General features: G+C 47.7%; 7 protein-coding genes across 8 annotated transcripts; 2 read left to right on the forward strand and 5 right to left on the reverse strand.

Annotated features, from left to right (window-relative positions):
* Positions 1–18,350: 18,350 nt before the first annotated feature.
* Positions 18,351–33,550, reverse strand: CATSPER4 (cation channel sperm associated 4). The gene is made up of 11 exons (XM_060140987.1): positions 33,292–33,550; positions 33,090–33,164; positions 32,468–32,611; positions 29,226–29,327; positions 23,188–23,285; positions 22,898–23,018; positions 22,571–22,704; positions 21,114–21,288; positions 20,142–20,353; positions 19,431–19,596; positions 18,351–18,809 (listed from the first exon to the last, which is right to left on the reverse strand). Exons 1-11 carry the CDS (start codon positions 33,361–33,363, stop codon positions 18,756–18,758), a joined length of 1,353 nt encoding a protein of 450 aa, XP_059996970.1. The 5' UTR covers positions 33,364–33,550; the 3' UTR covers positions 18,351–18,755.
* Positions 33,551–34,103: 553 nt separating this feature from the next.
* Positions 34,104–44,567, reverse strand: CNKSR1 (connector enhancer of kinase suppressor of Ras 1). The gene is made up of 21 exons (XM_060140986.1): positions 44,435–44,567; positions 41,428–41,585; positions 41,144–41,325; positions 40,481–40,565; positions 40,016–40,057; positions 39,832–39,936; positions 39,043–39,102; positions 38,862–38,930; positions 38,478–38,579; positions 38,321–38,391; positions 38,153–38,229; positions 37,903–38,009; positions 37,794–37,824; positions 37,209–37,381; positions 36,279–36,352; positions 36,044–36,115; positions 35,703–35,776; positions 35,493–35,554; positions 35,312–35,411; positions 35,039–35,220; positions 34,104–34,752 (listed from the first exon to the last, which is right to left on the reverse strand). Exons 1-21 carry the CDS (start codon positions 44,484–44,486, stop codon positions 34,498–34,500), a joined length of 2,133 nt encoding a protein of 710 aa, XP_059996969.1. The 5' UTR covers positions 44,487–44,567; the 3' UTR covers positions 34,104–34,497.
* Positions 44,568–48,663: 4,096 nt separating this feature from the next.
* ZNF593OS (ZNF593 opposite strand) lies at positions 48,664–49,278 on the forward strand. The gene is made up of 2 exons (XM_060142756.1): positions 48,664–48,819; positions 49,105–49,278. Exons 1-2 carry the CDS (start codon positions 48,775–48,777, stop codon positions 49,249–49,251), a joined length of 192 nt encoding a protein of 63 aa, XP_059998739.1. The 5' UTR covers positions 48,664–48,774; the 3' UTR covers positions 49,252–49,278.
* A 315-nt stretch (positions 49,279–49,593) lies between these two features.
* On the reverse strand, positions 49,594–50,577 carry ZNF593 (zinc finger protein 593). The gene is made up of 3 exons (XM_060142757.1): positions 50,272–50,577; positions 49,974–50,036; positions 49,594–49,883 (listed from the first exon to the last, which is right to left on the reverse strand). Exons 1-3 carry the CDS (start codon positions 50,469–50,471, stop codon positions 49,742–49,744), a joined length of 405 nt encoding a protein of 134 aa, XP_059998740.1. The 5' UTR covers positions 50,472–50,577; the 3' UTR covers positions 49,594–49,741.
* Positions 50,578–51,818: 1,241 nt separating this feature from the next.
* On the forward strand, positions 51,819–55,364 carry C2H1orf232 (chromosome 2 C1orf232 homolog). Its single transcript, XM_060142760.1, has 4 exons — positions 51,819–51,949; positions 53,270–53,353; positions 53,465–53,562; positions 54,993–55,364. The coding sequence occupies exons 1-4, from the start codon at positions 51,866–51,868 to the stop codon at positions 55,303–55,305; spliced, it is 579 nt and encodes a 192-aa protein (XP_059998743.1). The 5' UTR covers positions 51,819–51,865; the 3' UTR covers positions 55,306–55,364.
* A 1,244-nt stretch (positions 55,365–56,608) lies between these two features.
* On the reverse strand, positions 56,609–59,558 carry FAM110D (family with sequence similarity 110 member D). Its single transcript, XM_060142758.1, has 2 exons — positions 59,454–59,558; positions 56,609–57,654 (listed from the first exon to the last, which is right to left on the reverse strand). The coding sequence occupies exons 1-2, from the start codon at positions 59,459–59,461 to the stop codon at positions 56,748–56,750; spliced, it is 915 nt and encodes a 304-aa protein (XP_059998741.1). The 5' UTR covers positions 59,462–59,558; the 3' UTR covers positions 56,609–56,747.
* A 24,581-nt stretch (positions 59,559–84,139) lies between these two features.
* Positions 84,140–94,952, reverse strand: PDIK1L (PDLIM1 interacting kinase 1 like). Of its 2 annotated transcripts, none has more exons than XM_060140988.1 (3): positions 94,602–94,952; positions 91,799–92,100; positions 84,140–87,835 (listed from the first exon to the last, which is right to left on the reverse strand). In XM_060140988.1, the coding sequence occupies exons 1-3, from the start codon at positions 94,855–94,857 to the stop codon at positions 87,095–87,097; spliced, it is 1,299 nt and encodes a 432-aa protein (XP_059996971.1). In that variant the 5' UTR covers positions 94,858–94,952; the 3' UTR covers positions 84,140–87,094. The 2 variants fall into 2 exon arrangements, with proteins under 2 accessions (XP_059996971.1, XP_059996972.1); XM_060140989.1 differs by lacking the exon at positions 94,602–94,952 and adding an exon at positions 94,085–94,159.
* Between the last annotated feature and the right edge of the window lie 24,694 nt (positions 94,953–119,646).

A 119,646-nucleotide genomic window follows, 5' to 3' on the forward strand; every position in this document is an offset into this window, starting at 1 on the left:
ACCGGACCAAATTCACTCTAAAGGAAGGGCTCTGGGGTTCTATCACTTGCCCTCTCTTATAGTGTTTTAAGGTAAGAATACAGATGGCAGAAAATAAGATTTAATTGATAATGAATCTGGGTATGATATGATAGATGAATTTAGGGAGTATTCTCTGAAATTAAGACCAGAAGTCTTTTATTAAAATATAAATGGTAAGGATAGGTATGTAAATGAGTAAATTTGTGGGCTGGTGGGTGGTGGGAACACCCGCTTGATGGCTTCTATTTCTTTGGTGAAAAGCAACTGTAAGGAGGGAGGGAACAGAGGCATGTAGAGGGCTGAGAAGAATGGGGAAGATTTGAAAAGCTGATGTGGAGAATGGAAGAGAAACCAGACTGGGAAGAGTGGAACTGCTGAGATTTAAATTTACAATTGGCAAACAGTACATTTGTACAGTTTTCTCCAATGGGTATCTATATTTTAAAAGTAACTCCAGGGCTTCCCTGGTGGCGCAGTGGTGGAGAGTCTTGCCTGCCGATACAGGGGACACAGGTTCGTGCCCCGGTCCGGGAAGATCCCACATGCCGCGGAGCGGCTAGGCCCGTGAGCCATGGCCGCTGAGCCTGTGCGTCCGGAGCCTGTGCTCCCCAACGGGAGGCCTCAACGATGAGAGGCCCACGTACCACACACACACAAAAAAAAGTAACTCCATTATTATAATACCAATTTTCAAATGTGAATGACTCCTCATTTATATTTTAACGAAAAATTTTGGCATTAATTTCAGAGAACATTCACAATTTTTAGTTATGACATAGTAAATCTTCAGTTACTTTATTATTTTAAAACACTTGCTGCACACTATTTACAGTAGCCAGGTCATGAAAGCAACCTAAATGCCCATCGACAGACGAATGGATAAAGAAGATGTGGTACATATATACAATGGAATATTAGCCATAAAAAGGAACGAAATTGGGTCATTTGTAGAGACATGCATGGATCTAGAGACTGTCATACAGAGTGAAGTAAGTCAGAAAGAGAAAAACAAATATCGTATTTTAACACATATATGTGGAACCTAGAAAAATGGTACAGATGAACCAGTTTGCAGGGCAGAAATAGAGACACAGATGTAGAGAACAAACATATGGACACCAAGGGGGGAAAGTGGCAGCGGGGGGTGGGGGGTGATGAATTGGAAGATTGGGATTGACATATACACACTAATATGTATAAAATGGATAACTAATAAGAACCTGCTGTATAAAAAATAAAATAAAATTCAAAAAAGAAAAAACACTTGCGTATTTCAGTAAGATATATGAATGGAACTATCACCTGACATGACTGAAAAAAGACTAGAGTTGGCCAGTTATGTCCCACCCTAATTTAACCAAGAAAAGTGAGAAAATTAACTGCATCTTCGTAATCATGTAATTAGAGCTACTTTCACATGCATTAAGTGTTGTCTGGTGGATTATTTTATAAGCATCTATTGTTACACAGCACAGAGGCTTCTTTAGCATGGTCAACTAAATATAATTTAAGTTCAATAGCTTCCTTGTTAACTTCATTTTGTTTCATTCTATCTTCTTTTTGTGATATTTAATCATAATATAGTAAATGATATTTTTCCCTTATCCTTTAGGATCTATTTTAAATACAGGCAAGGGTTAATGCCTTTGTCAAGAGGGATATTTAAACAGTTTCTACTCCAGACTTATAAAGTGAATATGAATTCCCAATGAAATGTAATTAATTGTACTGATTTAATAAGTGTGTGATTTTTATGTACATGAAAAAATAATATGGATTAATCATTTGACTTAATTTTTTCTGGAGCTATTAAACCATTAAATGACAAGAAGAGATTTTGTAAATTAAATGTTGAGACCGTTAAATTTAATATTTATTTTGTTGCTTGGAACAACATATTTTCCCAAGAAATTAATTTCTAAATGATCATAGATATCAATAAAAGTAGTATTTCAAAAATGAAGCAACAAAAAGAGGCACAGGGCCTTCTTGTGATTTTGTGAAAGTGCCACCTCTGTCAACTTCTAAAGCCTGTCCTGCTTCCCAATCCACACCACCTGCTTCCTGAACTCAACTGTCCTCTCTGTAAGGTCCAAGCCTGTGTCTTGTGTAATATTGAATCTCCAGGGCCTAACATAGTAGATTCCAACCTGTTTCTGAATGAATAAATGATAGCATACTGTTGCCTGTATCCACCCTTTATTAGGAAACAGGAGTTAATGAAGTTGGAAATAATTAATGGTCAAAACAATATTATATGGACACATTTAATCCTAATTCTGAAATTAAATAGCTCTTGCCCATTCTGCAGAAGAAAGGAGATTTGGAACCAGTTGGCCAAGGCCCAACAACTTACCCTAAAATGAGAGTCATGGAGTCCCCATGTTGAAGCAGAGATCATCTGGTCAAATTCTTTCGTTTTACAAATGGGGGAACTGAGACCCATAGAGAAGAAAGCGACTTCTCACATGCACACATGCACACACACACACACACACACACACACACACACACACACACACACCGTTTCTCATAAAGCCTTGAAGCTTTGTGGTCTGATAACACAGAAAAGGAGTCAGACAAAGTAGGAAAGTTCCCTGCTGTTTATTGGCCATACCCTCTGCCCTGCCCCTTATCATATTGAGCTGCCCAATCCCACCATTGGAAGAGCTCCAGAGATGGGAAGGGAAGGTGGGATGAGGAAGCACTGCCCAAGGCTCAGTGGTTCCACTCCTAACCATACAGTAGTTGGGTCACACATGGATTCCATCTTCACCCTCAACCTCTCTGGTCCCTAACAAGAGCACAGACTACTTGTCTCTCCCTAAATCTTCCTCCACCCTATCTTTGCCTCAGGCAACTAAACTAAAGGCTAAGGACTAGAGTTGGGGGAGGTATCTGGGCAGGATTTTATCCTAGCATCCAGCCTATTGCCATCAGAAGAAAGATGGTCATCCAGGATCCTGCAGGAAAGAAAGAAATGATTATAAAGCAGAATTAGGTGGCTTTGAGAGCCTGGGAAACTTTTTAGGCTTAGATACTCCACTTCGGGGATTGTTTTGTAAGTCATTCATGCATTTTTTCAACAAAGCCTTCCTGGGACTCACCATGTGCCATTTCCTCTGTTAGACTGGGGGGGGAGGTGGTTGGAGACACAGAGATGAACTCTCTATCTCGGTGTGGACCCCTCTCAACCCCTCTCACTTGTTGTTATCTTCATGGTCCTCTATCTTGAAATTTCAACCCCTACCCTAAATCATTTCTGGAAAGCCTCAGGTTCTGATGAGGGATAAAAGTCTAACTATGACTACCAACAACCTCACAATGACAACTCTACCATGTACAGCTGAGGAAGCTGAGACTTAGGGTAACTGACCTCTCCCAAGTCACATACTGTTAAGCAGGGACGAGATCCAAGACCAGCACCCTCCAGAAGCCAGTGTGCACCCCCAGACCCTGGCGCAGTCATCAGAACTTTATCACAGCAATCGCTGTGTACCAACCTGCCAAACTCCTGCTACGGGAGGCACTGGGCTCTGAAACCACAAAGGAAGAAAGATTAAGCTTAAGGAGGCATCCTGATAGTACCAGGTCAGCACACTCCCATCATTGAAAGATTGGGCAAAAAGAACCCTTTGTTGAAGCAGGGACTCAGAAAGGTGTGATGATGAACCTTCTGCCTCTAAAGAATGGAATTACTAAGAAGATAGGCTTTCCCGCAAGGGTCAGAGCTTTGGAAGGTTGTCAGGGAATAGAGAGAAAGGAGAGATGGTTTCAGACCAGCAAGGAGGATCTACAAAGAGCATACTGGCACAAGGGACAAACAGACTGGTAGAAGATTGGTCTGGTGTGGCAGGAAAGATGAGAATGGGAGGAGAGAAGCTTAATGAGTGAGAATGGAACCGGGACCGGGTGAGGGGAGGAGACCTCTCCAGAGCAAAGGAGGAGCCGAGGAGGATATGGGCTTGGGGAGGACATGGACTAGAATTGAGGGAGGAGTCTGAGGACATGCAGGTAGAAGGAGGCTCAGTGAAGGGTCGGGGTCTCAGAGCAGGTCAGTGGGAAAATCTGGAAGAGGAGTCAAGGAGGCGCCCCATATGATCCAGTTACCACTTGATCTAATGGGCCCGAACACCATCCAGCCAGCGCCGCTCTCCAGACCCTCCCGAGCTGAGATCTCCCAGGCTCGATTCCTCCCAGGCGGACTCTTCTGACTACAGGTCTGCTGGGACACAACAGAAGGGTAGCGAGGTCTCTTCCCGCCCCAGCCTGGGCGGGCCTTTGTCCGAGACCCCCAGGTAGCCCCAGTGAGGTCTCCAAAATCTTGCCCTTTACGTCAATCCACAGGCCCCTCGCCCTCGGCTCCGCCTTCAGCCCCGCCTCCGGAGGGATAGGCCAATCCCCAGCACCGCCGCCCTCCAGGCCCCTCCTTAGTCAGGCCCTTATTGGTCCCCCTCTCCTTAGTCCCTGCAGGCCCCTCCTTAGTCCCTACCCGACTGCATTGCTTGGAGTCCGGCTCCTCAGCTAGCCACCCGGAGCTGCGGCCGGCGGAGGCTGCAGCGACTGCCCGGAGCCTCTAGGGCTGCCTGTCTGCTCACCGGCGGACACGGGCGTCCCGCCTGCTTGTCACACAGGGTCGCTTGGCTCTGCAGGTAGAGCGTATCGCTAGTCGAGAAGCGGAACAGGTTGAAGGCCAGCGTCACCTCCAGGGAGGCCCCGTTGGCCCGCAGGCCCCACGAGCAGCCTGTTGCTGACTGGGCAGCTGTGGGGAGAGGCAGCGTCACCCACTGCTAGGAGCCCCGGCAAACACTGATTTCCCATTTTTTGCTTGTCCTGTGGGTGTAGATGCTGGGTCTCATAATGAAAATTTGCATGCATTATTTCATTTCATCCTCACATCAGTGCTAGCAGGAAGACAGTTTTGCCCCCGTCCTCTTTCTTCCTTTCTTCCTCCCTCCCTCCCTCTCTCTCCCTTCCTTCCTTCCTTCCTTTCTCTCCCTTCCTTCCCTCTTTCCCTCTTTCCTTCCCTCTCTCTCCCTCCCTCCCTTTTTTCTTTCTTTCTCTTTCCTTCCTTCCTTTTTTTTCCCCTAACACATTTTCTCTCCCTCTGTCTTTTCCTTTCTTCTCCTTCCCCTCTTCTATTATTATTTTGATGGTGTGGTGGTAGTAAATCATGACAAGATGACCTTTAATTTTCTTGTTTGTTTGTTTTTCTAAGGCTCTCCCCTTCGATAAAGTTTGCTTCTTGACTGGGCATAGCTTATCAGTGATCACTTATTAGCAGTAACTTCTCCACATTAAAAAAGGAAACTTTAGTTACTGGTGGCAAACTCTGGTAGACATAGAAAATTCTGAGCTAAGAGATTCGGAGGTAGGCTTGAACTGTTCACGTTATTGTCATGGTGACTTTTTTTGAGGTAACAATAACCTAGATGTAACCCTTTCACTATAACTGGTAGTATTTGGATAGACCTGTGGTGTAGAGTCCATGGGCAGAAAGAAAGTCTTATTATACATAGGCCCTGTTCTAGGTGCTTGGGAGAATTAGAAAACTGAGTGAACAAAACAGACCAAACCTCCTATTCTCTTGTGGGTGAGGGGAGACAGACAATAAATAACTTAATAAAAAAATAAATGATCTCATGTAATGTAGTATGAAAGGAGGTGATAAGTAGATAGAAGAAAGAAATAGGGATCTAGACTGGATGAGTGCAGGGTAGTTGCAATTTTACATAGCATGGACAGGGTAGGTTTCATTGAAATGGTACCATTTTAGCAAAGACTAAGGAGATGAGAATTTGCCATATGGGTATCAGGGAGTTGAGGGTTCCAGGAAGAGAAAACATCCAATGCAAAAGCCTAAGGGACAGCAAATTATCTTCCCACTGAGTTACCAGCCACACAGACGCTACCTCCTGTGGGCATTAGGGAGTCACCTAATCTCTGTCTCTTGTGCTTCCTGAAGCCCATTTAGTCTTTTTTACCCTGTGATCTTTATTCCAGGAATCAAACTCACCATCAATAAGTCCATTCTAGTTTCCCCCCTTGATGGTCTTTTTATTTTTTAAAGATGAGGAAACTGAGGCTCAGAGAAGTTAAGTAGGTTGTCCAAGTTTCTTCAGGTAGCAACCTGGCTGCAGTGCCCTCCCATACCCTTAATCACTAGGTTCTCTTTCCTCCTGACAAAGGAAGAATTGCACACTAGGACTGTTTTTGAGGTATTTCAGAACCAGGACTCTGGAGCATGAGTAGACCAGCATTATGTCCTTGGTCTAGTCATTAAACTCTGTACCCTCTCTAATCCCCTCATCTTTAAAGTGGGGGAAATAATACTTCACAGTGTTGTTTTCAGGTATAAATGAGGTAATGAATGATTCACTGTGTTCTGCGAAGACTTGTTAATATTAATGCAATACAACCAGAAGACAGGAGACACAGCTCCTTCCCTAGACCATGAGCTGTTGAGGGTAAGGACTTGGCCCAGAACTTAGCAAGATCTCCTACTTTGAGTTGTGAAGTTTCTCTATCTATAAAATGGGAACAAAAATATACCTATCTCGTAGAGTGTGTTGTGAGGCTTAAGTGGGTTAATATATGTGAAGTGATTTGAACAGGGTCAGGCATGGAGTAAATGTCAAATATATTACGTAGTGTATAGCACCCTGAAATGTTAGTTTTGTTTTTGTTTTTTTACTTTTATCACTGTAGGTCCTCAGTAATTGTTTGAGGAAAGAATACAAGGAATGAGTGTCATTAATTGGCTGTAATGTTGGACAGACCTTAATCTCCCAACGCCTTAATTTACTCATCTGAAAAATGGGAATGGTAATAATGCTTGAATATTTTTCAACAAACATTCACCCAGCACTTACTTTCTCCCACTGTTTATGTACCAGTGATACAGAGAAGAGTGACAGGATCTGTGCTCATAAGTACAAAACCATCCAGCACAAGCTATAGTCCAAGAGCTAGTGTGGCACTGAAAAGAGGTTACCAGAGTCCAACAGGTACTTACCTCTCCTTCACAAAGTAGTAGGTGGCCTTAACAGCACCTGTCCTGGAGATGCTGGTGCTGGTAAAGACCTCATTGGCCACCAGGGCAAATCTGTCTGGGCCACTACTTGTGGCTCTGAGGACCACGTAGAGAGGCTTGCCAAGGGAAACTGGTCTGTTCTCAAGTGGAGATGAGAGCTGAGGGTCTGTGAAGATGCCCAGGATGACAATGGTGTTCCCAGTGCCCATAATACGGATAGTGATATATCTGGAGAGGGACGGGAATGAGACCCTCACCACAAAACCCTAGAGGTAGGGGCATCACTCGCATTCTGCCTTGCACCCTAGGTCACTGAGCACTGGTAGCCATAGAGAACTAGGGGAGGGAAGGAGCAAAACTTCCAACTTTCCTCCTGCACCTCCTAAAAAGTGAGGGGCCACATCACAGATCCCCAGACCCCAGGACCCTTGAAGCCATCTGAGCCATCCTACCTCAAGGTAATTTACATAAACAACCCATAATGCATTACTTCACAGAACATCTTTTTCTTCCAGTAATACTCCGAGTCTCAATCTAAGAGGTACCTATGATGGGTGGGCATGGCGGGCCAACATCCTGAGGGTGTTGACTCCTTTTGCCTGGATTATAGGTAGCAGTGGGAACTCGAGAGCCTTCACAGGGCCCAGCCCAAGAGGCAGCTGACAGAAAAGAACTCACAGGAAGAAGACCACCGGGTAGGGGTGGGTCTGGCTGACATTTACCACCAGAGGGTACGTGCAGCTGAAGTTGAGCATTGTGGAACCAGTATTGGTATAGTCAGGGTGAACCTGCAGAAGCTGCGCCTCCAGAGAATAAAGGGCATGGCTGTTGTTGGTCCAGAAGACACAGGGAGGCAGCCATTACTCTCAGATCTCCAGGGGAATCACTTTCTTCCATCATCATTTGCTTCAAGTTGTTGATTTAAATAAGAGTAATGACTAAAGTTTACTGAGCGTGGGTTGTATTCCAGGCACTGTGGCCTGACCACTACTCTCTGAGGAGGGTTCTGTTATTAGTCCCATTTTACAGAAGAGTAAACTGAAGTTTGGTTTTTTTTTTTGGCCGTGCCATGCGGCTTGCGGGATCTTAGTTCCCCGACCAGGGATTGAACCCGGGCCCTCAGCAGTGAAAGCGCAGAGTCCTAACCACTGGACCGCCATGGAATTCCCTGAACAGTAAACTGAGGCTTAGAAAGTTAAAAGATTTGCCCAATGCAACTAACAAAGCCAGAATTCAACATCTCTCTGATCCCAGAGCCCATATTCTTAAACTCCGTGCCAGTGGTTCTCAAATTTCAATGTGCATTTTAGAATCTCTTGGAAAAAAATAAAAGAATCACTGTGGGGCTTGTTAAAATTGCCAAGTCCTGGTCTTATCCCAAGATTCAGATATCTTTTTGGTATTTCATTGTTCCCATAGGATTTTAAAAAAGGAATCAAAATGATTTGTTTTATTGCTATAAATCAAGCAGTTTATTAAAAAAAGAACACTGATAGAGAATTCTAGGGGCAGAGCCAAGGACTTAGCTATTACATGTTGAAACTACCGATTCTGTTCTATGACTTAGGCAAGAGAAACCATGACTCTGTGGGTGGCAGAACAAGACACTGGAGGAAATAAATCACCCACCCAACCCTGCCGTTAGAATGAACTCTAGTTTTCAAAGTGAGCCTGGGGAGCTCCAGAGCCTCTTTGAAGGGGCATTAAAGCCTACCTATGTGCTAGGGGGAAGCTGACCCAGCAGGGCACTCTTCCTCCCACTCCATTCAATCAGACCTGCCCTGATTTTATATATTTATTTTTATATTTGGCTTTTATGTAAGATCCCTTCCAAGGAAAGGAAGTGACAGCACAGTGAGCAGTTAGGAGCACAAACCAGCTCTGTTAATAACTAGCTGTGTGACTTGGGAAAATCCCTCAACTTCTCTGAGCCTTAGATTGCTCATCTGTAAAATGGGAACCTCACAGGATTATTGTGAAGATTTAGTGAGATAGTGCACGTAAAAAAGAATTTGACCCACAGCACATGGTACACGGTAAGAAATTTATAAATATTGGTTGTGGTTGCAGTAGTTATTATTTTAAAGGATTCTGTGGCTGACAAGTTTGGAAACCGATTTCCCAGTCCATCAATCATGGCACCATTTATAAAGGCATTCCCAATCTGATGGGGGACAACGTGGTCTCTTCCCCAAAAAGACTGGTCTGACTGCCAAGACTGGACTCCATTCCAGATAATTATTCTTCGGTTAAATGGAAATAAAGTCACAACTGGTGCCCAATCATTCATTTCCCAGTCCCTCCCCCAAAACACACATACAGCCCAACTTCCTATCAGAGGGCCCCTCCCAGATTGCTCACAGAAAGGCGGAGTCCACAGGTACCCTCCTTCTTCTCCATTGTGAAGACCTGGACACTAAGACCCTCCTCTGTCTTACTGACACTGGAGCATCCTGAAAAGGCACCTTCTTCCAGGATCCAGTGGCGAGTCTCCAGGAAGCAGCTGCTCAGGACCACCTCAATTTCCTGCAGCTGGCAGCGCAGGGCCACCAACACCCTGGATAGTTCTGCAGGAGGACAAGAGCCAGGGCAGAGGCCTCCTGAGGCTCCTGGGATGACGCCATGGGCAAGGGTACGCATTCTAATCTGGGTGGAGGAAACACTGTGGGGATATTAGCCCAACCCATAACAACTCGCTTAAACGAAGACTCTCCCCAGCGGGAGGTGAGACCCCTCTGCCATGATTGCACTGGGGGACCCTGATTCCTGGACTTAGCTGATCCACTCAGAACCACTTTCCCAGGAACTGAGCCTGAAAGGAGGCGGTATAAAGCTTGAGAGTTGTGAGGCAGCCCTTTTCTGTCACGTGGGCTGAGAGGCAGGACAAGCCAGTGTGTGGAAAAGGGAACAAAGCAGGTACAGGTGCAGAAGGGGAGAAGCAAGATTGAGAGAAGAGAGAGGCAACGCCCTGGGTTCCACCACATGCGTGGTTCCAAGTCCCTGGAGACTCTGGTTGGAGGCTACCCTGGGGCTCCATGAGATGCCCTTGTAATAAGTTCTCCTGTTTCCCCTTCTCCAGCCCCGTTGGTTTCTGTTACTTGCCTGGCAGATTATTTTTGGAGATATTAATTTGTTTTGTTCTTTGATTTCCTTCTCATTCCAGCAGGTAACCTGGGCCTTAGGGGTTTTTGAGGGACCTAAACTGTCTGAAATCAATGGCTCTTTCTGTCTTATAAAAGCCTGAACCCCCAAAGAGACATTACTGAGGGAGGAGAGGGAGGGAGTGCCTTTGAGAGCCATGAGGGAGAGTCTTCAAGTCCTTTTTAGGATTTCTTAGTTTCATGAGGCAACAAATTTTGTTTTATTTTGTTTAATGTTTTCAATTTTTTAAATTAATTAATTTTCCTCAGGCCAGTTAGTGTTGATTTTCTGCCCCTGGCACCACATGGTGCCCTGATACATGTCAGGCACCAGTGGTTTCGGGTGATGAAGGAGAAGCTAATATCAATATTTAACCCTTCCCTCTTTCTATGTCTGCTCTTTCCACACTTGCTGTTGAATTTGGGATGAACTGCTTATAGTTAGTCATTAAAAAGTAAAATGTTATGGAAATACTAAATATTTCTGGACTTGTTTTATTACTTTGAATTTAAAGGTTTTGTTTTCCTTTCCTTTTTTTTAAAAGCTCACTGATTCTATCTTGGAAGGCATGTTTGGTCAGAGGGATGGGCTACAATATAAGAGCAGGTGCTTTGGGAGTTCCCTGGTGGCCTAGTGGTTAGGATTCCAGGCTTTCACTGCTGTGGCCCGGGTTCAATCCCTGGTGGGGGAAGTTTCCCCACCCAAAAAAAAAAGAGCAGATGTTTTGTACCAACCTGAGTTGGTGGAAGGGGAGCAGTATAAGTCAGTCACATAACTTTCTGCTATTGCAATCAATAGTATATTGTGATATGGAATGCCAAATAATAATATCAGTAATAGCTAACACTCAAAAACTGATGCCCGGAAGTTAATGTGATCATATTATCTCCAGCAGAAGAAAATGAGTCATGATTCAAACCCAGACAGTCTATCTTGCAGAGTCCATGTTCTTACTCACAGGGAAGAAAGTTAACACGAAAAGAAAAGGTGTCTCATTCTCAATGTGTGAAAACACAATGATATACTTCCTATATTCTGTGGAGGGACACATGTTGCATTGTACAAGTGGGTACATAACCCTGGTCTCCCCAGGAGAGTTTGTTGAGATGGGGACAAACCTCTAATGAGCCAGAGTTTGACTAAAGCCCCCCTGGGTCAGACTTGTCAACCTGGTCACTTCTACTTTGCCCAGGCTGCTCAACTCTCATCTGAACTCCCTCGTTGGCAACAGGGTATATTCCAAGGTACTGCTTAAATGTTCCTAAGAATGAGGTTTCTGGGGACACTCTTGGAAAATGCATGCCATAATCTGTTTTAAAAATCTGACTTTGAAAGGAGTCACAGTGAACAGTGGAATACTATATATTAAAGGCTCTGAAAAGTCCTGCAGTCAAAAAACAGTTTTGTTTAATCCAGTATTTCCAAAATATACTTGACAATACAACCCTTTTGTTTTAGTGTAATGTCTATTGAAATCCCATAGCATTGGTGTCCCACAAAATACATTTTGGAAAACACTGGCCCATAAGTTAAGCACTGCCTAGTTTTAAATGTAATAGGAGCTTCCTCCTAAGGCTGGATTATCCAATAGACCAAAGCAGGAATGCCAAGGAAATATTTTTTGAAGAAATTTGATATTTTAAAAAGCAGAGTAGGACTTCCCTAGTGGTGCAGTGGTTAAGAATCCGCCTGCCAATGCAGGGGAGACAGGTTCGATCCCTGGTCCAGGAAGATCCCACATGCCACAGAGCAACTAAGCCCATGCGCCGCAACTACTGAGCCTGTGCTCTAGAGCCCACCAGCCACAAGTAGTGAAGGCTGTGCTCCACAACAAGAGAAGCTACTGCATTGAGAAGCCTGCACACAGCAACGAAGAGTAGTCCCCGCTTGCTGCAACTAGAGAAAGCCCATGCAGCAACAAAGACCCAACACAGCCAAAAGAAGGAAAAAAAAAAAAAAAACAGGCTAGTCATTTTAGGAAAATCAGAATTTTGCTAACTTGAAATTTTTGGGGGGTTAGATTTATTTCAACTGTAGGAGGCATATGTTTGGGGGACACCATCATCTTTTTTGGTTCCCAGGACCCAGCTTCTGCCCTGCCAGAGGGTGAGCCTGGGAGTTAGTTGTACTGCTACTAACACAGGCAGACCCTGTGAACCCAGCCACACTGGTCTTGCCTCAACAAGATTTTTGCCTCCGTTTCCCTGTCTAGCCCTCCAGGCCTGTGTTGGGGCTACAGCCTTTTTCTTTGGTGGATCATCATCTACTCCCCCCAGGAAGGCTTAATCTCTAGGCAGTAATTAGAATCCTGGGGGCTGGGGGTTGATGAATTGTCCATTCTGCCTCTGCTATATACTGAATATTTGCACACACCCCCACCCCAAATCCATATGTTAAATCCTAATGTCCAATGTGACAGTATTAGGAGGTAGGGCCTTTGGGAGGTGATTAGGTCATGAGGGTGGAGCCGTTATGAATGGGATTAGTGCCCTTATAAAAGGGACCCCAGAGAGCTCCCTTGGCCCTTCCATCATGTGAGGACACCGCAAGAGGACAGCTCTCTATGAACCAGGACGTGGGCCCTCACCTAATAGCAAACCTACCAGTGCCTTGATCTTGAACTTCCAGCCTCCAGAAATGTGAGAAATGTTTCTGCTGTTCATAAGCCACCCAGTGCATGGTATTTTGTTATAGCAGCCTGAATTGACTAAGACAAATTCATATGCTCAGCTACCTTTCCTCTCACTAGAAATCACCTCTGCCCAGATGGACTCTTTAGATGTCAATGTCTGACCAAACCTCACTGGCCCTCACACACCCTTTGGACATGTGTTCATCTGGGCCTTCAGATGTGAAGAGAGTTGTGAAGAGTTCTTCGCCGTACTGACATGAGTTCCTCAGACTTACCTGATGGGCATAGTAGCTGTTATTGCACATACAAACTCTCCTGTCCGCCGGGTATTCATCTGAAGTACAGACTCCTGCTCCAGGACTACTGTTCTTGGTGTGTTTAGGGGAGGCTTGACTGGCTCCAGTGCTGGCAGCAGATTTTGTCATCCCCGAGGAGCTGGGAATAAGTGTTGTTGAATGAGCAGCTGTTGTCTCAGGTGACTGGGCCATTGCAATGCCAGCACTGGGGGCTGATTCCACTGGATGGGAAGGTGCTTGTGTGATGGTGTTGTGATGTTCTGGACAGCATGCTCATCGTGGGGGCTGTTATTGGGGTTGGGGGTGCAGCGGTAGTTACCCCTGCCTGAGTGCCAGGCATGTCTGTCCCCAGGTGGTCATGGTTAGCAAAGCGGTATAACTGCACTGCTTGTCACAGGTAAAGATTCTTTCACATCAGTGATTTCGTCCAATGTTGCGGGGGATAGCATTGCAGCTGACTTCTCAGAAACAGTGGTTCTCATGGACCCCGATGATGTGACGTCATTGCCTGGTGTGTTTAAGGCCGTTGGAGCTGTGATCGTGGCTGACCTTTGGAGAGTCAGCGACCACTGATGGCTCCAATCCATTGGCTCCGGAGCTTGATGCGAATGGGGTTGCAGCTGGAGCACACTGGTTCTGTTTTGAGGGGTTTGCTGAGGTGGCCATGCTGGATGAGGCTGTGCTTCTGGTTGTCCCTCCCTGGTCCTTCAATGTAGAAGTCACCATGGAATTTGGCAGCGTTGTGCCCTCAGAGGTTGTGGTGATAACTGTATTTAATCTCTCCTCTTGAGTCTCATGTGCTGGGGTTGTCTGCTCAGTGGACCCAGCAGAGCTGCTGGCTGGTAGTGAAACTGGAGGAGCAGCTGATGTGATATGCTGCTGGGACTCAGACGGTTCTGTCCTGCCTGTTGTTGGTGAGGTGTTAGGTGGAACTGCAGGGCCATTGTCTCTCCCATTGTTGGATGGAGATGAAATTGTGGAGGAACACTCTATAGTTCCCACAGTTCCAGAGTCTTTAGTGGAAGATGTTGTAGCTGACCCCAGGTTGTCATAATGCCTGTAAAACAAACAAAAAGAAACCTATATACCCATTCCCTCCACCAATCCAGAGTTCTTCTCAGATGTTCTCACTTTATCAAATATCCTTATTGGAAGATGAAAAAAAATGATATCAACACCAACTACATGGGACTTCCCTGGTGACGCAGAGGTTAAGAAACCACCTGCCAATGCAGGGGATACGGGTTTGAGCCCTGGTCTGGGAAGATCCCACATGATGTGGAGCAACTAAGCCTGTGAGCCACAACTACTGAACCCACGTGCCACAACTGCTGAAGCCTGCACGTGTAGAGCCCGTGCTCCACAAGAGAAGCCACTGCGATGAGAAGCCCGTGCACCGCAATGAAGAGTAGCCCCCATTCACTGCAATTAGAGACAGCCTGCGTACAGCAACAAAGACCCAACGCAGCCAAAAACAAAAACAAAAAACAAAACACCAACTACATTATTACTGGAGTGCATTCATTTATGTGCCAGCTCTGTGCTAATAGATCTCAGCTGATGCATGCCAGGGAGAGCGAATTTAACTAATTCAGGCAACTATGTCTCATTCCACTCAAGAATTATTACAGAGACAGAGTCAGAAAAAGATGGGAATCTATTATCACACTTGATCTTTGATTTCTCGATGGCTTTTTTGATGTGTTTCCTACTGCATTGAATATGATTCTAATATTTAAAGATACACAATTTTTTTTTACAACGTGACCCCTAATCAAAAGCCAAGTGCTTCATTTAGTGCAATAGCAGTCAAAGATAATTTTGACAACCTTTGGTTTTTCACCTTGTCTGAGTAAGGTGCTGTTCCAATGTGCAAGTGTTGGTGCACTGAATCCTCACATCCACCCTTAAGTAAGGAAAATTATTTCTATTTATCAGATGAAGAAACTGAGGCTCAGACAGGTGAAGGCATCTGTTCAAGGTCACACAGCCAGGAAGTGGTGGCACTGGATTTGAAATCAGATCCATCAGATCCCAGAGCCCAATGTCTTCCCTACCACGCTGCACTGCCTCACAAAGACATTGCTTCATTCTCATGTCCAAGCCAGCCACTCTCTCTAGAGAAAAAGGCCCAAATCAGCTACACTGAGCTGGATCCCTTGAAAATCTTCCTCTTCCCCCTGGGCAATGGGCAGAAATAGGCACATCACCTGATGCCCTGTCATTGCAACCTTGGTCTTTGTAAAAGGACTAATTCAGAAAACTGGAGGTGATGGGCTTGTCCTTCCTACAACCTAGCTCCAAAGAGGCACTGATTCTTCTCCCTGACCCCGCCCCCATCTGGCATCTGCTCCTTCCACCTCCCACTTTCTTCTAGCCCTGAATAGAGCTAAGGGGTCACAATAGGGCAGGAGTGCTGGCCAGGATGCACGGAAAGAGTGGGGGATCTAGGCTCTAGACCTGGCTCTGTTACTGACTTGCTGTGTAGTCTTGGGGAAGACCCCCCCCACTCTCAGTGCTTCTACATCCCCCTCAGCACAGTGAGGGACTTGGGCTTAATATCGCAAGAGTCCTCTAAACTCTAGTGATCCGTGGGTCTGTTTGCAACAAAATTCCAGGCTGAAATGAACAGATGTCTTGCTACGGGAGTCTCGAGTTCTTATGTGCGGGAAGAGATGTTTCCACTGGATCTGATTTTATGTTTTTTCCATGTGGTTAACCAGTTGTCCCTGCCCCCTTATGGAAAAATCCATCCTTTTCCCACTGATCAATTTGTGATGCTACCTGTTATTACGCATCCAGACTGATTTCCCTGCTCTTTTATTCCATTGGTTTGCTTGTCTATTGTTGCAACACCACCACATGATCTTACTTTAATGTAAGTCTTAGTATCTGGTAGAGTGAGTCTCCCATCTTGCTCTTCAAAGTTATCTTGGCTGTTGCTGGCCTTTTGTTCTCCCTTATGTGTATTAGAATCCGCGTATCAACTTCTACAAAAAACCCTGTTAGGATTTTGATTGGAAGTGTGTCACAATTAAAGATTTGGTAAGAACTGACATTTATGTGATATTGAAGTTTCCTGCCGACAGCAGCTCCTTTGAGAAGCAATGGAATGTGGCCTGAACTCTAAAGTCAGACCTGGGACAGACTCCCAGCTCTGATGAGGGGACAAATCACTTTATGTCTCTGAGTCTCGGTTTCCTTAACTGTAAGACAGCAGTGAAAACAATACCTACCTCACTGGTAGTCATGAGGATTAAATGAGATAATGCATGTAAAGCACTTAGCACAGTACTTAGCATACAGTAGGTGCTCAATAAGTAGAAACTGCTATTGATAATAATTATCCCCTTCTGTGCCTCTCACCAAAACTGCTATCTGCTTCCTGGGTGTTTTGCCAAGGATACTCCTGGCCTTGGAAAAAGTCATGACTCATGGGATTGCTAAGACATGCAATTTCCTGCCACCTCCCAACATGTTCCCCTATATTGTCCTAGGAGCTCAGGATCCAGGGCTGCACTCCTCCATCGGACTCAGTGAGGCATTGGGGGTGGCGGCTGACCTTTGATGGAGTAGGGCAGGGGAGGGCAGCAGGGGTCCAAGCCCCTGGGCCCTCAGTTCTGGGCCAGATTGAGAGGGAACTAGCCTACTGAAACCCCAAGCTATTGGCCCAGCCCAGATGGAAAGGACAGACAGAAAAGGGGAGACAGCTGAGATGACAGACAGAATGGAGGGAATAGACAGACAAATACAGCATCCTGGATGAGGATGGATGGGCAAAGCCAGAAGTTCTTTGGAGGTCATCCCATCATGTTCCTTCCCCCGAGCTCATTGGTGCCCCAAGCCTTTCAGACAATTTAGGGGTGGGTTGGGGAATGGCTGTGCTCACATGAGATCTTCCTGGGGATACTACTTGATCTTCCACCACCTTCTTCCCCTCCCTGGTGAGCCAGAAGAAGGCTGTGAGAGCCCCCAGAGAAGGATGGATGGAAAGGGTGTATGTGGCTACTCACCAGGCAGATTGAGGGCTCCATTCCCCATAAATAGCAGCAGAAGCAGCAAAAGCCACTGGCTGCCCATCGTTCTGCTGGTTGATGGTCCTGGAGTCTTGGCCCAAACAGGGGAACAGATAGCACTCCAAGACAGTGAAGCACTGCTGGGGTGCCACCTCTCACCTGCCTGCTGAGTGCACCACCCCTGCCCCAGTTGTCCAGACTTCTTCCCAGCAGGCCCCAGGGGGCTTTTCAGGGCTGGAAGCAATGCCAGTGGGAGGGGATGAAGGGTGGAGTTTCCCGTCACCTGCAATCAGTGGGCCTCTGGGGATTCCCATTCCAACTGGTGAATATCCCCAAGGCCCCTAGTTGTCAGTCTTTGCTGAACAGCTGGGCAGAACTCTCACACAACATCTCTTCCAGCCTTCCCTTCGCACAACATCAGGGAACCTGAGTCTCAACCGTACAGCTGATCTCATCAGTCTCCCAGTTCTGGGGCTGAGTGCTGGCCGTTTGATTTTAGAGCTAGTGCTCAATCTTATCCTCTCCCGATTGCACAGATGGGGAAAATGAGGCCCAGTGATTTGCCCAAGGATGAGAATCCACCGAGGCAGCTCTTCATAGTGCCCACGACTGCCACAGCTTTCTCAGACTCTGCATTGCCTAGCTCAGGACCTGCTGTGGCTCTCGATGGTCTTTGTATGAAGCTCCCAAAGAGGTCTCACAGGTCCCAATTTCTCCACCGGACTTCATCCACCTGACCCTCAAATTCCTCCTGTTGCCTTCCAGGAAGCTTCAGTGCTCTCCTTCCCCAGAGAGCCTGCCAGGACCCACACTTCGCCCAGCCATTCTCCATTGATCCAGGATAGAGCTTCCTGTACCTGCATGACTTGGTCGATGGTGACCCCATCAGACTAGAACTCCCCAGAATGAGGACCAGTCTCCTACACCTTCAGACACGGAGAGAGGGTAGGGCGTCTCCTTCATAAGAAAGGCACTCCCAACTGTGAGGAACTGTGAGGACCAGATTTTCACCCCCAGAATTTAGGACCCTAAGGGCAGGGATTACATCTCTACCATTAAGTCAAAAATTTTCAGGGTGTGGATTTTCTCTCCCATTAGACTGGAAGCTCTGGAGGACAGCCAGTGACTCTCCCATTGGACAAACAGGCTCTTGAGGGGCAAGGCTGCCTCAAGGGTTTGGAGATCCACCAGTCAGACACATTGGTCCCAACACAAAAGTTTATTGTTGATACAGATACCTGGCCCCACTGGCCTCACCTTTCTTCTCTTGGTGCTTGGGCCCACTTAGACTCCATCTAGTTCTGGTCTAGCAGGATACCAGGGATGCCCATCCTTAGGGCAAATCCTGGCTGCCTTGGCCAGCACCCCCTTCTGTGCTCATCCTTGTGGTAGGGCTCCCACTCTCATCCAGCATCCTTCTCCATCCCGGCTCCTCTGGACCTGGGGCTCACAGGCACAAGCCCTAGAGATGCTGCCCCCTTCCATCCCCAGGCATCTGCCCGGGGGGTAAGGGAGAGGATGGGTTCAGGCCAGGATGTGCCAAGTCATGCTAGTGACGCAGAAGATGCAGTGGTTGGGTGTGTGTGCTCATGCCCGTTGGCTCCCGTCCTGCCCTCTCAGCGGCTCAACTTGTGTTTGTTAAGGAGTACATTTGTGTTGGATTCCTGAACCTGCAAACCAAGAGGTCTTCTTGTCAATGCCCCCACCCTGACATGGCAGATGCCCCCTTACTCCCCTCCTTCAGCTCAACAGCTGTTCATCCAGGCCTGGCAGGAAGTCCTTCACGTCTAACTCTAGCCTGCGGAGTCTGCTCTCCGACTGTGGGAGCTCAGGCCGTGGACATTCACAAGGTTCCCAGTCTGATGGTGTGGGAAGCAGAAAGAAACTAAATAATGTGGGAGTGTGACTTTTTCTCCATAGAATCTTCCTCCCTCAGGAGGCTGCTCCTCTTATGCACCCTAGACAGGACCTGGGGGTCCTATGCCCCCAGTGGGCCTGAGTATCTGCCACTAAGCAGGGACTGAACCGCTCAAGTCTCACTAAGAAAGGGTAGGTTTGACGGTGCTGAAGACCAAGATGGCTCAGTGGTTGGAGCCCTATGGGAGGGGCGGGGCCTCCCGAAGAAGGAAAAGTTGGAACCTAACCAGATTGGCGGTGACTGCTGGGGTGCTTGGGAGTCTAGGGGGCGGACCAGATCTTGGAATAGACAGAGGCCTTGACTAATGGGGTTGAGGCTGAGCTGGGTGGCGTGGCGAGCTGAGTACCCATTGCGTAGGGGTAGGAAGCTGCACCTTTTCCCTGTTGACGAGCGCAGTGATCAAGTCTTGCTGGCAAGTCATCTCACGGGTGGCTATGGAGGACCCGCTTGCCCTCGACGGGCTCCACGACAAATGCCTGTGCATCAGCTCCTCCTCCTGTTCCTGGTTGAAGCGGATGGAGCGTACTTCGTCCACTATCCTGAGGGCGGAGAGGTGAGTGCGTTCCGAGGGTGAGGGTTGGAAGGCTGCCCTCCCATCTTTTCCCTGGTGTCCAGCCCCCTTCGCCCTCTCCCTTTACTCTGAGAGAGACCCAGGCCGGGGCTTAAGGCTCTTGTGAGATGCGAGGAACCGGGAGGTCTGGATTCCGGTTCCCTCACCGACAGGCTGGGGAAACCTGGACAATTCACTTAACCTCTCTGGGCCCCAGGGTCCGCATGATAAAATGGTGAGGCCGTGGGCTTCCCTGGTGGCGCAGTGGTTGAGAGTCCGCCTGCCGATGCAGGGGACGCGGGTTCGTGCCCCGGTCCGGGAAGATCCCACATGCCGCGAAGCGGCTAGGCCCATGAGCCATGGCCGCTGAACCTGCGCGTCCGGAGCCTGTGCTCCGCAACGGGAGGCCGCAACAGTGAGAGGCCCGCGTACCGCAAAAGAAAAAAAATGGTGAGGGCGTGAGGCCAGAAGAATCTGAGGCTCCACTCAGCCCTGACTCACGAGACTCGAGGGTACCCCCAGTACCCGCCCTACGTGTTGAGCTCATCTCGGATCTCCTTGTACTGCATCAGGTTCTCCTGTATTGCCTCGAGCACCAAGCAGAAGTTGTCGAATGTGTTTTCTGAGAGGTTCGTCGGGAGGCCCCCCATAAACGGCTCCTGGGGGACGCCAGATGTCTCCAAACGGGCGACCGCACAGTGCACCAGCGGCAGCTCGTTATTCCCATTTCCCTCCTCGCTGCCTGTCTGGGGAGGGGGAAATGGAGAGGGAAGGACAGCTCAGCCGGCACCCCCTCCCCTTGCCCCTTCCTGCTTGGCTTCAGGGAGGATGAGTCTCAGGTCACCAGGGTTCTAACGCCCCTTGTTTCAGCTCTAACCAATCTTAGGCTCTCTCCTTTGCTGTGGGAGCTTAACTTGAAATGCGCGAGCCCATCCCTCACCTTTTTGGAAATTCTCACCCCTTTTCAAAACCTAGTGCTTCCCCCACCATTTCACTCCTGATAAATCCTACCCAGCAAACTTCTGAAACCCTATCTACTCTCAAGTCACAGCCCACAGCCCTCAACACTTTAGGCAATACTCCACCCTACACTCTCCAGCCTTTCGGAAGCTCTACCCCTGAATGAATAACACTATAGCTAATATTTATTGAGTTCTTAGTATGTGCCAAGTACTGTTCGTTTACCCATGAAATTATCATAATAGCCCTATGAAGTACTATAATTATTTTCATTTTACAGGAGAAGAAATTGAGGCTTAGATTGGTTAAACGCCCTAAGGTCACTCAGCTGCTTAGATTTTAGTTGTCATAGAACAAGACACCTAGGAACGCCACACTCCTCAGAAGCCCCCGTTGGTGAGCTGGCCATGGGCAATGCTGCCTCCGCATCTCAGGCTTGGCTTTCTTCAGGCCCTCGAGTGTGCGCGCGCGCACAAACACACACGCTCAATTCAGCACTCATATACACTCTGCCTCACCCCCCTCTGCCCTCCCCATCTCACTCACCTCACTGAAGACTATTTGATGCTGTTGCCCCCGTTCGCCTGCCTTTATCATTTGCTCCAGATTGGTGGTGACCACGACGACCAACAGGTTGATGCCAATGAAGGCACTGATGGTGATGAAGATGGCAAAGTAGATGGCGCCCCCAATCTCCACTGCGTACTCCCTTGTCTCCATCCTGGAGATGGCAGTCAGGGGCCCTATCACCTCCCTGGCCCTTTGGGCCTCAGTTTCCTCATCTATGAGATGGGGAAATTATCTCAAGGCCCGCTGGGACTTCTGCTGCCTCACTGCTGTTGTGGAGCTCTAATGCCTTACTCCTAATTGTTCCCGCAGCTGCTCTTTACTGAGCGCCAGCTGTACTGCCAGACAGTGGGCGGTCCTCAAGCCAGCCCTGCAAGGTGGGGATTTGTACGTCAGCATTACCGAGTTTAATCTATTGGTTATATTCTTTAGTCATGTCGTTCTTATTATAAAAAGTAATTCAAGCTCATTGTAGAAAGATCAGAAGGAAAATATACAGGAAAAAAAATCCCACCCACTGTTAATACCTATTATAAATCTCCCATAAAATATTTTCCCAAATAATAGTTTTCTCTCTCTTGCTATGCGTGTGTGTGCATGTGTGTGCACACAGTGCCAGTCTCTACTAATTCTCACAGCAATCCATGACATGATTAATAATGTATTTTAATCCCCAGTTGACAGATGAGGAAACGGAGGCTCAGACGGCTGCATGGCTAGTGCAGTGGAGCAGACTCAGAACCCCAGGCCACCTTTATTGCACACTCCATGATTTTTCTACTGCCTACATCATAATGGGTAATGAGTGCAGAAGCCCCTTTACCAACTGGGCTTCTACTCTCACACGAAGGAGATAAAAAGAAAATCAGTCAGGGGGACCCACTCCCTGGAGGGGACTGGAAACAAATAGAGTTTAGGCTTAATGGGAAAGAGGTAAAGAACAGAACCCAGGCAGCCATCTGTGGCCAATAATGACCCTGGGCAGTGGGTCTCAGAATGAATAAATGAGACCCTAAGTTCTCAGGAGTCCAGGCAGTTTGGTGGGCTCCAGTGGGGGCTGGGAGGCTGCCTTGGAGCGCTAGATGCAACCACAGACCTGCTCCCTTGCCCAAGGCCTAGCTGCCCAGCTGCTGAGCATAATGGGGGAAATCTCCCTGAATAGCCTGCAGTGGGACCTTGAATGGGTGGAGTTTCATTGGGAATGACTCTTCAAGTAGACTGCAAACCCAGAGCCCTCAGCTCCAGGGAGCCTGCTTTTCTCCAGTTTAAAGCCCCAGGCATCCCCCTCCTGCTGTGCCATCCTCATCCCAAGCCCTGGAGCCGTGCGCGTCTCCCTCCCCAGTCAGTTTTTTGCCCCTGGGAACCCAGCCCCTCCCTGGCTAGCTTGCCTGGACTGGGCCCCACCCACCTCCCCTGGAAGCCCCATGGGCACTCACTGAAAGTTACTGTAGATGTCCACCCAGCCATCCTGGGTGATGCAGATGAAGAGGGTATACAGGGCAACCTGCATGTTCTGGAAATGCATGGGCACGAATGCACCAAAGAGAGTGACCCCGAATACTGAGAACACCTGCCAGAGAGACCAGAGACCCGCCCGGACTTCACCAGAGGGCCTTAGGGACAGGCCATGCAAATGAGCTGCCAGGGGAGTCACAGGGCTTCAGGCCCATAGCCTCTCCTCTTCTCCAGACACCCTGTATCCCCAGGGACCTAGGGGCCTGTTCAGGGAAGGGGAGTAGCCGGGGGCAGGGGAGGGCACTGACCAGCATGAAGAAGAGGATGAGCGCCATGATGTAGGCCATGTCGGGCACTGACTGCAGGATGACACGGATGATCCGGGCCAGGGGCTCCACTGCCATGCACACGTGCACCAGACGAAGTGCCCTGTGGCAGAGCCTCTCAGGGGTGCCCCTCGGCCCTTCCCAGACCCCTCCTCCTCACCATCCCCCCACCTGCCCAGAAAGGCAGAGCTGATCCCCACCTGGTAAAAACCCCTTCCTCTCTTTCCCAGGGTCCAGACAGGTCCCTCCTTTTCTCAGAGTTCCCAGCTTACCTGAGGGTGTAGGTGATAGAGATGGCACTGAGTTCATTAACGAAGAACCCCAGGAGCAAGATAAAGATGATAAGGAAGTTGAGGATGTTCCAGCCGTCCTGGGGGGTGGGCCAGCCCCAGCAGGGTCTGTCAGGTCCAGCCCATGGGTTCATCCTGGGTCTGCCCTCCGTATACCCCAAGGATGGGGGACTCAGTGGTCCTCTCGAAGCAGGGCCAGTCATCTGCCATCCACTGCTGTTACTCATCCTGCTGTCGCCCCAAACACGCCACAAAACATGCATGCGCTCGCTGTCTCATACATGTGTCAATAGCCAAGTGCAGTGTCTGAAGCACACAGTGGAGTCTCTCATATATACACAGCCAGTTCCTAAGCTGAGCGCCCACCTTGGCTACTGCGCTGCTGACAATGGCCTTGCCCTGCAGTTAGGTGACCTGAGAGTGTTTGGATGCTCCAGCTTTGTGTGACACACACTACAATTAACAATAAAATGAAAATAAATACTGATTAAAACATTAAGGAACAGTGCTTCAATAGCCAGGTCAGAGGTGAACTAACTCTCACTGCAGAAGAAAGGCACATTTTGCAAGCCCTTTGTCCAATATGGCACAAACTCTTTTAGAATGGGGATGGAGGAAGGAAGCTCATGTGTATGACAAATTTGAGCACAACCACTACAGAGGAGAATTTGCTCTAATAAACAATCCGCATTTACCTTTGACCAGTGATCCCACTTCTCGAAATCCGACCCACACAAACTCTAGTACAAGTACAAAATGGCATTTGTAGAAGGCTGAAAATAACCAAAGTGTTCAGCAATTGGGACACTGGTTGAATAAACTACTGCACATTCAGTGGAGTATAGGATAATAAGAAAGGTCTCCATGTACTGATACAGAAAGATCCATTAAGTGACAAAAAGGAAAGTGCAGAACAGTGTTTACAGTATGCTACTGTTAGGAAAGGGAAGACTAAAAATATGTACATATTTGCTTATGATTGCAAAATAAACACTAGGAGGATAAACGAGATTATAAATAACGAAGATTATCTGAAGAGGGTGGGGGTGAGGGAAAGGGAAGAAAGGTCAGGAGTGGGAACAAGAATTCTGTGTGTGCCTTTCAGTACAGTCTTTTTTTTTTTTTAATTGTAGTATAGTCGCTTTACAGTATTGTGTTGGTTTCTGCTGTACAGCAAAGTGAATCAGCCACACGTACACATATATCCCCTCTTCCTTGGATTTCCTTCACATTTAGGTCACCACAGAGCACCGAGTAGAGTTCCCTGTGCCATACAGTCTGTTCTCATTAGTTATCTGTTTTATACATAGTAGTGTATATATGTCAATCCCAATCTCCCAATCCATCCCACCCCCGCTTCCCCCCTTGGTATCCATTCGTTTGTTCTCTACGTCCGTGACTCTATTTCTGCTTTGCAAATAAGTTCATTTATACCATTTTTCTAGATTCCACATATATGTGTTAATATATGATATTTGTTTTTTTCTTTCTGACTTACTTCATTCTATATGACAGTCTCTCAATACAGTTTTGACCAATATGTAGCTGCATTAAGAGAACTTTTTTTTGTTTTTAATTTTATTTATTTATTTATTTATGGCTGTGTTGGGTCTTTGTTTCTGTGTGAGGGCTTTCTCTAGTTGTGGCAAGCCAGGGCCACTCTTCATCGCGGTGCGCGGGCCTCTCACTATCACGGGCTCTCTTGTTGCGGAGCACAAGCTCCAGACGCGCAGGCTCAGTAGTTGTGGCTCACGGGCCTAGTTGCTCCGCAGCATGTGGGATCTTCCCAGACCAGGGCTCGAACCCATGTCCCCTGCATTGGCAGGCAGACTCTCAACCACTGCGCCACCAGGGAAGCCCTATGTAGCTGCATTGAATATTCAAAAAGAAAATGATTTTTAATGGAGAAAAAGTTCTTAAATTTATTAGGCAGTCCAATAAACACAAGCCCTCCTTGTGTTTCACATTCAAAGTGTCGGTGCCTAAACATACACAAGGAGACACAAGTCTGCCTGTCTACAGATCCATCCCTCTATCCATTCAGTATTAAGCTCCTACTATATGCCACACCTCAAATCAGATCCTGAAGATACAGGATTTCGCCCTGCTTGGCTCACAGACTATTTTGAGGGAGGTGGATAGACAGTAATTTTTTTTTTTTTTTGCGGTACGCGGGCCTCTCACTGTTGTGGCCCCTCCCATTGCGGAGCACAGGCTCTGGACACGCAGGCCCAGCGGCCATGGCACACGGGCCCAGCCGCTCCGCGGCATGTGGGATCTTCCCGGACTGGGGCACGAACCCCTGTCCCCTGCATCGGCAGGTGGACTCTCAACCACTGCGCCACCAGGGAAGCCCCAGACAGTAAGTTTTAACTCCAGGTGAGAGGTGAGTACAAAGCATTAGGGAGACAGAGCAACAACTAACCTAGCCTGGGAGAGACAGGAAGACTTCCTGGAAGAGAAAACATCTGCAAGAGTCTTAAGCTGTAAGTAGGAGGAAAGCAAGTGAGTAAGTGGCAAAGAGATTTTATAGACTAGGGGTCAGCATGGGCATGAGGTGAGAAACAGCAGTGTGTATGTGTATGTGTGTGTGTGCATGCACTTGAAAGTGTGTGTTGGGGAATGCCACTACAAGCAGCTTGATGTAGCTGGAATACCCAAGGGTAAAGCCAGGAGTGATGAGGCTGCAAAAGCAAGCAAGAGCCACATCATGGAAGGCCTTAAGCACAGTGAGGCATTTAGCCCTGATCCTAGAAACAATAGGGAGCCACTCGAGTAGTTTAAGGTACTTTGTCTTGGGCCTTCAGAAAATTACTTTGATGGCAGGTGGGGTACACAGGAAGCCATAGCAACATCCTGGTGAGAGAAGACAAGGTAAGAGCTAGAACAGGGATAGCAGAGATGCAGAGGCAGCAAGAAATCTGAGAAATATTTAGGTGGTGAAATAGTAATTAATAGGCTATGGCGGTAAGGAGAGGGAGGAGCCACACAAGGGCCACGGAAAAGGGGGCACTAGGGGCAAAACTCTGGGGAGCCCCACGTGCCTGGGTAATATTTGAGATATTAACTTGCAGACTTTCCTCCCTCCCCTGCATTCTCCCTTTCCATCTACCCATTCAACAGGGAGCAGTCCTTGTACACTGGGACCAGGGGAGGGGTTGGGGGTGGGGAAGGAGACAGCAGAGGGCCTCTAACAAGCCCTGGCTTTTGGCCCTGGGAGGCTAGCCTCAGATGAATGTTAGGGTTTGGGACATTAGTTCTCAGCCATTAGTTCTGGAGGGTGGTTTTGCCTTCCAGAGGACATCTGGCAATGTCTGGGGACATCCTTGATTGTCACAGGTAGGAGGGTGCTAATGGCATCTAATGGGTAGAGGCCAGGAATGCTGCTAAACAATGCACAGGACAGTCCCCCAACAACAAAGAATTATCCAGGCCAACATGTCAACTGTGCCGAGGCTGAGAAATCTTGCCCTTGAGAGGACAAGCAGAGTGGCTTGGAAGAACAGAAGATTCTCAAGCTTGCTCCAGTTCTCTTGTGTTAATGAAACAGAGCTTAGCTTTGAAAGTGCAGGCCCCTTGAAAGTGCAGGCCTTCCTAAGTGCTGCTAAAAGTGAGACAGGCTGGGACCTGGGACCCTTGGCTGCAGTGCCTGCACCTGATACAAGACTCCTGGAGCAACAAAATACAAAGAAACTATAAGGGACTAAAAATAACTGCACGCATGAGCAGCTGGGGCAAATTATGGACAAAACGATACAAAAGGTCCAAATGCCACTTCTGAAGAGCAGGGAGCAAAGGTAGGGGGTTGGGATCAAAAGCAGGGTACTGTGCATGCCCCTTGCACACATCACCAAAGGGGTGGGCAAACCACCCAAGCCACAAGCTCATCCCCCCTCTGAAGAGAGTGGACAAGGGAACTTGTTACTTGTTCTCTCTCCCCCCTGCTGCAGCAGGGGCCCCAATAAAGCCTTGCCTGAATTTCTTGTCTGGCCTCTGATCAGTTTCTATTAATTAAGGAGGCCAAGAACCCTGGCCGGTAGCAAAAGAAATCTCACGTCTACAGGAAGGAAGAAATGTTCTCTCTCATGCAACAGATGTCTGCCTGTAACCTAGAGCTAGTTCTGAAAAAGTGGTGCATTGAAATGTTCACAAAAAGGACGGTACCTATTCTCTCCAGTGTGGAGACATGTAAATATGCACCATCCTATTCTATTTTCTGTTAATAAACATCCTCCCAAGTGTTGTTTTCACAAAGCATTCTTTAAGACATCTGGGGCTTCCCTGGTGGCACAGTGGTTAAGAATCTGCCTGCCAATGTAGGGGACACGGGTTCGAGCCCTGCTCTGGGAAGATCCCACATGCCGCGGAGCAACGAAGCCTGTTCACCACAACTGCTGAGCCTGTGCTCTAGAGCCCGTGCTCTGCAACAAGAGGAGCCACCGCAATGAGAAGCCTGTGCACCGCAACGAAGAGTAGCCCCTGCTCGCCGCAACTAGAGAAAGCCCGTGTGCAGCAACGAAGACCCAACACAGCCAATAAATAAATAAATAAATGTATTAAAAAAAAAAATCTGGACTTCAGAAATATTGTTCTAGGTTCTACATTCTGTGTTCTATGAAGTGACACCTCTAACCCCTGGAAAGCTTGTAATTCTAATTGGTTTTCCTGGTAAAGGTATTTAAATGATGATTCCTTTTTATGAAAGGTATAAAAATCTGATAGGTGTTTCTTTTTAAAGCCTCTTCTTGCACATGCCCAAAGGCAAGATAAATCCCTTGACTCCAGAAATCCCTTAACTCTATAAGTCCTATTGAAACAAAGAATTTGAGTCTTTGTCTCATTTTATGTAATGTTAAGATCTGTTCCCACCCAGACAGCTTTTTGATACCCTCCAGAAGAGGGGTAGGCAAACTATAGCCCAAGGGCCAAATTGACCAGCAGCCCCTCTTTTTAAAGACCCTCAGGTTTAGAATGGTTTATATATATATATATATTTTTTTTTTTTTTGGTTTTATGTTTTGTGACATGTGAAAATTACATAAATTTCAAATTTTAGTATTCACAAATAAAACTGATTTGGAACATAGCCATGCTCATTTGTCTATGTACTGTCTATGGCTGCTTTTGTGCTCTCACAGCAGAAGTGAGTGTTTGCAACAGAGACTGTATGGTCCACAAAGCTTAAAATATTTATCTGGCCCTTGTGAAAATTAATAAAGGGAAACCTCACTACAATGGAATTGGGAGGCCAAAAGGGGGAGCTCTCACGCAGTATCACTAGATGTCAATTACAGGAACAATTGTCAATTACAGACTTGAACAGAAAAATCCCAAAGGGGAAAGAAGCATCAATTACAGGCCCCAACAGGAAAAGATGTACATTGCATCTCCTGCAAGAAATCAACTATTCCAGCAACTCAGCCAATGAGAGACCATCATCACCCTGAACTCTCACTTTTCGCCAGTAGATTTTGGTTCAAAACAACCCTTCCCAACTTCCTCCTTTTTCTCTATAAAATAACGTTCCTCTCAATTGTTTATTGGACTAGTCTATGGCTTATGCTGTCGTTTGCTAGTCCTGATTTGCGATTCCTCTGCTATTCCCAGATAAACCCTTTTTTGCTGGTAAAATAACTGTTTTATTCTTAAGGTCAACACCCTTTACAGAAAATCTTTACTGACCCCTGTTCTTGAACCCTGTAAATTAAGGTGGATACTCTCAACTGTATTTCTCTGATAAGGAAATCAAGGTTTGCCCAGGATTGCAGAACTAGGGAAGGCTGGGTCAGGAACTGGAACCCCGGGAGGCTGCACTTCTAGTACAAATTACTTTCTGCCACATCACAGACATCTCAGAAGTAGTTAGTTTCTCCTTCTGCATGAGCACACATGCACACACATGCACACACACCCCTCCCCCTGTGCACCTTGCAGGGCCAGGTGGATGGGGATGGGGATGGGGTGGGGTGCTGTTCCTAAGGAGGAATAGATGTGATGGCAGGGAGGGCCCAGGATCTCACCTTCCAGAAAATCCAGAAGCCATTTAACCATCCGAGGAGAAGTTCACAGATAAGGATAGTCAGCACAATGTCATCTATGGTAGAGAACAACTCATAGTGTTTCTACATGGAAGATAGAGAAAAGGAAGGGCAGAGAGGTGAGTAGGGGGTGGCAAGACCAGGGAGAGAGCATGTCTTCAGGGGAGGGGAAGCCCAGATTCTTACTGCTCTTCATCAGCATCTTTGTAGCTCCCTTTAGAGCACCCTTCCATGTACGTGCTAGGCACCGTGCTAAGACCACAAATGTATTATTTCATGTTACCATCACCATCCTCCTGTGAAGTAGGTTTAATTTCCATCTTGCACATGATGGGAACCTCAGAGAGGTGCCCAAGGTCAGACAGTTAATGATAAAGACTGTTGTCTGACTACAAACCCTTGTTCTTAACCTCTAGAGTAGGAAAAGGGAGGTGGAGAAAGGCAGAACAGACTCCAGGATTGGGAGGAAAAGACCTGGCCCTTGAGATGGAGGACACCAAGCCCCATCCTTGCTTCTCTGATTGTCCCAACCACTCCTGCTGCTCCAGCTCCCAAATCCCCCCAGCCAGGCCTGACCAAGCTCCTGGGTATCCCCCTACTCACGGGTCCAAGACATGTTCCTGGGTGGACGGATTGATGGATGGATCCATGACTTTGAGTTCTGTTTAAAACCCAACTCATGTTCACGCAATCTCCTGTTAAGCTGTGACTCTGATATAGTTTGGGACATGAACAGCTCCCAGCCCCCAACTCCACCCTGGCAGTTACCAAAGTCACCTGGACTCCTCCCTTTCCTCACCTCCATGACCCACAGACTCAGTGCTTCAAGCCTCTTGCTCCCCACACCTTGCCACCAACCCCATCCACCAGCCAGTGCGAGGCTGGGCAGAGTTTCTTCTTCTTTTTTTTTTTTTGGCCACACCACGCAGCATGCGGGATCTTAGTTCCCTGACCAGGGATCGAACCCAGGCCCCCTGCAGTGGAAGCACGGAGTCCTAACCACTGGACCACCAGGGAATTCTCTGGGCAGAGCTTCTGAAACTCAGATGGGAGCTAAAGTTTATGGGCTTCCAGCCTGTTCCAAATTCCCAAAGGGCATCATGGGCCAGGGACATCTGCCTACAAAAAGGAAGGGCTTTCTTTCCCTTCATCTTTCCCTTCAGCTCTACCCCACTGGCCACTGGTGGCAATAGGCTCTCCTTACTATTTATTCAAAGAGCTTCCTAAACAGTCCCCCTGCCTTCTCCAAGACATGCACATCTGTGGCTAAATCAGAGTTGCCTTCTCCACCCACAAAGCTTCCATGGCCCCCTATGGCCTGCAGGGTGAGGTTCAAAACCAGTCTGGCATTCACAAGTCTCTAGGATTTGACCTTCATGGGCACATATCCTATATCAGGGATTTTAGCATTTTTGACTGGGACTCAAAGACATATATTTTACATTTTACACCATAATGCTTTCTCTCCCTCTCCCCCACCACAATTTCTACTTCATTCTTTTTCATTTTATTTCATTCTACTTCAAAATGCTGCTATCTACACTCTGAACTCATTTCATGAGCCATTGATGGGTTTTGATCTGCCCTGTAGTCTATGCATTCTGCAAACCTTGGCAATTGGGTTTCTGCCTCCACCACATCACAGGCAGCTTGTGTCAAGGTCACAAGAGCTAAACAAGGGATGCTTCATAGTCCTTTCCTTGCCTTGTCTCCTAGCCACATCTGACCCTGTGCCTGCTCCCTTGGTAATGCGCTCTCCTGGGGTTCCTCCCACTCCTCTGGCCACTCCCCCTCAGCATCCTTTGGCATCTCCTCCTCTATTTTCTGCCCTCTACTTGGAGGCTCTCCTCAGAGCTCTGTCTTGGTCCTCTTCTCGCTCAACACTCTCTCCAGGCAACCTCATCCATTCCTTGAGCTTCGGCAACCATCCACCTAGATGCCAGTCACTCTCATGTTGCCATACTTTAAACCCTGGCTTTCCTGGATAAACAACAAGTCCTACTGTATAGCACAGGGAACTATACAATATCCTATGATAAACCACAGTCAATATCCTATGATAAACCACAATGGAAAAGAATATAAAAAAAGAATGTATAGGGCTTCCCTGGTGGTGCAGTCGTTGGGAGTCCGCCTGCCAATGCAGGGGACGTGGGTTCGTGCCCCGGTCCGGGAAGATCCCACATGCCACGGAGTGGCTGGGTCCGTGAGCCATGGCCGCTGGGCCTGCGCGTCCGAAGCCTGTGCTCCGCAGCGGGAAAGGCCACAGCAGTGAGACGCCCGCGTACCGCAAAAAAAAATGTATATATATATATATATATATATATATATATATAACTGAATCACTTTGCTGTACAGCAGAAATTAACTCAACATTGTTAATCAACTATACTTCAATTAAAAAAATAAAAGTAAAGTAAAATAAAATAAACTTTGGCTTTCCAATGACATAGGATAAAACCCATCCTCTTTAACGAGACCCTGTGTGATCTGCTGCTGACCACCCCTCTGAACTCATCAGTCACCACACTGGACATTTTAAAGATATTGATTTTCAATAGCACAATCCACGTATGTGGTAGACTCCTTGTAAGAAATTAAAACATCAAGGGTAAGACCCAAGCCATAGCAGACTTCAAGCTGGACACACAGAACTCACTTCCATGCTGTTTGTTCTGCCCAAGACACTCTTCTCCACCTCTCTCTGCCTGGCCAACTCCTATTCATTCTTTGCTCTCTGCTTAAATGTCCTTTTCTCCAGGAAGCCTTCCCTGACCCCCAGATTAGGGTCAATGCCTCCTCTGAGCTTCCACATACTCTGTGACACCCAGGCATTTGGAATGATATGTCTGTCTATCTGAGACAGAACTGGGTCTGTTGTGTCCGTACCTGGCACTGAGTGCAGTATCTGGTACAGAGTGATTCTCACTTAGTGGCTATTGATTAAAATGGGATACCCTTCCCCACAAGGCACCCATTTGCCTGCCTCTGCTCACACCATTTTTCTGTTGTCCTTCCTCTGCAAATCCAATGCCTTTCTCAAAGCTGGGTCCCCCCTACCACGAAGTCTTCCTTGATCTTTAAGAAAGTCAGCACTGACAGGCCCTTGAAGAGCATCCAATCCAACCATCATGAACAGATGAGGAGCCTGAGGCCCCGAGAGGGAAGTGACTTGCCCAGGCCCCTGTTAGATCAGTGGGTCAGAGGTCAGGCTGGAGTCCCACCTGGTCAAGAACGGAGTTGGTGCGGAGAGCAATGGTGATGGCATTGACCACCAGCAGCACGGCCAGCAGCAGGTGGAAGGCCGGGTGTCGGAGCAGCTCCTTGACATACATGCGAGTGATGAACTCCTGCATGTCCCAGGCATCCTGGGAGAGGGTGGGGGACCTTCCTTCAGGCAGGTGTCACCGTAGGAGGCCTCTGCCTGGAAGTTTGCTCTCAGTGAATAGGGACCCTTGGGGGCCACTCTTGGGAAAGAAGTTGCCTGAGAAGGGATCATGGAACGGGGGCCTCAATGTAGAGGTCACTACCTAAATGGCCACTAAAAGCGGGTCACTGCTGGGTGGTCTTTGTAGGGGTCATTGTAAGGGAGACTCTTTTGGGGTCTCTGCTGGGGAGTGGCTGTCATTATATAGGGGCTCCTGTAGGGGCACTGCCGGGTGGTTACTAACATACCATGGCAGGGGCGGTCACTGCAGGGATCACAGCTGGGACATTTAGAAGGCAGAAGGGGCAGAGGTATTCTGAGGGCCGGTTGCCCCATAGACACAGCTGCACAAGGGTCACTGTGGGGGTGAGGATTGCTGCAGACCCCCCAACAGGCTGCAGGCCCGGCCTCGGCCTTACCTTACTGCTAGTGATATCTCGGCGGTTGACGAGCACTTGCTCCTCTGGCCGGAAGTAGGGCTCGTGAGCGGCCCTCTGCAAGGGCGAGGAGAGGGCCCATCAGTGCAGCCACTGCCCTTCCGGACTCAGTATGGTCCTCCAGTGCCCCGTCCCGCCCCAGGATGCCCAGCTTGGGCAGTGCAGCCAGGCAGGTACCACCTACCATGCGGTTCAAAGGATTGATATAGGTGGTGTCAGTCCAGTGCTGCCACCAGGTCCTCTGGTTATGCGCCATAGTTGCTCAGTGTCCCTCCCACTCCTCAAAGAAACTTTATTCCAAGCTGTCCTGCCCCCCTTCGGTGATATCATAGAGGCTTCTGTGACCTCCACCTGTCCGCATTCCACCAAGGAATTCTCACACCAAGAGAAGCTCTTCCCACTGACTCCCCTCAGTATGCCACAGAGGAGGCCACGGACACCAAGGGGCTGGGTGGGGTCAGAGGTCAGAGGCTGATAAGAGCAGGTCAGGTCTCCTGTGCAGCCTGGATGGAGACACAGGGGCGGGTCCCTGCTCTGTATCTAGGAGCTGGAGGTGGGACTGGGCTAAGGAGAGAAGAGGAGAAAGGTGTTTCGTTCTGTGGTCCTCCTCCTAGCAGACCTCAGCCTGCAACCCTGCCCACCAGCTACCCCATCCCACCACTCCAGTCTCCAGGGCTGCAGCCCTGGCCGCCTTTCCAGGGAAGGTACGTTTCCCCAGCTGTAGAGTGAAAGGCTGGTCTCTTATTTTTCACCTTTCGCCCCTGGAGATGGGGCAGGAGAGCACTCCGGCCTCTGAAGGGCTGGGGAGAGATGGGCATGGGTAGAAGTCCCCACCACCCTGGAAGGCATGGGGCTTCAGGTACAGAGCCCAGGCTGGTGGGCCACACAGTGGGCTAGTTACCAAAAGCACTCACCCCCCCTCTGACAGCTTTCATCCCAGTCCCCTCCGGGAAACAGATTCCAGATTCTAATACAGAAGTCAAAGGCACATGTAGATTTCTGTTAAAGAAACTGACTTTATTTAGTTGAAAAGCATCTCCTGGGTAAAGTGAAGAACGCCCATACAGAATGGCTTGGCAAATGAAGTGCTGCGGGGCGGAGGGGGCAGGTCTGTGACCCCACAGAGCACAGGGTAGGAGAGAGTTCTTTCGGCCTGCCTCTTGCTCCTTCCTTGGCACAAAGCTCACTTCACTTCACCCCACTCCAGGGGAGGGAGGAGCAGAAATGGCAGCAGCTCAGGCAGAGGCAGTCAGCTTGGGACAGAACCATGGACAAGCACTACTTCCAAACTGGAACAGAATGCAGGGATGCTCTGTCCTAGATGTGTCAGAGGTGGTCCTCAAGGCCAGAGGTCAGGAACTAGGGTACTGGCCAGTTATAAGTCAGGAGGTCAGAGGTCACTCTCTGGGGTCAGGGGGCAGAGGCAGGAGTGCTCCTCAGGCTGAGAGGGTGGGGGGTGGGAAGACGGTTCCCTGGAGTCAGAGTTCGGGACTTGGGAGCTGCCCTCAGCCCGCTCCACTCCGCAGGCCCCCAGGCCCTCTGAGTAGAGCTCCTGGTTCTGCTCCTTCCACCTGCGGAATTTCTCCCCAGTGAGCTCGGGGTCGCCTAGCACCTCCTCCAGGGCCTGCAGCTCCTGCAGCTTTGCCTGGAAGAGGTGTAGGGGTTAGGGCCATGATCACCCGGGGAGCGAGCAGAGCCTGAGTCCAGAGCTAGCTCTGGAGTCCAGTGGCCTAGAACCCAGCACCTGGCCCGGTCCGGCCCCCATCCTCAAATCGAGAGCCTGGTTCCAGGAACCTAGAACTCAGCCCAGTCCACAGCAGAGCCCAGGGCTGAGGGCCAGGAACCGAGCCGAAAGCCCCGAGCCCAGCCCTTAATGGTGCCCTGTGCCCGCCCCCGAGCCCAGCCCCTAATGGTGCCCTGCGCCCGCCGACCTTGAGCGTGCTCTGCAGCGCCCGCACGCGGTGCGCTCGCTCATTCAGCTGGGGGTCTCGGTTGCGCCGCATGAAAGAGCTCCGCCATTGCTCGTGAGTGAGGGGCTGCGGCCTGCCCAGGAAGGACACGCCACCCAGCCTCAGCCCCCGTACCATTCCTTCCAGGGCCCCTTCGCTGCTGTCTGTGGGAGGGGAAGCAGGGTGAGCGTGTGCCTGCCCCCAGCCCTCCATCTCGGCTCCCAGCACCCCCGCCCCCCCGGCTTGGCTTGGCACCTGTCGGAGAGCCGAAGGAGGTCCGTGGGCTGCCCTGCGTGAGGGCGGCCACAGGTGATGTGTCTCCGTGGAGGGAACTCCCAGCTTGGGCCGGGCTGGGCTGGGGGCAGGGTGGAAGGAGAGAAGGGTATCAGTCTGAGTTCCACGCCCTGCTCTTCACCCCGCGCCAGCTCCCACTCACCGAGGCTGAGCAGGATCCAGCCTCATCGTCGGGGTCTTCTGCTTCCGTCTCACTGTAGCAGTCTGGGGTGGACAAGAGTGGCTGGGGAACCCACTCAGCTTCACAGGGTTTGGGCAGGCCAGGAGGTGGGCTCGGGGGAATTGAGCTCCCAGCCCCCATCCCAGGGAAGGCAGAGGCTCAGGGAGAGACCCAGCCCTGTGAGGCACCCACCTTCCTCTCGGGGCAAGGGGGCACGGCCTGGAGACCGGTACTTGGAAATGCAGGTTATGAGATGGCGCACCCACCTGTGGAGGGGCAAATGGGTCTCAGGGAGTTTCCACTTACTGTACGCCCGAGGCTTTCGCCTGTATCATCTTCTAATTTAATCCTCAGAGCAACTCTGAGAGATAGGAATTCTTACTAGTCCATTTTAGAGAAGATGAAACTGTGGCTTAGAGGAGTGAGTGTCTTGATGAGCCCTGTCAGAGAGCTGGGCTCTGAATCCAGGCTCCTGAGCCCAGACCCCCGGGCACGCCCATGCAAGCTGTGGAGGTGAAGGGGGTGGCACTCACATGCTCAGGTCCGTCAGGGTATCAGCAGCGAAGATGAAGGGTTTGTACACGTTATGGGTGAGCTGGAACACACTGCCAGGGAGCAGAGGGGCCTCACTCACCTGGGGGTGCCCATCCAGAACACAGAGAGGCTGGACGGGGCATCCCAGCTACCTGCCGCCCCCACCCACCCCTCCTGTCACCTACCTCTCCCTTTCTCTCCCCACCCCCAGCCTGTCACACCTCAGGACTTAACTATTTTTTCTTCTGATCTTGTCCACTTTCCAGACTGTAGTTGGAGACATTGATGAGGCCCTCAGCCTTCTCATCCTGGGGAGATCACAGTGTGAGGGTCAGCTTGAAGCCCCAATACCCTCAAGGCTCAGTCAGGCTCCTGAGGGTGGGGGAGGGGAGAGGGCATTTCCTGGGCTCTCTAACCGCTCATCTCTCAGTGCCCAGAGCTCAGGGCAGGAAGCTGGGCTGGGGTCAGGAGGTGTGACCAAGGGGTGCCTCTGAGCCTGGCAAGGGGAGCCAAAGATATCCAGAGAAACAATCAAGGAAGAGGAGCCCCCTCCTGCATTTGCTCCATCACAGGCACAGACAAAGCTGCTTTGCTCCTTTCCCTGCCTGGCCTTCTTTCTCCTTTCCATCCGACTAACCCTCAGGCATTGATTTTTCAGGAAGCCTTCACCACTCTTCAGGTGGACTAGCCACCTTTGCTGGGTTCCCACCCACCCCTGGCTCTTCTGCCATCATAGTATGTGTTCCCATATTGTCCCTGAGTCTGTATTCATCCCTCTCCCCACTGGCCTGAGTAACGGAAACGGTCCAATTCTTCCCTGTGTCCCAGGGCCCAGCCCAGAGCTGGGGTGTACAGTAGGCACCTTGAATGTTAGTTGAATGAATAAACAATTGCTTGAACGGCCCATAGCTAGGATGAACAGATTAACAGAAGAGGAAGGAAAGGCAGGTGGAACCAAAGAGATTCTACCCGGCCTGTGATACCTTTTCCAGACCGCTTTTATACATACATCGGCTCAGTTCTCTCTGAAGACTGTCCCCGTTTTACACATAGGAACACTGGGGCACACCTGCGACCACAGATGGGAGTGGACCGTGGAGGAGGGACAAGAGCCGAGGCCCTGAGGTGACTCACTTGCTTACCTGTGTGTGTATGGGGTCTCACCTGGGGCTGGCGGTACCAGTAGAGCGTGTGTCCCTTGAGCACAAACCAGCCGCGGCGCCAGCGCGGGCCCATGAAGCCCCCGGGCACCTTACGCAGCAGGAGCCAGCCGTCACAGTCAGGCCGGCCCAGCTCCCGGCAGGACACCCGCCGGCGGCTCAGCTGCGTCGCCACGCCTGCAGCAGCACAGCGCGGCTGGTCAGTGAGGGGCTGGCGGGGTGTCCCGGACCCCCAACCTGCTCCCTTGCCCCCCACGAGCACCCCCAGCTGATATTTCTGAACCCGTGCTCTGGGCTCAGAATGTGACACGTGTCACTTCTGAGGTGGGGATGACTCTTCCCATTTTAGAGACAGGGAAGCTGAAGATCAGAGGACAAGCTGTTTGTCCAAAGTCACAGAGCTGGCGAGAGGCCCAGGCTGGGAGCATAGGTCTGTCTGACCCCAGAAACAGAGCTGTTTCTAGGAGAGGCTGTGTGTGAAGTGTGTGTTGGTAGCGGGGGCGGGTCTTGCCCAGCACTGTAAAGACTTGTAAGAGCTTGCCCAGCACTGTAAAGACTTGAAGGGCACCCCGTCAGGTGCATTTCATACCTTTTGATTTCTTGCGGCCAGGGACAGGACTCTGAAAGGACCACAGGAGGTTAGAGAAGCATATGGGTACAAAGCCACAGACCCCTCCTTGCTAAGCCCCAGAGCTTACCTTGTCAGGGTGTTCTGGGGGCTCTGGAGCATCTGCTACCCCAGCTAGGAGTATGGCTGAGGGTGCATGGGGGCTAGGCAGGGGCTCCGGGTCAAGGGAGGTCGAGGCTGTCAGGGAGGGAGGAGAGAGAGGGAGTGTCCCTGAGCTCAGAACCGGGCCCAGTGGTAGGGTGGGGGTGTAAGAGTCCAGGGTCAGGCAGCCCACATGCCTTGTCCAGGGCATCTGCTGACTGGTGGGACTTTGAAATTACCTGTCCAGGCAGCAGGGCTGGGTCCTGGACTTGGGTTTGAAGTCAGGTCGGAGGTGAAGACATCTTCCGATGGGGCCCTGGAGAGATCAGGGAGAGATGAGGTGAGCCATGGCCCACCTGCCAAGACCTACCTGGGGCCAAGACCTACCCGGGGCCCGAGCCTGTCACCTGGGAGACGGCAGGGCCAAAGCCAGCGATGGGCTCACTGGGCGTGGGGGGCCTGGGGCCTGAGGAGGGGTCTGAGGAATAATCAGAAACAGGTGATGGAGCTGGCGACAGACAGGGGTCTGAAAGCAGACTGGGGGCAGGGGTGGGCAGCAGGTACCTGTGAGGGTGTCTCCGGCACTGGGACCTTCTTCAGCACTAAGCTGACCCCGTCTGGCTCCCGGAGCAGCTCCCTCACCACGTTTTTATGGGGCCAGCCCACCTGGGGGACAGGGCAGAGGGCAGGGCAGGGATGCTGGGCGGGACTGAACTGGGCAGGAGGCTCTGAGACAACCCGACAGCCCTCGGCCTCGGAGCACTCCCTCAGCCTCACCTTGTCCTCCTCCAGGAAGCCTCCACGAGCCCCTCTGACCTGTGTGAGCTGGTTGGCTTCACGGAAGGCAGCTCCCACAGCCCTGGTCTCCCCAAGGGAACCTCTCCACCCACTAACCTGAGTTCTACTCAGGACCCCCTTCCTCCCACCACGCTCCTCCCCTCCCCTCACCACCACTTGCTCATTGATCTGGACAATCTCGTCTCCAGGCAGGATCTGCAGCCGGGAATCAGTGGGGACCTGGTGGGGGGTGGGATTCAGAGAGTGCACCCTCATGGGGCTGGAAGCAGGCTTGGCTGGCAGGTTGGAGGGCCACGGGGGTGGGCGCCTGAGAAGGGTATAGGAGCCTCACCTGGGTGCCCACTCGAGACACAAAGTGCAGGCAGTTGCTGGTGGTGTAGATCTCCAGGCCCTGCAGGGCAGAGGCTGCAGTCACTAAGGGTGTGGGGACCGCCGGACCAGGACGCCTGCTAGGCACCAGGACTCACAGGTGAGTGGAATGGGGGAGAGAGCTGGCCTCAGCTTGGCACCGCTCGACTTGTCATGTGACTTTGGGCTCACCACTGCACCTCTCTGGGCTCTGCCTCTTCCTCCCCTAAGGGCTGAGGGGAGCAGGTTGCAGACTTCTGAGGTATGAGATTCTCAGCAACTTTCCTGAAGAATCTCATACCTCAGGGACAGGAGCGGGACAGGGCAGGGCTGGGGCCTCCGGTTTTCCCACTGGTCAAAGATTAAAGCAAAAAAGTTCATGTCCTCTCCCCTCTCCCCTAGGTCCGTGTCCCAGGGCTGGGATGTGTCACCTGAGACCACACCAGCTGCAGCCCCTCAGGACCGGAGAAGGGGCTGAATGACGGTGAGACCCCAGGGAAGTCCCCTGGGCCTTTAACATCTGTACAAAAATTCCCTGGAAGTCCAGTGGTTAAGATTCCATGCTTGCACTGCAGGGGGCGCAAGTTTGATCCCTGGTGGGGGAACTAAGATCCCACATGCCACGCGGTTTGGCCAAAAAAAGAAAAAAACAGGGCCTTCCAGCTGTGACAGTATAGGATTCTGGTTCAGTATAGGATCCTAGAACCAGATTTCAGGGCCCAGACAAGGCTGCTGAGGGGTTAGGGGTGAGAGTTGAGGGGTCAGGGCTCACCGAAGGATCGTCCAGCGGCACGTGCTGTAGCACGGCCTTCTGCTCCAGCAGCTCCTCTGGGCTGCAGCTCAGGATGTTGTGGCAGATCCCGGCCACGTGGCTGCTCTGGCGGATGGAGAGCAGGATGTCTAGCCTGAGCCCCGTCCCACCCCATCCCCACACCCCACTCACCCCCCAGACTCACAATCCTCAAGACTTTGCTCTCCTTCTCAGCCGCTGGACAGTCCTGGAAGCAGAGTGAGAGAGCAGGGGCCTGCCCTGAGCAGGGCGCACTGCCTTCGCCTGAGGGCAGGGGGATTTCCTGCAGTCCCTCCCGGCGTCCCGTACCCTGGCCCCCTTCCCAGAACTACATGGCCTTAGAGCTTTCGCCCCAAGGTCTCATCCCCCGGACGCCAGGCCCCCAGAAGTCACCACACATGCCCTCCCCTGCTTCACCCCCTCCTGAGAATCAGACTTCCTGTGCTGCCCTCACCAGCTAGGAGCTCCCACGCCCCCATCACCCCCTACCCAGTGGCCGGGCCTCCTCTCTTTCTGCCCTCGCCTCTTCCGGCTCTCACACCTGATCCTGTGCTGATTCACAAGTTATAAAAAGCTCTAGCCTGACTTGGTCTCTACAGCCTGGGCCAAGCCTGGCCTCTGGTTCTCCTACCTCCTGCAAGGCCTGGCCCAGCTCCCCGCACAATTCCCCAATCTCCTGGCAGGATGAGAAGTCATTTAAGTGGGAGAAGAGGTACCTGGCAGAGGGAAGGATGGAGCAGTGGTTAGGGAACTGAGCTTAACAGTCAAGCCACTGAACCACCCTGCACCGGCTACACATCTGAGACTCTGATGGGTTTTGATTTGGGGTAAAGGAGATGACTGATACATCTAAAGGCCTTAGTCAAGTGGCTAATAAATGCCAGGCCCTGTTCTAGGCACTGGGGAGACAGACATTAAACATATAATTACATCAATAATGATTTAACTTCTACTGCTGTGAAGTGTAGGGAGCTCTGAGAGTGTGTAACAGGAAAGGCTTCCCTGAGGAGGTGACATTAGAGCTGGGACCTATGGGACAAGCAGCGGCCAGTGAAGGGGGTAGAGAGCTCTTTATATAATGCTGTTGATGTGACTGTCATGATTACAAGCAGGAGGTGGGGTGGGAACCCAGGCAACCCAGGGCCCCTACACAGACCAATTAACCTCTTTGCCCAGTTCCACTATAGCTGAACAAGAGCAAAGCTCTATTTTTCTCTCCCAGGTCCCAGAGGAAGCCAAGGATGAGAAGGGTCCCCTCACCAGTTACTCAGACCCTAGGAGGAGACCGAAGTACCTGTTGAGCCAGAAGAGGAGGGAACGGGCCTCATGCACCAGCTCCATGGCCGCGCTGAGGACATCTGCAGGAGGCTCAGCACAGCCCCCCAGGCGACCTTGGACTAAGCTCTGGAATACCCGGATCCCCTCCAGCAGCCCCTCTGTCAGGCTCTGCAGGTTCTCTGACTGTAGCCCGGAGCTCTGTACCACAGAAGGGCAGGTTAATTCCTGGCAGCGGGCAGCCCCCCATCAGCACCCCAAGGTGGGTGGAAGCTGCAGCCAGTGTGGCCGCCATTCACTCACCAGGGCCCGGAGCTGTTCCACCCCTTCCAGGATGAGCTCCTGGTGGCCCAGAGGCCACACAGTTAGAGCTTCCAGGCTTCGGGGGCAGAGCTGGAGCAGGTACTTGCCAGGCAGCTCCCAGTCCTCAAAGTGATAGTCCTCCAGGGAATCATCGAGGCCTGGTGGAAGAACGAGGGTCAGCATGGGGGAGCCAGGGGGTGTCAAGGCCTTTCTGGTCAGTGCAAAAGTCCTTCTCCTAATGACCCTGAGACCCAGGCAGTGTTCTGCCCTGCCCATTTCACAAATAAGCCTACTGAGTTGAGAAGTAGGGTCATATAGGGCAGTGGTTCTCAAAGGATGGTCCCCAGACCAGCAGCCGCAGCCTCACTGGAAAACTTGTTAGAAATACAAATTCTGGGAAATCCCTGGTGGTCCAGTGGTTAGGACTCAGTGTTTTCACAGCTGTGGCCCGGGTTCAATTCCTGGTCGGAGAACTAAGATCCCACAAGCCGTGTGGCATGGCCAAAAAGAAAAAAAAAGAGAAATAGCCAAAACATGGAAACAACCTAAGTGCCCACTGACAGATGAATGGATAAAGAAGATGCCACACACACACACACACACACACACACACACGCACACACACACACACGCACACACACACACGGGAATATTATTCAGGCATAAAGAAGGAAATCTTGCCATTTGCAGCAACATGGATGGACCTTGAGGGCATTATGCTAAGAGAAATAAATCAGAGAAAGACAAATACTGTATTATCTCACTTACATGTGGAATCCCAAACACCCAAATTCATAGACACAGAGAACAGATTGATGATTGCCAGAGGCAGGGTAGGAGGGGGTAGGGGAAATGGGTGAAGGTGGTCCAAAGGTACAAACTTCTATTTATGTCAGTTTGGGGGATGTAATGTACAGCATGGTGACTATGGTTAGGATTCTGGGCTTTCACTGCCATGGCCCCGGCTCAAGGCTCAATCCCTGGTCGGGGAACGAAAATCCCGCAAGCCACACGGCATGGCCAAAAAAACAAAAACAAACGAATTCTCACATCTGCTGAATCAGAACTCAGGGGCAGGGCCCAGCAATTTGCATTAACAAATCCTCCCGGTGTTCTGATGCTGCTGAAGTCATGCTTGATGGGGCTTTGGAGGCAGGGAGACCTGAGTGACAGCGACTGAGCTTAATTACTTAATTACTCCGTGCCTCAGTTTCCTCACCTATAAAATGGGGAAAATAAAAACGCCTACCTTCTAATCATGTGTATTAAATGACACGACACATGTCAAGCACTTGGCCAGCTGCCTTGGTTCATGGTAGACAGTAACAGCCCCCGTATTATTATCGCCAGACTCTTTACCGTGATCCCCAAGGCCCTGTATGATCCGGCCACCACCTGCCTCTACAGTCATCTCTTGGCGCACAGCCCCTCAAACTCAACACTTCAGATCCAGAGCACTAACTCCCTGCAGCTCTTGGAATGCTGTCTTGCCTCAGGGTCCTCAGATGTGCTCTTCCTTCTGCCTGGAGTGCTCTTCCAGCTCCTTCACGTCCTTTTCCATCTTACTCCTTCCAGGAAGCCTTCCACAACTCCCCAGGCTGGGTTGGGGTCCTCTGCTGCTCTCACTGCCCCTTGCACCTCCACAAACCCCTGCATCAAAGCACTAAGCTCTCCTACTTGATCACGAGCTCTGCCAGGACTGGGCCTTAAACAAGTGTTCATCTCTCATTCCAGCCCAGGCCTCTTACAAGGTAGACACTCACAAGTAAGAAAAATATCTAGTGAATGCTTACTATGTGTTAGGAAAAATTTAAGGGCTTTATACATATTAACACATTTAATCCTCACCGAATCTAGAAAGCAGAGATACTGTTACCCTCATTCCACAGGTGGGAAAACATACAAATGGAGGTTAACAGTTAGCTTTCTCACTCTTTGAAGGAACCCCTGCCATTCCAAGCCAGGGTCTTTTGTGATCAATAGCTCTCCCTCATTCCCTGTGTGACATTAAGAGCACTTGACTAGGAGTTCGTGAACCTGTAGCTCCGTGGCTCTGGGCCCTCGAGCACCTCCCTGTGCACACAGCAAATGTGCTGTGCTGCCTCCCTCCCAACAGACCCTGATGTGGAACTGCACGTGCCAGGCCCTCAACCTGGTTGTCTTATTTGGTTCACTTCATGAGATCAGAGTTGCCTTTCCCATTTGATGGATAGGGAAACTGAGACTTGTGGTCACAGAACTGGTGAGTGGAGGGGCTGGGCCTGGAACTCAGTCTGGGAGTCTGATGCCAGCCCTGCATCCCTGCTTTCACCGGGGCTGGTCACCCTGAGCCTGCCCTCAGTGGACTCCGGCAGCCCCCTCCACTCTGGCTCCTCCCTGTAGGAGGAGTGTCCTGACTCACCTCCCGGCTCCCAGCTGCAGGTCAGAAGGTCTTCGCTTCTCTGAGTTGGCTGACAGTCTGGGACCTTTCCCACCCAACTGGGCTCATCCCCCTGGAGGCCTAGGGAGGGGCTGTGCTGACCCCTCCAGTCAGGCCGGGGCTTCCGCTCTCACTGGGAGCTTCGGGGTGGGGGGAAGGGAAAAGACACCCCACCGGCCTTATTCCAAAGCCTCAGCAAATCACTTCCTGGCTCAGTGTGTAGTTTTCGGCTTCTGAAAAATACGTTTAATAAGAGCCCACTGCGCCCTGGGGCAGAGGGAAGATGAAGGAGATACAGTGGGGGCGGGCAGCTGGGGAGACACCGTCTGTGTTCCTTACACAACCACTGCCTCCCCATTGCCACCCTGGAGGCTTCTTGGGCTTCTGGGGGGATGGGAGACCTCCTCTGGGTCCTCGGGGGGGCCCCCCCCCGGGTCACGTCCATTATCCTTCTGCCAGGTTCACGGCAGACACTCTGTAAATACTTGTTGACTGACTAACCAACTGACAGACTCGGCACGTCCTTTGTCCTTTTCCTCTCCCCGTCCCAGTGCCCCTCAAGCCCGACACTGCCCCAGCCCCACCCACCTCTCAGCCAAGCCGCCACCTTCCCGGGGGTCCAGGTCGCTACTGGCTCCATGGCCAAGCTCGGCTTCTCGGATCCGCACCCGCTCCGTGCTCCGTCTCGCCCGCGCAGGAATTTCCGCTCCCAGAGCTCTGACCTGGGGAGAGGCTGGGCTGGGCTGGGGGCGGAGCCACTAGCATACCTGGGCCCACAAAGCTGGCTAGGTGAGGTGCTGTGACAGCCATTGGCCTACTGCCTGTCCACCTCCTGCCCTGCCCTTCAGGCATCCTAGGGCAGCTGGGCTGCCAGACCTGGGGGTGGTGCCACTGATGTGTGACCCAGGGGACCTCAGAGCTGGCCTGGGATCGCCGCCCAAAACTGGCCTCAAATGGCAGGGTGCGACCCTGACCTTCAAGGCGCCTCAAAAAGGGGCCAAAAAGTGAGCAGTGAGCACGGCAGCAAAGCGCAGAGGTTAGGAAGCCAGAGCCTGGGTGCAAATCTTGACCTGGCAGCTTGTTAGCTGTGTGACCAAGGGCTAAGCTTACCCACCAGGCATCACTTTCCCTGTCTGTAAAATGGATATAATAGTTCCTACTTCAGAGGGCTGCTATGCAGAGTACCTGTGTTAATAGCTCTACAACCTTTAGAACTGGTTTTTAGCCCCCTGTTGTTTTGCACCGTGGACCCTTTTGGCAATCTGGTGGAAACCCTGGACAGTTTCTTAGAATGAGGCTTTTAAAAGCATAAAGCAAAATGCTGAAGATTACAAGGAGGACAGTTATCAAAATATATTAAACCCCACAAATTTATGATATAGTAGTATGCATTTATCAGCATTAAATAACAAGACTGGCAAATTAAATTCCTTTTCTAATGATCAGCATGTTGTTACTCAGCATGAATAACACCGAACTGTGGAGGTGGTCTCTGACTCACCTCCTTGCACTTATTGATCAGCAAACACCTACAGATAGGGGATGCAAGAGAGTAACAGATAAGCTGGGTGACCAATGTGAGAGCAGATGCATTCACCATTTGGTCACTGACCCTCTACTGGGCACCATCAATGGCAGCTATGCTGCAGGAATGTCTGAAACAGTGTGATTTAGCAGTGGGTTAATAACTGTCACCATTTTGAGATCGTTATGAGCGTAAGTGATATTTTGGGATACTTGTGATAACTACAATTTGATATGAAAATATCTGTGATTTCTACTGGTGACAAAGCCACAGATACTGCTAATATTTCAATCCATAAAGAAGGAAATGGTAAATTTTAGTTAGAGGTTAGTGAAAATAAATATATAATTTTTTTGCCATGCAAGTTTATAGGCCCCCTGAGTTGGGAAGCCCAGGTTAAGAGCCTTCCTCTAGAGCAATGTCTGACACAGACTAAGTGTCTGCAGTTATCATCATCATTATCGTCATCCCAGGCCAGGGGACTCCCAGGACTTTGGAATCAGGCAGAATCAGTTCCACTTGTTTGAGATGAACATACACACTGTTATGTATAAAATAGATAACCAGCGAGGACCTACTATATAGCACAGGGAACTATACTCAATATTTTGTGCTAATCTATAAGGGAAAAGAATTTGAATATATATGCGAGAATATATATATATTCTTGGACTTCCCTGGTGGTGGTGGTTAAGACGCTGCACTTACACTGCAGGGGGCACGGGTTTGATCCCTGCTCAGGGAAGTTTCGCATGCCATGTGGTGCAGCCAAAAAAAGAAAAAAATAAAATATATATAATATGTATTCATATATATATATATATATATCACAATCACTTTGCTGTACACCTGAAACTAAGACATTGTAAATTAACTACATCTCAATTTAAAAAAAAATCAGTTCCGGGACTTCCCTGGTGGTCCAGTGGTTAAGACTCCATGCTCCCAATTCAGGGGGCCTGGGTTGGATCCCTGCCGGGAACTAGATTCCACATGCTGCAACTATAAAAGATCCCGTGTGCCTCAACTAAGACCCAGGGCAGCCAAAAAAAAAAAAAAAAAAATCAGTTCCACTTGCTATGTGACTGAGCCCACCCCTTACACCTCTCTGAACCTGTTTCTTCCTCTCTAAAACCCAGGGGCTGGGGGGTGTGTGACTAGACCTTAGCTCTGTGAGGATGTCTTTTAAATATTTTGAAATCTGTAATATGAGGTAGATATGAGTTATTATTGCTTTAATTCCGTGGGGAGGGGCCTGGGAGGCCTGCCCCCTTTGTGTCACCTAACTTGGAATCTCTACCAGCGCCCCAATACCTGGCCTCCAAAGGCTGTCATGATCTTGATTGGCACCCAGAGACCTGAAGTCTGAATTTGGCCCACAGACGTCCATGTGGTGTGTGTGTTTTGTCATCATTTAACAATTTCACATACAAATTGAGTTCTCTGAAACTTGGCCAGCTCTGTTCACCCCATCCCACCTTCACACGTGGCATCAAACACGAGTGCACGTCGTCGGCTGCTTCCTTTCAAGGGGACTCCAGTTCACCAGGTCCCCATAGGACTTGCTCCCTCATTTGTGAACCAGTAGGCTCCCAATTTGCAATTTGGCCCTCGCCTCTCTGGCTTTGTCCTTGGCCTCACGTCCTCATATGCTGCACTGTGTGTATCCCTTTAACACTCCTCGGTGCTTTCCCCTTTAATGTTTTTGCCTCTTCTTACACTGGCCTCCCTGTGGCACTCTGGGGAAATCCAATAAACACAGACCTATCTCCACCATCCTGATTTCATCAAACACCTACCCTGAGCTGGCATAAGATAGAGGGGAGAAGCCTGCCAGCCTCTGCCCTCCCTGAACTCACAATCCTGTAGGGGAGAAACCAACAAGAACTCACCACGTGTACTCAGATACCTGTAAAGGACTGGGGTCCTAACAACGACACCAGTGCCTTTACTCTGGGTCCCCAACACGTGGCAGGGCTATAGGCAGTGAGGGGCACAGTAAACGGCAGCTTCTATTCTGAAGGTAGTTTTGTGAGTTTATGAAAGGTCTTTGGATCTATTTGCTGTAAAAATTTCAGCGATAACAGTAGGTCATTAAGTGGAAGGAGGACATGCCCTTTCCCCAGCATGTCCCCATCCTGTTGCCCAGCTTGGGCCACTGTTAAGTTTTCTGGGTGTTCTTCCATTCTCTCTATATGCAGATACTCTACATGCTATTCTGGAAATATGCTTGTCCCCCCATTTTTATGAGTTAATCAATACCAAATGAAATCATACAAATAATGCCCAGCAGTCAACTACTATTTTTTTTTTGGCCACACCACGTGGCTTGCAGGACCCAGGTATTGAACCCAAGCCATGGCAGTGAAAGCCTGGAATCCTAACCACTAGGCCACCAGGGAACTCCCAGTCAGCTACTATTTTTTAGCACACCTCAGACAGCTTTCTTTTTTTTTAATGTTATTATTATTTATTTTTGGCTGCATTGGGTCTTTGCTGCTGTGCACAGGCTTTCTCTAGTTGCGGCGATCGGGGGCTACTCTTCGTTGCGGTTTGCAGGCATCTCATTGTGGTGGCTTCTCTTGTTGCGGCGCACAGGCTCTAGGCATGTGGGCTTCAGTAGTTGTGTCACACGGGCTCAGTAGTTGTGGCTCGCGGGCTCTAGAGCGCAGGCTCAGTAGACGTGGTGCACAGGCTTAGTTGCTCTGCGGCACGTGGGATCTTCCCGGACCAGGGCTCAAACACGTGTCCCCTGCATTGGCAGGCGGATTCTTAACCACTGCACCACCAGGGAAGCCCTCAGATAGCTTTCTTAAGATGCAGATCTTTTATTATTGTCCCCAAGCTGAGGTAAGGAAGTCCCTACAGGAACTCCATCTTGGGGAAAGGGGTGGAATGTGCCTTCCCCCAAGGTAGGTGTGGTTGATCCAACAGAAACCAAGTGAAAAAGGCCTATTCCTGTTCGGAGGGGGTGCTAATAAGGCACCCAACCCCTCCTTTGCTGAGAGCTGACTGGTGACATCCAATCGTCTGAGGTAGGGTTAGGGCCACGACTAGGGCTGGGAGGCGCTCCCATACCTGGTCCAGGCCTGAGACTTCTCAACACTGCCAGGCAAGGCCTCTCCTGCCTACCCGGGCTGGACTCCCTGGTGGGTGGGGGAGGTGCTGCTCAGGCCTGATGCTGATCTCTCCTGACAGCTGCTCCTAAGGCTGGCAGGGCGGGCAGGAGGGGGAAGGGACAGATTTAAAGGTCTAGCTGCCCCGCCCCCTGCCAGACCTGGGAAGGCAGACGCTGGTGAGCATCCTCTCTGTCCTGATTTCCGCTTCTTGGTACCATGAACGCCACTGGTCCTCATTCCTGCTTCCATCCCACAGGACATCAGGAGGACTAGCGGCACCCACCATGCGATTTCGACGCCTGACACCTGGCTACTTCCGAGTGCTACAGGTAAGCACCCCAAATGGTGGCTTCTGGGACCGACCCCTTCCTCCCCCTACCATGGCTGGGATGATACCCAGCAGCCAGGCTGTCACGTTCCCTGCCGCCTGAGCAGCCAGGGCCCACATAGCCCACATAGGCAGTGAAGCGAGAGAGATTGGGGTGGAATCTCCCTGGGGCAGCAATGGTATCCATATCTCCTTGCCGCAGCTGTAGCTTCTCAGCCCCTTTCCACCCCCCACCTTCCCAGAAGTCTCAGCTGACCCCTCAGGTGGACCCTCTGTGCACCTCCAGATGCAGATAGCCGGGGACCTGAAGGCAGAGCCCCGGAGTCCGCTGGTGGGGATCGTGGCTGCACTGCTGGCTATCCTCGGGCTGGGCGGCTCCTGCTATGCTGTCTGGAAGATGGTGGGGCAGCAGCGGCCGCCACAGGCTCCATGATGAAGTAGGCAGCCTCTCACCTGGGCCCTGGGGGGTAGGTGACTCGCGGGGGCTACAATCTCAGAAGCCTACTTCTTTTCTGAGGGGGGGTCACTCCCTGCCCTCATTGGAAGCAAGGTAGTATAAACCTGATCCTACCCATCCTCCCCACACACCTGGGCTGCAATGGGGGGCTTCAGCTCAGATGCTAGAACCCCTGAGGGAAGGAAAGGATGCAGATTCTAAAGCTGAGTCAAGTAGGGAGCAAACACCCTGGGCCCTGTACACAGGAGTAGAGAGAAACCCTTACAGGGCTTGAATTTGGAGGAGTGGCCTGGAGGTTAGTGAGTCAGAGGCAAGCTCTCTTTATCCAGTTCTTTTATTGGGAGGGAGGGCACCCGGCAGAGGCCATCTACTTCCCAAACCAAAAGAGACTGGCATAGTCTCTCACAGCCTGGCCCTTGCATCACTGTCCATGGGCAGCTCCTCTGCCTTGCATCCTCAGGCCATGTCAGGTAGACGTGTCCATCTCAGGGACCGCGGTGGATACTTCTGTGGGCACTGCCAGCCTTTGGGGAGGCACATAGGAACCCATACCCGCTGCCCTCTCTGCTTCTTCCTGACTGTAGGGCTCCACACTCAGCTGCTTCAGCCTGGAAAAAGAATAGGAGTTGAGAGCTGACCAGATGCAAGCCCTGTCTGCCCGGGACACATCCATCAATCCTCTCCTTACTACTTCATACCTTTTCTTGTGGTCTTTGGATCGGAAGTGGGTCTTCAGGTTGGCAGAATCGATGAAGTACCTCCTGTAGGGATGGGGGGTAAGGAGGATAGTTAGAAGGTGATGCCTCTCAGGTACGCCTATTTCCCTGACCCTAGCTCATTCCCTGATGCTAGGCTCCGGGCTTGAAGGGATGGGAGGCCGGCAGACCCACTGGTCCCAGGAGAAGAGACCCTGCGCGTCCCGGGACCCGGATCTCACACCCCCGGCCCGTCCCGCAGACCCTTCTCCTCCTCAGACTGGGCCCGGCCGTAACTCACGCGCAGGCCAGACAGCGATGCAGGCCGCCCCCTGGCAGGTCGGGATCGGGTTCTGCGCTTGGGTCTGGCTGGGGCCGTGCGGCAACCTGGAGCCGCAATTCGCGGTGAATCTCATCCAGGTCCGGCCGCCGCCGCTTCGCCTTCATCTGGCGGGCCAGGGAGTGCGCTCGGTGCGCGCCCGTCCGGCGGGAGCGACCCATGGCGGGTGACAGCAGGACTAGGGGTCCCAGAGCCGAGCTGGGAGAACACGTGTGGGCGCTTCCGGACTGCTCAATGACGCCTTGTGACGCCCTGGGAATGATCAGGCTCAGCCAGACCGCCTCTGATGACGTCACTTGCGCGGGCCGCGCCTCGAGCGCCCCCAGGCGGCCGTCGATGTCAGTGACGGAGCTCGGGGCCGGGCCCCACCAAGCGTCCTCTTCCGTCGCTGGAAGGGCAGGGTGGTGCGTGCCCTGGGGGGATGCCGGCCCGTCCGCTGCCCTGCCCGCCCCGCCTGGCCCACAGCACCGTCCTCTGGCCTTATCACCCCTTCCTGGTTCCCAGATCTTAGACTCCACGTTGCGCGTGTGGGGGGGGATGCTGCATCTTTGGGAGGCACTGAAAAATGTCTGTGATGTTAATAAATTAATAAATGAACGAGAGTGAATAAGTTTGGGATCCCGGCCCCCACAGAAATACCTCTAGTCCCTGAGAAAGCCCTCGCCACTTCTCACCCCTCCCCAGTTGTTCCTCCCCAGAGATCACAGTGCTTAGGCGTACTGTCAGACTCAAGAGGGGTCGGCTCCTCTCACAAGAAAAGGAGATGCTCACAGAAGGACCTCCCATCTTTGAGCCCCTTCTCTGAGCCCTGGACTCCCAGGCGTGGGCTGGCATCAAAGGGAGAGATACAGCCCAGGTGTTGTGTGCTCAGAGTGGGGAGAGGACCAGAGAGCCTTTTCCCATGCACCAGAGCCTGGTGCCTTCCAGGCTGACCAGAGGAACTCAGCAATAATTCAGGGGCTCCGGTTCTTTGGAACCTGTTGCCAGGAAACAGGGAGACCAGCACGTGCATCCCTGGGGAGAGGAATCAGTTTCCAGCCCAGACAAAGCGGTGAAATGTAAGCCCATGGCACCGACTGGGAGCGTTTGGGACCTTCCCACTCCAGTTCACAGAGGCTGAGTGCAGACATAGGGCAGAGCCCTGTTGAGGGCACAGCTGGTATGGCTACAGTCACAGGGGGAACCACTGTGGGTCCTGAGCCCAAGGACTTTGTAAATGGAATTCGTGAATGGAAGAGAATATTTCTGGAGCCATTCCAAATGATCAAATTCAAGAACTCCTAGGTCCAGGAAGGAGGCTTCTGTGGAGGGAGTCTTCATTATACTTGGCGAATATGGGTCAAGACGAGGGGCTGAAGTGGCAGAAGCTGGCTCTTACCACAGACTCCTTTGGATCGGGTTCACCTGCTGGGCACTGTGCCATCTGGGGAGGCTGGTGCATCTTTAATGAGGTCACCTGATCCCTGGGACAGGCTCTCAGCCTCACCAAGTTCCTGGAGCCAGACACACTGGGTGCTTCCTGTGCCTGGGTGCCAGGCCCATTTCCCCTGCAGCCATGAACCAAACCTTCTGGAAAACCTACAAGTCCAAAGTGCTACAGACCCTGAGTGGGGAATCTGAGGAGGACCCGGCAGAGGAGGTGGGTAGTATCCTGCTTGCTGGGTGGGGCATGGGCAGAGGGGCAGCAGGAGTGAAAGATACTAAGGGCAAGGGACTAGCTATGAAAGAGAGAGAAAGAGAGATTTGTACAGAAGCAACTATCAATTCATGGATGACCAACGGCACGGTGCAGTGTCAGAAAGTCAGGACGTTCCAGAAAACCAAGGAAGAAAAGACTTGGGGGGCACTGGAAGAGTGGCCACTGTCTCCAAAGATCTCAAGGGCTGCCACACGGAAGGGATCCTTTTAGGACCAATGCACAGTACCCACACAGATACACTCAGCTTGACACAACTTTCTAATGGGCAGAGCTGAGCAAAAGCAGGATGACTCACCTTGAGAGGAAGCAAGCCCCCGGGAAGTAGGGGAAGTGGCACTTGTACACTGAGGGTTACTGTAGCAGCAACAGAACAGAGCCATACTTGGACCATGTTTATTCTGACGTTTAAAAAGAAAAACTGAAAAGGCTCCAAAACAGCCTTACCTCTGGAGGCTGCGATAAATGGCAATTGCACAAACAGACATGGCAGAGGCAGGAACTAGTGCTGGGGTGTGTGTATGTCAGTGTGAACACGTGTCTGTCTACACAGGTTGGTGTCTAGGGCTGGCCCTGTGTAGAAGTGTCTGTGGGTCAGTATTGGGATTGGCGTCCATGTGGAACCCCCATTTAAGGTGTGTGTGCAGGTGTGAACTGGTTACAGGTGTTTTCAGGTGTGTTTTTTGGGGCAGAAGTCTACAGAGGCATGCAGGCATTCGCAGGTACTATGTTTGTATGGCGTGTGTGTTTGGGTGTGTGTGAACATCTGTGTCTTGGTGTCTGGATGAGTGGAGAGGTTCTGTGTGCTGTGAGTGGGCCTCCGTGCAGCTGTCTTCAGTTGTGGAAGTGCACAGGTGTGAATGGTATAACTGTGTAAGTGTCCTTGTGTAGGTGCCTCACAGCACATATATCTGTGTACATACAGGGGAAGAGTTGTAGCCATGCGGAGGCACGCTCCTGTACAGGTGTGTGTCTACACTGGCGTGCAAGCCCTTGTCCACATGTTTTGCATGTGTCTGTGGGTGGGCAGTATGTGAGCTCAAAGGTGTCTGCGGGCATTGACTGTACAGGAAATGTGTGACAGGTAGATTTGCGTAGAGGTACAGCTGCGTGTATTTTTGGAGGGTGTCAGGGGCCTAGGTGTGCGTCTTGTTCCATGGGGTTTGGAGGTGCCAGGTCTATGTGTACCAGGCTAGCAGTGGGGGAGGGAAGTCATATTCCTCTGGGGCCTCTCTCATGCTGGGTAGGGGTCTTGTGTCCCAGAAGGAGAACCCAGCGTTAGTGGAGTCTGAAGCAGCAGAACCAGCTGAAGAGGCCTTCAATCCCATGTCACAGCTGGCCCGCCGGGTGAGTTCTCCCTTCTTCCACCCCAACCCTGGGGAGCCTGGCAGAAGCTGCTGTGGAGTCCTGGGAGGTGGTGCTGGGGGCCCTCCTTGACTCCCAGCCCCTCTCTCCCAGGTTCAGGGGGTTGGGGTGAGAGGCTGGCTGACAATGTCGTCCCTGTTTAACAAAGAAGACGAGGACAAGCTGCTGCCACCAGAGCCCTGTGCTGACCAGTACGTGTGTGTGTTGAGGGGGTCTGGGATGGGCCTGGGGATCCCCTTCTCTCATGTCCTTTCCTCTGGTTTGTTTGTCTTTCTGACTACGGAGGACTGGGGAGGGCCAGCCCCTGGCTGTTTCTGTTTCTCTCAGCAGGAAAGAGGCCCAATCAGCATATCTGGGAGATTAGGTTAGATCTCAGGAGGAATTTACCAGCTGTTGGGATTGAGATGCTAAAAGGTATTACGGGCTCTCTCTCCCCATCCATGTGGGAGGGGTCATCTCCCTAGAAGAAGGGAACCCAGGAGAGAAGTTTTAGGTGTTTGGAACAGCGAGTGGTTCAGATCAGTGGTTCCCAAGTATTGGTCTAACCCTCATCCTCCCAGGGAACTTGAGACAAACACAAATTCCCAGACCCTCCCTCAAAGATTTTGATTCAGCCGGTGTTGACTGAGGCCTGGTATCTATATTTTCAGCGAGCTCCCTGAAGACTTGAGGACAATAGTTTAGGAACCACTGTCTTAGCAGGTCTTTGATGCTGGGGGCGTAGAGGGTCAGATCCGGGGCCTTGTCTTCCTCCTAGCTCCATTTTGGCACACACTTCATCTCTGCCCTTTCCTCCAGCCCAGTCACACTTCCCTTTTGGCATTCCCCTATTCCTTTCTTCCCTAGGTTCCCCTTGACCCACCCATCTCTCCTGCCCCAGGGTTCCTTTTCTCCCTCCCGCTCACCCCCTCTCCCTACCTCAAGCCTCATCACTGCTCCTTGATTGCCCTTTCCCCCACATCTACTTGCTACCTCCCTAGTTCCCCTCTCCCGTAAGCCTTTGATCTAGGCCTTTCTCCTTCCCTCGGGGTCGCTCCACCCATCCTTCTACCCAGCGACCCTCATTTTTCTGGACCCTCTTTTCCTCCATCCCGGAGCCAGAACGCTGTCCCCGCCCCGTCTCCTTCCCCAGGGCTCTGCCCTCGGGTTCCGGAACGACCGCCCCCAGAGTCTGACCCCGCCCCCTCCCCGGATCTAACGTTCCCATTCGGGTCCCACAGTCTCTTCGCATCCTTCCGCCCGCCCCTCTTTCAGGGCTCCTCCTCCTCCACCTTCCCAGACCCTGCGCCTCTGGCTCGCCTCCTCTGGCCTCGCCCTTCTCCTCTACCCTAAACCCCTGACCCCAGCTCTCTCCCCAGGGATCCTGATCCCGGTCCCCTCTTCCCAGACCCCTCACCTAATCCCCTGACCCTGTCCCACCCCAGCCCCCTTTCCCAATGCCTCTGAGCCCTCCCCTTGCCTCCAGGCCCTGCCGCCAGTCTCCCGGGCCCCTCCTGCCCTTGACCTCACCCGGGCCCCACTGGCCCCACTGGCCCCACTACTGGTCCCGTGACCCCACCTCCTGTCCTTTGTCCTCTCCGGGGCCTCTCGGCCAGCCCCTGACCCCGCCTCTCTCCTGCAGCCCGCTGGCGGCGCAGCCCTCCTCTCAGGAGGCGGCGGAGACGCGCGGGACCGGGTTCTGGGACGTGTTCGCCAGCAGGTGGCAGCAGCAGCAGCAGCAGCAGCAGCAGCAGCAGCAGCAGCAGCAGCAGGCGGCGGCAGCGTCCATGCTGAGCGGCGCGGAACCCACTCCGGATCGGGACCCTGAAGCCGGGGACGAGGCCGCCGAGCGCCCCGAGCCGCGGGAAGCCGATCCCGCAGCCGGCTTCAAGTGGGGCTTTCTCACCCACAAACTGGCCGAGATGAGGGTGAAAGCTGCGCCCAAGGGCGACTAGTCTGCCGGCCTAACTGGGCGACCGCTCCTCCCCTCCCACGATAAAAAAAAAACCCTGGCCCGACACTTCGTGTGACCGCCTGCTTTTTTCCATACGGCGGGGAAGGCTGCTTTTGGGTGGGCAACCTCAGGGCAGGGTCCAGCTGGAGTGGTCCTCGCCTTCTCCCCCCACAAACGTACAAGGAGAAAATGACCAGAGACCTCTTAGGTATCAGGGTAGATTGTGTTCGATTTAGGGTACAACTTTCCAGGAATCTGGGGAACCCTAAAGGACAAGTCCCGCCGCCCTGTCCAGCCCCTTTTAATTTGACAAACGTTTCTTGTGGCCTTGCTACGTGGGCTGTCCCTGTACTAGGGGAAAGGTCAGTGACTAACAAGAGAACCCAGACTACCAGCGGGTCAAGTTGAGGCACAAAAATAAGGCTGTAGTTGGGAGCTCAGAGGAGATGACCCCGGCTGGGAAATTCAGGAGTTCCTGAGAGAGAATGCGTATATGTAATCTTAGAAGGATGAGTGGAGAGAAAGGGGAAGGTAACCCAGGCAAAGGGAGAAGGCCGTGAACAAAGACTTACAGGTGTGAACGTGTGAGGAAACAGGTGACCTTGTTTGTCTTTGAGGGAAAGGAAGACGGTGACAAGATGTGAGGCTGCGGGTTGCAAAGGCCTGGTTTGAAGAGTCCTTTATTGTCCTCGATTCTGGATCCTCCACATCTCAGCCCTTCATATCTAGTAACCAAAATGGGTAGCAAAGCTCCAGGAACGGGAGCCTTCAGGGGCTGGTGAACCCCAGATTTCTGGAGCAGACCCCTCCCCAAAACTCCCCAAACGCGCGATTCCTGGCTCCCAGCTCTAATTTGGACCCTCCTGGAGGGGGTCGGTGGCGGAGACGATCATAATAGTGTTAGTACTAATTCGGTGGTGGTCATAGCGGCTTCGTTTATTGAGCACTTCCTATATGCCAGGAACTTTGCCAAGCGCTTTGTGACCATTTCAAATATACTTTGATCACCGAGGGGTGTGTCTGCGGTCCCGAGAGGCACAGTCTGCCTGGAACCCACACTCCAAAACCCTCGCGCGTCTGCTCTGTAATCCAGCCTCTCGACTCCTTTAAATAACTTTTTGACTTTATTCAGCAGGTTCTCTGATCTCCCACCCGAGTCTTCACTCGCCCAGTCTTCACTAGCCTCCCGGCCTCCACAGGGGCCACGAGGCCGCCCCCTCCCCGTCCGCCGCCTGCGCTGGGAAGGGCCTTCGGGATCTTTTTGTCCCATCCTCCCAAGGTTCACGAGGGGAAACCGAGATCAAAAGGGAAGGGTTTGCCCAAAAGCACCCGGCGCGTGAGAGGCAGGGTGTCCCCGCCCGTGCCTGGGTCCAGCCCCGCGCTCACCCCTTGCCCTTCCCCGGACCCCGGACTCCACCAGAGCCTGCTCACGAGCGGCGGCGGTCACACCTCGGACTCGCGCGGCGGGCCGCGGGCGCGCTGGCAGCCGTACAGCCACTGGATGACGCGCGCGTTGCGCTCCACCACCGACACCTGGGGGCGCCCGTCCCGCGCCGAGCCCGCCGCTTCCGAGCCACCGCACTCCGCACGGTCCCGGCGTTCTGCGCCGCCGTCGCTGGACGTCCAGTCGCTGGCGTCCCCAGAGCCGGGCGGCGGCGACGTTCCGGGCTGGGGGCTGGCGTCGGCGCCCCAGCTCTGCGGAGAGAAGCGCTCGGCGCCCAGCACCTCCACCAGCGCGCGCTCCAGACCGCAGTAGTTGAAGAAGCGCTCCTTCTCCGACAGGGGCAGCGAGCACGTGGGGCACAATGCCCGCTTTCCCGCTGCGTCTGGGGCATCTTGGGGCGCAGCCCAACCCCCAGGAGCCGCGGGTCGCTCCGTTGAGCCTGGGCTGCTTGAAGCGACGTCTCGGGGGGCGCCCAGGAAGAGGCGACGCACGAGCCCCTGGCCTTTGGCGTTCTCTTTGTTCACTGAAGCCTTGCATTCGCGCTTCTGGCGGTAGAATATGAGGGAATCAGGCCTTGGCAGCCGCCTGCCACTGCCCCGGCGGGCAGGTCTGGGCGTCCTGGGCGATGGAGGGGGCCCCAGCTCGTTGCAGGGGTGCGGGGTGAGCGGCCCGGGACCCCCACGCAGAGCTGGCTCCTGGCGTCGCGCTATCACTTGGTGCGTCTTGACATACTTGGCTTTGTCGGCCTCCAGCCTCTCCACAGCGCTGGGGGTCCGTCCCCTGGATGGGGTGGAGGGAGAGGCCAGGAGCATCTTAGCAGAACTGGGCAGGACGGTGCCCCATAAGCCACTGGAGGTAGGCAGATAGTTGAGGAGCTGAGAGCAATTGGCTGGGGCCTCCTGGGACCTGTGGAGAAAGAGGAATGGTCAGGGGGAGAGTAGGAAATGTCCCTGCCCCTCTCCTGCAGGCATTCCTGGGAATAGGCTCAGCCAGCCACCCCTCCCCCATCCAAGTCAGCCAGGTGCCATGCCCAGGGGGCAGAGGCTCAGGTATCCCTCCCACGCCCATCCCTCAGAGACAATGGGCAGGGGCTCCCTGGCCACCCAGAAGCAGATGCCCCTTTGAGGGTGCCTCATTCTGGCCACAGGGCCATGCCAAGCAGGCATCAGCAAGCAGGACACTTGGAAAAGGAAATGGGGCTGGTCCCTGCCCAATTCCCGACAGTAGCCTCAACCGGAAAAAATACCTCTTCCCAACCTAGCAACTTTGAGTCCAAGACAAGGAGGCTTCCCAGCCACATGCTGGCTCCAGCAGGACCCACCCATCCCGCCCCCAAACACAGAGGTCAGGGATATAACCACAGGGTAGGAGCCTCCAGTAATTGCAGCCAACTGCCCTGCCCAGGCCCAGCAGGGCCATCAGGGAAAGAGAGGGAGGTGGTCACCAGGTCACTTCAGCCAGCTACCTGCCACCTGCTCTGTGCCCCTGCGAAGGGAATTCCACAATGCCCAACTGTATACCTTGTTTACCTCTGCATTTCCATTTCATAGAAGAGAAAACTGGCCCAGGGAGGAGGAGGCTTGTTCAGGCCTTACTGAGAGTTTGGGCCCAGGATGGGAACCCAGATCTCTTTGCTTTACAGTCCAGAACTAGTTCCAAATGAGTATCTCACTTGCCTATCAAAACTTTCCTCTATGTTTTGCTTCTATTCCTGCTGCTATAAAACCAAGCACTTTCTGCTAGAGATTGGCCCCTTATCTCACTAAAAATTTCCTTCCACTAATTCTTCCCAATAACCTGCGCTCCCAGAAATCTGCCCTCAGGGTCCCTCGTCCTAAAACCCCGTGACCCTTCTCATCCAGCTCCCTTCTGCTGGGGAAGGGGGGCCGGAGGGGTTGTAAATCAAGAGCTGACAGTTCCCCTGGCAGTAACAGAATGGGCCACCCACACGGCTCAGTACACTCTACCCCATCCCTGTTTCCCTGCTCCCCCCATCCTCCATTCAGCTGAGAGGGACACATCAGTTCTGGGGGCTGAGGAGACCTCGGGTCTGCAGGCAACAAAGGAACAGAACTTACCAGGGATGGGGGAAGGGGAGCCTTGGTAAGGGGCCTTGGGGCAGAGACTGCCAACCCTACCCACCCCAGGGCAGCCTGTGTGTATACACACACACACATACACACACACACCCATCTAGGGTCTAGCAAGTCAGTCCATAGGTAGTTGGTGACTGGGAAACTAGGCAACAAGGAAAGCCTGGCAGTGCCCTCCTTCCTGCCTCCCAAGGACTAAACTTGGCAATAGGTCAGATTCCAAGGTCCCAGGAGGGCACTGTGCTTGTCTGACCTCAAGGGTACCCTCCCGTCCCCTCCTCTTCCGAGCCCTGAGCAGGCGGCTATAAAAAGTTCCTAAACACAGGGACCAAAATAGTTTGCTGTCCACTGCCTCTTCCCTGCCTTCTGGGCTGCCTTGGTGCCCAACCACAGACATTCCACCCTAGAAGGCTGGCAGACATCTTTGCGCCCGCCATCCCTTTGCCCACCCTCTCCCGGTACTGGGGTTAGTGGTCCGAACTTTGCCCAAGCATTTGGCTTTGGATGCAGATGCAGGCTAGGGGACTGTGCTCACTGGCTTGGTGCCAGCCTCCTTGCCCTTGGGTCCCTGGGTGCCCTCCCACCCCAGCCCTGGGCTCAGGATGCACTCACCTCTGCATGGTGAGGCTGAATGCCAGGGTCCCCAGGCAGGTCCAGACTGAAGGCAGGAGGGACAGCAGGGACTGGAAGTAACTTTGGTGGCAGCCAAACCTCACTCTACACAGGAAAAGCCAAGAGAGCCTCCACCCCCCCAGGTTAACCCTTGCCTTCCTGACCTGGAGCCTGGCCTCTGTTAACTCCTTCCTGGTCACAGTCTCAGTGCTGGAGAGGACCTTTGGACCACGTCCAGCTCCTTTACTTTATAGATGGTCATACGGTCCCTGACAGGTTAAGTGATTTGCACAGAGGCACAGTGAGCTTGGGGCACAGCCAGCACCCCACACAAGGTCTCCTGATTCCCAAGCCTCCTCCAGAGCCTGGGGTGGGGACATGCGATTCACGTGGGGTCAGCCCCCTCTGCTGGGCCTTGGCAGGTCATCCTCATTCAGATGAGAAGGCGCAGCGTTCTAGTTAACCAGCTTTTTCCCTCTGTAGCAGGTTTAGACCTGTCCTGGTCCAGGTGTGTGGATGGTGTCAAGCTTGCTCTCCCGAGGGGTGAGGCCAGGAATCTGCAACCTAAAGGCGGGGGGCAGTGGTGCTGCAGATGTGCCGGGTGAGCCCCTCCCAGCAAGTCTTGTCATGAAGGTCACAAGGGAGCCCATTGGAGCTGCCTCTGCTCAAGGTCCTCTGATGGCAAATGGGATTGTCTGGGAAGAGGGTGATGAAGGGATGATTCTGGGGCCAAGCCTGGGTAAAGGACCCCCTTCCTTCTCTGCCCCCATTGGGAAATTCTAGAGCTAGCACAGCTTATTTGACACCTCATGTCTTCAGGGGGAGCCCTGGCTCCACAATGCTGGTTCCAAGAGAGCCCCTCTTCTCTCCCCAGTGGGTAAACTCTGCAGTACCCAGAGCTCAACGACCAATGTCCTTGCCAAGCGGTTCTTGCACCACCACCCCATGGCCACTTTTCACAAATCCCTTTCCCTCCCTTCTAGCACTTTTTAATGTTTGCAAAGCACATTCACACCTGTGCTCTCTGATCTCCTTTGTCCCTCCCAAGGACCCTAAACAGAGGACCCAGCAGGAGTGACCACCCCACTTTATGGGTAAGGAAACAGGATTAAAGGGGGGTACTTAATTCCAACCCCAAATCCACTCTTTCCAATGCACCCTCTGCCTGTCAAGTAAGGTAATAAGTCTGAAAACCAGAAGGCCCATCTCCTGGTAAGAGATTTTTATTACCTAGTTAGAGGGAGTATTTTTTTGTTGTTCATGATAGATAGTTCCATATTGTGTTGTTACAGCACTCTACAAAATGCTCCCGTATACATGATCACAATTCATCCCCAGGACTATGTTTCGGAAGTAGGTTTGTTATTTTCTCCATTTGACTGCTAAAGAGACTGAGGCTCAGATACGTGAAATGACTCACTCAAGCTCACACAGTTAGGAAGAACAATTAATTTTTATTGAGAGACTAATATATCCTAGGGCACTGTTCTGAGTACTTCACACAATGATTAACACATTTAATCCTCAAAACAACCCAATTATTTTCCTAATTTTATAGATGAAGGTTGCAGGTGCAGGCCAGTAGCCCTGAGATCTGGTCATGAAGGGGTTAAGCATGAGGCCGGGCAGGGCCCAGCTGGGATGCTGTCAATGGCAGGAAACCTGGCCTGTGAAGGAGGGGGAGGATGGGGCTGTTGTGTCTGACTCTTATACAACCCCCATCCCTTTGGTCTTAAAGGAGCATCCGGGTTGGGTGGCAGGGCAGGCCGGGGCCTCCTTCTCAGCTCCAGACAGATACTGGGCTACAGAAAGAGGGGGATTCAGAGTGCAACGCAGGTGCTGCCCTGGGGTAGCCCCCAGTCCGATGAGGGTGACTAAAAGTGAGCCCACCTCCCCTCAGGAGTGCTCAGAGTAGGGAGACACAGCCCCAGCCCTGGGAGTCCCCAGTCAGAAGGGCCAGACACAGCCCTGCCCTCAGGAGTCTGGGGGTGGGGACTGGTCAAAGAGCCCTGCTTTCAGGAGCTCCCAGTCTGAGGGGTGACGGTACCCTATCCCAGGATGTCAATAGACACATACTACCGTCCTGGAGAGCAGAGTCGTGGGGGCGAGGTTTGAATGGATTGGCTCTCGGCTGAGAGAGCCCTGAAGGAGTCAGCCCTGAAAGAGGTGGGAGGTGGAGGAGATCATGAGAGATCCAGCTGCCTGCCCTGCCTGTCGCTTGGTCACACTTGACTTGAATCGGATCATCTGTCTTTCTGGTCATGGGTCCCCAGGGAGAGCCTTAAAGTGACTCCTTCTGGCCCTAGAGCCAGGACCTTTGTTGAGGGGGGAGGCCAAATCCGAGGGATGTTTCCTTCCTATTTCCGAGCTCATTCCCGGATCACCTTGAGGATGAGGGTAGATGGGAATGGCTGAGTCAGAACTGGCTCCTTCCAGGAGAGGGTGGTGGGAGGATGGGGACACATCTCTGGTCAGTGTCAGGAGTGATGAGGACAGGTCGGGAGACCCTTCAGCTCCAGCCTCAGGCCCCAGATCCACACTGTCGCAGAGGAGAAATGTGTCACTTCCCTCACCAGCCAGCTACTGCCCCCTCACCACAGGCAACCACACCTCGGTGCCTCTGATTCTAATCCTGGTCAGTCAGTCACTGGCTCTGTGGCCTCAGGCAAGAACTTAACCTCTCTGAGTTTCCTTCTGTGTAAAATGAGAGCAAGACCAGCTTTTGTGTGGCACAAAGAAGTGGTGCCTGAGAAAGCACCTGGTGCGTCAGGTGCTTGTAAATTTCAGGAGTCTTGGCTTCTCAGGTCCCGCCCTCTAGCGCCTTCCCCGACACTGACGGCCTAAGTCTTTTTTTCTAATCCCACAGTCTCACTCTCAGCCACATCACCAAGTCGTTTTGAACACTGCCCTGTGCAAGCAGATGGGTCAGACCTGGCTTTTGCTCTCAGGGAGCTCACCCTGCTGCAGGGGTGGGGGGAACAGAAGTGTGAAGGACTGATCACAGCTCAAGTGTGAGCAGCGCTGCTGTTACAAAGCTGAACAAAGCAGGGCACATGGGGGGCATCTGTTCTGCCCGGGCTGGGGTGGGAAGCTTTCAAAGAGGAGGGGGCATCAGATCTGGGTCTGGAGGGGATTTCTGATGGGGGTGGGATGGGAGGGAGGGGAGGCTGTAGAGGGCAGGGTCGGGGGGGGGGGCCGTATCGTTGAGGGAGGGATGGTGAGAGCAATAGGCTAAGGGGACGGCAGGAGCCCGGGTCTCAGTGAGGGCAAGAGGCTAGGGAAGGCGGCTGCTGAGAGGGAAGGGGGGCCGGTGCTCAAGAGGGCTTAGAGAGAAGAGGGGGTGCAGGGAAGAGAGGGGTTTCTGTGAGGAGATGGGTGCAGGGAGGCGATGGGGACACCGAGGAAAGGCAGGCTCAATGAGAGAAGGGGGCTTAGAGGAGAGGTGGGGCCTCAGGGCAGGGGACGGGGGTTCGGTGGGAGGTGGAGAGTTCAGAGAGAGGGAGGGGCTCAGGCTGGGGTCTGTAACGCCCGGCACCACAGGAGGAGCCCCCCTCCGCCGGCCGTGGGTGAGCCCCGCACAGATTAGAGCCGCTATACCCTAATTCCGGGCTTTCCGTTTCGGAAGGAATCTCGACCACAACAATAGCCTGGCTCCCGCGCCCTCTCCCTCCGAGGGGTGTGGCTTCTGGGCAGAGCCGGCGCCGCCTGCTGCCCGCTACTCGCCGCGGGGACGGCCGAAGAGGGGAGGAGGGTGTCATTAAACATTTTTCCCCCGGAACACCTACAAGATGCTAACGAACAACGGAAATAAAACAGATAGGATTTCTGCTCTCAGGAGCTTACAACCTAGAGTTAGAACAAAACCAACTGCGTTTACTGAGGGTTTACTCTGTGCTAGGCGCTCTGCTAGTGCTTGACTCTCAGTACCTCTCTTACTCCTCACAAAACCCCATGTGACGTGGTGAGTAAACAGAGGCAGAGAGAGGCAAAGTAACTCACCTAGGGTCACACAGCTTGCAGATGGTAGAGCTGGGACTCCAGAGCCGGCTCTTACCCACTGAGCAGCACAGCCTGCCTCGATTCTACCCCTCAGGCGGGGCTCAAGCAAGTCTGCTCTCCCTGCCCGCTGGCCCTCCTGCCTTGCTTTTCTGTTGGCTGGGCAGGACTTCAAGTCTTCTGGACCCAAGCAAGGATTGGAAGGAGGTCAGCCCCAACTGCATTGTGCTCCAGGCCTTATCACCTACACTTGCATCATCCCATCTTTATCAACATCTCCAGCATTCCACCTTCCACCACTGTCTTCACCAAGTGGCCTTTAGATAGAGCACAAGGAACAAAAAGCATCCAGTCTACACTAAGGAAAGTAGAGGAACACGTGGAAGGGAATCAGGGGCTTCTCATAGAAAGCAATGGCAAGAAATCTATCCTCCTACCTTGACAAATACACTTTCATAATGACACACTGAAAAATATGTTTTGATTTTTTTATACAGAGAAAGTCATCAAAGTACCAAAGATGATTGAATTTAATTATCATTGAGCATACAGGGGTGTTTTGTTAGATGAGGGTCAGCAATGTTAGATGAGTGAAAAAACAAAGATGTGAATAATTAATAAATTATTATATCTTCATTCCATAAAACCTAGTTTTCTTGCTTTGATTTCAGCAAAATTACCAATTGTGTTGCTATAATTAAATTTTCACATAATTTGTATTCTGCTGATAGTAATGTCTAATTAGACCACCTTTCTTTAGTCTGGTTATTTTTTTTTCAGGTTTTTAAAATTTCAATTTGAGGAAACTTTGTTCTGCTGAGGTAGTAGCAGTTAGAATTGAAAATAAATTTTCAATACTTAATACTTAAATTTAGAGATGAATTATAAGTGTTACATAACATGTTCAAATATTTATATGGTGTGTATATGATAAATTATCATCAGCACAGAACATATTACAATGTATCTTAATGACATCATATAAATCCCTATATCTTATATCACGACTTTTACCATCTCATTAAGCAATGTCTAGATTCATAACAGTAGAGAATTGGCAAGAATATATCTTCCATATTATGCTTCACCTTCATTTACAAATTTAAGTGTAAAATGCATTGTTTAATGCTGCAGAACGTTCCTCAGCCATCTTACGCCACTATTGCAAATACCACGCTACCCACTGGAACACGAAGTGAAGCAAGAAAATGGATGCTAGCATTTTCTGGGAAACAATACTTCCTTATGAAGGAATCTACACATTCATGCTCCCTGAGAGGAAAGATTTGACCAGTTAATTAATCTGCATTTTCTCTTACCTAAGGGCTTTCCCCAGTCTCCCCCACACTCCAAACAGTGGCTGTCTGCAATTTCAGCAGCAGTGGAAACCTTCTGGCAGAGCGATGCAATCGTCTTTTGTTTGGAGGACGAGGCAAGAGGTGTGGAGAAACGTCTGTTTCCCTGGGGCTGAATGGTGTTAGGGCTGAGTAGATGCTGAGGGTTTGAGTTTACACTGTGCAGCGCTGAGCACTGTGTCCTGAGTGGCAGATGCCCATGTGGTCCTTAATAAATGACTTTTGGGGTACTTTTTATATCAAGGGCCCTTTATGGGTGGGAGCCTCTCTGGTCACTTGTAAATGTACCACTGAGCTATGGCCACGGAGGTGTTGTGTCACACTGAACATACCCGAAGGTGAGGGCCTACCAGTTTATACGTGAAGAGGGCAATTCCCAGAGAAAGTGGAGGTTGAGGACTAGGCGGACACCCCAAGAGGTGGGCATTATAACCACCGTCTCTCACACCACCATTGCATTATAACCAACACCTTAACATCACCACCGGATTATAACCACCACCTTCTCCAGGGCCGTTGTCAGGTTCCCCATCGTTCCTAGGACTGGGAACATCTGCAGTTTTGACCTTTCAGCAATGACTCATCTTTCTCCTGGCATTCTTACCCTGATCTTGGCCACTTTTCTCCCACTCTCAGTCCCTGTGCTCCCAGAGTGGGGTAACATGACTCAGTGGGGCACTTGACCTAAGTGTGGGTCAAAAAGCCTATCACATTTCTCTGGCTACAGTACGTCATTTAAAGCTGGACATGTAACTTGATTACAGCCGATGAGACTTTTGCTGCGACGACTGAGACAAAGCTTCCCTCTGTTCTCTGCTATGCAAGAAACTGGGAAGACAGAGCCCTGAGAGGACAGCCTGCCCGAGGACAGAGTCAGCAGAGAACAGACAGTGAAAACCAACCTGGATGAGCGGAGCCTCTGTATCTCATCACGTGTGAAGCAAACCTACACGTGGTCTTGACACCGGGTGAGCCAGTACGTTTCTTTTTGGCTTAACCCTGTTGGGTTGATTTTATAGTCCCTTACAACCAAGATCAACCAGAAGGAAACACATCATTCTCTCCCAAACTAGGTCACCTTCATCCCAGTGCCTGTAGCATTGAACATGTGCAGCCTTGGTTTGCCCACCAGTCCAACCCATCTCCACACGAATTTCTCAGGTATGCTGACCAGATATTTCCAGGTTTGTGGTAAAGCTGGCCTGGAAGAGCAGCAGAAGTTCCCATAAGGAGTCAAGAGACCAAAGTTATGGTCCTGACTTGGACATGAACTCACTTTTGGTCTGGAGCACGTCACTTTCTCTCTCCACCCTCAGATTCTGATCTGTTAAGAGGAGGAAAGTGGATCAGACCAGTGGTTCCCCAAAGCTGGTCCTTGGGTGGATTCCAGTTGGCTACATGAAGTTTACCTGGGATGGTTTTTTTCTGGCTGTGCTGGGCGACTTGTGGAACCTTAGTGCCCTGGCAGTGAAAGCTCTGAGTCCTAACCATTGGACCATCAGGGAATTCCCTGGGATGCTTGTTAACAAGACAGATGCCAGGCCTCCATCCTTGGAGAATCTAATTGAGTAGAGCTGGGGTGGAGTCAAGGAGGAAAGACTACAACACTGGATCAGACTGATTTTATTGTTATGAGCGCCCTTACTAGAGATTCTAGATTTAATATGTCATCTTTTGCACCTGAAAGTAGCTCTCATCGTTGGCTTGTTCGATTGACTGAACCTAGTACTCAACGTGACCTGTATTCTGTGAGGTGGAGATACCAGCATTCTCCTGGTGAATGTATCTGTCGTCTAAAAAGATAGGAATGTTGGAGAAGATTTAGCACATGAAATTGCATATACTCCCTATTCCCAACAAGTACATTCCCAAGAGGGCTCAGAGAATAATTCTTTGCCTAGGTGTTGAGATAAGCATTAGTGACAGCAGCATCAGTATCCTTGAAAAATTTTACGGTGGGTGTCCTCTGTAGTTTGGATATTGAAGGAGGCACTGTTGAGATGGGCTCCCTGACTTCACTGGGGATGATGGGGTCCTAGAGGAGAAGAGGCCAAGCGGCTGAACTGCCTGAGGCAGGGCGGGGGCCTTTACCGTAACATGAGGCAGGATGAAGTAAGAATCAGGATGTCGGCTTGCAGGGAATTTTTTTTTTTTTTGGCAGCACCGCAGAGCTTGCAGGATCTTTGTTCTCTGACCAGGGATCGAACCCGGGTCCCCAGCAGTGGAAGCATGGAGTCCTAACCACTGGACCGCCAGGAAGTTCCCTTGGCTTGCAGGGATCTTTGATCAGTGTCTCTAGGAATGAAATAGATGAGCAACTTACTAAATATGATTGAGTTATGTAACAGAAAAACCTCCATGTCTTATGGGCAGAAGCCTAACTTAAATTGTTGTCACAAGGGAGCATCTCAACCTTTCATCTCAACCTTTCCACATCGAAGCCAGTTCACAGACCTGAAGTCCTGATTGAATAGGAGGCCAGGTCCCTTCAGGGAGGACCTTGTAGCAATGCCACAAGCATATGCTGTAAATCTTCCTCCAAGGAAGGGGGAAGGGGAAATTCAGACCTTTTACGAAATACTAGACATTAGCTTTGAATTGATGCTAATCGCTGTGAACCCAAGAATCAACGTGTCCAAAGCTCAACTACTGATCTATCTCCTGTTCCCCCAAATCTCTCCCACTCCTGCCTTCCTCATCTCAGTTGATCCCTCTCTATCTCAGCATCTTTCCAACTGGAGTAATCTTGGACACATCTCTCTCACGTTCCACGTCTCATCCATCAGCAGCATCTGTTGGCTCCATCTCTAGAAGACATTCAGATTTAATCACTACTATCCTCCTCCACTCCTACCACCCTGGTCCAAGCCATCACCATCTCTTGCCTGGATTACTGCAATAGTCTCTAAGTCTCCCTTCTTCTAACCTCATCCCTAATAGTCTACTGTCAGCATAACAGCTCGATCAATCCTTTAAAAATATAAGTCAGGGCTTCCCTGATGGCGCAGTGGTTGAGAGTCCGCCTGCCGATGCAGGGGACACGGGTTCGTGCCCCGGTCCAGGAGGATCCCACATGCCGCGGAGCGGGTGGGCCCGTGAGCCATGGCCGCTGAACCTGCGCGTCCGGAGCCTGTGCTCCGCAACGGGAGGCCGCAACAGTGAGAGGCCTGCGTACAAAAAAAAAAAAAAAGTCAATCATGTCACTTCTCTGCTCAAATCCCAGAAAAGTCTCCTCGTTTCGCTTGAGGGAAAGCTAAAGACTTCACTGGCTTGCAAGCCTTTACACGACCCGGCCCTGCTAGCTCTCTGACCCGATCTCCTACTATCCTCCCTCTCACCCACTTTACCCCAGGTACATTTTGCCTCCTGGCCTGTTCCTTGAACACGCCGACCATGTCCACCTTACGGTCTTTGACCCTCCACCTGGAATGCCTTTCCTGTAGTTCTCCGCTTTCATACCTCTTTTACTTCCTTAGGACTTTGTTACTATCTCACCCAGTGAGACCTACCCTTACCTTGTTTATTAAGTCAGCCAGCCCCTTTCTGCAGCATTCCCAATCCTTTTTACTCTGTTCTACTTTTTCTTTGCTTCTTCATTTGTTTCAACTTATCACATTGTAACATACTAATTTACTTGTTTGTGCTCATAAATATCTCCCCGCCCCCAACTAAAATGTAAGTTCAATGAAGGCAAGGATCTCTGTTTCGTTCACTGATATATCCCAAGTGCCTAGAACAGTGCCTGGTGCCCAGTGGATGCTCAATACATTTGTTTCATGAATGAATTTTTTTTAAATTTAATTTTATTATTTTTTTATACAGCAGGTCCTTATTAGTCATCAATTTTATACACATCAGTATATACATGTCAATCCCAATTGCCCAATTCAGCACACCACCACCCCCACTGCTCTCCCGCCTTGGTGTTCATACGTTTGTTCTCTGCATCTGTGTCTCAATTTCTGCCCTGCAAACGGTTCATCTGTGCCATTTTTCTAGGTTCCACATATACGTGTTAATATATGATATTTGTTTTTCTCTTTCTGGCTTACTTCACTCTGTATGACAGTCTCTAGATTCATCCACGTCTCTACAAATGACCCAATTTCATTCCCTTTTATGGCTGAGTAATATTCCATTGTATTCATGTATGAATTTTGAAGAGACACTGGAGGGACTGTGGACGGGCCCAGAGGGAGTCTCTTGAGAGGGTGGGTCTTGGGACCAGGTGATAAAAATTTGGGGCCCCAGAAGGCCTTCCAAAACCATGCAGTTTCCCTTTCTGGCCAGTGAAACAAGAGAGGAAGTCTGCTGCAGTGTCCTAGGAAAGGGTTCCTTGCTCTCAAGGGGACACTGGAGGAAATAGCCCCTTTCTTTCTCTAGATGTGATTCTTAGAACCATGTTATCATCTTGGGACCATGAGGACAGCAAGTTTAAGGAAAAAGGTGTGTGCGTTGGTGGGGGAGGGGGAAGGAGGGGCACGAGGTTAATCTGGGTCCTTTCACTCATAATGCACCCTCACGGAAGGGCTCACTGCCCCCCTCTGTGGGCAGTACGGTTAGCTGACTGCCTGTGGCTGTCACCTCTGCCTCAGCTGCTGAGAGTCCCTTTCCCCAAGGTCACATCCTCTTTGAGGCGGCCCACATCTAGTGATTGAAGGAGGTGAGAGTATAAAGTTCTGGCCCAAATGGGACACTGATGGGCCGTACTTGCTACAGAGCATTGGTTGAATCAAAGAACTTTATGGTGCTATGTCTCCATAAGGAAGAATGTAGGAATATAGTAACCAAGGGGCGAAGCAGGAGTGACCCCACTTACCCTTACTCTAATAAGCCCTTGGAGACCTCGTACTTCCTGGCCTGGCCACTCTGAGGCAAAGAGGGCACACTTTTGCCCAGAAATTTACACTGAATTATAAGCCAAGTCTGCCTCCTGGGTGCTTTGAACTCCTTGTATCCAGGGACCAGCAGTCAAGAAGTGACGTCACTGTCATGGCAAGAGTGTTTAACCTGATTATAAACAGGCTGCTGTTCCACCATGGGGACACCGAGGAGTACGTGTGGATCCCAGGTGTTCTACTTGGCTGCTTCTTGGTACTCCCCAGCCCAGGTGTAACTGTAAATGGCCAGGTAAGGTAACCCTGGCTTGAGAAAGGCCAGGGGCTCTGGCACCCTGAGGATGAGGGTCTGAATCATGCCACCAAGTGAGCCACTGAGTGATAGCTGAGGGTGAGGGGAACGTGGAATGGGTAGAGGAGGAGGGAGATGACCAGACCAGCGGCAGTGGTGGCGGCTGTGGTTCATCCCAGTAACATTCCTTCCCAAGTTCCCTTGGGAAAAGGGCCAGTGGACACCTGAAGGAGCTGCTCCTTGAATGTGTACGGGGAAGTGGATTTGAGCGCTCCAGGTGGTTTGTGGTAGACACCAACTTTCAAGGAAGGACTTGGTGCCCACCTGTGGTGAGTGCAGTCAGCCCACGACTTGCAGCTGAGCCCCTCACCCAAGGTCGCGCACCCTTCCCAGGGCAGCATGTATCTAGCGATGGGAGGAGGTGGGGTATAGAGGTCTGACCCTTCCAGCCTGATGCAGGGGCTCCATGCCAAGTTGATGGAGCAAGGCTTTGCCAGGCCTGCATTGTAAATTTCTTTTTTTTAAACATCTTTATTGGAGTATAATTGCTTTACAATGTTGTGTTAGTTTCTGCTTTATAACAAAGTGAATCAGCTATAGGTATACATATATCCCCATATCCCCTCCCTCTTGTGTCTCCCTCCCACCCTCCCTATCCCACCCCTCTAGGTGGTCACAAAGCACTGAGCTCATCTCCCTGTGCTATGTGGCTGCTTCCCACTAGCTATCTATTTTACATTTGGTAGTGTATATATGTCCATGCCACTCTCTCACTTTGTCCCAGCTTACCCTTCCCCCTCCCCGTGTCCTCAAGTCCGTTCTCTACATCTGTGTCTTTATTCCTGCCCTGCCCCTAGGTTCTCCATTACCTTTTTTTTTTTTTTTAGATTCCGTATATATGTGTTAGCATACAGTATTTGTTTTTCTCTTTCTGACTTACTTCACTCTGTATGACAGTCTCTAGGTCCATCCACCTCACTACAAATAACTCAATTTCGTTTCTTTTTATGGCTGAGTAATATTCCATTGTATATATGTGCCACATCTTCTTTATCCATTCATCTGTTGATGGACACTTAGGTTGCTTCCATGACCTGGCTATTGTAAATAGTGCTGCAATGAACATTGTGGTACATGACTCTTTTTGAATTATGCTTTTCTCAGGGTATATGCCCAGTAGTGGGATTGCTGGGTCATATGGTAGTTCTATTTTTAGTTTGTTAAGGAACCTCCATACTGTTCTCCATAGTGGCTGTATCAATTTACATTCCTACCAACAGTGCAAGAGGGTTCCCTTTTCTCCACACCCTCTCCAGCATTTGTTGTTTGTAGATTTTTTGATGATGCCCATTCTGACTCGTGTGAGGTGACACCTCATTGTAATTTTGATTTGCATTTCTCTAATGATTAGTGATGCTGAGCATTCTTTCATGTGTTTGTTGGCACTCTGTATCTTTGGAGAAATGTCTATTTAGGTCTTCTGCCCATTTTTGGACTGGGTTGTTTGTTCTTTTGATATTGAGCTGCATGAGCTGCTTGTAAATTTTGGAGATTAATCCTTTGTCAGTTGCTTCATTTGTAAATATTTTCTCCCATTCTGAGGGTTGTCTTTTTGTCTTGTTTATGGTTTCCTTTGCTGTGCAAAAGCTTTTAAGTTTCATTAGGTCCCATTTGTTTATTTTTGTTTTCATTTCCCTTTCTCTAGGAGGTGGGTCAAAAAGGATCTTGCTGTGATTTATGTCATAGAGAGTTCTGCCTATGTTTTCCTCTAAGAGGTTTATAGTGTCTGGCCTTACATTTAGGTCTTTAATCCATTTGGAGTTTATTTTTGTGTATGGTGTTAGGGAGTGTTCTAATTTCATTCTTTTACATGTAGCTGTCCAGTTTTCCCAGCACCACTTATTGAAGAGGCTGTCTTTTCTCCATTGCATATTCTTGCCTCCTTTATCAAAAATAAGGTGACCATATGTGCGTGGGTTTATCTCTGGGCTTTCTATCCTGTTCCATTGATCTGTATTTCTGTTTTTGTGCCAGTACCATACTGTCTTGATTACTGTAGCTTTGTAGTATAGTCTGAAGTCAGGGAGTCTCATTCCTCCAGCTCCGTTTTTCTTTCTCAATATTGCTTTGGCTATTCGGGGTCTTTTGTGTTTCCATACAAATCGTGCAATTCTTTGTTCTAGTTCTGTGAAAAATGCCATTGGTAGTTTGATAGGGATTGCACTGAATCTGTAGATTGCTTTGGGTAGTATAGTCATTTTCACAATGTTGATTCTTCCAGTCCAAGAACATGGTATATCTCTCCATCTGTTTGTATCATCTCTAATTTCTTTCATCAGTGTCTTATAGTTTTCTGCATACAGGTCTTTTGTCTCCTTAGGTAGGTTTATTCCTAGGTATTTTATTCTTTTTGTTGCAGTGGTAAATGGGAGTGTTTCCTTAATTTCTCTTTCAGATTTTTCATTAGTGTATAGGAATGCAAGAGATTTCTGTGCATTAATTTTGTACTACTTTACCAAATTCATTGGTTAGCTCTAGTAGTTTTCTGGTAGAGTCTTTAGGATTCTGAATGTATAATATCATGTCATCTGCAAACCTGCATTGTAATTTAACTTCTTTCTTTGCCTAAGCCTCATTCCTGCTCCTTTTCTTCATAGGTGTTTTTCTGCAATAAACACCTTGCACCCCAAATTCTATCTCAGTGTCTGTTTTCAGAAAATCCAGCCATGACACCAGCAGTGTATTACCCTTGGGACATACTCTTGTTCCAGCCTCCAGGAGTAGTTCAGCCTCTCTCCAGCTTCCCTTCAGAGATCCCCAGGCCATCTGAAGGGGGCTTCTGAGCAGCTCCTCCCAAACATCTCTTTCTACTTTATTAGAAATTCGGACACCCTTTCCCACTTCCTCCCTTCAACGTTTGTTCTACAAACAAATGTTAAGCACCCACTAGTTCCAGAGCCTTGATAATGTTTCAGCGCCTTCAGGTGAGAACTGAGAATAAGTCTTTGTGCCATAAAGGCCCTAGATCCTGAGTCATCTGCTCCCCTTTGGCTTCCTGAGGTTCCAACCATAGTCAGAGAGGTTGCCCTTGCCATCCTCTGGTCTAAAAGAGATTGGTCATCAGGAGGTGGGAGCCCAGGCCGTCTTCTTTACTGATGTACTGTGGGATCTACGGTCAATCACTTACCCTTTAGAGACTGCCCCTAGCGAGGCTCTGAGATGAGGTGAGCTCTTGCCACTGTAAGGCAGAGGCCACAATGAAAATTTTGTTTCCAAGTTACCCCACCCTACAGTACATCGTATATAGGAAGCAAGTCTGTGGAACTGAGGGGATGTAGAGGTGCCGACTAGGGAGTGCTTTACCTAAGGACACCCAGAAAGTGCAAGTCTGTGTTTGAGCAAGGTATTCCAGGCTCATCCACCAGAGGGCAGCCTTCACCCCTCTAGCTTTCCTGATCTGCCTTCACCTGCGGGCGCTCTTCCCAGCTCCCATAGCCCAAGGGTCCACACCACGGCTGGCATAATGTGCCCTCCCTGGACACCCTTAGTGCTGCTGCTCCACCAGGTGACCACTCTGACGGTTATTTACCTTGACCCTTGGTGCTTTGTAATACCAGTTAACTGGTAAAAGCAATGATCCTTCATTTATGTTTTTCCCCATAGTTTATGAAATATCTTCACAAACATACTCTTCTGGTTTACAAAGCAACTTGGAAAAATAATTTATTATTATGGCCACTTTTAGAAGCGGTAACTGAGGCTCACAGGTTGAGTGGCTCGACCAAAGTCACATAGTAAGTTACTGCTGCTGCTGCACTAACATCTAGTGAGCACTTGCTGTGTGACAAGGATAAGGTTAAAGGTTGATTTATTTAATTCTACAGTAATTAAGACAGTGAAGTAGGGATAGACAAAGAGATGACTGGAACATATAGAGCTTATTAACTGTACAGTTTAAATCTCCCATGTCCTTACTGAATTTTTGTTTACTTGACCTATCAATTACTGTTACAAATTTAACAATTTGTGTTAAAATTTTCCACTGTGGGATGGTGGATTTGTCCATTTCTCTCTGTAGTATTTTGAGGCTAAGGTATTAGTGAATTTGGCACCTTAGAAATGTGCCTTCTCTCTGTGGTGAATTGAACTTTATCATCATGTAGTGACCCTCTTTATCTCTAGTGATGCTTTTTGCCTTACTATAGTTATTTTGTCCTCTTTATTTTTATTTTTTGCCTAGTATTTCTTTGTCCAAACTTTGTCATTCTGTGTTCTTATGTTTTAGATCTGTCTTTTGTAAACAGAACATTGCTGGATTTTGTTTTATTTGGTCTGATACCCTTTATCTCTGAATTGGAGAATTTAGCTCATCCAATGAGATTGATATATTTTTATTTATTTCTCTCATCTTGTAATGTGCATTATATTTGTTGTACTTTCCCTCTCTCTTTTTTTTTTAAACATTTTTTTTGATTGATCTCCCCACTCCTCACCTCTGTTTATTTGGAGGTTGTAGGCTCTTGTAATGGTTACCTCAGCAATTCTAACCTAATATCTGTTGAGTTTTCTATTTCAATTAACATATTTTTGCATTTTCAGAAATTGTATTTGGTTCTTTTTCCAAATGTACTAGTTCCCACATAGTATCAAGTTTCTCTTTTATTTCTTTAAATACATTAAACAAATTTATTTTATATTGTGTGTCTGGTAATTCCAATATCTTTGAAGGTCTGTTTCACCATCCCTCAGTTCTACTTGTTCTCCCTTATGGTGCCTTGTTACCTTGTGTGTTTGGTGACTTTTTTTTTTTTTTTACCATGAGCTGCTCATATTTCCTAGCAATTTGTGAGGGGCCTGTGTTGAAATTGAGTTCCTTCAGAGACAATGTGCATTTATTGCTGTCAGTAATGGTGGCGCCATCAGCCCACATCACTTTAAATTCTCTGTTTGAGGATTTGGGGATTATATAAGTAATGTGATTTGACTTCAGATTTTATGAGGGAACTGACTTGTAAATTATGAATTCTTAAAGGAGAATTTTATTTTCCCCTCTTCCCAGGGCCAGAGTTCATACAGGAAATTTTCATATCTTCTCCTTTCTGAGTGTGAGGGTTTACTTGACATTGGCTCTTGCATTGTACTTATAATCCTTTGGGATATCCTATTAGAGTTCTATCTGGGAGGGGCCCTGGGATTTATCTCCTGTCTCCCATATATCCTTTGCAGATACGAAATGAGGACATTACGGTCTCCAGGCCTTGACAGGCATCCTGTGAGGGTTAAGGACAATTTGGGCATTTACTTTCCCCTCTCCACAGTTCCTGGTTTCACTTCATTTGGGGGCTTGGCATATTCCTTACTTTCACAGCAGCTCAGCAACATCGTAAAAAGTAATTTTTAAAAAGCCCCTCTATGCAATATTTTAATTTTTTTCATCAGGAGGGTTACTCAGGTACCCAATTCACTGTATTGTTGGGAAAAAATGTTAAAATGAAATGTTTCATTATAACTCACATTTATTTGTTTTATGACATTTTAGAGTTTTTTATACATTTAATGTTATGAGTTTCATATAGTATGACTTGTATATATTATGATTTATAATGATAATAAATCATTTAATTTGCACAGCTAACCTAGAGAGGTAGATATTATTATCCCTATTTTACAGATGAAGAAACATAGGCACTGAGTTTTACCCAAGGTTACACCAACTCTAGGGCTGAACAGGGACTTGGTATAACCCTTGGTATTCACCCTCTAAAGGTTAAGAACTTCTGCTAAGAATCTTTGGAAGACATGGACCTCTTTAAGAATCCAATGAAAGCTCTAGACCCTCTTCCCAGAAATGTGTACGTTGATACAAATACACTAAAATTTCAGGGGGGGTCAAGATTCTCCAAGATCCATCCATGGATTCTACATTAAGAACCCCTGCATGTTACAGTGCAGTGAGGTGGAATGGAAAGGCATTAGTCTTTTAGCTTTGATCACAAGTTCATATTCTTTTGCCTGTCTTCAAAGACCCTTCATAAATTGATCTCATTATATTCATCCAACATTTTTTTCCTGACATACATTCCCAGCAGTGGTCCATCTCAGCATCTCCATGATTTCTACTCAATTCTGGGCTCCCTCTGTTTGTACAGTGCAGAGTAGTGATTTAGATCATGGGCTCTCAGGTCAAGATAGCCTGGGTCTGAACTAACTGTATTCATCAGTTAGTTGATTGGCATCAGATCCTGAACTAACTGTGGACCTTGGGCAGGTGATCTACCCTTTCTGTGTCTCTGTTTCTTTACCTGTAAAATGGTAAGAATAGTACTTATGTTGCAGGGTTGCGGGGATCATATGAGTCAATGCATGTGAAGCAGTTAAAGCAGTGCCTGGCACATTGTAACTGCTTGATACATTTTTAGGGGTTATTACTATTCTTTCTTATATAGTGTGTCACTATTAGTTTCCTACATCTCATCTGTAAACTGAGAGACGATTTCTGTAAATAAAATAGTTTTTTAAATTATCTAACAAAGTGCTCAGCACACAGTAGGGCTAATTTTCTCAAGAGGCAATTTTCCTTTTGCCATTTCAAGGGGTCAATAGAGCTTTCTGTCCTGGAGGCCTATAGCTTCACTTGTCCCAGTAGGGAGACAAGTGCTTTGCTTTTTTTTTTGAATATTTATTTATTTGGTTGAGCCAGGTCTTAGTTGTGGTAGTGAGCTCCTTAGTTGTGGCATGCATATGGGATCTAGTTCCCTGGCCAGGGATCGAACCCGGGCCCCCTGCATTGGGAGCTCAGAGTCTTACCCACTGCGCCACCAGGGAAGTCCCCAGGTACTTTCCTTTTCAAGTCTCAAGGGCAATGAAATGGCTCAAAGTGTTGAAAGACAGGGAAGTGAGCAACCTTAAAGAATAATTCTTCTCCACAGCCCACTGTAGCTCACACGTACAGACATTCCTTTGGGAAGGACTGGAAGTACTAAGGGTCCTCCTCCAGCCACTGGTATTGATATGATTAGAGCGGAGGGGCTGAGGGCCCACCAGATCTCTCATCAGCTTCAGGAATCCTGTCTGCTAAAATGGAAAAGGCAGGGCCCAAGTCAAGCCTCTGGAGCAGGCTGGTTAATTTGTGAGCCAGCTGGAAAAGGACCAGAGCCCCTGCAGATACAAGTAGTTGTATTCTGACATACAGACCTACATAGGAATGGCTGCCTCTCAGGAGACAACCAGGCAACTCCAGGCTGCATTAGGCTAGTCTCTGACTCAGTTTTCCAAACCCTTTGGTGTTCATTCTTTTCCTTTTAATATCCACCCGATTTACCCTGCACCCTGAGTTCTCCTTATGTGACTAGAATAGTGGTTCTTAGTCTTTTGGACCTCTTTAAGAATCTGCTAAAATTTATGGAACATCTCCATGGAAAAATGCATGTATACATAAAATTTTGCTTACAATTCTAGGGAGTCTGCTGACAATCCTGGAGTCCTCTGTTGGATTCCTGCTTAAGAAGCCCTTCCCTAGCGCAAAATACCTGATAATGATTTATCTCTTCTGATTCTCAGAAACATAGTTAAGTTCTAACATGAGGTAGAAGGAACCTGAGGGTGAAGACAGGGGTGGGGTGCTGAAATGGGGCCTGTGCTGCTGGTTGGTAGAAGGTAAGTGAATCTGAAAGACTATACTTTGACCTTATCTACCTATCCCAAAGTCTGACCAATGCTCTTTCAGTTGCAACATTTAATCCTATTTTCACATTAGCATCACTAATATTTTAAAAATATTAGTGTGAGGGCTCTACCTACTGAAATTCTCACTTAATTAATATGAGATGGACCCTAAGCATCAGTTTTTTAAACATTCAAACGACTTTATTAATGCAAAATAAAATATATTTAAGTATATAGTTTGGCAAATTCTGATATATATATGAAACCCATGAACATACCCATTATCCCCCAGATTTCCTCCTTATGCACCTCTGTGGTCCATGCTCATACCACCTACCCCACTTCATCCCCAGGCAACCACTGAGCTGCTTTCTATTATATTTGTTCTAGATTTTATTAACGTGAAATGTAGCCATACAGTATGTACCTCCCCAGGGGAGGGGCCTGGCTGCTTTTACAATATCATTAAAGATGCATTTGTTCCTTTTTATTGCTGAATAGTTATAAGGAAGTTTGGGCATACTGCACAGACAGAGGGCATACTCCCCATAGGACTGACCTCACTGTAGACATCAAAAGCAACTTCTGAGATTCCCAGGGTCACCCTCACTTCTCAGGTGCTAACTACAAATTCAGGAGTTCCCAGGACCACCCCTAGGTTCAATAATTTGCTGGAAGGACACGCAGAACTCAGGAAAGTGTTATACTTATGACTGCAGTTTTATTATAGCAATTAGACCATTAGAACCAGACCCACTAGAATTGTAAGCAAAGGCAGAGATACACAAGGGCATAGTCTGGGAAGGTTCCAAAAGTGAAACTTCTATCATCCTCAACACGTTACTCTCCCGGTGTTAAAATGTGACAATACTCAGAGTACTGCCAACCAGAGAAGCTCATCTGAGCCTTTGGGCCCCAGAGTTTGAATGGGGCTCTGTCACACAGTGCCTGAATGGCTGACCTTTAGTCTCCAGCCCCTCCCAGAGGTTCAGTTCAATTCCTTCAGTCTCCAGTTCCTCTGGAGGTTGGAACTGATGTGATGTGTTCCAAAGCCTTCAGTGTAAATCACATTGTTAAATCTACCATGTTGTTATTTGTCTCATCTGTTCTTTGTTCCCTTTACCTCTTTAATGGGAGCACAGGCTCCGGACGCGCAGGCTCAGCGGCCATGGCTCACGGGTCCAGCCGCTCCATGGCATGTGGGATCCTCCCGGACCGGGGCACGAACCCGTGTCCCCTGCATCGGCAGGCGGACTCTCAACCACTGCGCCACCAGGGAAGCCCCTGCCTTCTTTTGCAGTGAGTAGTTTTGATGATTCCGTTTTACCTCCTTTATTGGCTTATTAGCTATATCTCTTTGGTTTTTTGTTTTGTTTTGCTTTTGGTAATTGTTTTAAGGTTTATAGTATATACCTTTAACTTATTACAGTCTATTTCAAATAATATTATACCACTTCACGTATAGTTTAAGAACATAATGACAGTATACTTCCTTTATCCCTCTGCTGGCCTTTGTGACATTGTTGTCCTACATTTAATTCTACATATATTATAAATCCCACAATACATTGTTATTATTTTTCCTCTTTTAAAGAGATTTTTAAAGAAAAGTGTTTTATATTTTCACACATATTTACCATTTCTTTGCTCTTCATTCCTTTGTATAGGCCCAGATCCATCTGCTATCATTTCCTTCTCCCTGAAAGCCTTCTTTTATTTATTTTATTTTTTATTTTTTAATATTTATTCATTTTTATTGGGTTGCACCGAGTCTTAGTTGCAGCAGGCAGGCTCCTTAGTTGCAGCTCACTGGCTCCTTAGTTGTGGCATGTGGGCTCCTTAGTTGCAGCTCACAGTCTTCTTAGTTGCAGCATGCGGGCTCCTTAGCTGTGGCATGTGAGATCTAGTTCCCTGGCCAGGGATCGAACCCAGGCCCCCTGCATTGGGAGCGCTGAGTCTTAACCACTGTGCCACCAGGAAAGTCCCTGAAAGTCTTTTAATATTTCTTATAGTGCTCATCTACTGGTGATGAGTTCTTCCAGCTTCTGTACTTCGGAAAGAAGTCTTTTTTTTAACCTTCGTTTTTTGAAAGGTATTTTTTTTCTGGGTGTAAAATTCTAGATTTTTTTTTCTCTAAGTATTTAGAAGTTGTCATCCCACTGTCTTCTGGTCTGCATTATTTCCAACAAATCTGTCATCAAATTGTTTTTTTTCTTCTGTATGTAAGGTATGTTTTTCCTCTGGCTCCATTTAAGATTTTCTTTTATCATTGATTTTAAGTAATTGATATATCTTGGCATAGTTTTCTTGTTCCTGGGCTTATTGAGCTTCTTGGATCTCTGAGTTTCTAATTTTCATCAAATTTAGGAAAAAATTTTGACCATTATTACTTCAAATATTTTCTCCAACTCTCGTCTCTTCTTCTGCGACCCCAGTTATACACGGGCCACTTGATGTCTCACAGCTCACTAATGCTGTGCTCATTTTTTTTTTCTTTCAGTCTTCTTTTCTCTCTGTTTCATTTTGTATAGCTTATATTGAATTGCCTTCAAGGTTGCTAATCTTCTATAGTGTCTAATTTCCGTGTATTTCTCACCTCAGTAATTATATTTTTCATTTCTCAAATTTCATTTTGGAATATATATATTCCATACCTTCTCTCCTTAACGTGCTCATGCTTCCCTCTGCCTCCAAATATACATACGAAGTATATCTAACACCTTTGTATAGTACTTTACCTGTGTTATTTCTGAGGCCTGTTTCTGCTGGTTGTTCTCTTCAACGTGGGCTGTATTTTCCTGCTTTCTTTGCATGCCTAATACTTTTTAATTTTACGGCAGACAAGGTGAGTTTTACATTATTGAGGACTGGAATTTTTTGTACTCCTTTAAGTAATTTTGAGCTTTGTCCTGACACGTGAAGTTTCTTAGGGAAAAATATTTATTCTTACAAGACTGACTTTTACGCTTTGTTAGACAGATCCAGAACACCCTTTAGCCTAGGACTAATTTGGCCTCACTCTTGATGGATGTACTTCTGTGATGTATTAGGAGATCTCTCCATTCTGGCTGGTGGGAACAGCAATTATCCTAGATCCAGTGTGAGCTGGGAGGGTTGTTCTGCCTGATCCTTTCAGACAGTCTTTCCTGCTCACAGGTAGTTTCCTCACAAGCATATACTCATCAGTGCTCAGCCAATGTCTTGAAAAAGCTCTCCGCAAGCGGCTGGAGTTCTTTGTTCAGCTCTCTCCTGTGAATTCTAGTTAACCTGGCCTCCCTGAATTCTGAATGCTGTCTCCTCAACTCAGCGAGATTGCTGGACTTGGTTTAGATGCCCCTTCCCTGTATGGCAGCCTGAAGGTTCTCTACAGGAAGCGAGCTGGGGCAATCACAGTGCTCCTCATTTGATTTCCTTCTCCCAGGGATCACTATCCCGCACTGCCAGGTGTCCAATGTCTGACGTTTTAGCTGTATAAAGCCGGAAGTGAAATCTAGGCCCTGTCACCCCCTAATGGCCACAAGCAGAAGTTATCAGTTTGTTTTTTTTTCAGTCTCCCTAGGTTAAAATTCTAATGTATGGCCGAAGTTGGGAACCACTGTAGTCTAATTCTATTCTTGTTATTGGAGTTTTAGCCACTATTGCCATGCTCTTCTCTGGCCCCCTTGCAGCCGTGCTTCTACTGTCACCTCTCAATTCATGCGGGTTAACTCACATTCTCCTTGCCTTATACGCAAAGCTAGGAGAAATGGCATGACATTCTAGGATTTGGTGCTTATGAGTACTCTCCAAATTTCTAGGCATGGTTCTCTACGTCTGAGAGACAGAAATCATGTTATCAGCAAACAGAGGAAAGAAAACTGGGCTAAGGAGATTGTTAGTTAAGAACTATACCTGTGGAGGGTATAAGGCAAAGAGGCAGGCAGGACAGGACATTATAGTCATGGAATACAAGATATTTTTCAAATATTGTAAAAATATAAGCTAATTTAAATAAAAAACAAACAAAACTTGCTCTCTATCAGGGGTGTAAATTAACAGTAAAAGTAGCTCAGAGTCATTCCCTGAGTCCTCCAAAGAGAATGGGAAGCAATCATTTGTTGATTGTGCCGTGCCTTTCTACATGCAGCATCTCATTTCATCTTTGCAGTTCTCTGAGTCAGGTATTATCTCTATTTTATACATGTGGGAAGCTACAGATTTGAGAGGTTAGGGAATTCATGCAAGTCACATAGCTAGTAACAGAAAAGGAGTGTCTGATTTCTAAGTCTGTGTCCTTTCCCTCTCTGTCTCTGACAACAGCTGGCACAACAGTTTCCAGCCCCAATGCGTATTTGTTTAAATAACATTTTTACTTTAGTGTAAATCACTAGAGAAAAGTGTAAAACTTGTAAGTCCAGCTTGATGAATTTTCACAAAGTAAACACACCCCATCTAACCAGCACTCAGGTCAAGAAACAAAGTGGTACAAGTACCCTAGAAGTCTCCTCACATATGGCCCACTTTCAGCCCAGGAGCTATAGCACAGAGGTACTCAGTAGAGCCTATAGCTCAGGGTCCCTTAACTTGGGGTCGATGTGGGCATCTATAAATCTCCTGAAATTATAGGCAAACATTTTCCTGAGGAGAGGATGTAGAGCCTTCATCAGATTCTCCCCAAAGGGACAAGAATAAAAGCTACAACTGAAGACTGGTTCATGGGGAATCTATTCATTCATTCAACGTATCATCAAAATCAGAACATAGTAACAGCAATGGCTACCAGTGGAGAATTTAATGTGCCAGGTGCTTTATGTGTATTATCTCTGACTCTGACAAAAACCCTGAAATGTAAATATTATCACCTCCATTTTACACATAGGGGAACTGAGTCTCAGAATGAAGTGACTTGCCCAAGGCCACACATTAATTATGTATTTGTGAAAGCTAGTATTCAGTATGAGACCTGCTACCTGCCTGTGCTTCTGCAGCGAAACCACAATGCCTTTGGTAACATTAAATTGCCTAACCTCTGCTCAGAACAAGCCAAGCTTGAAATACCAGGGCTGAACTGGAAATGAAAGAGTGAAGTTCCAAGCTCAGGCAATTTTTTTTTTTTTAAAACAATTCCCTTCTAACCAATGACAACTGCAAAAGGGAAAGTGCTGCCTTTAAAAGAGGCACTTGCCGGGCTTCCCCGGTGGCGTAGTGGTTGGGAGTCCGCCTGCCAATACAGGGGACACGGGTTCGTGCCCCGGTCCGGGAGGATCCCACATGCCGCGGAGCGGCTGGGTCCGTGAGCCGTGGTCGCTGGGCCTGCGCGTCCGGAGCCTGTGCTCCGCGACGGGAGAGGCCACAGCAGTGAGAGGCTCGCGTACCGCAAAAAAAAAAAAAAAAAAAAAAAAAAAAAGTTAAAAAAAAAAAAGAGGCACTTGCCCTCAAGAGGTGTGGCTTCCAAGAAGTGTGGCTTCTCAAGTGGGAGTTATTATCTAATCAGAACCAACTGTCTATCATTACACTGCACTTTGAGAGGACATCTATGATTGGTCGACCAAGAGAGCAACATTTGAATTTAAAGAAAAGACCAGAACAACCTTAGGGTCATTACTTCAGTGAGAAAGATAAAGCTTTGTCAGAGTAAACTCCACCTGGAGTCAGAGATTAGGCACTAAAATCCTGTGTTAAGGTAAAACCTTTACCTCATTAACTGGTGTTAAGTTGCTATTAATTTCTTCATCAAGAAATCAGCCCCTATTTTAAGTAAAACTCACTGAAAAGATATGTAAAAACTATGTGAAAACGCTTTGTAAACTGCAAAGGAAAAGGCTAGTAAATACAAGTATTTATAGCTTCAAGATTCAAAAACAAAACAAAACAAAACCCTCTAAATATAAAGCAAAATTTACCTGTCTGCAAAGGCTGTACCAGGAGGTAGCAGAGTCAGAAGCAGCCACAATTCTGACACCTACTTTCCTACTCATCATTAGATCACATGTAGAGTTAAAGTTTTCTCTCATTTTCCCTCTGCTACTCCATTGGACCACTAAGTAACTACATCCTCGGTACTTTGTTTATTCTGGAAAAGACATACATAATAAAACCTATAAAAGAAGAGAAAAAAGTGGCTCAGATGACTTTTTTATAGAAAAGAAACCATGGTCTCAAGTTAAAGACTGAAAAATTGCATCCTCTTAGTACTTTTACTACACTTCATTCTGAGTCTGGGATGCATCCTCAGCTTAATGAGATAGAAAGAAAAATGAAAGAAGATCATTTATTTCAGGCAATACAAGTTCTTCTAATACAGCAAACATTAAAATTTTAGAGAACTTGAAATGCTGAAACTCCTATAATTCAATCATCTTTTCCTCTGCAATAGCTTCTATTATAGTTTCATTTAATAGATAAGGCTGAAAAAGACATTGTTTCAAATTTTATATGCTCTATTTTATGTCTATGAAGTAAAGCATTACAGAACTACTCACAGAGCCACCAAAGCAGCAATGTAGCATTTCCAGGTTTTTTTTGTTGAAATTCACTTTATTTAAAAAAAAAAAAGTCATGAACAATAAATTACAATCATTTCCTCCTTTTATAAATTCTTCATAAAATATATTTGACAATTTAAAAAGAAAATTTCAAAAGTTACTTTCATTTTTGAAGTGCTGATGACTTATTTTTTGACCATTTTGTCATGCTGGTGAATTATCTGTAGCTGCTACAATAGTTTGATTGATAAACATTTTACAGTTAAAAACAACAACAACAAAGAGGAAAAAACAGACCAGCAGAAAGAACTATTCAGTGTGCTATTTATCTGACACTTAACATTTACTTCATCATAATGACAAAGTATCCCTTAGCACCAAAAAACTACAGGAACCCCATCTTTCTAAGTGACAACTAGTGCAAAATAACATTCTAGGAACTAACTGTACAACCCCGTTATTTTAACTGGCCACAGCTGCCTATAAGCTTATTTGAAATATTTGGTCTTTTTTCAATTAAGACAAATTTCATAAAACACTATAAACCATGGCAAGAGACTCTATGAGGAATAATTGTTTATTGAGTACCTATTATGCGCAAGGCACTGTGCACAAATTCTTGCTTTCATTTTCCCCCTAGCAATATACAGGAATTTCCCAGCTTCACTAATCATCTTTTATTTCTTACTCCTGGCTGGAAAAGGCCCATGGTTATATACCATTTTTTAATTCTTATTTTATCAACTGATCTTTAGTGCTGAGCACACAGTAGGTACTTAATAAATACCTCCTGACTGAAAGAATAAAGACAAAGAATTTACTATAATTTTTCTTGGTATCATGGGTTATTTTAGAATACAAGGACTTGAGAAAATTTCAGAAGAAACTTCCTGATCGCCTTACATCGTTACCGCCAATGAAAGAAATAATTCCACTTCATAGGTAACATAGAATATTTTTCAAAATAAATTATAATTGTTAACTATTTTAAATGAGGTGGGGCCAAAACCATGACATGTGGGTATCTGAAGAGCAAATGAAGCATTGGCATACCATCACCTAAGTCATCATGAATCTCTTGCTGAAGTGCCATGTTATTGATTAGACATTATAATGTTTTTTTACTTCCAGTAACTCAATCCCCTTGGCCAGATCTGTGTTATACTAATTTGGCTATCCAGAGGGTTAATTATCATGAAGTTCCAGTGTATTTCCACCTCTAATTTCCAAAAGAATTCTTATATTTATCAGCTTGAGAGTAATATTAAAAGTATATGATTTTTTTTTACTTAAAAGGTTTTATTTTTAATAAAACCTTTCAGTTATTATTCAAACTTCATACCAAGTAATGCATAGTTCAGAAATTTTATGTACTCCAATTTTTTGTGCTTTTTCACCTTTTATAGTCCCCCGAACACATTTTAAATAAGGAAAAAATTACGATAGGAATATCCCAAAAGTTGTGGAAGTTCAAAAAACTGAGGAGACTTAATTATCAATGATTTCAATATTCTAATACCTTTTAAAATTTCTTTTTTTAACTTTTGACCAAAGAGTCTAGTGCTTTATAAAGATTAATCTATATACAATGGTCTTAAAGTATTAACAACCTTAAAGGTTGTTAATGTTCTGTTTTAGGAAAACTTTTCTTCCCTTACATTTGAACTATCTGCATTTACAGGAAAAAAAACTGGAGACAACCATATGGGGTTAAAATCAAACTGACTTCAAGAAGAATAATGGTCTGTTGGTTCTTGACACAGACCATACCAAGTGATTGTATAAAATTGATAACCTCTCTATTTGAAAGATATAACTTATGCCACAGTATTTTACCCATTTGCCAAACTGTATCATTTCCCACTTTAGAAAAAGGTGATCAACATTGAATATAACCATATCACTACCATTACTGTGTCAAATTAGACAAAACAGCATTAGTGCCAAAATGAAAGAAATTCCAGTGATTAAATGAGAGACCATATTAGGGCAGGCAACGTGAGGGTAGAACTCATTTGGTTTCTTCGACTTGATGCTGAGGCTTTGACAAAGTCTTGAAATAAAAAATTAATGTATCAATTACTATAGTTCATATACAGCCAAGTTTTCAGATACAGAAGAATCCTGTGTTCAAATCTGTATCAGACTGCAGATGCTCAAGTGCAGACATGTCCCAATGCAGTGGTTTAATTAGTTAATTGAATGCGTGGTTATCTAAAGAAGGCATGACTGAATCATCAATGTCCTTGCCAACCTGTACCACATGATTGCATGGCTAATTCAACTCCTGCAGCTTTAGGGCACTGGAGAGCTCAAACATACTTCAGCAGCTTTGGATCACTTAATTTCACTTACGTTTAATCAGATAATTTTAGACTCTCCAAAATGATGCCTTAAAAAAAAAGCTGTATAATATTATAAAAATAAAAAACTTAGTATGATTTCATTAGAGGGAGGGACAGGGTAGGAGATTAGGGAAGGTTCTTTTATTTTTCATCACTGATTTCACCAGCAAATCTCAAAAACCCAAACCTACATCAAATAATTTAAACAGAAGTGGCATTTTTTCATATGGAATGCAAAATGCACACATTCACATACTTACATATACATAAATATATACATTTATGTTTCCTTTACAAAGCTTCAAAGGTTGCATTACCAGCATGCAAACCCCTTCTTCCATGGAAATTCCTAATACTGACAAGGAATGTCTAAAATACTTAGAGACATATTTCCAGAAAACTGGACTTTCTTCTTTTCTTGGCTCTTAGAAAATTTTCCTGCCAAACTTCTACCAATGATCATTTAAAAAAATTTACACTCACATTGGTAATACACACTTAAAACATATTAACAAAATGGCCAGCTTGGACTTAAGAAAAATGAGGAAAAAAAAATCCCACAATAAAATCTAAACCCTTAAAAGGTGGAGTTTAGCTTTTTATATTCTTTTTCAGCCACATTATGTTGCATCACTGTTAAAACAGAAGCAGCATATTATCCAAGATATTTGCAAATAATATATGTGTCACGTTTCCCAGCTGCTATCTTTAAATGCAATTTGTACTAATCTGAGTTCTAGTTCAAAAGCATCTGGACGATCCTGAGGGTTTGCAGCCAGCATTTCCTTAATCAGTTGTTTCATTCGCCCATTCATAGACTTTTTCTTCACAGGAATGAGAAGTTCCATTTTGGGATTTTCCAGAAGTGCCTCCCCAACAGGCACGATCTCAGTTCCTTGTTTTACATAACTCCCCAAGAGTTCCTTCTTTGTCTCTGTGTCTATGAATGTGATCCTTTCCAGCATTGCCCAGATGATAATCCCCAGAGCAAAGATGTCAGCTTTTGCTGTGTAATGTCCCTCCCACACTTCAGGAGCCATGTAGAAATCTGTTCCACACGCTGTGGAAAGGAAACACTTGTTTACACTGACAGGTTCTTCTGGATTCTGCCCAAATGCTGAACAAACTTTACTTAGACCAAAATCAGCCACTTTCAGTGTGGGTTCCAAGTCACTGGTATCCAACCGGCTCTGAGAAATCAGGATGTTATCAGGCTTTAGATCTCGATGGATGATCTGGTTTTTATGCAAGAAAGCCAGGGCACTGCTCAGCTGAAGCATGAAGCTGGTGTTAGTTTTACGATTGGGTTTCCTGGACAACAGATACTCATTCATATCTCCTCCGTCACAAAAATCCATCACAAACCACAAGTAATAGGCGCTTCTGGGATCAAAGGCAATTTCTCCCTTTAGTGAAGTCTCTACAAGCTATAAGAAATAAAAAAACAGATTACAATCATCTGCACAGTTTATACAATTCAGCTATAGAGAAAGAGTTACTGATTAAGTTAGTCTCCAATGTTAAGTGGGAATTCCATGAATATTTTATTTGGTCAGTGCTTTCATATGTGTGTTTTATTTTAGACTTTAGTACTTCAAACTGTCACTTTGTCCCTAACAAATACACATCAAATCTCCAAGTCAAGAGGTAAAAACTTATTTAAAAATAGCTTTATTCTGAAAAGTATCCAACTGGCTATACATTTTCTACATGTGTCAATGGAGATGAACTCTAACCCTCTAGTTAATAGCTTCCTGAAAAGATCAAAGTTTCAGCAGGTAGATTTGCCAGCTGGGGAATAAACATCAATTAGGAAATTCTATTCCATGAAACTGCCTGAAATCTACTTCTTGCGTATTGCACTTACACTATCAACATAATCTGTGAAACTGAGAGAAAATTATGAAGGAACAAGAAATAAAGTGCTCCTGTAGTCACTGATAAAACTAAAGACATCATTACTTCATAAACTTCTACAAGCAGAATGCAAATATGCTGGCTATCTCTATCAACAGATGGCTTCTAAAAACCAATTTATAAAAATCATACATGCATTTTGATATAAAAATTCAAATCTGAGTTTGTGTATTTGTTTGATACAAGCTGAAAATCTAGAATAAACCACTGTTTTACTTATATCATTATCTAATTATAACTCTCCTACTACCTGAAATTCAAGATTAATTACTTCACTGAACAGGAACTATCTTCTAAAATACAGTGCTTTGAAAGCATTTGTCCTATGGTGTCCTTTTCAGGCCTATGGGTTGAATAGAAACTCAGGAGGGAAGGTGAGGAGTTGCTGAAGATTGAGTGAACCGCTAATTTTATGTTTAAATCTACTAGTACTTCCTTTTGTCTTTTTGGTGGGCAGAGGCAAAGAACGCCTCTCCATGCCATCTCCCCCAATGGCAAACAGCCATAACTGCAACGGTCTGCAGATGTCTTCTTTGCATACATTTTCCTTGTTGCATGTGTTTGCCACTGAGACAGAAAATGAAAAAAGAGAAAGGTCCAGATTATACAGTTATTTACCAGGTGCACTGTTACTAAATATGCTGAGATTAAAGATGAGCACCATCACTCTTCCTTCATTTCTTCTCTTCTTCTGTCTTCGTTCTCAAAAGAAAACTTCCTAAATAGCTTTGAGCAATGCAGACTTCCAGAATTCAAATAACGGTTTAGAGTAAAGCCAGATAGTAGATATTTTAGGCTTGACAAACCACATAAGGTCTATGTTCCATATTCTTTTTCCTTTTCTTTCTTTCTTCTTCTTTTTTTTTAAACAACTTCTAAAAAATGTAAAAACTATTTTTAGTATCCAGGCCATACAAAAACAGGCTGAGGGCTATAGTGTGAGGGCCCCTGGTTGAGAGCTACAGAAATACAGATCCCAGTCTGCTTACTGTCACGTGTAGAGGATGTTAGCCATTGGTTCTCTTGCCTGAAGTCCTTTAATAGCTTCCCTGTTCTCTTAGGATATAGTCTAAGCTCTTTAACATGGGCTATGGGATCCTGTGTGCTCTGACCCTGGCTGATCTTTCTAGCCTCATCTAAAACAACTCTCCCTGTAGAGTGCAGTCTTAGTATTTTCTTTCAATTTTTAGAACGCTTCATGCTTTTTGCTTCTAGACATTTGTATGTATAGTTATTTCTGCCTGGGAAGTTTTCTCAGTCACTCACCTGGCTAACTCCCATTCACCCTGCAAGTTTCAGTTGAAACAGTTCTTAATTCCTGAACCCCAGGATTATGTCAGGTTCCCTACTCTATGTGCCTATACCATCTTGTACTTTTCATTCATGACACTCATCACAAGTATACATATTGGCCACTAAGTTCCTATGCATAAGATGTATCCTCTGTTAATTATTTGTTTTACATTTCTTCTAGGTGAGGTTTTCAGCTCTCAGGAACTGACTGAATGATTCCAAATGAGAACAAGGAAGATATCTAGAAAAACATGGAGAAAAAAAAATTTATGTACAGAATGGTAAGACCATGTATAGAGACTCTGTGGTCACACTATAGATTTGTTTGTCTTTACTAGTGTAAATTTAGAGTAGGCACTTGCTAAAGCGTGGATGAACGTCTGGTTAATAAAATAAATCCACAGAAAAGACAATTTTAATAGAGCTGCTTATTACTGAATACCTCCTATGTGCCAAGTATTGTATCTACATCACCTCTAATTTTGACAACTCCCATGGAAGGTAGAAATTATTATTCCTTACATATGAAGATACAGATGCTGGGAAAAGGTGGGTTATGTATCCAAGGTCATACAGCTAGCAAAAAGTGCCACAAGTCAAACACAGGTCTATTAGGCTTTAAAAAGATGAAATAAATTATTAAACAAGAAGGTACTTCAGATTAAAAAAAATCACTGAATCAAGTCTGGAAGTACTTTATATCTTAAAGCCTTGAAAGATTAGCTGGTTAATGCCTAATTACTATAACAGTTGCTTGATCTGGACTCAAGGATACCATCAGTACTTGCAAAGACATCATATTTTTAAATGTCTTTGCACTTGTAGTCTGATTATGCACTTTAGTCTCCAAAATTCAATGCAAAGTCCAGCAAGGTTCTATCCACTTTTAGGAGGGAATGTGGTAAGAATGTTTCTGATAGCTTCTATCATTGCAACGTACATAATAAGCACTTTTAGAAAAAAATACAATAAAACAAACAGGCTAAACAGTTGTGTTTTATATCCCTTATCTTACGAGAGAAAACTTCAGGGCACAGCACGCTAAACTTGCAGTATAAATTAGGTTCTCAAGACTGATATTTGTTTACCATACAATGAAACTTGCAAGTTTCTAATTACACAGAATAATGCGTTCGTTTTCTTTGTTGTTCCTAGTCCAAAAGCTTTTGTTGTTTTAAAACAGACTTTTGTACCCTGATGGTAAATTCTGAATTTAGACACACTCATGGCAAGTTGTTTCCTATTCCAGGAATAACTGGACTTAAGAAATTTTGCTCTGGCCTTTAACTAGCTATGTCTTAAGTATCTTTTCTCTTCATCAAGTGTAGAGCTACTAGAGATTTTGACCTATGGCAGAAGCCAATCTTAAAAAAAAAAAAAAAATTTGTTTTCCTATATTAATGCTTTCCCCAGGTCTACAGAAGAGTAATTTGGAGGCAAAACAGTAATCTGGAGGTTAAAAGAGCACAAGTTTTAGCTGCTGGATACTTCTATGTTTAGCTCCCAATTCTGCCACTTGCTATGTGATTCTGGATAAATTCATTATCTATTCTAAGCCTCAGTTTCTTCATTTGTAATGATGGTAATAATAGTACTTTCCTCATAGGATTGCTCTGAGCACAGAGCATGGAATGAGTAGGAACCCAAATGTTAGCTATCAGCACTGTTAATAACATTCAGGTGCTACACCACATACTCCATGAAAATTCAATGGAATTGCATGGTTAAGACATTAAATAACCTTCTATAACAGCAGAGGCTTATGTTCAAGCCAGTGATATATAAAGAAATGCCCAATTACCTATGGGTACTACTACTAGTTGTACAGTTTTTCCTTCTCTTCTGTATTCAGTTCCAAAAAAACCTGATTTCAAATAAGTGAACTAATTAGACTCTAGTCTCGATCACTTCTCTAGTTCCTATGTTGCCCCATTCCTATGCAGATTGGCAAGTATCATGGCATAACAGGTGGCATATGTTATTTTTAGGTATTTGCAACACAGGTTTAAATAAAACCTTGTTTTAAAGCAAACGTTTACTCAGTTCTTGGCAGACCCCTATCTACTTCTAACTATATAACCTGCATTTAAAAGTAGAAGTTCGTCTGACTCTTTCAATCCTCTTATTGCTGACCAATGCTACTTTCAAATCATTTCTATTTCCCATTCAACCACACATACCTGTAAATAAAGGGAAGAATTAGAGCCGTGGGACATCTTTTGCACCATCCCATCCTTTTGTAGGATGCATTCCTCCAAGTGAATCACATTTGGATGTTGGCTCTTGATACTGCTTAGTGCCCAGAATTCACGCAGGGCTAGTTCAACATTTTCAGGTGCATGGCATCGAATTTTCTTCACTGCCACCCGTGCAGAGGTCTTTCTGATGACTGCTTCATATACAACACCGTAACTACCTCGGCCTACCTCCCGTATTAGATCGTACTTTGGCTGGCTACTCACCATCTTCAAGGTCAAGGTTTCTGGAAAAATCAACAAAGTGATCTGTTGACATTAGGTCTGCCTACTGGCTTGTATTTCTTCTTATGCACGATTTAGTTATCATCTGTCTCACTGTTTGCAGTGCTTGAACGATATTTGCTATACATTGGGTAAATCTAAATATCTTAATAATAGTAAACCACGTAACACTAATGTAGTACTTACCATGCATCAGGAACTGTTCCAAGCAGTTTATAACATTAAATTCATTTAATCCTCACAGCAGCATTATGAGGTAGATACTATTATGGTCATTTTATAGATGAGGAAACTAAAGCACAGAGTTTAAGCAACATGCCCAAGGTCAAACAGCTAGTAACTGGTGGACCTGGGATTTGAAACCAGGCCATCTGGCTCTGACAGCCTTCATTTTAACCACTACACTATACTGCTTCTTACATGAACTGCTTCAAAACATCACTGCTAAAAATAAACCAAAAAATTCAGTATTTATTTACTGATTGTGAAAAAACGAACAAAACTCCAGCTTCTCCTGAAAACTGACACACACATGAAAGGTCATAAAAATGGCAAAACCAAAAACCAACCCTCACAGTTAGAAATACAAAAACTTGGCTTATACTTAGGGACTGAAAGTGAACAAGATCACATAGAGAAGTGAAAATGTGCAGTTGTTTTTATTATTTAAAAGTAAATGGTCAAACTGTGTATGTTCTTATTTTAATTTTGTTTATGTTATTTCCTTATTTCTTGCAAAATAAGTGAAAATACAGTTTGTGGAGAAAAATGTTTCTTTAAAGATAAAGTAAGTTACTTAGAATACGGTAAAATTTTGCTGTGGTTTTAGCCATAGTTATTTAGATCTAGGTCTTTTTTGCCAACGAAAACTGTCCTGCATCTTAAGGGGTTCTCTGAGGGAGTTCTTTGGAATTCAATTTGATAAATCATTTAAAGGCAGGAGCAAAGGCCCTACATGAAAACGCTCACGTGTTGAATCAAGAAAGTCTAAAGTGTGCCTCCTCACCCTCCGAAGAATGTCAAGACTCTGAAGAGCTTCAGGAACAAATTCTCATTTGTAGAATGCCAGCATGGGCAAGAAAAGTAACCTGAGATTGAACAATTTTTATATTGTACAGTTTAGGGGAACAAAAAGCTATCGACACTAGAGCCTGTGAAATTGGGACCGGCTATTTTAAGTCCATAGGATAGATTTAATAAAGAAAATGAAAGCTCCTGAGATTGTTTCTTAATCCCACTTCCTCTAACTGGACACCCACTCTTCAAATTCCTGCAGTATTTCCTAGGGTCTGATTTCCTGCCACAGCATCCTCTGCCCCAGCTGCACAGTGGACATTCCTGTTCTCCGTGGGTCGCCAACTCCTATCCATCTCAAAGTGGCTCCTGCCTTTGAAGCCGTCCCATATCCCCATACGAGAGAGCCCCTGAATAAGGGGGAGGGAGGGCGTTTCTGCAATCCTTGAGATCCTGGGTCAAGACACAGCACGGTGATGCATCCCGCGCGAACCTCGGGGACTTGGGACGGCATCCCCCGGGCCCCCGCGCCTGCCGGGCGCACCCAGCGCTCGGACTCGGGCCGGCCAGGCCGTACACCTGCCGGCGCCCGGCAAGGGCCAGTCCTAGGCAGAGGTGTTGCCCGACGCGGCGGCTCAGGGCCCCGCTCATTGGCCAAGTATCAGGCCCTCCCCCTCCCCGGCTACTTCCAGATGAAACCCGGAGGGGATCCTGCCGGGGCCCTTTACCCCGAGGAGACAGTCCTGCAGCTGCCCGACTCCTCGGGGCCAGCAACTGAGGCCTGGGGCCTGGGGAGGAGGCCACGGGCAGAAGAGGAGGCCGCTGCTGGGGCCGGAGGCCTGAGGCGCGCGGGGCCTTCCCCGGGATGCCTCCGCTGACAGCTCTGTGACAGGCCTCCTGGGGCGGGAGGCACGTGCAGGGCCCTCGGCTCTGCAGCAAAGCCTCTCTGCCACGCCGAGGGGCCAGATTTACCTCAGGGTAGCCGCCGCCGCTTCTCCCTCTCACGGGCTCTGCAGGCCGCCATTATCAGGCTGCTCGCGCCTCAGCCGCTGCGGCCTCCACTCAGAGGCCGGCGCGCGCCCCCGTGGTGCGCGCGGACACACCCCCTTACGCCGCGAGACCCCGCCCCCCTCCGGCTCTCCGTAGCGTGAGCCGGGACGCCAAGCGCCGGTCCTACTGGGCGCGTGCCCGGCGCTCCGCTGGCCTGCTCCCGGCTCCCGTGGCTTTCCCGAGCCGGGAGTCGCGGGAGGGGTACGCGCTCCGGAACGCACCACTCGTGCCCCTCCCCGCAGGGGTGGCTGGGATCGGGAAAGCCCACTCCACACCCGGGGCTTGGGCCTCTTCCAGCCTCAGCGGGCGTCCACGGCCCGCGGCCCCGGAGTGGTGGCCCGCGGCCCCGGAGTGATACCCCGCAGCAGGTCCGGGCCGGGGGCGGTGCGCGCGCCTGGTGCGCCTCCCCTCCCCCGCTCCGCCCCCATTTCCGACCTACCTAGCTGCGGGCAGGTGTGCGGGGTCGCTGGGGTGGAACGCCTGGTGCATCTTCCTCCGCGCGGGCCTGGGATGCCTGCGGTAAGCGGACCTTTTCCGCGGACCCGCGGGGAGGCGCAGCCTGAGCTGGGAGGCCTGGCGCCCGCCCCGCCTGGAGGGAGGCTGCACCTTTTGTCAGAGTCACTGAGCCATGTTTGCGGGCGGTGCAGTTGCTGAGGCGGCAGCGGCGGCGGCGGCGCGGGGCTGGCTGCGATCATCTGGGAAGACGCCCCTGCTCCGCTGGCGCGGTGGTATCTCCCTTAAAGAAGCCGGCGCCTCGTTGTTCCGGGGCTCTGCAGCCGCGAGTCGGAGGCGCCCTGCCCCCGGCGGGGAGGAAGGGGCCGCGGCGCCGGAGCTTGGCTCCTGCAGCGCGCGCACGCCCTGCCTGGCGGCGACACCCTCGAGCTCCTCGTGGAGAGTTGGGATGCCCCCCGCTTCTGCAGCTAGCGACGGAGGTCCGGGCCGGCCGGGGCCGGGATTGACAGCGAGGACAGCCCGACGGTCAGTCTGAGGCACTGGGGCGCCCCACAGCCGTCAGCCGGATCCAGGCCCGCGTTCGCCTGACAGCAGCCCGGGACTGTCAGTTGCTCAGAGACCCGGACCAATCGGTCATTCAGTTCGTTTCACAAATCAGTAAGCAACCGCCAGAAACGTCCCTTCTTTCTTCGCCGATTTAATCTGCACCTACTTTTTGTCAATAAGGGGGTTGTTCCTCTTTCCAGTGCTGTATAAGGCACAATGTGCAAAGAATTTCTTGTTACAGCTCTCAAGGATCAACCAATTACCCGTTCTATTTTCTGTTCTCCATTTATGGACCTTCTCCCGAGAGTCTGGGACTGGGTTAAGTCTTTAAGTGATCTCTCCTAATCCTAACCAAACCCTACGAGGGCAGGGTTTATTACTAACCCTGTTTTTACAGGTAAGGAAGCAGACCTCTGCCTTATTTGACAGGTGTCAGTTTTGGGGTGGGGGGCACCTGCCTTGAATACCCACTCCCCTGGTGTAAACCCTCCTACCCACCTCCAAAAACAAAAAACAAAAAACCCTGCTCGGTAATCTGTTCAGATTAGTCCTGAGTGCGGTGTACCAGCCTTCAGCTGTCAGCTGGGAATACTGATGTATTCTGAGTTTTGGTTTCTGCCCTTGAGAACAGAGGGAAAGTAGAGGGCTCTGTGTAGACAGCTACTTACCTGTGTGTAACTGATCAGAATCTGGGGAGGGGTATTTCTTTGGTCAAAGGAGCCTTTTCTTTTTGTCTCTTTTTCTCAGTCATTAAATACAGGAATCCCTCCTCTCAAGGTGGTTGCAGAACTTGAAATCCACTCCCATAACTCCAAAGTTATGGAACTGGCTCTAAAGTCTGTGAAGTAGATGTTTAAATAATTTGGGGTGTCCTCTTTAGGAAAAAGATTACAAAGTGGACCTGTGAATACATTGCTGGGGCCTTGGAAAGGGTCTCTGTGAGGGACTCTGAAGCTTAAGCTTCCGAATAAATCTGCCCTGAAGATTACATTCTATCATTATATTTGCCCATAAGCCTTTTACTAGGCTGAGAGTTCCTGGGGACAGGAACCTTGTCTGTGATTCATTTCTGCATCCTCCTTTATCTGATATCATACCAAAATACTCCTGAGGATAGCATTGTCATACGTTGCTGATGGGAAGGCAAAATGATGTAACTCTAACTAAGGTAATTTGTCAATCTATAGCCACATTACATATGTATTTACTCTTTCACCCAGTAAACCTAGGTCAGGGCTAAACTTGCAGGAACCTGTCCTAGTGATATATTGGCAAAATACAAAAAGCTCTGTGCACAAGGCTATTCATTATGGCATTATTTTTATAGCAAAAGATTGGAAACTGCTTGTGTCGGTTAAGAACTAGCTGAATAAATTATAGTACAGACACAGGATGGAGTGCTATGCAGCTGTAAAAAGATATGTGGAAGAGTTCTTATATATACTGATAAACAGAAACTATTATGTAGTGATGCCCATATACGTTAAGGGAAATAAGATACATAGCGTTTATAGTATGCTATCTTCTGTGTAAGTGGGAAGATATAAATATACATTAATTGCTTATATTTAAAAGTTAAACAATAGAAAACTAAACTCAATCTTCTAAAAATTGTTTGCTATGTGGGATGGAGTGGGTAGGGATGGAAATGAGACTTCTGTGAATATACATTATTATATAGTTACTATTTTGGAAACGTGTAAATGTTGCATATTTATAAAACAGTTCAATAAAAAGAATAAAGCACTCCATAAAAATTAAAAACAAATGGAGGGACTTCCCTCATGGTGCAGTGGTTAAGAATCCACCTAACCGATGCAGGGGACATGGGTTCGATCCCTGGTCTGGGAGGATCCCACATGCTGCGGAGCAACTAACCCCGTGTGCACAGCTACTGAGCCTATGCTCTAGAGCCCATGAGCCACAACTGCTGAGTCCTGCGTGTCTGGAGCCGGTGCTCTGCGAAGGGAGAAGCCACCACAATGACAGAGGCCCGCACACCGCAGTGAAGAGTGGCTCCTGCTCGCTGCGGCTGGAGAGGGCCTGCATGCAGCAACGAAGACCCAAATGCAGCCAAAGATAGATAGATAAATAAATTTTAAAAACAAAAAACAAATGGGAACAAATGAAGTGGTATAACTACACAGGGAAAATAATTTTAAGTGGCTTTATAAGTATTTTGACTGTACCTCCCTAATAGGATATAATCTAAGGATGAACTAGAACTGCATAGAAATATTAAATTGCATTTGTTAGCCTTATTATTAGTAATAATATTGCTATTCTGAAGCTGTGATAGTTATAGTTTTGGATAAAACAAAGTAGTTGTGTCAGTGGCAGTAGGAATCAAGATTTTCAGCATATGAGAAAAAGAGTTGCAAGTATTAAAGAAGGCTAGGATGAACTTAGATCTGAGTTACATAGCCGAATGAATGAAATATGTATTTTTTTCTCTCAAAAATGTATTTTCTAGCTCTGCTGAAAAGGCCTAGAAGCAAAGACCAACCCAATAGTAATGAACACCCCTAGTGCACAGATTTCGTCTCTAAATACCATTTTCCAGTTTAAAAATCAATTAAGAATTAAACAAAGAAAGTCAAGGCTCCTTTGATAACTGGCTGGTTCTAGATCTGGAGCAGGAAAGATGAGGTTGGGTTGTCTTATGCCTGAAGGCCAGGAAGCTATCAAAGACTATTAGGATCATGTAAAAATGACTGAGGAACCAATACAAAGGGGCCCCACTGGCCAAAGATGGAACAATTTGAGCATTAAAAGAAAAATAATGACATCAATAGATTGCAACACATAAGATACATAAAAATAATTAATGATATGTAAGGAAAACACATTTTTATCGATGGAGTTGTACAGGAAATCAACTAATTACTACAAACATTGATAAATAAAAGAAAATAAAAAATTTTTTGCTCCTTCCTTGATGAGTTATATTGCAGGTGACCAAATAGTAGATAAGAAAGTTATTTTTTATAGAAGGATCCAATTAATAAATGCCGGAGAAATGATAGATTTAGAAAGGCACGATTTTGCAAAACCTAATGAAACAATGAGTCCTGGCAACAATCGTGAAATGATGCTGAAACAACTGGATGAAAAATTGTTGGGAAAATTTTTAATGGAGACCTTAGACTGACACTGCCTGAACCCACTGACCAGGCTTAAAATCATTAAGAGGGGGATACAATGCTCTCCATGGAATATTCTTGCCTGGAAAAAAAAAAAAAACCCTAATCAAGCCAAGATCTAATTACGAGTTTACCAGAAATATGGGGCATAGACGAACACCACAGGCAGCCAAACTCACGATGTGGGACATTCTACAGGACAAGTGACCTGGTTTCTGCAACAAATTCATGGCATGAAAATTAAAAAGGAAGGTAGAATGTTAAATCATAAAACTCAACACACTTACCAAACGCAAAACCATTACTTGGATACTCATTCAAGTGAACTGCCAAAAGACATCTTTGGTACAATCAGGGAAATTTGAATGTGAACTAATTGATTAAAGAATTATTTGTTCTTTTTTGTTAGGTGTGATAATGACATAGTGCCTGTGGTAATAAAAGCCTTTTTCAGTTAGAAATGCACAGTAATGTATTCTGGATAAAATGAAATGAGGTTAAGGATATGTTTTAAAATACTCTGCAAGCAGCATAGCAAACAAAAAGAGGGAGGAAGACTGGCAAAATATTGTTAGTTGTTGAAACTTGGGTACATGGGGTTCATTATGCTATTCTACTTTTTGTGTATGTTTGAATTTTTCCATAATATAAAGTTAGACAACCATGCTCAGAAAATTGAAATGTCCTGGATAGGTGGGAACTTGGCTGTAGCAATCCTGACCCCTGGTGGCAGGTTCTATTGGTGCAGCTGCTGCCCCCACCTTAGGGCAGGTCTGAATTCCCAGACCTGCCTAGAGCCCTACGAAGTGGGTAATATTAGTATACTATTTTACAACTGAGGAAACTGAGACTCAGAGGGACTAATAAGTCACTGGTGGAGCCAAGGGTCCAAAGTCCCATAAATTTCTGTGTTTCCGGACCTTACTTTTCCTATCTTAACCAAGGGATCACATGGGAAGAGGCAAGCAGAGATGCCCCTGATTAGAACAGGTCCACAGGAAGCAGATCATCAGGGAGCAATTTCACCTGTAAACTACAGAGAAATATAAGTAAGTAATATAAATGTAAATACATAATAGGTAATATTCATATTACCTCCAGTGCCAGGCATTGTACAAAGTGCTGTTTATACATTATCTCATTTACTCTGCACAGTTATCCTGTGAGGCATACGATTACTACTCCCGTTTTACAACTGAGGAAACAGAGGTTCTAAGAGGTGAGAGGAGGGAATTCTCTGGTGGTCCAGTGGTTAGGACTTGGCACTCTTACTGCCGGGACTGTGGTTCAATCCCTGTTCAGGGAACTAAGATCCCACAAACCACACAGAGTGGCCAGAAAGAAAGAAAGAAAGAAAGAGGTGAGAGGACTTGTCCTAAGTCACACAGCTAGGAAATGTCTGAATTGGGACTTGAACCCAGGTCTGACTATAATTCCTATGTGTTTTTTAAATTATTTTTTTGACATATAGTTTACATACACTGAAATTCTCACAGTTTAAGTGTATAATGTTTGCATTTATAACCTCTAGTAACTATTGTACACTGCTTGTCTCACTTTAGCATGAATGCAAATATTAATTTTTTCCTGAATATTTTATTAATTTTTTCTAAGTAGGAATGGGGGCCAAGAAAGAGAAGAAAACGGTCAAAAAAGGGAAGGGGGGCAAGTAAGGTCAAAGTTCACAGTTCTGCCTAGAGCTGACCATCCCTCTGGCGATTTTCTTTTCTTATACAATGGGGTGGCTCCTTATATTTTTATCCTCTCTCTTCTTTTAGAAGAATCTCCATCATTCCCTCTCAGCCACTTAAATGTAATGTCAGTGCTTCTCAGATGGGGTGATTTGCCCTTTGGGGGACATTTGGTGGTGTCTGGAGATATTTTTGGTTATCACAGCTGGGAGGGTAGGTGCTGCAGGCATCCAGTAGGAGAGACCAAGAATGCTGCTAAACATGCTACAATGCATAGAACAGTCCCCAGCAGCAAAGAATTATCCTGCTCAAAATGTCAATAGTGCGGAAACTGAGAAACCCTCGTCTACAACAGTAGACTTGCTATGCACGCACCTCCAAGGCAAGTCTCTTGGTCCCCTTTCCCATCAGATTGCTGGCCCTAAATTCCACCCCTGTAGAAATTCTGGAGGCATCATTGATGATTTTCCAGAGACTTAGTACCCTTTAAAGTCATCTCACCCTAGGCCAACTACAAGGTGTTATCAAAATGCTACCAAAAATTTTTAAAATTATTTATTTATTTATTTGGCTGTGCCAGGTCTTAGTTGCAGCACTCGGAATCTTTTAGTTGCAGCATTTGGGACCTCTTAGCTGTGGCATGCAGGCTTTTAGTTGTGGCATGTGGGATCTAGTTCCCTGACCAGGAATTGAACCTGGGCACCCTGCCCTGGGAGTGTGGAGTCTCAACCGCTGGACCACCAGGGAAGTCCTGCTATAAAATTATTAAGGATGACTAACTAACCAGGCCTACCAGTGACTGTTTGGGGGAGAGGCTCCTCTCTTGCCATAGCAGGGAGAATCCCCATCAGTATTCCTTCCTCTTTCCTTCCCCAGCTGGGGGAGCCCCAGCCCCATCTCTGCAGGGGGAGGCTGATGCAGAAACTCCTTTGGCACTAACGTGCTGTGTAACCTTGAACAAGTCTCCTCCCTGCTCTGGGCCTGAGTTTCCCCATTTGCAAGATGAAGGGTCTGACCAGCTCATCGCTAAGGATCCCTCTAGCTCTGACACTGATTCTTCAATCCTACACCTCCACTATGCTTGTACCAAGAAGACTGAAATGGTCATTTCTTTTTTTTTTTTTTGGCCATGCTGTGTGGCTTGGGGGATCTTAGTTCCCCGACCAGGGATCGAACCTGGGCCCTCGGCAGTAAAAGCTCGGAGTCCTAACAACTGGGAATTCCAGGACTGCCAGGGAATTCCCTGAAATGGTCATTTCTGATCCAGCCCCTGGACACGTGATTTAGGGGCCCAAGAAGGTCATGTGCCAGATACAAGCTGTTTTGTCTTTGGATGGGTCCTAGTTGTCTCCTTGGTGAGGACTGAGAACAGCTGGAGCATCTGGTAATTAAGACCAAACTCCATATGCCCTGCCCTTGGTGCCAAGAGCTGCTGTTGGGGGTTGTCCCTATCTGAGAATCACAGTGGATGAGGAGTTGAGGGCTGCAAGATAAGGTCCCAAGAGCATCCCAAACTGTGGACTCATTCAGCTTCTCAGCAGGTACTGAGATGATGAAACTTGGGCTGCCTCTGACCTTTCTGGATGCTTCATGTTATAAGGGCAGAAACCCAACTCAAACTGACTTAAAAGGAATGATTGGCACGCTTGCCCAAGAAGAATGGAGGTGGGAGGGCTAGCTTCAGGGAAGGTTTGACTTAGCTGCTCACATATCACCAAAGATGCTTCAGTGATGCTGACTTCATCTTAATGCTGGCTCTTCTCATGGGCCCAGGTGGTCAGCAGTGCTCCTAGGGATTCAGCCATAGGAGTTCACATCCCACGGGAAAAAGAAAGTCAATTCCAATCTCTGTTCCTCAGACCACAGTGCAAGAACTGATTGGCTCATCTAGGGTTGTGGGCTCTTCTTTGACCACACTCTGTGCGGTCCTTGGAGGATGGGACTTAACTGGCTTAAGTCCAGAGGCTAGAGGGGCAGCCAGCAAATGTCACTACACATACCCTTACCGAGGAGTCAGCTAGTACCTGGCACATGGTGGGCACTTTATTCATTAAGTCAACAGCTATTTAGTGAGTATCTACTATGTGCAAGAAATTATGCTAGGTGCTGGTAAAAAGCAGTGAACAAGAAGGCAAGGCCCCTGTCCTCATGGTCCTCAAAGTCTAGTAGGGTAGATGGAAACACCTAAATGAGCAAACACAGTACAGTGTGATTAGTTCCAGAAGGGGGTTACATGAGCCCAGAGGAGGGGACCCTAAGCTGTTCTGATATGAAGGGGCCTGGGGGATCAGGGAAGCCTTTTGACAGGAGGTAGCAATGAAATTGAGACTTGAGGGTCCAAGTGAGACACTTTGACACTCCTACAAGCTGACATTCTTTAAATATTTGGTCAGCAGTTATTTGGAGCAGGGGCTGTGCAGTGTTTGGGGAAAAGGGAGAGAAGGAAGCCCCAGGTAACCGCACTTAGCTTCTTGATGGTCCTGAGCCATTGTGCCCTGGACAAACCTGTAGACCCCACATAGCAAAACAAAGAAGGCCTGCTGCTCAGTGTAGCACCAAACGCTGCTTAGGTTCTCCCCTCACCTCCCAACCCCAAAGCCTTACCCACATCCTCCTTGCAACAGTATACAGAGCTCTCCCTGAGATGAGTGCTAGTAAATATAATGTTCTCCAGCATGTATGGAGCCTAAGAGCGAGGCCCTGTTCCAGGCACTGGGTACGTGGCCAGTAACAAACGCACACAGGGCCTGCTCTCCCAGAGCACACCTACCTTTTTTTTTTTAAATTAATTAATTAGTTAATTAGGTTGTGCCTGGTCTTAGTTGCGGCAGGTGGTCTCCTTAGTTGCGGCACACGGGCTCCTTAGTTGCGGCATGCATGTGAGATCTAGTTCCCTGACCAGGGATGGAACCTAGGCCCCCTGCACTGGGAGCTCAGAGTCTTAATCACTGCACCACCAGGGAAGTCCCTCACCTACCTTTTTATTTACTTCCATGAGGGATGGTGGAAAGAGACACATAAATACAGCTATGAAAAGTGCTATGAAGGAGAAAATCTAAAGGCCACAAGATTAGTTAAGGGCATGAAGTGGTGGTAGGATGGGTTGTTTGAGTCATGGAAGACCTCTCTGCGTGAGACATTTGTGCTAAGAAGTGACTGATGAGTAGCAGTTGGCTAAGTGAGCAGTGGAGGGAAGAGCACCGTGGGCAGAGGGAATATATGTGTCTGGCAGCTCTACCAAGAACTGAGGTGGAAGATTATATCATGATTTGGGGGAAGCAATGGAGGGAGGAAGGTATAAAGAAGCTCCATTGTGCCTATAGTTACAAGCCTTGTCTCCAGTCCAACTTTATCAGTAATAAAACCCATATCTTTTTTTTTTTTTGGTCACGCTGCATGGCATGCAGGATCCAAGTTCCCTGACCAGGGATTGAACCCGTGCCCCCTGCAGTGGAAGTGTGGAGTTCTAACCACTGGACCACCTGGGGAGTCCCAAGATCATATCTTTATCTCTTCATCTTCCTGATTTCCTTTCCCATTTCCTAACAGGTCCAGATCCCAGTTGAAAGGGGAAGAGGTGTGATGATCAGCCCCCAAACACCAATACAAGACAGGGGCCACATCCTGTAGGGTCTTGTAGACCATGTGATTGATTTTGAGATAAAAGTAATGGGTCATTGAAGTTTTTTTTTTTTTTTTTTGCATTACGCGGGCCTCTCACTGTTGTGGCCTCTCCCGTTGCGGAGCACAGGCTCCGGACCCGCAGGCTCAGCGGCCATGGCTTACGGGCCCAGCCACTCCGCGGCATGTGGGATCCTCCCAGACCGGGGCACGAACCCGTGTCCCCTGCAAAGGCAGGCGGACTCTCAACCACTGCGCCCCCAGAAAAGCCCTGAAGTTTTTTTTTTTAAATTGTGGTAAAATATGCATAACATAAAATTAATCATTTTAAGGGTACAGTTCAGTGACATTAAGTACATTCACACTGTTGTGCAACCATCACCACCATCCACCTCCAGAACTTCTTCATTTTCCCAAACTGGAACTCTGCACCCATTAAACAATAACTCTCCAGTCCCTCTTCCCCTCAGCCCCTGGCAATCACTATTTTACTGCCTCTAAGAATTTTACTACTACAGGTAACTCATATAAACATTATATATATAATATATAACAATATTTGTCCTTTTTGTCTGTCTTATTTCACTTAGCATAATGTGTTCAATTCATGTAGCATGTCAGAATTTCTTCATTTTTAAAGCTGAATAATCTTCCATTGTATGTATATATTACATTTTTTTATCCACTCATCCAATGATTTTTGTTTATTCATCCTTGCATCACCAAAGTGTTTTAAGTACACTTTGATCAGATTTCCAGTTTAAAAGATCACTTAGCTGTCAGGTGGAGATTAGATCAAGGGTGAGTGAGACTGATGTGAAGGAGGTCAGTTGCAAAGGTCTCGGCTGCTGTGGGCTAGGCTGTGATCAGGGAGATGGGGAGAAGTAGACTTAAGGGCAAGTGGGAGACTGCACAGGATCTGGGCTTTTCGTTTAGGGTGGGAAGGACAAATTGTCAAGGAATGCTAGATTGGACTCAGTTTTCCTTAAGGACTCAGAGCTGAGGGGGTCCACTGGGCTGAAGATAAGGTACCCTCTCTTGACATCTCAAGCTTCCTCTCACCAACTCTGCTTTCTGGGGAACCCAGATTGAACCACCAAGAAACGTTCTCATTATAATTTGGCTTTCCCTGTGGCCTTCTAACAGAGAAAGGACACACCAGTCTTCTGGTATGTACATTCTTGTTAAATTTATCTTTGTAAATTCTTAGATTGATACCTGCTTTAACGATTGATTCAGACTCTGTTGCTTGGTTATTGTCAATCCGTTGATGAAAGATGAATCGCCTCTTGGAGGGCTGCAGGAAGTCAGGTTTGACATTGTAAAGCTGAGTCCCAAACTCAGGACCAAGGGAGATCCTGCCTTGTGAGTCCTTCTCCTGCCAGTCAGATTTCTCATGGAGACCCCCTTCTGTACCACTGTATTATATGCTGAGGGTTCTAGCTAAATTCTAGGTGAGTCTAGCTAAGAAGGCAGGTGATCAAGAGGGACTGTAGTTATGCTGTGTGCCCACAGCTTGCCCCTTCCACTGCTGGTGGAGCTGTAAACTTTTTATTTTTTAATTGAAACATATGTACAACCTTTTAAGAAAACAATCTGTCAATATTTACCAAGAACCCTTTCAAAAATCAATCCCACTTCTGAGAGTTGAGCCTAAAGGGATGATTAAAAACGTGGCATTCACTGTAGCACTATTGACAACAATGAGAAACTGAAAGCAAAAGATGTGTCCAACAACATATCCACAGGACAGAATATTCTGCAGCCACTAAAAAATAGGCATTCTCAAAGAGGCAGATCCTGTTCTTAAACAGGTGAAACTAATCTATGTGGAGGAGGGGTGGTAACTGATGGGGAAGGTGAAGGAATCTTCTGGGGTGATGGAAATGTTCTGTGTCTTGATCTGGGTGGCAGTTACATGGGTGAATATATGTGTAAAAATTACCTGAACTCCACACTTCATATTTGTGCTCTCTGCTGTTACGTAGATGAGACCGCAACGTAAAAGAATGCGTTCTGAAGGCAACATAGCAATGCCCACTAAAATATAAGCTCCTGGAGAGAAGGGGCTTGTCTGTTTTGCCGGCAGCTGTTTGCCCAGAGCCTAGAATAAGGCTTGATACATTATAGGCCCTCAATAAGAGCCTATTGAATGATTATGGGAAAGGCTTAGAATAAAATGTTAAATGAAAGAAAGTCCCAAAGTTGCACAACTTGTAAGTACTCTGTGATTGCAGTGTTGTAAAAATGATGGACAGGAAAAAGATTAGAAGGAAATGGAGTGAAATGGTGTCGGTGGTTGTGTTGAATAGTGGGATTATAGGAGATAATTTATTTTTTATTTTTATTGAGGTGACTGATTTAAAACATTATGTAAGTTTCAAGTGTACAACATTATATTTCTACTGCTGCATACCCTACAACGTGCTCACTACCACAAATTTAGTTGCTATCCATCACCATACAGTTGATCCCCTTTAAACATTTTACCTCCCCTCTGCCCCTTTCCCTCTGGTAACGGCTACTCTGTTCTCTGTATCTACATGTTTGTTTTTGTTTAGTTTGGTTTGTTCATTTATTTTGTTTTTGTTCATTTGTTTATTAGTTTCTTATATTCCACATATGAGTGAAATCCATACAGAATTTGCCTTTCTCTGTCTGACTTATTTCAGTTTGCATGATATCCTTGAGGTCCATCCATGTTGTTGCAAATGGCAAGATTTCATCTTTTTTAAATGGTTGATTAGTATTCCATTGTGTGTGTGTGTGTGTGTGTATCACATCTTTTTTTTAAAGAACGTATATATATATATCTTAATTTATCATTTTTGGCTGCATTGGATCTTCGTTGCTGCATGCGGGCTTTCTCTAGTGGCGAGCAGGGGGTTTTGTCGTGGTGCGTGGGCTTCTCATTGCGGTGGCTTCTCTTGTTGCAGAGCACGGATTCTAGGCACACGGGCTTAGTTGCTCCGCAGCATGTGGGATCTTCCCAGGCCAGGGCTCGAACCTGTGTCCCCTGCATTGGCAGGTGGATTCTTAACCACTGTGCCACCAGGGACGTCCCATCACATCTTCTTTATCTATTCTTCTGTTGATGGGCGCTTGCGTTGTTCCCATATCTCGGCTATTGTAAATAGGGCTGCTATGAATATGGGGGTGAAGATAAGGAGATATTTTTTCCTTGATGAACATCTTCCCCTTTCTGTTCTGTTTGTGATTCTTTTTTTTTTATAAATTTATTTATTTTATTTATTTATTTTTAACTGCGTTGGGTCTTTGTTGCTGCGTGTGGGCTTTCTCTAGTTGTGGCAATCGGGGGCTGCTCTTCATTGCGGTGCACAGGCTTCTCGTGGTGGTGGCTTCTCTTGTTGCAGAGCACGGGCTCTAAGTGTACGGGCTTCAGTAGTTGCAGCACGCGGGCTGAGTAGTTGTGGCTCGCGGGCTCTAGAGCGCAGGCTCAGTAGTTGTGGCACATGGGCTTAGTTGCTCCAAGGCATGTGGGATCTTCCCGGACCAGGGCTCGAACCCGTGTCCCCTGTGTTAGCAGGCGGATTCTTAACCACTGCTCCCCAGGCAAGTCCCGTTTGTGATTCTTTATGTGACATCATTTGGAAATAGAAGCTAACACTGAGTGAGTGCTTATTCTGTGTCAGGCTTTACACTTTACATTAAATGTACACTTCACATTTTTTAGCTCATTTAATTTTCACAACAACCTTATGAGGTAGGTATTTCTCCCCATTTTACAGACGGGGAAACTGAGGCACATTGAGGTTAAGGAGTCTGACCAAAGCTACACAGCCCTAAGTAGCAGATCTGGAAGGGAGGCCCAGCGGTAGTCTGGCTCCAGAGGCTACAGGCTTAACCATTATGCTGCACTGCTCCTCAAAAACTAATGTCAAAACTCTAACTTTGAGGCCTTTGTGACTGTGAGCCCCTGGACAATGAGCCCCTCTGCTCTCCTCTCCCTGGGATTGACCCTGTCTTCTGGGAGGCCCCAAAGAATTGAGCATCTCAAAGGAGTGAAGAGGGGAGTGAGGTGTGGAGAACAAGCACCAGAAGAAAACAGGGGAGCAGGAGGGTCGAAGCCTGCCCTAAGCAGAACCGCAATCCCCCCACTCCTCAGCCTGGGCTGTCTCAGGCCTGGGGCCAGGGCCAGGTCCTGCCATCCACTTCCTGGTAGCCGCCCCTCCCCCACACCCTACACCCTCCCAGTCACTGTTCCTGGAAGTTAAAGGAACTGGGCCGCATGTTTATGTGGCCAGAGCAGATGCCTGTCTTTGGCTCTCACCACCCACAGGAGGACTCGGTGCTGCTGGCAGATAGGATTTGAGCTCCTGCCCAGCTGCTCACCTGCTGTGTGGCCTGCGGCGTGTTCCTTGACCTCTCACGAGCCTCAGTTTCCCCATATACATAACAGAGATACTAAAAGCACCTGAAGGGATTGAAGGCAACTGTGTGGATGACTCATTTGGCACTGCTGTCTGGCAAAGCAGAGCACCCACACAGGGTAGCTATTGTTACTATTATTATCCTGCCACCCTCATTCTCTTCAGGGCCACAGAAGGCCTGGAGAGATAAGCTGAAAAGGCAATCAAATGTCTTGGCTACCAAGAGGGAATGCCTTTCTAATCAGCATAAACGTCAGCGTCCAGTTATTAATACCCAACCAGCCCCATCAGCTCTTGGATTTAGCATTCCAACGACGAGGTGGAGGGTGGGAGGGCGGGGCTGGGGAACCTGTGGCTGAGGGCTGGAGAAGGAGCCCACACTCTCTGTGGGAGCGGCCCTTCCAGGCCTCACAGGCAGCACCTAGCCCCTTCTCCCGCCAGACACCCTCCGCCTGCAGTCTAGGGTCTGGGAAGGTGCGAAATTCCTGCATGAAGTCAAGCTCCAGGCAGTCAAATTCTCAGTCCCCTAAGGACACAGCACTGTCCTTCCAGGGATCCAATGCCCAAGTGAGCAAGGCCCCCCAGTGGTACCCCCAGAAGAGACAAATCAACTCATGGAATGGTGGAATGTTGAAGGTGGAAGGGGGCTCAGAGAACCCCCAACCCGCCCTAGTGGCTTAGAACTCAGTCTCCGGACTCAGACAGACCAGGGTGACTAGAAAAAATCTATATCTCTTAGTTTCCTCCACTGTTAACTGGGAACAATATTTTCAAGTCTTTCATGTAATATAAACATTTTCATTTGGCTTTTGAAAGAACAAATGAAATAACTCATATAAGCACAGGGCTTAGTGTGCAGTGTGTCTGGTAAAGAGTAGGTGTTGGTAAGTATAACCTCTTCTTTCACACATTACTTCCTTCTTGCTCCTTCCCGTGTGAGTGGCAGACCTCAAGGAAGAAAGCTCTTCCAGGAATTTCCCATTCCCCCACCCGAGCTAAAAATTTTACCAGACAGTGCTTCTTTGTTTTCTTAAATGACTTTAAAAAATTAAAACTTTAATTTTTTTTTTTTTTGCGGTACGCGGGCCTCTCACTGTTGTGGCCTCTCCCGTTGCAGAGCACAGGCTCTGGACGTGCAGGCTCAGCGGGCCCAGCCACTCTGTGGCATGTGGGATCTTCCCGGACCGGGGCACGAACCTGTGTCCCCTGCATCGGCAGGCGGACTCTCAACCACTGCGCCACCAGTGGTGCTCCATACTTTTGCCTTTTTCAGAATGTCGTATTGTTGGAATCATACAATATGTAGCCTTTTCAGATTGACCTTTGTGACTTACTAATATGCCGTTAAATTTCCTCCATGTTTTTATGTGGCTCGATAGGTCTTTTTCGTTGTGTGTGCTGAATAATATTCTATTGTATAATGGGTTGTCTCACAGTTTATTTATCCATTCACCTACTGAAGGACATCTTGGTTGCTTCCAAGTTTTGGCAATTGTGAATAAAACTGCTATAATCATTCACATGCAGGTTTTTGTGTGGATATGAATTTTCAACTCATTTAGGTAAATGTCAAAGAGTATGATTGCTAGATCATATGGTAAGAGTATGTTTAGTTTTGTAAGAAATTGTCAAACTGTCTTCCAGAGTGGCTGTACCATTTTGCATTCCAAATAGCAATGAATGAGAGCTCCTGTTGCTTCACATCCTCACAAGCATTTGGTGTGGTCAGTGTTTTGGATCTGGCCATTCTAATGGGTGTGTAATGGTATCTTGTTGTTTTAATTGGCAATTCCTTAATGACATATTATGTTGTATGTCTTTTCATATGCTTATTGGCCATCTATATATCTTCTTTAGTGAGCTGTTCAGATCTTTTGCCCATGTTTTAATAGGGTTGTTAATTTTCTTATTGTTGAGTTTTAAGAATTCTTTGTATATGTTAACTTCTTTTTTCTTTTAATATTTATTTATTTATTTATTTTTTTATGTGGCTGTGTCGGGTCTTAGTTGCGGTATGGGGGATCAATAGTTGTGGTGCACGGGCTCTCTAGTTGTGGTGCACAGGTTAGTTGCTCTGCGGCATGTGGGATCTTAGTTTCCTGACCAGGGATCGAACCTGTGTCCCCTGCATTGGAAGGCAGATTCTTAACCGCTGGCCCACCAGGCAAGTCCCCTGGATAACAGTTCTTTGTCAAATGTCTTTTGCAAATATTTTCTCCCAGTCTGTGGCTTGTTGTCTCATTCTTCTGACTGATTTTTATTAATGATTCAATGTGGTTTTTTCCTGTTATTAAAAAATGTATTCTTTTAATTATGTGTCATATGAATAGCAGAAAGGCTTGACTTTGCCAGTGCCTTCTCTATGAGGGACCTCACTTTTGGCAGGTGCACCAGGCAATGTGGCTTCCTGCATGTTCTGTATTGTGGCCCAGAGAGGGAGTGTGACTGGTGGAGATTGCACAGCTTGTTCTCAAAGATGATACGTCCAACTCACTTGCATAACCTTCACAGGTAACCGGAGAACTATCTTATTTGGTCTGTATGAGATTCTTGGAATTCTCCTTTTTTTCTTGACTTTAACAAAATTGTAGAAACCATAATATGACAACAGCAGATATTTTCTGAAAAGCAAAAAATTTAAAAACCATCCAATTCATCACACCATTTCACTTTTCTGAGAATTTTGTCTATCTAGCAGATGTTGGGACAAGATAGCATCTTAGGGTATCTTGTACTTTTTTATTTTACTTGTTTCCAGGTTTTAGTTTTCAAAATGATATTTTAGAATGGTTGCATCATATTCTATCTGTTTCTCAAGCATGCCAAGTTCATGGCTACTCTGGAGTGGGCTTCCCCCAGGTTGCCGTGAGGCTGGCTCCTCCATACCATTCAGGTTCCCTCCTTGGGGGGCCTTGCTTGAACATCTTATCTAAAGCAGTCCCCCCAATTGCAAGTCTCTCTCCATCCCATTATCCTGTTTTATCTTCTTGATAGTATTTATTTTTATTGTTTTATTTTTATAAATTTAATTAATTAATTAATTAAATTTTGGCTGCATTGGGTCTTCGTTGCTACGCACTGTCTTTCTCTAGTTGCACCGCAACGAGGGCTACTCCTCGTTGCGGTGCGCAGGCTTCTCTCACTGCGCTGCTTCTCTTGTCACGGAGCACCAGCTCTAGGTGCATGGGCTTCAGTAGTTGTGGCGCATGGGCTTAGTTGCTTCGCAGCATGTAGGATCTTCCCAGACCAGGGCTCGAACCCATGTCCCCTGCATTGGCAGGAGGATTCTTAACCACTGCATCACCAGGGAAGCCCGATAACATTTATTACTATCAGAAATTCTTTATTTATTTCTGTGTCTGTCTTCTCCCAGCAGAATATAAATTCCACGAGGACAGGGAACTTTTCTATCTTGTCTGCTCTGCATCTCCAGTGCCTACAACAGTGCCTGGCACATAGTAGCTATTCAATAAATATTTATTTAATTGACTCAAGAATTCAGAAAATCAGTTTTTCTAGTCGGTCATTGATTTCCCTTTTTTTTTTTTTTTTTTTACTTATTAGTTGATGCTGTAATCAATGTCTTGGGGAATCAGTGTATCAAGGGGTTTGGGAGGAAGGTTTTGGCAAAAGACTTGGGTTCCTCTCTTACCTCTGTCATTTACTAACTTTGTGACATTGGCCAGTATATTTAACTTCTCTGAATCTAGGTTTCCTCATTTGAAATGAGGATAATATTAGTGCCTACCTCATAGAGTTACTGTGAGGACTGAATAAAATAATGCACATAAAGCACTTAGCACTAAGAGCAAGTAACATGAGCCAACCATTACCAGTGCTCTAAGTATTTTCCAGGTGTTGGCTCATGTAATCCTCAAAGCCGCCCTATTTGCTGGTTACACACCCGTGCTTATTTTGTGAAAATTCACTGAGCTGCACATTTATTTGTATATTTTTCTGTATTTGGATTATAGTCAATAAAATTTTGCTTAACAACAAAAGCCCTAGGAGTAGGAATCTTTATCACCTCCATTTTACAGATGAGGAAACTGAGGCCCAAAGAGGTAAAGTCACTGGTTCAAGATCACAGAGAGTAAGTGGTGAGGTTGAGGCTCTGGAACCTGCGCTCTCAACTGCAGCTCTTAATGTCCTTCTCAATGCCTGGCCTGTTCAAACACTCACTAAACAGTAGCTTTTATTACTATAACATTTAACATTATTGTTGTTTAAATTTTTTATTCTATTTTAAATAATGCTTCAGAGTATATACCTTTGGGCATTTATGGCTTTTCTCTGCTTTTAAATTATTTCCCTTAGATACAATCCCAAGGATAGACTTAAGTGGGGCAAATGGGGCCCAGAGTCGCCTGAAAGTGACTTTCTCAAGATCACATACAAGTAGCGGAGCGTGGAGTAGGGCCATCATGCACAGGTGTATGTGTTGTTTACTTCACAGGGGCACTGGATCCAGGGGTGAGTGGACTTCCCAGAGGAGGTCCCGTAGGAGCCAAGACTTGGACAGGGTTTGAATGGGCAGAGGAGTGAGGGCACTCCAAGTGAAGGCACATAGGAGGGGAGAATGAGGAGGATATGATGGTGAAATATGGGAAAGCAGTCTCAAAGGAGTGGAGAATCAGAAGAAGGGGTATATTAAGAGATAGGTGGGGCTGGATCTTTCACTCATTCCACAAATGTTTGCTAGGCTCCTACTATATGCCAGGGATTGTGAATATATCAGTGAACAAGCCCATGCAATCCCTGTACTCATGCAACAGATACTTCATTGGATGGAGGTGGTGACATAAATTGACAAGGAAATTGAGTGAAACAATTACAGATTGTGATAAATTTAAGGAAAGAACAGGTGCTAAGTCCAGGAGTAATGGGATGGGGACCTATTTAAATAGAGTGGCTAATGAAGGCCTCTTTGGAAAGGTAACATCTCAGTTGAGAAAGGGAAGAGACTATGTTAGGCAGAGCACACCACACGTGCAAAGGCCCTGAGATGGGTGCTTCAGAGAGGGCATTCAAAGCCAGGTAGAAGAAGGTCTTGTGGGGCTTGTAAGTTCAGAAGTCATTTCAGACAGTCTTGAGCAAAGGACATTTCCCTCCTTCCCAGGCTGATCTTTCTTCTGAGTTCAGCTGTATTTTTCCTTCTGTCCACTGGTTGACCTCACAGAGCAGTCACCCCAAAGTCATGTGTCTTCCCCAACCAGCTCCCTATCTCCAACTGTGCTTCCAGTTCTCTATACTCTCCCGGACTGTTGCCAAGCTCTTGATTCTTCCTTCCTCATTCTCTCACTTCTATCCCTTCTTTGGCCTCCTTTCTAGACCAGGGAGGCAACAAGGTACTGTGGTGCAGTGGGTCACACACGACAAGCACTTTGGCAGCACACAGACCAGGGTTCAAATGCCAACTCTGCCATTCAGTGAACTTCACCAGGCCTTGGTTTTCCGGGAGTTATACCTTGCTGGTGTTTAGGGAGTCAGACGAAATGATGATGTTTGTGGCAGCAGGTGACACACAGTAGGTGTTTGATGAATGACAGTAGCTTGCACTTTCCCTACCAATCTTGGGAACAGTCTTGTTTTCTTCATACCTTGGCTCTTCATAACTGCAAAGAAGAGAGATGGTAAAGATCTGGGGCAACCATTGACTCCCTAAGTCTCTCTCTGGAAGAACCAAATCCCGAAGTACTCCTTTATCAAAATATTTTAAACTGCTTAATTTGTAATCTTAATATCTATCATTAACTGGAGGTTTACTGCATGCTGGTTACTGTGCTAAGTGCCTTATATACTCTCTTCTCATCCTCATGACAATCCTGCAAAAGAATTTCCATTATTATCCCCATTTTATAGTTCAGGAAACTGAGATTCAGAAAAGTGAAGTGACTGGTTTAAAACCACATCACTAATTAAGGCGTGAAATTGGACCTTGAGCCCATGTTTTTCCAGCACCAAAAACCCCAAATGAAAACAATCCTGTGTGCCCAACCATTAGGCCATCCTGCCTCATAGCCTATCTGCAAAAGCAGGGGGAGCCAACATGTTTCATTTCCCGGATAACAGGAAACCTGGTGAGATGAGAGGTTTTCCCAGAGTCTCATAATGGACTGGATACTAAGCCAGGCATTGGTGGGCCTGGCCCCAGATCGCAAACTTGCCCCAGCAGAGCGAACTGGGTGCTCTGAGACCTCGGGGTGGCCCAGACCTTCCTCCCTGAACTGGAATGTCTCCACAGAGCAACAGAACCGTAAACACAAGCGGCCCTTTCAACAGGACACTGGGCCTGAGTCATGGAGTATTTATAGATGGGCCTCTTCTCAGCTTTGCCAGGATTTATCAAGTTCACTTGGGGTTCGAAGGGTGACAACCTGTTTGTTATCCAAGGTGTCATAGCAGGCTGTTGAGACATCCTCTAAGAACAAGGCCTGGAGTCCTGCCCATGTTTAGACTTGACCTGACCCCTCCACAGCAGACTGAGGCAACGATCCCTACCCCAGCTGTGCCACCTTCTCCCAAATAACCCCTGCGCCCGCCCCAGCACAACCACACACACACATACACGTGCACGCACATGCACACGCACACACAGTGAACTCATGGTCTCAAATTAAAAATGGGACAGGAATGCTGCTTCTCTCAGGAAGACCTCTTGGAGTCATCTGGGAAGTTTAAAAACCTTCCCTAGCCCCACTGCTCCTAGGGAGTGAACCTTCTCATTGGTCAGATGTCATAATAACATTGACTGAGGACCTTCTCTGTACCAGATATCATGCTAAGAGTTTTAATATTACCTTTTTTAATCCTCAAATAATTTAATAAGTTGGATATTAATTTAATATCATCTTTATAGATGAGGGAACTGAGGCTCAGAGAGGTAAAGTAACTTGCCCAAGACCACACAGCCAGTAAGTAGCAGGGCCAGGCTCAAAATCTAGGTCTTCCTTGGTTCCAGTCCAAGCTATGGGTGACCTTGGGCAAGTTACCTCCCTTCTGAGCCTCAGTTTCTTTATCTGTAAATTGGAGGCACTAAATACCTACTTCTTACAGTTGTAAGGACTGAATAAAAGTGGTACATAGTAGGCTCTCAACCGCTTATGACTACCCCCACCTTGTACCCAACAATGAGAAAATTAACTTGTCTTAAGCTGTTTACGACCATCAGCCAGGTCACATCCGGCTCAAACTTCAGGGACTTGAATCCAGGACCCAGGCTATTCTCGTCCCCATGGCCCAACACTTTGTTTCTTTCTAAGAGCCTGAGTGACTCAGAACCCAGGGCTGGGGCAGGGGCAGCAAAAGAGGAAGTGAGGGGGTGGAGAGGGAGTTGGGGGGTTGGGGGTGGCTGTGTGCAGAGGTGAAGTGGACTGACTAGGCTCTCCCTCCTGGGATCTATGTTGGATGGTACTAACCTCGGGGCTGCCAGCAGAGGTATCAGTGCTGAGTTAACAGAGTGGCCCCTGGGGCCAGATTTAGTGGTTGAGCCCTGACCTCGGAGGGGTGGCATGGCTGCAGACACTGGGCAGAACCTACTTTTGTGGTTCCTGGTAAGCTGGGGCTCCCAAGGCTCTGAGTCCTGCAAAGAACTACAGGGTGGGTTTTTGAGTCTTTGCCAAGGGCAGCCAGCTCCTCCCTGCTGCCCTCCTTCCCCAGTCTAGTGCAGAGCCCCTTCTTGAGGTTCAGACTGGTTTGGGTTCAAGGCCCAGCTGTTCTATTTACTACCTGTGTGACCTTGGGCAAGATACTTAACCTTGGCATCCTGATCTAGAAATGAAGACAGTCATACATACCTCACAGGGCTGTGTTGATTAAGTGGAATCCCCGGGTAGGGCTGTGACCCCTTCCATTTCCCCCCTTTCCTACCACCCCTCGGGCCCATGTGGGCAGAGCTAGTTCTCCTGCCCTCCTTCTGCCCAGAGGGGCCTTAAAATGCACTCCTCAGGCCTTGACCTCGTTGTTCTGGGGTCTCACAGTGCCTCCAGAAACCCTGATCCTAAGTCCCCTCTGGCCTCCTGACCAGGACTGAGCTCCGACAGAGGGGAGAGCCCAGCTCACTCAGCTGTAGCTCAGATTTCCTGCTGGACCCCGTTAGAGGTCTCAGTAAGGAGCCCCAGCTCCTTGAGTTTTAATCCATAGGAACAGCAACTTTTTAACAGTAGGGATTTCTGTTCAGCCATTTTCTATGCCTGTACAACATTTTTGATATATAAGTTTATTTACACATACATACATATTATTTTTAATAGAAAAAATCAGATTACATATATTTAGCATGTATTTTTCTGTTTGTGCTAATAATATATCACTGACAGCTTTTCATATTGGTATTCCATATAGAAAGCTCAATGTCATTTTTTTAATTGGATGAATATTTACGTATATATGTATTTTTATTCCATAGACAGTTGGAATGCTTATTGGGGTATGCTTTTGCTTTATTTTTTAGGAAACATTTTCTTTAAGTAAATATACATTCTGAAAAGGGCACAATCCATAAGTGTACAGTTCAAGGCATTTTCATAAAGTAGTGTACCTGCGTAACCTACACTCAGGTCAGAGACAAGATCACTACCAGTATTCCTGGAGCCTGGTTTCTGTCCCCTTCCAGCCCCCCCACTGAGGATAACACTATCTTGACTTTTTTTTTTTAATTTAATTTATTTATTTTTGGCTGTGTTGGGTTTTCGTTGCTGCGTGCAGACTTTCTCTAGTTGCAGTGAGCAGGGGCTACCCTTCGTCGCGGTGCGAGGGCTTCTCATTGCGGTGGCTTCTCTTGTTGCAGAGCATGGGCTATAGGTGTGCGGGCTTCAGTAGTTGTGGTGCATGGGCTCAGTAGTTGTGGCTCATGGGCTCTAGAGCACAGGCTCAGTAATTGTGGCACATGGGCTTAGTTGCTCCGCGGCATGTGTGATTTTCCCGGGCCAGGTCTCGAACCTGTGTCCCCTACGTTGGCAGGCGGATCCTTAACCACTGCACCACCAAGGAAGCCCCTATCCTGACTTTTAAAAGCTGAGATTAGTTTGGGCTGTTTTGAACCTTGTGAAGATGGAATCAGACAGTATGTATTCTTTTGTTCACCATTCTTAATGAGATTCATCTATGTCTTTACATGTGGTAATATTTGTTCATTCTCATTGCTGTATACTATTCACTATGCGACCACACAGCCATTTATTTGTTCTGTTGGTGGACATTGGGGTTGTTTCCAAGGTTTTGCTACTACAAACAATACTGCAGAAAACAACCTTGTATGTAAATAGATCTATAGATCTGAATATCTATCTATACCTATCTAGCTAACTATGTATATCTTTCGGTCTTCATCTTTCTAGTTTTTTGATAAAATAGATTCCTCAGAATACAACTGCTGAGTCACATGTATAAATATATCACATTTTGATTTTGTCAAATTGCACCCCCTCTGCCAAGGTCAAGAGTAGTGGCAGGGTCCATTGCTCTACACCTTCACCAACCCTGGATACTATTAATCTTTAATTTTTGTCAACCTGATAGAGGAAAAATCAGGTTTTATTGTGGTTTTAATGAGATTTTTAAAATTAGTGAGGACCAGTGCCTTGTTTTGTTTGGTTTTGGTTTTGGGGAAGGGGCATTGGCATTTATTCTTTTGTAAGTTGCCTTTTTATAGCCTTTGCTTGTTTTTAGAACGTTAATATATTATGGCTATTGACACGTGGGTTTCTTCTGTTTTCTCCCAACGGTCACTTGTCTCTTAATCTTTGTTTATGGAGCAACTGCAGGTTTAAATATAGTTTGTTTTCCGCCTGCTTACTGTTTATGACCTGGATCATCTGAGGGTGTGTGTGGCAAACCCCAGGTTCAAGCTGGTGGGGGTGGAGAGCAGCAGACCGGGTGGGGTGGGGAGCTGGCCCCCAAGACTCTCTGGGGTACAAGCACCAGAACATCAGTGTCAGCACTGAGCCCTGGGCCTTGAGTTTGCCGTGAGCTTCCTCCAGCCCCTTTCTGGGCCTTCCCAGTGCCGCCCTGGCCTCTCTATCAGTGAAGAGAATCTCTCGCATAGCCCAGGGGCCAGGTGGGGGTCAGGTTGGGCAGTAGAGGGAGAGAAATTTTAAAAACAAGGGCTAAGCAGCCCCAACCCTCTGGGTTCAAATCCTGAACTCTGTGAGTTCAAGTCCTATCTTGGTCTGCTCGAGGTGCCATGACAAAATACCACAGGCTGGGGGGCTAAAAACAGTAGAAATTTATATCTCATAGTTCTGGAGGCTGGAAGTCCAAGATCAAGGTGCTGGCAAGGGAGGTTTCATTCCGAGGCCTCTTTCCTTGGCTTGTAGATGGCTGCCACCTTGCTGTGTGCTCACCTGGCCTTTCCTCATGTGTGTGCATGAAGGGAGAGGGGAAACAGGCTCTCCTGTCTCTGAGGGCACTAGTCCCATTGGACTAGGACCCCAACTCATGACCTTATCTCACCCTAATTACCTTCCAAAGGCTTCATCTCCAAATACCATCACATTGGGGATTAGAGCTTCAACATATGAATTTCAGGGAGACACAAACATTAAGTTCATAGCAATTGCCCCAGACTATTTCCTAGATGTGTAACCTTAGGCCTAATCGCTCTGTGACTCAATTTCCTTATCTGTAAAATGGGGATGATAACAGTATCAACCTCATGAATTAATAGATTAATTAATAGCTATAAAACACTTAGAACAGACTGTGATAACCAGCCTCCAAGATGGTCCTCGATAATTCTTGCCTCCTGGTACTCATATCCTTGTGTGGTCCCCCCACCACTGTGCTGGGTTGATCTGTGTGACCAATAGAATACAGCGGAAATGATAGTGTGAGATGTGTGAATCTAGGTCATCAAAGACATTGCTACTTTTTATGGACCCTCCCGAGTTGGTCCCCAACATGGGTCCTTCTGTCTGGTGTTGTTCAAGCCAATAGAATGAGACTGAGTTCAGTTCGGAAGCAATGGAAAGCTTTACTCTTTTTTTTTTTTAAATAAATTTATTTATTTTATTTATTTATTTTTGGCTGCATTGGGTCTTCATTGCTGCACACGGGCTTTCTCTAGTTGCGGTGAGCGGGGGCTAGTCTTCGTTGCAGTGCGCAGGCTTGTCATTGCGGTGGCTTCTCTTGTTGCCGAGCACGGGCTCGTGCAGGCTCAGTAGTTGTGATGCACAGGCTTCGTTGCTCCGCAGCATGTGGGATCTGCCCGGACCAGGTCTCGAACCCGTGCCCCTTGCATTGGCAGGTGGATTCTCAACCACTGCGCCACCAGGGAAGCTCAAGCTTTACATTTTGATCAAAGAATGGAGAGGTGCGAGCTCCCGCAAAGGCTGTAGGCTGGGCTGCTCTATAGGGTTCTTGTCAGCAGGGGTCGGGGTGGAGTTCTTGTGGTCCGGGGCAGCTGTGCTGCTCAGGCTTCAGATCGCAGTGCCGGGCACAGTGTCTCTGCACACAGCCTGCCGCCACCATCTTGAATTGTGGTGTCGTGCGCAGCACTTCTGCACATGGCCCTGCAGAGCTGATGTGTCAGCACAGCCATTTCCCACTAGGAACTCTGGTCTGAAATGTCGAGTGCAAGGCCTCTGCACGTGGCACCCTGTGAGCAAGTGAAACTACACTAAGCACAAAGGAAAAAACCA

The sequence above is a fragment of the Lagenorhynchus albirostris genome, chromosome 2 (genome assembly GCF_949774975.1).
Source record: "Lagenorhynchus albirostris chromosome 2, mLagAlb1.1, whole genome shotgun sequence".
NCBI classification, from domain to species: domain Eukaryota; kingdom Metazoa; phylum Chordata; class Mammalia; order Artiodactyla; family Delphinidae; genus Lagenorhynchus; species Lagenorhynchus albirostris.

Excerpts from the sequence above, each read along its gene's own strand:
- CATSPER4 (XM_060140987.1), bottom strand. The coding sequence starts at position 33,363 with ATGGCGCATAACCAGAGGACCTGGTGGCAGCACTGGACTGACACCACC. Across the intron at positions 32,612-33,089 it reads GAGATATCACTAGCAGTAAG|GATGCCTGGGACATGCAGGA; the intron begins GTAAGGCCGAGG and ends ACCCTCTCCCAG. Across the intron at positions 18,810-19,430 it reads CGCTCGTCAACAGGGAAAAG|GTTCAGGAATCCAACACAAA; the intron begins GTGCAGCTTCCT and ends CTTGGTTTGCAG.
- CNKSR1 (XM_060140986.1), bottom strand. The coding sequence starts at position 44,486 with ATGGAGCCAGTAGCGACCTGGACCCCCGGGAAGGTGGCGGCTTGGCTG. Across the intron at positions 41,586-44,434 it reads GGTGGCGGCTTGGCTGAGAG|GCCTCGATGATTCCCTGGAG; the intron begins GTGGGTGGGGCT and ends TTCTTCCACCAG. Across the intron at positions 40,566-41,143 it reads CTCCTCTTCTGGCTCAACAG|GTACCTCTTCTCCCACTTAA; the intron begins GTACTTCGGTCT and ends TCCCTCTGCCAG.
- ZNF593OS (XM_060142756.1), top strand. The coding sequence starts at position 48,775 with ATGCGATTTCGACGCCTGACACCTGGCTACTTCCGAGTGCTACAG. Across the intron at positions 48,820-49,104 it reads GCTACTTCCGAGTGCTACAG|ATGCAGATAGCCGGGGACCT; the intron begins GTAAGCACCCCA and ends GTGCACCTCCAG.
- ZNF593 (XM_060142757.1), bottom strand. The coding sequence starts at position 50,471 with ATGGGTCGCTCCCGCCGGACGGGCGCGCACCGAGCGCACTCCCTGGCC. Across the intron at positions 50,037-50,271 it reads CATCGCTGTCTGGCCTGCGC|GAGGTACTTCATCGATTCTG; the intron begins GTGAGTTACGGC and ends CCATCCCTACAG. Across the intron at positions 49,884-49,973 it reads TCCAAAGACCACAAGAAAAG|GCTGAAGCAGCTGAGTGTGG; the intron begins GTATGAAGTAGT and ends TTCTTTTTCCAG.
- C2H1orf232 (XM_060142760.1), top strand. The coding sequence starts at position 51,866 with ATGAACCAAACCTTCTGGAAAACCTACAAGTCCAAAGTGCTACAGACC. Across the intron at positions 51,950-53,269 it reads AGGAGGACCCGGCAGAGGAG|AAGGAGAACCCAGCGTTAGT; the intron begins GTGGGTAGTATC and ends CTTGTGTCCCAG. Across the intron at positions 53,563-54,992 it reads CCAGAGCCCTGTGCTGACCA|CCCGCTGGCGGCGCAGCCCT; the intron begins GTACGTGTGTGT and ends TCTCTCCTGCAG.
- PDIK1L (XM_060140988.1), bottom strand. The coding sequence starts at position 94,857 with ATGATCGCAGCCAGCCCCGCGCCGCCGCCGCCGCTGCCGCCTCAGCAA. Across the intron at positions 92,101-94,601 it reads GCACACCTGCCCGCAGCTAG|AAACCTTGACCTTGAAGATG; the intron begins GTAGGTCGGAAA and ends TGATTTTTCCAG. Across the intron at positions 87,836-91,798 it reads ATTCTTCCCTTTATTTACAG|CTTGTAGAGACTTCACTAAA; the intron begins GTATGTGTGGTT and ends TATTTCTTATAG.